Genomic DNA, 144,179 nt, shown 5'->3' with positions numbered 1-144,179 from the left:
ATGACTGTAAATTAGAAAGTTGTCCGGCTCGGGGAGATAAATATAAATACCGATTTTTGTTACTGTAGGTAAAACTAATACCCCATTTTTGACTAAAGGTGGCACTACTGAGCCCCTTACCACGCCCGTTTCTGAAACTTTGCACAAGTGTACTAGGCAATAAATGTAAAGTGTCTGTCGAGTTTCATGCAATTTCAAGCATGCTAAGAGTCTCAAAAACTTTAAAAAAGAATATTAAAGTTTGCTGCGTTGCCATGGCAACAGTATTTAAGATATCAATAATCCTTTCACAGGTCTACATCTGCCGTGTGTTTACATTATACACATAAAGTTTGAAGCAAATCGGGTAAAAATAAGAGGGTGATTTTAAAGCATTTTGAAAGTGACACACTTCCTGCTGCCAGTTGGTGGCGCTATAACTTTGACTCACAATAGTCACATCCATGTGATCGGCCTCTTACAGCGAACACACTGCTGAAGTTTCATCCAGATCAATTAATGTATGAGGATGTTATAACACACTTCCTGTTTCCAATATTCGCCATAAATTCGTTTCCTCGCCACGGCCAAACCGTTCGAGATATCAAAAATCCCCTCGCAATTTATCATCCTCCATGTCTTGACTTCATGCACACCGAGTTTCGTGGTCATCCGATGAATTCTGTAGGACAAGTGTTTCAAATGCCAGAACATGCGTTTCCATACAGCCCATAATAACCGACTTCCTGTTGGACTGGCGTAAAACTTAGAGCACGAAAGTTGTTCGGCCCGATGAGATCTAAATGTGTACCGAGTTTCATATTATTACATGCAAGCGTGTTTGATATACGGACAAGTGTTTGAATCCCATTCCAGGGGGCGCTGTCGAGCCCCCCTGCCACGCCCGGGTACCAGCTTCAGCCCGGCCGCGGGTTCTAACCTGTGTGCAAAAGTTCAAGAGTTTTCGAGCACGTTAAGGGCCCCAAAAGTGCCCGAGATTTTGCACACAGCAGAGAAAGGGTTAAACTAAACTAGCCCCCCTCCTCACACACACACATACACAGATCCCCCCTCCCCTCCCCACCCCACACAGACAGACACACACACACAGAATAGCAGAGACAGAGAGAGACACAATTCACATTCAAACCACAATATCTGACTTTCTGTTGGTCGGAGCTAATGACTGTAAATTAGAAAGTTGTTCGGCTTGATAATATCAATATACACGCTGAGTTTTGTAACTGTAGGTAAAACTATAACTAAGTTATAACACACTTTATGCATCCTTTTTTAATCATAAATTCGTTTCCTCGCCACGGCCAAACCGTTCGAGATATCAAAAATCCATCCGCAATTTAGCATCCTCCATGTCTTGACTTCATGCACACCGAGTTTCGTGGTCATCGGATGAATTCTCTGGGAGAAGTGTTTCAAATGCCAGAACATGCGTTTCCATACAGCCCATAATAGCCGACTTCCTGTTGGGCTGGCGTAAAACTTAGAGCACGAAAGTTGTTCGGCCCGATGAGATCTACATGTGTACCGAGTTTCATATTATTACATGCAAGCGTGTTTGATATATGGACATGTTTTTGAATCCCATTCCAGGGGGCGCTGCCGAGCCCCCCTGCCACGCCCGGGTCCCAGCTTCAGCGCGGCCCTAATGGCCGCAGGTTCTGACATTTGTGCAAAGTTTCAAGAGTTTTTGAGCACGTTAAGGCCCCCAAAAGTGCCCAAAAGGTAGTAAAATAATAATAATAAAGAAGAAGAAGAATAATAATAATAATAAATAATAATCCGAAGGAAAACAATAGGGCCTTCGCCTTTTCAAGGCTTGGGCCCTAATAAATAATAATCCGAAGGAAAACAATAGGGCCTTCGCCTTTTCAAGGCTTGGGCCCTAATAATAATCCCAAGAAAAACAATAGGGCCTTCGCCTTTTCAAGGCTTGGGCCCTAATAATAATCCGAAGAAAAACAATAGGGCCTTCGCCTTTTCAAGGCTTGGGCCCTAATAATAATCCTAAGAAAAACAATAGGGCCTTCGCCTTTTCAAGGCTTGGGCCCTAATTAAAAACATTAACAAACTAAAATACAGTGCATTCATTTTATTGAAGTAAAAAAATAAATACTGTCATTTTTGACCACCTCGCGAGCAGCACCTGTGCCGCTCCTTTAAGAAAGCGGGTAGAACACCGCGCTGATTGTCTCTTTAGACTTTCCGTAGTTCTCAATGCATACAACAACCCTGAAGCACAGCTGAGCACTTTTCATCATCTTTTACACGTTTTGTCTTCATAACTCTGAAGATCTTATGTCTGTAAGTTATGGTTAAAGTTGCATTTTCATGACAACCTTAAGTAAAGATCGTTTGAATTACATATTTGTGTGAAAAGTGTTAAAAATGATAAAGATGCTAATTGCGTTAGCCTGTCTATGGCGTTTTCCATGTTAAGTTAGCATTCATGCTAATCGCTATATAACCATGTGTGGTTAATGGGTAAATTACTGTTACTGTATTTTGTGTTTTTCTAAGTGGTATTTAATCATGTGTTAATAAGAATTTAACCTATTCAAGTTTATTAATAAGTACATTTGTATTTCTGTATTCTGATAAAACATCCTAAACGTCCTACTGCTTCCTGGGTGTTTATTGAAGAACCTGTTTGCTGTCTGCCAAGCTAGAAGTCATACCCAAATTTTAGTAAGGGCAGAATAGTGAAAAGACATTATTCGACGGGTTATATCTGGAACGTGTTGCCACGTGGAAATGCACAGCAATCTTCACTAAAGCTGCCTTCACTATGGAAGATCTCGAGATACGATCCCAATGCTCTAACACCTCACATAGCAGCCGGTCTTCTTCAGCAAGTGTTATAGCAGCCAGAGCACGTGCCAAGGCAGAGGCTGCTCGCACTCAAGCATCATTTGCTCAAAAAGAAGCAGACATGCTAAAAGCACAAGCATATTTTGAGGAAGAACAAAAGAAAGCTGCAGCTGTGGCTGATAGGAAAAAAGCAGAGCTGGAAGCAAACCTCCACACTCTGCGACTAGAGAGTGCTGCGGCAGCTGCCAATGCTGAAGCTGAAGTTTTAGAGGCAGCTGCTGAGAACGAAGTAGGGGATCCTGATCACATAAGCTTAAAGAGTGAATGCGTTGAGCAGGGTTTTGCAACGAATCCAAAATCTGACCACTCTCACCATGACTCGCAACCCCAAGAACCGGAGCCAACACCAACACGCCAGCTAACAATGGAAGTTGGTGAGTCAGTTAAAAGATACAAGGAGAAGGGTACCACGCAGTCAGATGAAATCAGCGTCCACGAGTTTCAGGAATTACCCGCTCAATACACATTCACTCAAGAACAAGCTCCTTCGAGTTGACACCATCAAGGTCCATATAAGTCCACTCTGTACGACTTTGAGCGTCAATATCATTCATCTCCACTACGAGGAAGTTCTAGCCACAGAGATCACTCACACATGGCTACACTATTAGGCAACCATGACCAACCTTCTCAGCCTTATTCAACCTTTGCTTCCAGAGAGCCCGAGTCTGGGTCAGCAGCTATGTCAGACTTAGCCAGGTATTTGGTACGCCGCGAAATGGTGAGCTCAGGGCTACTAAAGTACGACGACCAACCAGAGAACTATAGGGCCTGGAAGGCATCCTTCTTCAGCTCTATAGAGAGCCTACACCTAGCACCAAGAGAGGAGTTAGATCTCCTTTGCAAATGGCTGGGACCAAAATCTTCCGAGCAGGCAAGGAGGATAAGAGCGGTTCATATCCATGATGCAGCAGCGGGTGTGAATATGGTGTGGCAAAGGCTGGAGGACTGCTTTGGATCGCCGGAAGCCATAGAAAATGCTCTCTTCAGGAAAATAGAGGATTTTCCTAAAATCAGCAACAGAGACAATCAAAAGCTGAGAGAATTTGGAGACATTCTTTTGGAGCTAGAGGCTGCCAGAGCAGATGGCTTCTTAACTGGGCTCAGTTACTTGGACACATCTCGTGGCATCACTCCAATTGTTTAGAAACTGCCATACTCCCTGCATGACAAGTGGGTCTCTCTAGCATCTCGTTACAAAGAAGCCTACAGAGCTTCATACCCACCATTCTCTATATTGGCAAAGTTTGTCTGTGACCAAGCCAAGATTCTGAACGACCCGAGTTTCACAGCACTTACTGGTCCGAGCATGAACAAAACTGAAAGACCCTTTAAACTAAATTTAACACCTGTTTCTGTCTGGAGGACAGACGTCTCAGTAGTCACTGATAACCATCAAGACAACTTGGAAGAAAAAGCACCGATCGACCTAGACAAGCAGTGTCCCCTTCACCTCAAACCACATCCCCTGAGGAAATGCCGTGGTTTCCGAAGCAAACCTTTGGAGGAGAGAAAAACATACCTTAGGGACAAGAACATCTGTTACAGGTGTTGTGCTTCATACAGTCATGGGCTGGGTTATCATAGGAGAAGTGTGTTTGGGGTCAGCTCACAAACCAGACGCCATCAATGTCTACAAGACTAACATACTGAGTAACGGCCGTCCATCTCTTTTTGATCCTTGTCCAAGTAAGCTTCACGTCAAAGAGAAGGTGGGTATTCAGGTACTTCAACCTGGAGTTGCACATCTCGCAGATGTTGACAACCTGTTTAGTGAAACAGATTGTCTTGGTAAAGGAGTCTTCCAGCAAACGGCCCAGGATGACAAGCCTGCTATGTCTGTGGAAGATGAGATCTTTCTGGAAATCATGGACAAACAGATGTTTATGGACGACTCAAACAGTTTAGAGAACCAAGGCGCAAACTTCCCAACAATAGAGTACAAGCAGAAAACCGTCTCAAGACACTACGCCGTAGGATGGAAAGCTGTCAGGAAATGAGAGAACACATGCTTGTATTTATGCAGAGAATCTTTGAATCAGGACATGCAGAACCAGCTCCCACGCTCCCCCGAGACCAAGAACGCTGGTATCTGCCAATTTTTGGGGTGTACCATCCACGCAAGCCAGGTCAGATTCGAGCTGTATTCGACTCCAGTGCGAAGCATGATGGTATTTCCCTGAATGACATCCTTTTGAGCGGCCCTGATTTAAACAACTCGCTCCTTGGGGTACTTACTCGCTTCCGTAAAGAACCGGTTGCTGTAGTAGCAGACATAGAGCAGATGTTCTACTGCTTCAGAGTCTGCGAGGAGCATCGTGATTTCCTGCGGTTCCTCTGGTTTCAGAACAACGACCCTGCCAGAGAGGTTGCAGAGTACCGCATGACTGTCCATGTATTTGGAAATAGCCCCTCACCAGCCGTTGCCATATATGGTTTAAGAAGAGCTGCTCTACAAGAGGAAGACGAAGATGGCCCGGAGGCAAAACAGTTTGTCTTGAGAGATTTTTACGTGGATGACGGTTTGGCGTCATTTCCTACCAGTGACCTTGCCATTCATGTACTAAAACAGACTAAAGAGATGTTGGCAGTTTCAAACATTCGACTACACAAGCTAGCATCCAATCACAAGGCTGTGATGGAGGCATTCCCACCCGAAGAACGGGCTAAAGAGCTAAAGGATTTAGCACTGGGGGTAGACCCTCTACCTGTGCAGAGAAGCTTAGGGCTCAACTGGAACCTTCAGAGCGACAGTTTCACTTTCTTCGTCTCCAGAGAAGACAAACCATTTACGCGCAGGGGTGTTCTCTCAACAGTCAACAGTCTGTTTGACCCACTTGGTTTTGTGGCTCCAATAACAATACAAGGGAAGTTACTTGTCAGAGAACTTTCATCAGGGTATTGTGAATGGGATGACCCATTGCCTGCCGAGAAAAAGATAAGGTGGAAGACCTGGAAAGATTCGCTCATTGCACTCGAGCAGCTCCAGATTCCACGGTCATACTTACCTGTTTCTTTGGTCTCTACACAAGCCAGGGAACTATGTGTCTTTTCTGACGCCTCCACCACAGCTATCTCTGCAGTAGCTTACATCAGAGCAGTTGACAATCAAGGAAACATTCAGGTTGGATTCTGCATGGGGAAATCCAAATTGGCTCCAAAGCAGTGCCACACTGTACCACGTCTGGAGCTTTGTGCAGCCGTACTTGCGGTAGAGCTTGCAGACACGTTGGTGGAAGAGTTGGACATGAAGGTGCACACAGTTAAGTTCTACACAGATAGTAGAGTAGTGCTTGGTTATATATACAAAACTAACAGAAGGTTTTACGTATATGTTGCCAACAGAGTTGCACGCATCCGAAAGTCAACACGCTCCGAACAATGGCATTTTATCAACACAGGACAAAATCCTGCAGATCACGGGACACGAGACATACCAGCTACTCTCTTGAAGGAAACCAACTGGTTTTGCGGACCCCTCTTTCTCAAAAAGAAAGATAACGCTGCTTCGTCTCAGCAGGAAGTCTTCGAGCTCGTGGAACCAGACTTGGTTGCAGAGGTGCGTTCCCCGATTACAACCCTGGCGACTAATGTTTCCAAAGCTCACCTTGGCTCGCACAGATTCTAGCGTTTTTCCAGCTGGAAGCAACTGACCCTTGGAGTAGCTAGACTTATTCAGAAAGCCAGATCTTGTTTTAAGACTTTGGGCGAAACAAAGATGGATAATCTCTCGCAGGCAAGGACTGTAATAATCCGTTGTGTACAACACGAAATCTTCAAAGAGGAAATTAAAAATTTGTCCAAAGGAGAGAGTGTGTCAAAAGACAGCCATCTCAGAAAACTTGATCCCATCATGGACACTGACGGTTTGTTGAGAATAGGTGGTCGCCTGTCCTCCGCCGCAATTTCTTGGGAAGAGAAACACCCAATAATCATCCCTAAACTCCATCACATTGCAACACTGTTGGTGCGTTATTACCATGAACGGGTCGCACACCAAGGCAGACACATCACCGAAGGCGCCATTCGGTCTGCCGGGTTATGGATATTGGGAGGAAAGAGACTGGTGTCAAGTGTCCTACACAAATGTGTTACTTGTTTGAAGTTAAGAGGCGAGACAGAAATGCAAAAAATGTCCGACCTACCTGTCGATCGAGTTACCCAAGTTCCTCCATTTACTCATGTCGGGATGGACGTGTTTGGCCCGTGGACAGTTTGTGCTCGTCGCACCAGAGGAGGTCTTGCTGAAGGAAAACGCTGGGCAGTATTGTTTACCTGTCTAGTAACAAGAGCATTGCACATAGAGGTAGTGGAGTCTCTATCAACATCGAGCTTCATAAATGCTCTAAGGAGATTCACCGTTATCAGAGGACCAGCAAAGCTTTTTCGTTCCAATCGCGGAACAAACTTTGTCGGTGCCTGTAGAGAACTAGGAATAACACCACAAGAGGCAGAGCTTCAGTCTTATCTGAAGGAACAAGGTTGTACTTGGGATTTCGATGTACCCCACTCTTCTCACATGGGTGGGGCATGGGAAAGAATGATAGGTGTTGCTCGCCGCATTCTGGATGCCATGCTACTCAAGGTACACTCCCCCAAACTCTCTCACGAGGTCTTAGTCACGCTATTGGCCGAAGTTGTTGCCATAATGAACGCAAGGCCAATAGTCCCTGTGTCATCAGATCCGCACAGTCCTGCCATGCTTTTGACACAGAAAACAGATTCACTGACTGCTCCTTTGGGATACTTTGACTTAAAGGATCTTTACCGGAGTCAATGGAAGCAGGTCCAAAACCTTGCGGATCACTTCTGGAAACAATGGCGTCAGGAATACCTTGCCACACTACAACCAAGACGGAAATGGCAGACAAGTCAACCCAACTTACAATCTGGAGATGTCGTGCTTCTTAAAGACAAGGGAGCCAAGCGGAATGAATGGCCTATGGGACTGATAGTCAATACGTTTCCTGGCCGAGATGGTAGAGTTCGCCAAGTGGAGGTTAGGGTAGTTCAAGGGGGTTCTGCTAGAGTTTATTCAAGACCCATCTCAGAAGTTGTTCTTTTATTCAGGGAGATAAGTGGTATACTATATTATACCAGGCGGGGAGTGTGCCGCTCCTTTAAGAAAGCGGGTAGAAGAATTACTACACCGCGCTGATTGTCTCTTTAGACTTTCCGTAGTTCTCAATGCATACAACAACCCTGAAGCACAGCTGAGCACTTTTCATCATCTTTTACACGTTTTGTCTTCATAACTCTGAAGATCTTATGTCTGTAAGTTATGGTTAAAGTTGCATTTTCATGACAACCTTAAGTAAAGATCGTTTGAATTACATATTTGTGTGAAAAGTGTTAAAAATGATAAAGATGCTAATTGCGTTAGCCTGTCTATGGCGTTTTCCATGTTAAGTTAGCATTCATGCTAATCGCTATATAACCATGTGTGGTTAATGGGTAAATTTATGTTACTGTATTTTGTGTTTTTCTAAGTGGTATTTAATCCTGTGTTAATAAGAATTTAACCTATTCAAGTTTATTAATAAGTACATTTGTATTTCTGTATTGAAGAACCTGTTAGCTGTCTGCCAAGCTAGAAGTCATACCCAAATTTTAGTAAGGGCAGAATAGCACCAGTTTTTATTTTAGTTCCAGTTTTTAACAATAATAACTCCATTTCTGTCTAATCGTGGTCTCTTAGTTAAATCCATATTTTATGTTCATTCATAAAATGTAAATTTTTTCATCTGAGAAGTAGCCATGAAATAAGCCTTGAATCAGGGTTTATTTCCCTGTCTGGCTGCACATCATCAATGATAAGCATATTTAGTTTCTCTGACAGACTATTTTTGAATTCCAGGTGTTCGGCCTTGGCTGTGTTGCACAAGTGGTCACAGGAAATGGTTATTTCGGCGATTACCTCAGCATAAATATAGGCTTTGGACTGAGCGTGGCTATGGGTGTGCACATTGGTGGAAAAGTGTCAGGTGAGACCCTCTTGACCCCAAGGTCAGAGCTCTCCTAATTCACCGTTTTCCATATTAATGACAATTAATAATGCAATATGTTTTACTCCATCGCACAGGAGCTCATATGAATGCAGCTGTTTCGTTCACAATGTGCGTGTTCGGCCAATTGCGCTGGAAGATGCTGCCACTGTATGTTTTCGCCCAGTTTCTGGGTTCCTTCCTCGCTGCCGGGACCATTTTTGCACTTTATTACGGTGAGGAGGAGTTATTTTTGTTCTTAGTGTTGGAGTAGGTCATATAAATTGCCACAAGGTTTCTTCGCTCACATCTGTACTGTGTTTTATAGATGCTATACATCATTTCTGTGGGGGCAATTTAACTGTGTCTGGTCCCAAAGCAACAGCTGGGATCTTTGCCACATATCCAGCACCTTACATCTCAATCTACACTGGATTCTTCGACCAGGTATGCCAAAAATGAATCATGTGCAAAAATATTGCTCAACTGTACCCATTAAGCACTTTTAGAGGAAGATATTTTTAAATTCTCCGGATCAGGTTGTGGGCACCGCCATGCTGTTGCTGTGTCTGATGGCTCTGGCGGACCAGAGAAACCAGCCGGTTGTGTCTAGAGGTGAGCCTGTTGGTGTGGGGCTCGTGGTGCTGCTCATCGGTGTCTCTCTGGGGAGCAACAGCGGCTATGCCATCAATCCCACGCGAGATCTGGGGCCAAGAGTCTTCACACTGATGGCAGGTTGGGGCATGGAGGTTTTCAGGTGAATAAATATAAAATCAAGCTATAAAACACTCTTTTATATTTGTTTGGATCAGGGTTAATGATTTGTAACACTTCCTGCATTTTCAGCCACAGTAACCCTGAATTCTTGATATGCATCACTTGAAACCATCCATTATGTTTTGGATTTTGTTCAAGTAAGTCACAGTTATCGACAGAGCCCCTAAAGGGACATGGTAATTTGAGATGGGAGGAAAAAAAATATTTCAATGCTTTTGCGTTCCCCTGAGAAACTTTGCATTCACACGCAAAGAACTCAAAAGGTTTCTCAGGGGAACGCAAACATTTTGCAAAGCGACTGCAAAGTTTCTCAAAAGAATGCATAAGCATTGACATTTCATTTTTTCCTCCCATCTCATATATTTTGTTCCCGTGCCCATGTCCCTTTAGGGAAGCGTTCCTCAAATCAGATCCTGGAGGGCCACTGCCCTGCCGAGTTTAGTTCTAACCCTAATCAAACACAAGCTAATCAAAGTCTTCAGAGTTACTAGAAAATTTTAGTTGAGTGAGTTCATGGTTTGAGCTAAACTCTGCAGGACAGCGGATTTGAGGAACTCTGCTTTAGTGGCCCCGTAATTATCAGATCAGATCTATAACGGGAACATATTTTAGTAACACTTAACAATAAGGTCTCATTTGTTGACATTAGTTAATGCATTAACTAACACGAACTAACAATGAGCAGTACAGTTGTTACAGTATTTATTAATCTTTGTTAATGTTTAGTTAATAAAAAATAGTCGTTCATGTTAGTTCGCAGTGCATCAACTAATGTTAACAAATACAACTTTTGATTTTAATAATGCATTAGTAAATGTTGAAATAAATACTATAACTTAATTAATGGTAAGTTGTATGCCTAAAAAGAGTAATGTATTATGTTTACATGATTGTTTATTAAAATAATATTGAACTATCAAAATGATGTAGACATAAATAATACATATTTCATTATTATTTAATCACAATCATCATATCAGATCTGCAACAATAAAAAAAACATTTAAAGTAGTATGCGTAAATTTGGTGTATGATCACTGTAAAAATGTGAAACTGTGTAAAACTAAGTTTTAAGAACTTAAATAATTAAAACATTTAATTACATATATTATTTAACATTTTTATTTATTGAAAAGAATAATTAAAAGCAAAAAAGTATTGCATTAATTATTATTTAATTTGAAAGTGTAAATTACAGTAACAGTACAGCATAATTTGATTACATTTAATTAAAGTGTTGACTCAATGCATTTCCAGGGCAGGCAATGGATGGTGGTGGGTACCTTTGGTGGCCCCCTTTATTGGTGGAGTGACTGGTGCTTTAATCTACAAAGCATTTGTGGAGCTACACCACCCTGATCTTAAAAGCACTAGGACACAGTCTACAGAAAATCCTGAATGTGTTCCTCTGGAAAAGTACAAGAATGGCAGTACAGAGATATCTGTGTGAGACCTGCTCAAGTTAAGGACCAAGAATGTTACAGAGACCAAAGAAAGAAAGTGGCATTTCTACCTTCTACCGAGGGCAGCTGGGATGTTTACAGGAATAATATGAAACATGGATAACGGTTGAAAAGCCTATGGGGTTCATTTTTTCAGGCAAACTTTCTCAGTCCAGTGTGTACTACAGTACTACCTTTTGAGTTATAGAGGAATAAGCTACTGAAGAATCTCAGGACTCAGTATTGTCCATGTTTGATCTTTAATTACACACACACACACACACACACACACTAGATGAGAACAGTCAGTGGGCATTTGTTGGGACGGCGGGGTCACCGTTTAGTCACGCTGTGTCTCCACGAGACCCCCTGTCCTTTGGCTGTATTGCCGCCACTCGCTGGGACCTGCGCTGGCTGCTTCTTCTTGGGAGTGGGTGGCTTGGCCTTGCCGCGGAACGCCTTGGCTGGGTCCAACTTGTTCAATAAAGGTTCACTGGATGCGTCAAGATGGGGATCACCATAGAACGTCAGGGGTTGGTAGAGAGCGGCCCATTGCTGTATCAAGAAATCAACGGAGAAGTTGCTTTGTGGCAGTTGATTACATAATGAAAGTGTGAACATACACTATTGAAGGGCTGGATTCTGGAATCCGCTGCTGCTTCAGTCTATATCTAATGAGTGATTATAATCAAGGTATTAATCAATATTTTTCCTTCTAAATATAAAATGTAATGAATTCTCTAGGCTTATGAGATTTTACTTGGTTATAGAAGTTACCAGTGTGATTACTGAAATGTTCTTTTCATGTATTCTCTGATGTCTGTATTTGATATGAGAGGTGACTGAAGGTCTGGCACATGCCAGGAATGCAGTAACAGTGCTTGCTCATTTAGCCCGGCTTCCAGAAATTAAATATGGACTTGTTTTGTTTGAGAAGTCTTCAACGTGTTAAAACATATATCTGTTCTTCTAGCTCACCATGACGATTATAGGTCACAAGGGTAATTGGAACTGTGACCATTCCTTAGTTAAAGCATTTATTTTTTGCTTATCTATATTAAAGCATCCTCTCACTGAGAGAAAGAACACGTTATCTGGATGTTTTGGGAAGAGCCTCCTGTTGATAGTTAGAGCCTGACCAAATCCAACCTTAAAGAAGCTGTGTGTCTGTAAGTATTCTTGGTTACAGGTTAAGGAACAAGTGGCATTATTGGAGATTGACTGACTTGTTTTCTTCGACATGCTGGCGCCTAGACACACAGTCTTGTGACCTCGGAGGGACACTCGTACCTAACTCAGGGTCCTGGTGGCAGTCGTACAGACTATGGAGATGTGCTACTGCCTATCAGTCCATGTGTGGAAATTTTCTATGTTTATCTTTCTTCAGAATCATTCAACCTGAAGCAAGGACGTAGCTTAGACCTTGGTGAAGGGTATAATTGCTGTGATCTTTGCTAATGTAGAGGAGCGGCCTACGAACTCCTTGTGAGGCTTAAGCTGACTTCTGTCTTGATGAATCTGCAAACTATATTCAGTAAAAAATTTATTTAATTTATTATTATTTTGACTCCTGTCTTAAATTGACTGGACTCCTAACTCCTGATCTTCATTAATCATATCTGGTCTTTGACTGTAAATTTCCTAAACACCATCATTCAAAAGTTTGGGCACAGTAAGATTATTTTCAGAGTTTCCACAAAAATATGAAACAAAATATTAGGCCACACAACTGTTTTCAACATAAATAAAAATAGTTATTAAGCACCAAATCAGCATATTAGACGTATCATGTGACACTGAAGACTGGAATGCTGTGATTGCCATCACAGGAATAAATTACATTTTAAAATATATCACAATAATACTGTTTTCCTGTATATTTGATCCAAAAATTCAGCATAAGTGAGCTGTGAGCATAAGATAATTCTTTCAAAAACAATAAGTCTTACCAACCCCACACTTTTACTACAGATGGTAGTGTATTGCAAAGAGTCAATGAAGTGATTGTTAATTTATACATGTTTGCATATATTAAATAAAATATATAGAATAAAATAAGGAAGCCAAAGGCTATTAAGTATTTTAACAAAAAAAAAAAACACACACATCTCCTTTAATTCAATTTGTTCTGGCTGTAAAAAATAAATACAAATTGTATAAAAGTATAAATGTGTTAAAACATACAGTATAAATATTAATGTTTTAAAAAACATTTTGTGTAGACTTTAGTCAAATAAAAAAACATAATAATTTTATAATAATTTTAATATTCTGATTTGATAGAACTGAATAGATAACGCTGACCTTAGCTTGTGGGCTGGGGCCATACGGAGTGAAATTACACTGCCACTCCGGAAGCCCCAGATGAGTGATCATAAGTCGGTAGTAGGCAGTGAAGGAGGGGGTGAGATAGTGCCAGAAAAGTGATCGGTCCAGGAACCACACCTCACACTGCTGGGCCATTACACCTACACAGAACGGGCCAGCAGACACAGGGCCAGATGGTAGATTAAAATGATATAAACCTTTTTTTGTATGCTAACTCTTCATATCCTTCTGGATTAAGTGTGGGATGCATAATCACCTGGAGTGCAGCTCTTGTAAACAAGGCAGACTTTGCCATTACCATTGCAGGGGTCCAGCTCAAATATGCGACTACGGCAATCAAAGTGAGGTTGTTCAGGGCCATCAGATTCTGAAAAAGAGATATGACATGACATGACAGGGTATATAATTCATGCAAATTTGAATGCAATGAAATGAAGATAAAATGCCTAAGGATGAAAGAAATTCTCACCCTGTAAATCATCATCGAAGTCAAGATCAGCTAAGGTAGGTGCATTGGGGAGGGAATATACATTTGACTGAATCAGGGGTCGTAGATGAGCAACACTGTTTATCACCATGCATCCCACTGGAACCACTTCATCTGCAAGACACAAAGCATGTAAAGTTTTTCATAATAAAAGCGTAACCATAATATCAAAAATTAAAAAAATGATGTGCATGTATAATGATGTGGTCACAGAAGTAAAACACTGATCACATCTGAAAAAGCAGTATAATAGGGCTAAATTTAAAGCATTGTTATCGTTTATCAACACTATAACGGGTTTCATTTGATCAGTGCATGTTTCAGGATGCTCACTTTCCAGCTTGGAGTTCCAGGCAAGCATGAAGCCATCTGTCGTGAGATAGAAATCTCTGAGATCTTCCGGCAAAGCACAGTTGTTTTTCTGGAGAACACACAGGAAAAACACACCTGATATAAATATACACCCACATCAAAGACCCGCTTTGAGAATATTCTCTGTTATATTGAAATACCTCCATACCTGCTCCCAGGAGAGAAGGCATCTCTTTTCTGCAGGGGCTTTCTCTGCAAATCGTACATCCAGCACACCAGGGAGGTTCTCTGTCAAGCAGAAAATATGCAAAAGAATAATGCACATACATGCATGTAATAACATTGATAACTGACTTGGTTTGCATTTTATATCTTTATATAGACATACATCTTTTTATACTGTACAAACTGTATATCCTCTCCCCCTACCAACAAACCTCACAGAAAACTAAAAAAACATGGGGCCCGGCCAAATGGCCCCACAATGTAAACATTTTCACGTATAACTATCTTTGTGGAGACATTTGGTCCTCTCAGTGTAGGTTAAACAAGAACACACATACACACTCACAAAATATTAAATCACCCTAAGCTGCTTTGTTGGTCTTAGCTGGTTTAAGATGGTCTCCCAGTCTAGTCAAGCTGGTCGCCAGTTGGCCTCCCACCCTGATTCACTAACACGAACCCAAAATCAGACCAACCCGAGAGACCAGCTAGCCATGATGTTTTCTTCAGCAGGGCATGCAGCCTATTGAATGATGCGGTCTACAATTATTTTTATTAAACATCGTCCACTCACCCAAAACCCGTGTAATACCGAGGGTGAGTCTATCTACAAACCCCTTGTATGTATTCTCATCTTTTACCTCCTCCATTCCAAAATAACAAAAAAAAGCATCTATATAATTCTATGACATTTATTCTCTTGCTGCAGTCACACCGACGGATGCTGAGTTACCAAGCACGCAGAACCAAAACATTGCGGTTCTGCACTCCTATTGGCTGAGAAAATGAGAGATGAGTGATTTGACCAATAGTACACTGGATGGGCGGGCGAAGCAAGTTAATGTCATCCAATCACAGTCACCAACGATGAAAAAGAGGAGAGGCTCCTGCACGCAAACTGGAAGTGGCGGTTGTTTCAGTATGGCGTCTGTTGCTGAGGGCGCAAATGGCAATGGAATCTACTGGATTCATGACAGTATCCTTACATGTTTTCGTATTTTTGTTCGATGAGTCGGTTTTAATTAGTTACATTATCCTGCTTTGGCAAGCATAAAGGTTAACCGTGGTCAGTGGTCTGTCTGTGGTCAGTATGTATGAGAGAAGGGAGGCTAATAACTCATTAGCGGATTTTCATTGTCAGCTTAACCGAACTCTAGTTTTTTAGTAACGTAACTTACACAAAGCTGCAGTTGAACGAAACTATACATGTACTGTACGGAATTTAAGTTGTATTATTGAAAAGACACATAGAGTGTAGATAGTGAACGTAGTACAATACTATACAATACTACAGTAAAATGCATGCAATTACAGTTCTTATCCATAGAACTGTAAAAGCATCATCACATAACTGCATTTTTATAATGTAGATTGGAGTACTACTGCTGTATGTTATTCTGTTCAATATATTTTTAGACCTTTTATTTTTTATTGTAGGCTTTGCTGCTTCTCTTGTGTTTTCTTTAACTTGCATAGAATCAGATGAAGAACAGGGACAGCCCATGGTTTTTGTTACAGGTGAGACTATTTAAAAAAAAAAAAGAAAGTCTGTTACTGTTATAGTCTACTAAAATATCCTTTTCATCATTCTGGCACCTCATGTTTGATATTTGAAAACTGTCACTCCCATCGTCTTTTAGGGATGAGCAGGAACGTCGGTCTAAAGTTTGGTTCAGCAAATAATACAGAGGGAAAGATAAAAAGGAGACCTGGCAGCATGGATAAAAGTGGCAAGAAATCAGGATTGCATTTGGGAATACAAAGTGCTGAGATGGCAGCGGGAAAAGCTTCAGATCGGAAGCTGCCTTCTACTGTAGCCAAATCCAAAACCACTACACCTGTTCCAGAACCAGACCTGCCTCCTCTCACTTCAGCTCAGGTGAGCAGTGACTTCTGAATATTTACAGTGTTTGTGTGATGAAATGCTTTTGACTTTCAGAATTGTCTGCAGGGATGCAAAATTGACACTGTTAGCAGAAAAAAAGTCATTTGTGGGATTTCACCAAACACTCTCCCAAATTTGAATGAATCGTTTATAAATCGGTCAAACAAAAGAGATGTTTTAAAGTCATCATGGAATGGATCGTCTTTTCTTCCATATTGTGACATATCCGAGTGAAATGGCTTTTCGAATCAGAATTTTTTTTTAGTGCGGGACATGATTTTGTACTTCTCTGGAATTAATTGGATCGTTATCAACTCGTTTTAACATATTTCTCACCCTCCTTACGGTGGTTGCATCTTTGTCACCTTTTTCGTCCCGGATAAGTTTACATTTCTGCATCTCTAATTAATTAAATCAATTAATCAATCAATTAACACTAGTCAAAAGTCAGTACAGTACAATACAGTTATCAAAACTATGAAATGACACACATTGAGGTTTGAAAGTTATGCAGTGACCAAAATATGTTTAATAAATCCAAAAATATATTATATTTGACCTATAATTGAACTCTGGACATTCCAATAGATGCTGGACTCCTTTTGACTGCTTTTTCAATATCCACTCCAGCATCCATTTAAAAATTCCAATTTAATATGCATTGGCCTTAAAGTTTTTGAGCTTTTGAGAAACATGCAAATGTTTCCTAATTATGTCCTGTACTAGGGTATTTTATGTTTTAGTTTTTATTACTAATCACAATTAATCCAACAGCCAATTCGTTTAGTTTTTTTCTCTTATTTGTTTTGTTGATTTCAGTAGCAGTGCTTCAATTAGGATAGATTTGAGATATTTTGCACATACATGTTTGCATGTTGTGTTTTGATTTGTCTTTTTATTTTTAGTGTTTTGTTGTGCCATGAATAGTGAAAACCTTTGTTTGTTAATGTAAGAACATGTGTTTTGTGAAGGCCCCTTAAGAAATGCATCTAATCAGGGTAAAGTGAACCTTAAACCTACTAAATTATTCAGGTATTCAATAAGACCAGTCAACTTATTGATTTTGTCAATGTGGTGTTTTGCATTATATCCCTATAATGTATGTAAACTTAATTTTGCATATTTCATTTTTGTATAAACATCACCTTGCAAGAACTTATATTTCCTTCAGGAAATGTAAAATCTAACTATCTTTTACAGTCATAAATTGGCAGTTTTTTTTTTAAGGATGTACAAAGAACCTATCCAGGTTTGTGTATTTGATTACATGAAATCTTCTGGAAAATGTTCAATAAAATTAAAGTGTCTATTCTGGATTGTAGACTCTCTTCAGCGCGGGCCAAGCCAAAAGTAAGCCATCGCTGAAGGATCTCTGCCCAGAGGACAAGCGTCGGATTGCCAATCTCATCCAGGAGCTGGCCAGGTAAAGCCCTCTCATTATAGTGGTCTGATGAATGAATGATTACAGTAGACCTCAAGCCAATGTGATTTACTGTGCATGCATCTGATTTTGTTTACGCGTTTCTTTTCAGAGTGAGTGAAGAAAAAGAGGAATCTGTACAGAAACTCAGGGATGAACAGGAAACCTTTGAGAAACAAATCATACAGTTAGAGCAACAAAACCAGCTCATCGTGCAAGAGAGAGAAAGTATCCTTTTACAACAGAAACAGTAAGAATGCTTATCGAGTTTAGGTTTTAGGCTTAAAAGCTGCCATCAATTACATTTTAATGGCAAACAGTCAGTGGGTGGTGGTGGCTATGACCGATCTCATATTATTGAATACGTTTCTATTTCACAATATAGTTATTTTTTGCTGGTATCAGTCTCTAACAGGTTTAAGTAGTTTACCAGGTCTGCTTAGGTAAATGGAAACCCCACTTAAAGAGGTTGTTCCACATTATCAAGCAAGTCACAGTTCTCATGCAATATGGGGAGGAAGAAAGATCATTCTAAAGATGAAAAGCACCAAATGGTGCAATGTCTTGCAAAAGGCATGAAAACAACTAATATTTTGCTAAAACCGAATGGAGATTATCGAAATATCAAAAGATTTATGAGTGATTTGGGGCACAGAAGACCTTGGTCAGTTAAAGGCTTATTAAGGAAAGTTTCTGTCAAACAAATTAATTGTATTAAAAGGGCAGCTATAAAAAAAAGCCACTGTTGAGCAGATGGTGTGTCTGGAGTCTCAATACCCTCTCCATTCAGGCTGGCAGATGTGCGTAAAGTGGCATTTCAGCCACCCCTAACCAAAGCTCACAAAGATAAACGTTTGCATAATAATTTGGAACTCATTGTATTTTAAACATATCGTCAGCTGTCATCCTTCCTGGTGATATTGTTTCAGAATAGACATTTATGGTTATGTGAGTAATTTAAATTATTTCATACATACACTACGATTAATTTTTTTTTTTATGTTTGCTTATATATTTGATCAAAAATACAATATTATGAAACCGTTTTCTATTTTAATATATTTTTAAATGTAATTTATTTCTGTGATGGCAAAGCTACATTTTCAGCAGCATCACTCCAGTCTGCAGTGTCACATGATCCTTCAGAAATCATTCTAAATATGCTGAATTGGTGCTCAAGAAACATTTATTTTTATTATCAATGTTGAAAACCGCTCTGCTGCTCAATATTCTTTGTGGAAACTGTGATAACAGCATTTATTTGAAATAGAAATATTTTTTAACATTATTAAATGTCTTTGCTGTCACTTTTGAGGTCTGTTGCACGAAGCTAGTTGAACAAACTGAGTTTCACAGTAGGTTTAGAGTTTACAAATCCATATAAATCCAACCAGGTTTATCGGGCTCACAACTCTCAGTATAAAGTTCTCTGTCTACTCCAGGTTAATTCAGGGTTTGCAAAGCGCGAAAGTGTGCACCTGAAAGTGTGACACGTGTGGCAAACACGTGTCATTATGAAAAAATGTCATGTAATTAAATGCATTTACAAAGCAGGAATAAACACTGAAAGTTTGAGAAGGCAGATGAAAGAAAATACCTGATTATATCAATGCAAGTGAATCAAACAAATAGGCCTTTTGCATATAGTTTCACAAAGAGATCAAAAGAGTAAGCTTAATCTTAAAAGCTTATATATTAAAGCCTGCATATATATGTACAGTGTATTTATATATATATATATATATATATATATAAAAATATGTATAATGCATATAATTTAAAAGCAAAGTTTGATAACTAGATTAATAGGAATTATATGGATATATTATTTTAATTATACAGAAATTAATTATAATTCATATAATATAAATACCCGGTATAAATAACTAGGTGCACAAGACGGGCACTTTTGTCTCAAATTCTTTCACTCTAAACTGCTTTAATTTGGAGCGAGAGATACAGGGGGAGTGGCTTTATTGCATCAGATACACATCACTTTACTCACAGCTAATTGGTCCAGTCTGCGATCACTAACATTGAAAACAAAACTGCTCAGGAGCAGGTTAGCGGTGTAGTGTAAGTTACATGGCGATGAAACCTGCTAAAAACCAATCCAATCTTGTGCCTGAAAAAGTTTGCGCAAACTAATCTCAAACTTACCTGGGTAGCAGCTTAAACCGGCTTCATGCAACAGGCCACTGATCAATTTAGTGCATCCTTGCTGGATATAAGTATTAATTTCTTAACTGGTGAAGGACTGTTTTGTATTTTAGACTGACAGGGGGCAGTGTTGTCTAAGCATTGGATTCATGTTCAGCCTCGTCGTGACTGCTGTAGGGGCAATATAACCACAGGACGTCATTGAGACGGTTGTTGAATTACACTCGTACTTGAAGGGGTGAGGATCCACTTTCTTTGGCATTATGTGTCACATTGGACTACTCTAATATTGAATCTTTTCATTGAAGAGGAAATAGGCTTTATTTGCAGCTTGATTGTGTGAAATGTAACAGACAAACGACGAAGAGAATGCACACTGTGTCAGGTTTAATATTTACTATTTTAGATGCCAGTTTTTGAGCTCAGGGATCGGACCCGTCCTTGGTTTGGGTTGAAATGCTTTTAATTTTCGTTTGAAATTGAAAGAGCTGGCACTGATCTCGTGACCACTGGGAACGGCGTGGGTTTCTTCTCGTGCCAACCTGTCATCCGACTGGCACATCACAAACTTCGCACAGTTCGGATGCTCCCTTTTTTTTCCTTGCGGCTCTGCCAGCTTCGGTGATCTTGCTTTGGTCAAAAGACACGGCGAACCATCAGTTTCGTCCAACACTGTGAAATACGAAGAGCAATCGCAGGCTGCTAAATTGCAGATTTGGCAGGCGAGCTCAGAAATTAGGCGAGCTCAACTCAATTAAATGCACTTTGGCTCCGCGGCCTGGCATTTCCACTAAAATTCAAAACTCCATTAAAAAGAGATTGTAGTGCAAGACAAACTGTATGAAAGCCCCCTGTGGAGACAGGGCGGTCTCTAAAGGTATCAGACAGATGCTGGCCCACAGAGCTGGTCTTAAAGGTTAAGGGGGACGCAAAAAGACAAACTGAGTCATGAGGCTCCGTGTAGAATAATTGCTCGCATTGTCTCCATCTCATCTGCCGGGATTGCGATTATCAAGAGGAAATATCTCCGTAGGAGGGGGAGAAAAATTCGAAGTTACATTCTGTGCGTAGGAAGAATTTGAAGCCCGTGTACGGAATGAAATTAGAATTTTCTCAAGCCCGTCTTTGGCATTCTACACCACGTCTCTGAGCGGTAGATTCTATTACAGAGAAGCTCGCAATCTTTGTTCTTCACAAGGAATTTACATCAAGAAGCATGGAAGACACAAAGGAGAAGTTGAATGCATTCATCAATATCATTAATCTTATTGAAGTTTGCATGGTCGCTTTTGCGAACGCTTCGGATGGATCAGAGGAGCAGAAGTCCTTTTGTAATAGTTTGTTTGACTAGTTCTGAATCCGTGCATCCTGGCTGGATGAGCTTAGGTGGGGCATAAGCCCTCACAGGAATGCCACTTAATCACAAAACCCACTGCTTGCATATTGTTTATGACCAATTAGTTTTGTAGACACACTAATAATTGGAAGTAATAAACCACATGCTTGCAGCAAATGAAGTCCCATGATATATAAATAATCAAATCATCAGTGGCTTGGCGAGTCATTTTCACTGTTATTTAAATCGAAGCGTGCGGTTGTGTGAACTGTCCTCCTATCGATTTACATCTCAACCTAACACACGCAGACCATCCTGCCGAGTGGCCCCGTAAAATATTCTCTTCGGCGCAATTTTGTTCTACCTCGAGGTGGATTTCATTATTTTATTTCTGCGCCGGGCTGACAGGGGAGTGAATCATGTTGACAGCGCCTGTCTGAAATATCGAATGCAAACTCTGATTTTGTGTATTTTTGGATGGGGGGGAGGGTGGAAACACACCGTGCCTGCAGCTTTCTTTTCTCCTGATGTAGGCCCTCGGAATGAGCTCTGATTGGCCGGCAGCCAACAGAGGTGCCTGCGCGGCGGGAAGCGAGAGAGAATCTTATCAGTCCCGCTCCAGTCGCTCCAGATTACCAGGCGCTGAGCGTTCCCGCACGCCCTTCTGTTAATGTATTAATATGTGTGTTTACGCCCAACCTGTCTATCAGAGTATCAGAAGCCTCTCGTCAGCTGCGAGGTAGATGGCTGCGTGCGATGCACTCTATCTACGAGACAGGCTCTTCGTTCTCATTACAAATGAGAGGCCTATTTATGGTAAGGGTCCTTGTTGAACAGTTACTCATTTCATACCTGCAATTATACAGCGGTTTGACATGCAGCTGTCATAAAGGACATTGTATGTTGGCACCTCAGGATTTGATATGCCTTTGTATCCTCTCATGTTAGACAGTCAGATGTTGACTGATGATCTTGAATGAGTTATAATAATAAACCTGATGGATTTAGGTAAGATATTTTCACCCACGTTCTTATTATGGAATCAACCGTCAGTTTGTGGATCCGCTTTCTTTTTGCGACCTGAGCATGCAGGACAAGGATTGTCAAACTCCTGTTTGCGTCACCTGACCTTACCGAGGGTTGTGTGGTACACTACAATTTAAACATTTCAAAAGTATTTTTGCTCAACGATGCTGCATTTATTTGAACAGTAAAGACAGTTTCTATTTGGTTATATTTTAAAATGGGCTTTATTCCTGTGATGGCAAAGCTGAAGTTTCAGCATCATTACTGCATTCTTTAGTGTCACATGATCCTTCGGAAATCATTCTAATATGTAATATGCAGATTGTAGATTTAGTGATCAAGAAATATTTCCTCTTATTATTATCAATTTTGTGCTGCTTAATATTTTGTTTAATATTTTTGTAGAAACTGAAAAAAGCAGCATTTATTTGAAATATAAATATCTTTTAACATTATAAATGACTTTACTGTAACTTTTGGTCAATTTAACCAATTGAATACTTGCTGAATACAAGTATACTTTTTTTTTAAACATAAAATAACAATAGACATCTTATTAAGGCCTAACAAGTTTGTTGAGTGTTGATTTGTGAAGGATTACACACCTGCGCATATATATTCAAACGCGCATACCTATCGACCGAACACGTGATTGCGCATGTGCGCGCCTTCTGCGTTTTCGCGGGTTAGCGTTTTTTGAGGTTTGCGCAGAGAAAACGGATAAACGTTTGCACCTTCAAACCTATTTCAGGGAGTGCGTTCTCGAGACACCAGACACTTTTTGTGCGGATGGGTGGACGGAGCGCGTTAAGAGTTTTCTGTTAGAACGGTGTCGTGTTAGCGGCCCCTAAGTTAATGAATAATGATCTTCGCAACTTCACTGTTACGCTAATTTCTATTATCGCTGTAAAGCTGCTTTGAAACAATCCATACAGTTAAAAGCGCTATATAAATTAAGGTGACTTGACTTGACTATTATCCCGGAATTGTATATTTGTTTGATCTTATCCAGTCCAGAATCAACTTTTTTTTTTTAAAATCTGCTTTAAAAACCAATATTGGGGTAAAACATGGTAGCAGATGGAATTTCCAAATTTGATTGATCAGAGTCCTTTATATTACATTTCTAATCTACATTTCTAAAATGAAACTGGTAATTGGGGAATATTAGAACCACTCTCTCTCTTGGTTCTTAACTTTAGTTTATAATAGTCTGATGATATAATACTTCAGTAATCTGAAACTGAGCATTAACACAAAGTATTAATTTGTAGTACGGTAATTGTATGGCTAATTGTAATTACAGGCCTGCTTCTCATTCAAACTGACAGCACTGAATCAGTGGTATTAGTGTATAGCGTATTCATTTTTTTATATCACAAATTTATATTATTCGTGAACACTGAATGTAGTTTGTAATCAAGCAAAACGTTACCGCTTTAAGATGCAGGCTATAACGTGCAACACGACAAATTGAATAATTGATCTGTCCTCTATGACCTGACTGACTTCTGTGAAATGCAAGAGAGGATATTTCAAGTCAACACTGGACCCCATTGAGTTTCATTATATGGGCAATTCATTATATGTTCTGCAGAAGAAAGTAAGTCATACAGGTCTGGAATAACATGGGTGTGTAAAGGATGATGGAGTTCTTGTTTTTGGGTGAATTCTTCTTTAATGCACCATATTGCTTTAGCAACTGTTAAAAAGTTATTTTACAAATACTATTACTTTAATTATTTATTAAACACTGGTGTCCTGGTTCGTTCTTATACCAATAAGCCAGTATGATTATACCACTTCACTTTGCCTTTACTAAGTTAAAAATCACTAATCCATGGCCTTGTGGGTTATTTTTGTATTTATGAAATTCCTCTTCCTTTTTTCTATTGTGCAGTATTCCGGAGATTTTAATACTATAGCCTTTGTTTTTAGGTAAGATTTACCATGCTTATCTTATGAGTATTGGATTGAGAGGCTGTTGAGCAGAGGCTGGATTTAGTGCTTATTGACATTGTAATAACGGAGATATGAGGACTATAAATAATCGCTATATCGTTCTAACTTTCAGTCGGTTTGATCTGTGTTGCCCCTTTCGAGTTCATGGGCCTTGAGGTATTATGATCGCTGAGCACTTGTGCTCTACAGCCAGGCTGATTATTAAGAAGAAAGACCAAAAAAAGTCGCTTTCCATTATTGCTTTCTACGTTGGAAAATGAGATCTACCGAATGGATTTCTGCAAAGCGTGTGAGAGTAAGCGGGCGTACGTCACACTGTCATTAGTCGGCGCAGTCGGCGTGGCTGTGGTTCTGCTCCAGATCAGTTGAGTTCTGCCCAATGCTGTATACCTGCCAGCTCTCTCTCTGTCTCTCAGCCTGGCATTCTGCCCGCCCCTGCCCAGCCAGACCCAGATGGAGGAGTGTGTGAAGCCCTCACCCCGAAGAAACGCTTCTATCTCTTCTCTGCAGTGCTGCTGTCTCTTCTCGCTTTTTTTCTCTGTCTGTGCACTTTTTCAAAAAGTCACAAACATGACTCCAGGTATTGGCGGCTGGGATTCAGCCAGAGAGACTCAAATGTCAGGAGCCAGAGTATAAGTCCAACTGGTCTCCTCTTTTTGATATAAGGAGACTTGACAACTGAGCTCTTGGTGGGAGAATTTGTTTTATATATTTTAAGTTCTTCTTGTAGCTTTTCCTAAAACTTATTCAGTTGAATTTTTATTTTAGGATGTTTAAATTGTACCTGGCCAGTTATATCAAAGACTTTAGAATAACACAAGATGCGTCACTCGTATTGTTTTGAATGGGGAAAAGTGCAATGCTCAATATGGTGGAATAAGTCCCGCCTTCTAAATAAGAGCCAATCACTGATTGGTAAAGTCAAGACGTGCGCTTCCACTGCGCATGCGCATTAGCTTGATCCAGCCTGAACATTTTCATTTTATGTCATGATTCGAACGTTTAGAAACAAAATTTATGAGACAGTTGTTGTCAGAGTTTGTGGTGATTTCAAATATGAAATTTAATTGTAAGCTTGGCGAACAGTTTTGGTTTCCCCATTAAAAGAGATGGGAGCTGTATTTGCAAGCCCGATAGGCGTTTCAAAGATGGCTACCGAGTGACATGACTTGTCTTAAAGGGACTTTGGTTGTATTTTATTTTATTTTGAACTTTTTTTCAACAAAACTGCATGATACAGATTTAGATTTTGGCATTCTCTGAAAAAACATCCATTACCCTTGGTTTATACCATATTCAGTGTAGCTTGTTACTGATAATATTCTGAAAAAGATCATAAATTAATTTAATCGAAACTAATTTGCCTAGCCATCCGAATAATAAAAATACCACCTCAAATCTTAGGGAAAAAAACGTCCTCAAAACGATAAGCTGGTGTTTTAAGTACTGTATTTTTTATTTGTATTTTTTTATCACTGTCAACTTGCATACCACTGACTTAGACCAATCTTGAAATGTTATTTGTTTTACCCCTCAAGCTTGATGAATATCGGCTTTGGCCATTTCAAAATATATTTGAGCGTTTACCTTGACATACAGCTGATTTTACAGTTACTAATTACCTCTGGGGCACTACCTTAAGGGAGGTTCTTTCCTTTTGTACCTTCTGTATGAAGTCTCCTGCCTGCTCAGCATTAGCTTGGCAACACTACATTGGGGGAAATGGATTACGATGTTTGGCTTGGGAGGAGAGAGGGTTTTAGTCTAAGTGGGAACAGTGGCAGAGTTATTCAGTGCGTGTTGACCCTTGACCCACGGCACAGGCCTGCAGCACCAGTACCGAGAGTGTCAGGAGCTGCTGGGACTCTATCAGCAGTACCTCTCCCAACAGCAAGAGAAACTCAACAAGTCTATCACGCTGCTCAATCAGTCCTGCTCCCACAGCAAGGTGAGTACTAAGAGAGAGCGTGTCTGTGTGTGGGAGAGAGCGATAGATAGAGGCCACAAATGGCTCAGACTGAACATGTGCGTGCACTGAATTTGTATCCTCTATGCCATGTTGGAATTTTAGCTGATCAGTCACGGCATTGTATAACCACAGCAGGTAGAAATTCATTTGTATAGCCCGCTATCTTTATAACCTGGCAGACCAACCAATTTATCGGCTGATATTTGGCCATTTTGAGATTTTGAATGCAAGCCCAGCAAATTTTCCGTTTTCCTTAAAAAGTAAATATTGGGCGAATTTATGTTATTTCGATTACACATTTGTAAGATTCTTTTATCTAGAATGACTTTATATATATTTATTTCGATGTATAAGACTGACCTTGAATACATGACGATAACTTTGCTCTCCGCAGGCGTTTGGAAGTCCAGCAGTAATTCCCTAGATTAGATTGTGCTTGGCCAGTTGTGTCATTTTCCCAGCTACAGATTTTTTTTTTGTCTGTATTTGTCCCTCTGTCTTGCACATGGTCAAAGAGAGAGATAAGACCACCAAGGTTGCACGAAACATGAAATGGCATTCATAATTCATTTTACTTCTGTAATATGACATTTTGAAATGAAAGAATATTTGACAAGGAAAAATGAATGCCACAGTTTAATATTATCCATCTGAAGTTGTTTGGACATCAGCTGAATTCATTGCTGTGGCAGAATATGTATGTACGTATGTATTTTTTTATCATTGCTGTCAAAATTAATGCGTTAACGCATGCAATCATTTTTTTCTGTGTAACACGTTAAAAATATATTGATGCAAAATGTCCATTTTGTCGAGTATCCTTAATTCCTATTTAAATTAAGTCTTAAAAAAACGTAAAGAGTGTAAAAATGGGATGCGTGTCAGATCCGCGTCGTGAAGCATGTCTTAAAGTGACAGCAGCCTAATAAACCCCCTGTCATTATGGATAGTCAAAGAACAAAATAAAAAGAGAAAATGACTGCTCTTGACTGAATAACATTTGTAGCTTTAATAATGATTAATCTATATTTAATTTATAATTTATGCAGTGACGAATGTGAAGTGTTTAATAACTTTATTCAATTTCTGTATATATCCATACTGTTAGACTTACCTAAAAATATTAAAGCACTATTTACAAGGTTAAATGGGTCAAAAACAACGCAAACAATAACTTTTTGTGCATTTTGACATTTCAACTGTCTGACTGGGCCAATAGAAAAAAATGAGCCCTTATATAAAGCGCATGGGTAAATGTGACTTTATGTGAATTTTAACACACAGTTGGAACAGTTTTTGCAACATAACTATTCATACCAATTCTCAATTTTCATTAAAGAAATAACTTTATAAAGAAATTATAAATAAATTGCATCCAAAAAACCTACACCGTATGAATCTGATTAACAAACACATGGGGTATACCTGGGGGAAACCGTCAAGTATTTAGTGATACTTGACGCATCCGGTCTGAACAGTGTAACTAACAGATATTCAACATATAAAAAACCTTAATATCGACCTCCTTTTGTTGCTCAAAATTATCATAGATCTTAAGATTATTCATAATAATAGTATCGTTGCTCACAGCAGGCAATTTGAAGTCCAACAGTTATTGCTTTGAAATGTGCTGAAGGTAAATTTGTTACAAAAGCTCTGTTTTGCTGGCTCTATCGGCGGTGCTTTTAAAGAGGATGGATTTAGAGAAGCAGCCTCTCAGAGGGGTTTTTGGCATGTTGACACTTTAGCATCTATAACTGTTAACCTGTCAGCACACTAAAACCCTCTCAGAGAAGTTCCATCTTTAAATTCATCCCCTTTAAAGCACTGTTACTAAAAATATTAAAGCTAAAACAAAATAAAACTCACTAACCAACACTGTAAAACTCATACGTAGTTTTAGTTTAAAACGTGCACCCTGTGCACCTTCCATCTTAAGCTTGTATAAGGGAAATGAGCTTGTCCTCTCTGAAACCTTGGCTGTGAGTAATGCATGTTTACATGCTCCACGACCTCCTCTTGAATTAGTCAGTGGCCCATTTCTGTCCCCTCCGAGGCGGACGATTCTCCTTTGTCCTGAATGTTTATCTCTTCGGTGATTGACCTTGGGTTGTTGCGTCCTTTTGGGATGAGCCCACCCTCTCTGACTCCCTTGAGTAAAATCTGCTTTCGTTACTACATTATTAAAAGGTCAGAGGTGACATGTATACTTTCTCTACCTCTGCTTCATCTCACAGATTCCTAGCAGCGAAGGGGTGCCCAGGAGGTCTTCGTGTGGGAGAGGAACTGCTTTAGATGGATCTTACTTGGAGCTTCCTTTACCAGGAAGTAGAACTGAGAGAGGTGGTTCAGTGGAGTGCACTCATTCTTTCTCAACAGGACCTTTCAGTGCACCCTCCAGCAACGAGCAGAACTGTGGAGTCCATGACAAGCACACCAATCACAATGCTGAAGGTGGACAAAGTGAACCCGGCTTCTCCAACAGGGAGCCCTCGGCCTGTGATGCCCTGAAGCGGCCTGTTGCCTCTGAACCCAAGTGCTCTCATCAGTGCCACAGAATGGAGAGTGACAACATGCGTGGTGCTAATCGAACCGGACTTGCTCCGGCTTCTGGTCAGGAGAACTGGGAGGAGAAACGACAGTGTCTATTCCTGCAGAAGAAACAGCTGGAGATGGAGAGGGAGAGAATTCAAGCTCGGTTGGTTCAACAGGAAGAGAAACTTCTGCTCCAGAACCAACAACTCCGTCAGTCTTACCTTCAGTACAGCAGGTAAGAGCCTGGCACAGGCCTTTTGTTTAAACAGTAGATGATAATGCATACACATAACTAATAATGCATACACAGAAGTTCATGCACCTAGAAATTGTTTTAGTTCACTGTACAATAATCATGATTTTTGTCTCATTAAAAAGCAGAGACAAGTACTGCTATTTTTGGTGCTAATCAAATTTTGGTGCCACAAATTCTGTTAATACAGCCTAACTTGAATTGAACCGCAAACATTCTTTTCATTTTTGTCTGAAGGCTTCAGCAAGGAACCACAACAGATTTTGAGAAGCCCTTAAATGGAGACAGCAGTTTTAATGAAGGTCCACAGTCCTGTTTTGTTATGGATCAGGTAACACACAGGTAAAGATGGTCTTAAAAAATAGCATTGAATTTAAAAGAGCTGGAAAGAAAATCTTTAAATATACAAAAGTTCCCTTTTCAAAAGATTGGGGTCAGTGAGATTTGGTTTTAAAGAATTTATCAAAGAATCCTGAAAAAAAATAATGTATTACAGTTTTCACAAAAATATGAAGCAGCACAACTGTTTTCAATTGATTCTTGAGCACCAATTCAGCATATTAGATAGATTTCTGAAGGATCACGTGACACTGATAACTGTAATAATGACTGCTGAAATTTCAGCTTTGCCATAACAAGCCCGGTTACAATTCCATTTTAAAATATTTTAAAGGTGAATTGTGTAATATTTAGGAGTATCTGTACACAGAAATGCAATATAATATACCTAACTATGTTTTCAATGGTGTATAAAGACCTTACTTAATAATGTTTCTACAGTGGCCCTAAACGGACAAATGCGTTTCGTCACTATGTTCTTCTTCATGAAGCTAGCTGAAGTCAGCGAATAAAACACTGACACAATGATGAACAAGTAACAATAATATTCGCAATAACATATCGTTTTACTGAATAATAAAGTAAACATAATTTCTTAATTTATCTTTGTAAAGAAACCTCATTGCGTAACTGGCTACTCTCTGCTGTCTCTGACGACGACGACATCTCCTGTTGGCCACCTTAACTTTTGATGGTTGCAATTCATAACCTCACTACTAGATGCCGCTAAAAATCACACACTGCACCTTTAAAATAGAAAAGATTACATTGTATTAATATCTCATATTACTGTTTTTACTGTATTTTTGGTCAAATAAATGCAGTCTTGGTAAGAATCTCCAACTTTTAAATGGTGTAGAATAGTATATTTCTCTCTTTCTTATTCAGCAGTGAAATAAAAGAGCGAGAGTCACACATTCTGCAGAGAAGTGTTCGGCAACCGTTGAGTAACATACAGTCACAGGAACAAACATCAAGTATTCAGCAACCTACACCCAAGCTTTCACAAGGTACGTTAACAAGAAATTATGCTCAATAAGTGATTCCTTTCTGCTTTTTGCTTTACCTTTTTAAAGGGAAATTTGCATTACATAATTTCAAGTATCTTTAATTTTCCCCCTGCAGAGATCTCCATTACCAAGAAGGATATGGCCACTTCTCCTGTGATTCCAGAAAGCTTCCGGACATCTGCTCTTCCCAAAATTCCTCCTCTTGGCCTCCCCAGGACTCCACAGGCCACCAGGTGAGTTAAGGTGTCCCTCAGGGTTCTGTCTTTGGTCCACTTCTGGTTTCTATGCCGTGGATTGGTTTCTTTATTCACTCATCTAAGTCATCACAGCCTGTCTAGGTCCCGTCCAGCTGTCTAACACAACCAATGTGTTTTTCCACACCCTTTCTGTATTTTTAAATGAGCAAAACATTTAATTTTGACATTTGTGTGGCCACTCTGCCAATTTGGGATTCTGTAGAGAGGCTGCTGTTGCAATTTAAAGATGGGGTGGGGGGGACTCCTGGTGTTTGAGATAAGCCACTTTCAGGAAACTCAATGAAAAGAACCATACAAGTAAATACAATTTAACAAGTTCAATTCAAGAAGGAGTGAAAAGAGGGAAATGACAGCAATTTTGGCTCAACAGCACAGCAGGGGCCAAGCCCATGTATTAATTGTGTTTTTGGAGTCCCTGCCTTTGTGTTAGAGCTTCTTAATGCAAGAATGAGAAAGAGGAGAAGGGGAGGGAGAAATGATATATGGGGGAATCCAAATAAAACAGTGAAAAAAGGAGAAGAAGTGAAGGAAGAGGAAAAAACGAAAGCTGGTCTGGGCCCAACGCAGTGCGAGGCCTGTTTGATGAGTTAAATGAAGATTTTTGCCGGCCAGCGCTGAGGCTGACAGGAGCCAAGCTGAGTCCCATTAGCTGGCGTAGCAGGGCCCAGCAGCAGGTGTAATTGAACCGAGTCTTCCAGCTCGGGCCGAGAATGCGCCGCCTCCCTCAGCTTAATGAGAAAGAGTGAGGCAGAGAATGAATCACTGACCGCTAGCGCGAGACACACTCTGGGATAGGGAAGGAAATTCATTACCGTTTTCTTTTAACGTAGAAAGGTAATTAATGTGACAGCATGTCTTTTTTTCCCCTCCCCCAACCCTTACTGCGAGAGTATGAGCAGGTCTCGTTTAACACGCCATCTCTGAAAAATGCTGATTATTTGTAAGTCGTTTGTTAGGCGTATTTCTTCTTTTTTTTTCTAGGAGAAAATGTACGGACTTGAGAAGTAATTGCCTTTTTTTCTCCCTGTATTATGTTATGGTGAATATTTTGCATTAATATGTTCCTTTCTGTCTCGGATGTTTCATTACCAAGCCAGAACTTTTACAGGGGCTTGGAAAATTAGGTTGCTTTGTGTGCAGCCATGATATTTGTGGGAGGCATACCAAGAGAATGTCAGAACTGACAGGGAATTGAATACTTGCATATGCTTAATATGTACAGTACTAGGGAACTTGATAAGGGCCAAATGTGAACTGAGACTAAGGCAGAGATGTGTCTCTTAATGTCAAAAAGTCTAAAAGTCAAACTGTTGAATTTTAAGAATTTTATCGCACTTGTCAATATTTACTGAAAAAAGATTAAATCTAGATTAAATTGCTCAAATGGTGAGAAACTCTTTACAGAAATTAAAATAAATTTAAATAAATGTATTAAAAATACATTTAAATTTAAATTATGTAAATAATGAATGTGAATAGAAAATAAAAGTTCTGTACATCTAGCATGCAAGTCATATTTTGATTTAAAAGGACACACTTGCCTTTGCTAATCATGACATGGTTAGAAGAGCATCATGGGAAACACTAATGCTAAAAAGGTGCATAAACTCTAACAAGATGACCGTTTACCCTAACCAGCACTATGGAAAGTATATATAGACGATAAATATTTGATTGTATCCATCTGTCGGGAGGGTACTTTTGCATTATTCAAAACCAAACCTGATTTGAGGAAATCAATGAAGCGAGTCGTTTATTTATTTATTTATTTTTAAGAAGCCAGAGGTTGGATGCTGCCAGGACAACCTCAGGTCTGATGCCACAGGGATACACTTTAGAAGGAATACCGAATGCCCCTGTCAGCCAATGAATCAAGAGACAAGCACTGTATTACTACGAGTTTGATGCCCTGGGGATAAAAGTTTAGGTTAATGAAAATAATTATGGATCTTGTGTCTGCTAGAAATCATAACATTTCACTCCACCTGAAACAGGTACTGGTAGTTTTCTTTGATTGTCAGTATCCTTCGGGTGTGTGAACCCAAGTATTGATTCTTGCATTATTACACCAATTGAGGGATTTTAAAGTTTTGCTAAGGCAAGTGTCACTATTACTATTTTTCATACTTTGTGGTAGGAATGTTGAACCCAATATATTAAACTTTGGCATGTTTGTTGTCCCACACCGTTTGTGGAAATGAATGATTGACCAGACTTAGGGTGTATTCACATCTGCCTTGTTTGGTTCGATTGAATCGAACTCTAGTTCGTTTCCCCCCTTGGTGCGGACCTTTTGGGCAGGTGTGAATACAGCAATCGAACTCGGGTGCGGACCAAACAATCGAACCGAGACCCAGCTGAAGAGGTGGTCTCGGTACGGTTCCAAACAAACTCTGGTACGGTTCGTTTACGATGTGAACATGAACTGACCCAATATCGGCCCAATATCAATATCGACCCAATATTGTTCGTTCAAGTGCGAAAGAGGCACGCTGTCTGGCCACACGATACTGTTGCGCGTCTTTCTGCGCGTCGTGTGTGCATCATTGGAATGGAATGAATGAATGAGTGTGTGCGCATCAGGACATTCACATACAGAGCGTTCTCTTTAGTCTAATCGCGCATAAATGCTTTAAAAGCATTTGCATGAATACGAGCGAGTTCATATTACTGTAACGATAGTTACAATACAAGGATGGTGGTGGTGGGGGGTTGTGCTGCGTTAATTTACGTTAAACTGGTCAAACTTAATCGCAAGCGTTAACGTTGACAGCACTTGTTAGCAGTATATACAATAAGAATCTCATTATTTGAATGTGTGAACATATCCCCTCTCTATGAATCAAAACTTTATACTTTATATCCACTGTCAGCGTCCCATGGTAGGCGCACATGAGAGCATGTTCTCTCCGCCAGAACCGTCTTGCAGCACATCATCGTATGACATTGTCATATGATACTCATTAGTTTCTTCATATTGCGTTTGTAGAGAATAACACAAAAACAGTAAAAGAACAAATATTGCAGTACGAAATACCTCCATTGAGCCTTTTTTTATTTTTATTTTTTTTTGCACTTCCTGATTTCCCAACTTGAGAATCCTTGTCCAATGAATGGACGACCTTAGCACACGTGTGGTTTTGTTTACAAATTTTGGTTCACTTGCAAAAAGAGCAGTGTGAAAGCGAACCGTACCAAACAAAAACTAAATTATTTGGTCCGGACCAAAGCAAGTGAACTTTCAAAACTCAAAACTCGGACTTTCCTGGTGTGAATACACCCTTACTATTTTCACATGGTGGGTGATAAAACTCCCACTTGCCAAGATTTTGTGGTTTGCTCTTTTGACTTGTTGAACATTTATATTATGTATGTATGTATGTATGTATGTATGTATGTATGTATGTAGCTTTTGGCTACTTGCATAAATTCATACCACCATGATGGTGTATTCTGCATTGCTAGCTCCACTCACATTTCCTTGTGAAAATATAAGTCTTGTTCGAGTTGATCTCGCTCAGAAGAGTGGACTGCACTGTAAGTGTCACAAAAGAGAGAAGGCGATGAATTATGCAGTCAGACTGATAAAACCTCTGCAAGACTCGTCAAAACAACACTTATCAAACCACGTCCTTCTTTCAAATTACCTTCACCTTTTCAAATTAACCTGTGCAGTGCAGACTTGGGCCATCTCTTGTAAACTCCTCTTCACTTTACAAGGGGAATTAAAAGAAAAAAAATTGTGTATCATTAAAATTTTCAGGGCTGTTTTGATAGAGCTGAAGTGAGAAATGTCAGTGCTCCTGCCCATGGCCTGTGCTTCTCCTCAGCTTACTATTGATTTGAAAGAAAATTGACATGCAGTTTTGTCCGTACTTTCCGTTTAGGATTTTTATATTACTGTTTGGGTACAAATTTGTTTGGGCTCTCAGGCGTGACAGACATTTTTAATGAGAACAGTAAAATAAGTGGAGTCAGAGGCAAAGGAAACTGATAAACTGTCTTTTGTTTGGAATTATTGAAGTAGAACCAGATTCTTTTTCAGTGTCTTTCATCCTCTCTCTGCATTTTACTCTCACATTGATGAGAGTAGGAGCTTGAGTTGATGAGTTAACCGGTAGAGATTCTAGTATATTGTTTATAATGTGTAAAAAATCCACCACCGAGCAGAAAACTGAAAACTACAGCGTACTCTTCAAAAGAGTGTTGCAAATGGCTGCTTGCTGTGAAGAGAGCTTCGCTTTATTTACATTTTATATATATATATATATATAAAATTTCATTTAAAAATATTATATAATATATATATATTTTTATTTATTTAATTATTTTTGTAGAATTTTAGATTTAGTACTTTTATTTTAGTTTTCTCTTCAATAATCTAGAGAGTTAAATACTGCTATTGTGCTCAGCTCAACTCATCCCCCCCCCAGGCATCTTGAACTCTGTTCCCAATGCCTAGCTGATCCGTTGAATGAACAGATAGCGTTCGAGATTAGCAAACCTCCTCTTAAGTGTCGTTAATGTCTCGTGGTCATTCGCCAGTGGACCTTGTGAAAAGCAATGAAAGCTTTTGGGTAAATATGACTGCCAAACACATTAGCATTCTCTCAGGCAATTTCCTCCTACCAACGCCCTAACATCCCCCTCCCCCGCCCAAACTACACCTACCCCTTCCCTTGTTATAGATTGTGACCGGCGGTAAGAAATGCATTATTCATATCGGCAATGTCGTCCGTTGATGGATGGCTGTTTGAGAGGCCTGTCCGTTAAATAAATCAACAAATAAAAATGCTAATTCTCACATTTCTAGAGGGAGCCTTGCCAAAGTCCCACCCCAACAGCCATCCACCCTTAGTGTAAGCTCTCTTTCTCTGTCTCTTTCCCTCTGATGCAAATGTGCAAAAGAATTGTCGGATGGCAATCGATTGTCATTCGCCAAAACGACAAAATGAGATTCCCGGATTGGACATTACCATCATTGTCATAGGAATGGATGTAAACGAAACCTAGATTCAAGTTTCAGGCTTAAAAGCAAAAGAACATTAGGCAGCTTGATCCATTATGATGTCATGAAATATTTGTAGCATTTTTTTTTATTTTGAGTAAATATATGAAGTTGCATACTGACATTCAGTGAGCAGGTCTCTTTCTCAAACAGGCTTGTAACAGGCTGTGTAATCGCTAGCAAATTAAACATACCTGACAGATAAAGTCCAAAAGTTGTTTGCTTTAGTTATGTGATCATAATTCTTGTTACATAATATTTATTGCAAAGTAATTTCATTAAGAAATCTCCATTTACATAAAATAACAGCAACATCAATGAGAGTGCACACAAACATTCAGTGTAAAGTTGCAAGAGTGAAATGAAACATTCTTGATTATGCATTACTGGAATATGTTTTGACAGGTTAAGAGTGCAAAAACAATGTAGGAGTCAACATGAACTGTTTTATGCTGTTGCTGATACTATGTTCAAGAATTGGAAATGTGCAATGTAGTTACTTCTCACTATGGTTGCATCCATGAGTATAATGAGGTGGCCACGAAGACAAGCAGGGAAGATACCTGCTCTTTTCCTAAACCTAGTGAACCACCTACTTAGGCAGTATTTTAAAGCATCATTTTACAAAAGGTACACCTAAACTTCTTGTGTGCTATTTATTTAGTTTATTAGAGAACTATCATCGTTAGCTTAGAAACATGTTGTTATCATCAAACCAGTGTTACAAATAATTTTCTTTAATTGAAATGAAGCTGAAATAAAATATTAGATGAAAAACTTAAAGGGGTAATGAATTAAAAGATCAAGGTTAACTCGATTTCAGACACGTAAGTTTCAGAACGCAAAACTTCCTTGTTAGTCCAAAAACAGCTTTTATTGAAACCAAAACCAAGCTCTGAGACCGACACGTTTCGGATTTTGTCAAATTATGACAAGACCGCCTCTGCAGAATGAGATCAACGGCTACTTCTACATCATCTTTACAGCCCTACTTCTACACCACTGGCGCCTTAGTGAGATGAGAAGGAGAGAAGAGAGATACAAGATCACTGGACTAAAAATAACATTACCTTCCAAAGGATCCTAATGCTAGGAAAGTGGTTACCGGTATTTATTTTCAAATATGTGAATGTCTCAGCATTACTTGTTTATTCGGTGCATTTCACTGTGGGTTCTTTGGTAAATCAGTCGCAATTTCAGCGCAGGCTTTGCAAACACCTTTACTGATATGAACCCGACAGTAATGCCACAACATGGTAAGTAACCGTGTTAATTCTAATGCTTAATCTGTGATCAGTGATTTCTAATATGTAATGATTCGTGTACAGTCAGTAAATCACGCCAGTGAGTAAATGGTCAACTTCACATTGCTTCTCTTAGTAGCATGAAAATGTGTTATTTTTTTTTTTTTTTTATTATATATAAAAAGCGATCAAAGAACCCTCCTTTTATAATCGCTGGAGCTGTCAATCACACAGGGTGAGTGTATATGTGACTGAAGGTGCGCTCATGCCATGTTGTAATTACCATAATTACGAGATTTGAACTTTGTTAAAAGCTTTCACATCCTTGCAGAACTCGTAATTACAGCTTGTAAGATGGGAATTTTCTGAGAGCTCCTACTTGTACCGCTTTATCACCTGACCTCTGCAGATTTATTTAGGCGTTGATAGTTTTGCCATAGACGCTCATAATTTCCAGTCTAAGGACGTGAACAGCGTATAATAGAACGTCACGTGTTGAGCACCTGCGCACCTGTTATGTGCACCCCTGGTTATAATCAATGAGGCTGTCTACACTGCACAAAGAATCTCTTATTTAAATCGTGTTTGCACTGTTAGTTATGGTGAAAGCATTCATGAGAGTGCAGAAATAGTTGCAATGATGAGATCACTGCATTCATGCGCTCAACAGACATGACTGTCATCGGCTAGAATGCTCATCACTGCAACCTTTCATGCGACGGGAGTAATGCCATAATCACGATTACCGTAGTTAATCTCGACAGCTTTAACAGTAAAAGATTTCAAAAGAGTTCCACATGGTATACTTATTTCATATGCAAAGATGTAAGCCAATCACATTGAAGTCTCACAGCAGACACGCCCCTTCCGTTGAGTGTTGTTCAAATTAGAGGGCTAAAACCAGGGCATAAAATGGCCTTTTATTTCTAAATGATGAAGTACTAAATACAGTACTAAAATAACGCTACATCAAACTTTTTTTGTAGTATGCAGATTAATCCCTCATGAAGAATCTCTCATATAGGCAGTAAACAGCAAGCTATAGTTTCTGATGGCAGTAGGCAGAACAGCCAGTATTGTGCCGCATATGTAGGTTTGTTTATGGTGAATGGACGCTGCCTCCAGAGTCCAGGGTCAGAGCTGTATCAGTGGTTAACAAACTGCAGAGGGTCCAGGTGGTCTGTCTAAGCACCGGCTTCTCAGAGGCCTTCGTAAAGTGTGAAGTGAGATCAACTGGCCTGTAGTCCTCAGGGATCCGGGGGTTTCCGATCTTTGGCAGCAGAACAATGCAGGATGTCTTCCAGAGCTAGGGCACCTTCATCAGTCCCAGCATGAGGAACAGGTGCTCAGGAACCCCACTGAGCTGGCTGTGTGAACATGTGTTCAACACTCTGGGGATCAATCCGTCAGCCTCAAAACTTATCTCTACCTGTGCAGAGATTCACCAGTTTGCTCAGTCCTCACCTGGTCAACTGAAATAGACTTTTGAAGGGTGGGAGGAGTAGGTATAATTTTAGGTTTTGAAGGCATAGTTCACCTGAAAGTAAAGAGTCTATCATCATTTATTCACTCTGATGTTGTTTCAAACCCTTAATATTTGAGTTAGTCTTTCAGCAATTTTTTAAATATTCCATGTAAGAAGTTTTGGCTGTTTTTTTTTTTCTTTTTCTTCATTGATTCAATAAAAATGGTTAGGGTGGCAAGCCTAAAAAATGCAAAAAAAAGCACTGTAAACTGTGTAAAGGTGCTGTCACATTTAATGTTGTTTGGCAAATTCTCATGCGAAATCCAGTTATTTCAATAGGAACGCAAGAATTTTCCTACGTAGATTTTGCAATTGATTCAAGTTGCGTTGACTGAACAGAAAAGCTGTTTGGTTTCAAAGTGTGTGAGTCGAGCATCATACATCACTACACGTTTGTCAATGTACCTTTTTTCCCTATGAAATTTTACAGCAATTGTGTTAATGTGACTGCACCTTAAAATGAGGCCATACATACATCATTCACTATTTTTCCCTGTAGTACTATGATAACTTTTGTGAGAAACAGGCTGGAATTTAAATATTAATTCAAAATCATTCCTTTTTTTAAATCATCTGGATGTGCATGTCTCTGGTTTGATGTCAGTGACGATCAGTTATGTGACACCTGAGAACCAATGACGTTTGATCTCAAATTGGGTGACACGTCTTGATGTCACACATTTAAATGCAAGAATATGATATTGAGTGACAGATTTACTACCTCTGTTCCAAAATCCAGTGAGCTGCCTACCCAGACAGCATTTTAAGGCATCTCAGGCATGCTTATCGACATCTCAGGTAGGATGTTGTCTTAGGCCCCGATATACTGACGGCAAAGTTTTATTTAGTTTTTTGCTTAGGGGTAAAAAAAGTTTGAAATACGTGAGTAGTAGTATATAGACCTTATCCAGAGCAGCGCCATGACGGGTATGAAAGCAAGGCTGTGACAGATAGACGTGTCATTTTTCACTGGCATCCGCTGTAAAAAGCTCCTAGATCACTTATTTTCTACGGCTCATGTTGCCTGTAGTTTTTTGTCTTCTGAAATGTCTTGAAAAGATGTTTTGTCAGCAAAACAATTCAAAAACACATTGTATAATAGTACAACCCACTGAAAAGATGCCTGTCTATGCCTCACAGCCACACTTTTATTCCCGCTAAAAATCAAAGATGACGCTGATTTGAATAAGGTCTATTCTGTTAGTGAACATCCCTAAGCCGTCCACACTGCTGAGAGTGATGTTTAGATGAATTTGGAAATAAGTGCTGTGTGCTTTCCTTTCAATAACAAAATAAACACACAACAAAAATGACAGTGGTAAGAGAACAGTAGTTATGAAAGCATCTGATCATAGCTGTGGATATGTTTGCATGAGCTCTGAAATGCAGCACTCCAGTAAATTCACTTTGTGTTATTTATATAGCATTTTATACAATAGATTGTTTAAAATTACGCAGCTTAATGGTATTAAACTTGAAAAAACACTGTCAATTTCTACTATAAGCTACTCTCTGGCGTATTCATGTTTTTACTCACGGACGTCAGACTTCGATGGACTGAAAAGAAGAACTGAACCAAAGATTTACACGTCAAAGAATGCGGGGCCTCAGAGCACACCTACCTATTACATCATCGACATGGACCAATGGTAGTATGAATGTGTTTACCAGCCAGAGCAAACTTTTCCGGAAAGTTTTTGAACTCCCGAAAGGCACACAAAACGAACTTAGTTTTGGCCTGATTTTGTTCAAAATGACGTCACACAGTTTGTTCTTCGATTTCACTTGAAGTATATCGTGGCCCTTAGAAGTGTAGGCTGTAAAGAGCTCACTTGCTTTTGGAACAGAGTTTGTGTTGCCTGAGAAGGATGAAAGTTTGAAGATTTGACACCCTTTAATTTTTTTTAACCTTTCTGTGAAAACATTTTCAGGTGTAGTTGGCTGATACTTTTATGATTTCAGACCCAAAAAAGTGTCAGGCGTGAAGGAAATAGCGGATGGCATGTTTCTCAGTGTCTTGTATAATCACCACTATCATGGCCATGAAGCAAATACTGCTTTCAAATGTCAGAGGCACTTAGTGGATGGCACCGTTTTCTGCCTCTCATAGAAGCTGAGATCCCTTTCACGCACACACATCTGTATGAATACCCACTCATCCCTTCTGCTGCATTGGATGCAAATCAATGCTGTTTAGAATGAGCAGTGAATTATGTTAGCAGCATCAGTGGAGCGTGCTTTAAGAATTCATGTTTTATATCTGAAATGTGCACGTCTGTACTCGATGAATAATTTATTAAGCACCTCGACTGAGGGGTTGAATCTTTATTAGCTTAATCTTTGTTTATTTATTCTTTTATTTATTTATCTCCTCGCTCAGCTCTCTTAGTTTTCCTTCCAAACTAGGAAAAAAAAAAATGTGCGGGCTTGTTCTTCATACACACCCTTAGGCCACATGTTTCAAAGCCTGTGAACTCTGTTGTCTAGTCAGATGCAACAATGTGGCTTTTATGTAGGGGAATCTGAGGATGCGCAGCATTCTGAGCGGTATGTAAATTATCATGTTTTTTAATCCCACTTGTCCACTTTTGTTCTGGTGTATAAAATAATTGTGACATTTCCTGAGTCATGTTTTTCTTCTTCTCATTGCTAGGTGGGATGACTCTTTGATGGAGCTGTTGGACATTTTTAGTCCTGTATCTAACCCGGAGAGGTACCGAATCAGCCCCTCGTCCCGGAAGAGTTTCGTCACCCCTCTGTCCTCTCAGAAGACCCTTTTCTCTCCTCTAGGCCCCAGTCGGTCCTCTTTGCAGGACCTGGAGGAGAGCGAGATCTTAGAAGACATCTTTTTCATCTGTTGAAGGGTTGTAACGGCGACTAATCGTTGGAATACAAAACTCATTTGAATGGTCATTAATTATTCATGTGCTCTTAATTCTGCCTTTTTTTAGTGTCTTGAAATAATTATGGTCTTAATTTTTTTAACATATTCAAGTGTTGTTTCTCCTTTAATAAAATGCGTTTATTAATAAATGGTGTTGTTTATTCAGTCACAGATGGTTGGGCAGCAGCTCCATAAATGTCTTCAGGCTTTTCAAGAAACTGACTTGGCAACGTAAACGATTAAAGAGATTCTCAAGAACAGTTGCTGCAATCTGTAACGTGTAATCCCACCATCATCTGATGAGATGAGAAATTGTTCGTGAGAGTGACTAGTCAAGAAGATGCATTTCTAGTCAATGCTGCATTTTCCACAAAATTGAGTCATCAAACTTTCTGCATATATTAACAAGTTCATATTTCTTTTCCAAAGGGGTGTTTTTTTAAATGTGTCCCGTCACTTTCCTATTCCCCTGCTTTTCCAATATACACAGCATATATGCTTTGATTCTTCAAACTAGATCTGGGAGCTACGGTATATGCAATGGGATTCAGCCAAACATCGCTCCAGGGCTATTGGTCTAATTTGATCTGAAGTGTTGTAAAGAAAGTTTCAGAGCGGGCGCCTGTGTGCGCGCGCACGTAAACCCTCCACCTTTGAAGTGGTTTCAGAGTACATCAGTCGTGCCACAAATTCATAAAAAGAGAGAAAGAGATAAAAACAACTCATAAAAAGTCTTGTATAGACATACAGCAGGAAATGGGACAAGCATAATGCTGCTTTATTCTACACTGTGCTTTATTACTGGGCTTAAGCGGAAACGCGTCATTCAGTAAAATTACAAAAAGAGAGTCTAGGGACCAGAGAAAAGTGGAGTTGAGAACAGGGCAGGAGCTGCGGCAGCAATCCCGACTGCTAATACAGCTCAATCTCATTGTGATAGGCTTGGTAAAAATCCACAGATGCCACCCAGCACGCTCAACTGTGCTCAAAATGTCTGGATTTTTTTTTTGTACCCCATTTTACTGCATTGTTTCTGTAAGTTCAGACTGTTTCTGATGAGTTGAAGACAGTTAGTGCTAATGAAGAAAGGCTATAAAACAAGAGTTGCTGAGAGTCTGATGGATTAGTGCAGTTTTTCTTCCTTTTTTTCCAGTGTGTTTGAAAAAGCAGTGAAGCAAACCGTTGTTCCGACAGACGGATGGAATCGCAGAACAGAAGAAAACAGCAGACAGTTCTAACAGGTGCAGCACACCAGTCCTTCATGAGTTCTACATTCTCCATAAAGGTTTACCCTGATTCTGCCAGTTGCATCGTTCCATTGTGTCTTACAATACAAAAAAACATGTAAAAAATATATTTAAAAAAAGAAGAAGCATCGTTTAAATGACAAAAATGATATTCGGTGTGGTTACAAACATAAATAAAAATCCAACCATTGAAAAGATAAAAATGCATATATTAGTATTTTAAAATGAAGCAATAAATTAATGAACAAATGAGTACATAAATAGGCAAATAAATAGCATGTTGGCAGCAGTTCTGACAGTGACGTTAAAATGTTTGGATTAAATGTGATTGGCTCTTCTTACGTTTCGTGATTAAATACCTTACAACCATAATGCATCTCTAAGGACTAGAGTTTACCTGCTTTAATCCAGTTTCATTTTTTGTCTTTAAATTTTCTTAGTCATCCAGTCCTTCTAGATCGAAGTAAAAGATTATAAAATATGCAAACCTATATACAGAGGAACAGAGCAAAAAAGAGAAGGAAAAAAACAAACATTTACAGTATATTCAGTAGTTCATGTATATACTTGTATATATTTATCATAAAATTTCTGTTCTGTCTTCTTGTTTTTGCCAACTCTACATTTCCAGATTGCTATGTAAACAGTTGCAGCTGAAACGGTTAACACGGAGGGAGCTGATGGGCGTGAGACAGAAAGACAGAGAGGGAGAGAGAGAGACAGGTGACACTGAAATCCAACAGACGGAATGCATATCCTTGCAAACGATCCTGGAATACCTGAATGATCATGTGTCGGAAAGATCTAGAAGGCAAAATGCAACATTCTCGGAACCCGTCTGAAGACGCGTCGATTCAGAACTGAATTCCCCTTCGAAATGAGGTGAACTGACTACTGCTTCCCCCCCACACTGTACAGACGCTTTGACCAGCTCTGAAATTATCATATATTTACAATAGTGCCATCTTGTATAATAGAGCAGTTGCAAAGCATAACCAAAATTCAAATCCTTAATTGGCAATAACTACAATTGCAAATTCTCGCGTTCCATCCTCAACCCTATCTAGTGGAAAAACTTCCCGCCAATCCGTCAGAACTCCGAAGCTGCGCGTGTAAACGCAATGTGACGCGGATTCTGACGATACTTGTGCAAAACGTACATAATGCCCACTTCATTGTAACCATAAGCAGAACGTCGAGTAGGTGTATCTGTAAATGGCGGTGTCAAGCTGCACAGCACAGGTTTGTCATGTCAACAAATATTAGAAGGCTTCGCTGTTAGCTGTAGCTATAGTAGTTTTATACTTTTTTGTTTATTTTTCTTTCTTTTATTTTATTAAGAAGAAGAGTGTTTCCGTTGTTTTGACATCATCATCATAATAATGAATGGCTGCTAGCGGTGTCGTAGCACAGTGCTGCCAGGTGCAAGGACGCACTGCTGACGATTCGACGGTAAACCGATAAAGCTAGCGCTCGGTTCGAGTGAATAACGTCGTTTGCTTGCGAATGTTTGCGGAGGGCGGATATGTCCGTATTCTGTACTATTCCGTGATGATCCTGATTCTCTTGAAACTCTCAAACGAGAGGAGGCCTTTTTGCATTTGTAAGTAGCATATACACATATATACACAAACTGAATCTGTTTTTTGTTTTTTTTACCTTTAAATGTGTGTGTGTGTGTGTGTTGGCGGATGCGGAACGTTATATCGGATCGAGAGGAATGCCTGCAGATTGCAGCTGCCGATTTGAGATTCTTCCCAGTGGTAAAAGTCTAAAGCAGAGCAGAGGTTTCAAACTCCAGCTTAAATCTACAAAAAAATTACAGCTCTACATATTGAATAGCCGGTTTCTATATATACACACATATAAAATATATGCATATAAATACATATATGGGTTTTGGGATTAATATCGTGTATGTATCCATATATATGCTGTACAGGTGCATACATATGAATACATATTGCTTGAACGTCTGCTATACATATACATATCGTATGTACGTTATATATAAACAGGATTGTTTATCTCAAACCTCTTTAAGATGGTCTCTTAACTACAAGGTCAGGACATAAGATAGAAAAGGTAAGGCTGCATTATGGAACAACCCTTCCCATGCACCCTTTCTCTCACCACAGAGAAAAACTAGAAGAGAAATAAAAATAAATATTCTTCATTTTGAGCAGTAATTGTAAACTAGCGAAGTGAGCGGCCTCGACGGACCATCGGAAATAGTTCTGCCAGTATTCAAAAGCATATCAGCAATCTATATGTATGCATATAGTCATATATGTTCTTTTTATACATATATCTTTTTTAAATACAACTCTAACCGATTGGCACAGCAAGAGATGCAGTGGTCCGATTATGTTACAGGTATGAGTCTTTTTTTTTTTTTTTCTCTCTTTTTTTTTCTTTCATTTGTGATAAAAAGGTTTGGTCATTTGGTCCCTACACAACTAAGGAATGACAGGTAAGTCTCCCAGCGGACGGAGGCTGCGGTTTGTGGCAGCCGTTGCCCCTGGAAACGGACAGGCACTCCAAGAAAAAAAGTTGGCCATCCCGAGTCGAAAGCAAGTTCGTGTCCTGAATTGTCACATCCTTCCAAAAAGTTCTGTCTTTCAAGTTTTTTTTTGTTCTTTTTTAATCCGTTTTGTTGGTTTCTAAAACAGTTCTTTAAAAAGTTTTCCCAAAGACGTGTTCAATATTACATGATTTCCATCTAAAAGTCTATCTTAGTTTTAAAAAGTTTTTTTCCCCCATACTACTTATTCGTAGATTCAGAGCCTTCTGAGGGCTTACATTGTTTTTCTTTTCTTTTTTTCTTTTTTTAAATATATATATATATATATATATATTTATGTTGGTCTTCAGTAATGTGTCCTGTGGACTTGCAAAATAAGGGCTCGGGGGTTCAGAGAAGGGAGTACGGTATGGTCCAGTTACACCGCGGCTCCCCTGAGTTAAACACTGAAGTCCAAAAAGGTCCATTGAGCCTGGTGATGGTGGTATATCACGCGGCTACGTCCTCCTCATGTCCTGCTTCAGCTGTACTGTATCCCCAGCCCCGATGATCTTGATCTTGTTGTGTTTTCAAATACATTTGGCATGTTATCAACATGTGTTCCAGCTCTACAAAACCTAGGAAGCAAACACAAAAAGAACAGAAGCATTTAAAGTTGGCATGAAATGAAAATTCACCCCATCAATTCTAAGTGCAATTCATCCATGCATATGTTTCTTTTGGCCCCCCAAACGCATACCTCAGGTCTTTAGTGACCCGGGACATCATTCACTACCCTCCTCCTCATTCATTTTTTCAGTTACACGTCAACCTTCTTAGTATTCTTCATTGATTTTGAAATAATAGTTTTGAGAATATGTTTGAGATCGCAAATATGAGCCAGATGCTGAATGTACTGAAATGAGCTCTGACGAGGACAGTGATGATGATGATGGTATAAAACATCTGCTCAAACCGAACCCTTTCCAAGCTCCGAAAGGTAACAAAATATGCTTTATTTTATTCTTCTGTAATTGTTACTCTAATACCAGAAGAGTTTTATATCATCGCGGCAGGTAGAGATCCATCCTGTTAGATAAAGATCCGGGTCGCTAAAGACCCAAATATGTAATAATGATTGATGAAACGTTCATGCATTTAAGGGTTAATTATAATTTTTTGGACCCCATAATCATAACAGGACCTCAGACTTCTCTCTGGTGACGTATGCAGGACTTCTCCAATCATTTAGTCTGCTTAAACTCCTCCCCTGCAAGCTAGCACACACCCACATCTCAAAATCCAATCAACAACTGATGGATAGAACCAAGTCCCCACCCTACATTTAAAAAAAAATTTGGTAAGCCGTTACACATGAATTTACCTCAAAATACGGAAGAAAAGATCTGTTGCTACTTTCGTTTCACTGCGGCTTTAAAATCCACTTATTGTGGTTTTTAGTTCATGTCTATTAGCTTTTTGATCCGTTGCTGGTGTCCTAAAGTTGACGAAACACTTTTTTACTTTTTAAAATGATCAGTTATAAATAATGTTAGTAATTATTTATAATAATTATTGATGTTTTATTTATTAATATTAATGCAATTATTATTTGTAAATTATTATATAATTGGTTTAATTATAATTGATTATAATTATATAATTTAATATTTTTTTCTTCAATGGTTCAGAAATGGATACATGCCATATATGCAGATTTTTGTACAATCACATGAATTTTGCATTAATAACTACTAAACTAAGGCTATTAAAAAAAAAACCATCTTCGGTACATCCGCAACTTGTTCTTCAAACCATTTAATGGTGATTTTATGAACCGCAAAAAATAATTTTCTTAATTGATAAAAATAAATCTAAACAAATCTTACGTCCAGATCCAGATATTCTCTTAAAATGTAGGTTTTTGTTTTGTTTTAAGGATGTTTAGATATTTTTAACATAAACCAAGACAAAAACACTGATTAGCAAAATGATTTTGGCTGGCTGGAAGAGTTTTAATGTATCAGGTCAGTGCCGAGATGTGCAGGAGCCGTACTGTGTCGTCTACAGAGGCGGAGATGGCTCACTAGCTTTGTAAGTAGGTAATAACTTGGCCCAGTAAAAGGCATCAGCAGGGTAAATTAATGACACAGCATTGATTTTCCATCTTCATTTAGATGAGGAGATGTGAGATGATATGAGCTACATGGAGACGACTAATCTTTCCCCCTCTGCCACAGTCCTTTTTAATATCATATGCTGTTACACTGCAGGCTTAAAGTCAACATGAAACCACATTCACAAGCCATTTTGTGACATTACAGAGTGAAACTACATATCAGTAAGAAAAAAAACTTTTATCATTTACTGAATTCTGCCGAGTAAGAACAAGGACAGTGAATGCATCATTCTTTTGAGCTAATTCTTTTCAAATCAATAAGTTCACAAATTTAAAGGGATAGTCCATCATAAACGAACTCCAAATGGCTCCGGTGGGTTAATAAAAGCCTTCCGAAGCGAAGCGATGCGTTTGTTTAAGAAAAATATAGATATTTAAAACTTTATAAAGTAAAATAACTAGCTTCTGCAACTTATGCGATTAATGCGACGTAGTGCTGATATTTACGCTACGCCATGACGCACTACGCTACTTCCGACGTCATATGTTGCGCAAGTAGACTGTGTATGTTTGGTCAGAAGCTAGAATTTTACTTTGTAATGTGTTAAATATGAATATTTTTCTTACACAAACACATGGCTTCGCTTCAGAAGGCCTTTATTAAACCGTGTGGAGCACTTTTATGATGGATAGAGGCACTTTTATGATGGATAGATGCACTTTTATCGACTTCAAAACAGAAACGCCCATTCACTGCCATTATAAAGCTTGGAAGAGCTAGGACATTTTTTTATATAACTCCGATTGTATTCGTCTGAAAGAAGAATGTCATATACACCTAGGATGACTTGAGGGTGAGTAAATCATGGGCTAATTTTCATTTTTGGGTGAACTATCCCTTTAACTAAACCAATGAATTCACTTATAGTATGTGTGTGTCTTTTGGCTCCAAGGTGATTTTGCTGACCTGTCGTTCCCTGTGCGCAGCGGAGGCCTTCACCCCCAGGGTCAGGGGTGGCTGGGGGGAGGGACGGGGCTAATATGGGCGGTTGGCGTCCTTTGGCCTCTTCAGCTGCACTTTGAGTCTCTTCATGCCGATCTGAAAGCCGTTCATGGACTGGATGGCGGCCTGAGCGCTGCCTGGGTTATCAAAGCTCACAAAGCCTGGAGAATGCAGGGAGAAAGATGGAGACAGAGAGGACGACAGGTTAGCACCAGATGGATGAGAAGGTAATGCAATGGACAGATGGACGTTAGATAGGATTGAGGGAAGGTGGAGTCGGAGGGGGTGTGAGAAATGGGTCACGGTGAGGCCAGAAATGATTTTATGATAAAGAATGAGGCGAGCGTGAAATTAAGGGAGGGAAGGGTGTCAAACAAGTTTACTTAAGTCATCGTGACACATATTTACCAGATACATGTTTAACATTCAACATATATGCACAATCAAGTCAATCAATACAATACAACAGCATACATTTGATACACAATAATCAGAAGCACAGAAAACATGCAAAACCTAACACAATATTCATCCACTCCTAGAATTAGCGAGAAGTTAGCCAGGAGTCCTTTTTAACTCTTTCCCCGCCAAAATTTTTAACAAAAATATGAGAAAATCGTGTTTTGGTCAAAAACTATGTCTGGATTGGATTCAGAACGATGATCAAAAACGTAGATTGAATCCATCAAAGCTTGCATATTCCTATACCTTGTCCTGGGTCGACATTTCATTCGGTAACGTTTGGCAGTTTTGATTTATTTAATGTTTAATTGATCGCGTTAGCTGACATGTGCGTAAGCAATGCTTCTACCGCTTGTTCCTGCTTTTTTTCCCGCCTGTGTTTTGATCCAAAGACTCTGTACTCTTTCAGAAGACGAGTAATAGCGCACCCTAACGTATAACGTAATTTCCGTCAATGGCAGGGAAAGAGTTAATAACATCCAGAATACAGAAAAACTAGCTACATTTTTTTAGAGGCATGAAAGTAGTTTAGCTTTGAGCAAAATAACAGTTTTTCCAGTCATAATCCCCCCCCCCCCCCCCCCAAAAAAAAAAAAAAGTCTGTTAGCTTCGAAGCCATCTGTTGATAATGAATAATTGTCAATTACTAACATATAATTTATTATAATATATTTAGTAATTTATTATGATATTATTTATTTGATATATTATATAATATTATTATCTTCTCTTTTGGGAGAATGGTCCCAAAATATTGATAACATCATCTTAGCCTGCTAATATTCAGATAGCTTAATATCTCCAAAAGTACTGAAATTTGAATGAAAATTTAATGAAATTCTACTACGCAAGCAACCATGTCATAAGCTTTTTTTAATAAGTTATATACTTTAAAACCATTTTAATCTGCTTGCTTGAGTGGGGATTTACTCCTGTGTTAACGTATTCCCATTTTAATTTTATCGAAGAAAATATGTGTAGTGAAAAATTAATCGTTATTATTTTTTCAAAGTGTGCTAGCATATCGATAGCGTTGAAGCTAACAAACATGGACTAAAACAAAGCTTTGATTTTATGGGGTCTTTGTTAGTAGCTTCTTAAAAAGGTAGCTTGAATCATGACATAAGTACATTATTTATTATTATGTAATTATATAGTTTTGTAGTTATCATATTTTCCGTTTCTGGTGTATGGTGTAAATCAGCTTCAATCAGCAAAACTCCAGTTAACAAATGATTTCCTCTCATTTCCTCATCTATTTTCTCACTCTCGTCGGCCTGTCTCGAGGTATTGTGATCACTTCAGCTGGCTCAGCATTTCAGATCATCACGTCTGAGTCTCTGAAACGCCTCCCGCTAACTGCGTTTATATTAAGTTGAAATCGAATAGCGTTGTGTTTGTTCATGCATGGGATGCCTCTGATAAGTCAAGGAGCCAGTGAAGCTGCAGATAGTGCTAATTAAAATATAGAGGTTCACATTAGTCACAAGCGGGACACGCGAACACGCTCCCGCAGTTTCCCCCTTCAGCCTCATGTCCCGTGCTGATTAAAGACATAAAGATGCTACACTACGTCTTCTTTTTTTTTGTCCCCCTTTCATTTTCCATTCATTCTTTTTTTCTGTTTTAAGCCAGGTGCACACCGTGTGGTTCAGATCAAATGATGTGACTTCAGTGAGATTTTTGGTGTAAAATATACAAATTAGCTGCTACTTTGCTTGTGTCACCAGTTTACATTGCAGTTTTCACACAAAACATGTAATAAAGACATGTAACACAAATCTAAAGTGAAAAACTGCATCGATCCCAATTGGAATGCTAAGAGTGTTTTGAACATTTTGTTAATGTGACTGAAAGGAACACCAAGATAGTTGTATATTCTAGAGAACCAAAATACATTGGAAGCTAATATTGAGTGTAAAGGTAATACATCGCCCTTCGGTGATCTTAATTTAGCCCTGCAATCACTAAAATGTATCTCAGATGGCGAAATAGTGGCGAAAAGCACACAGTGTGCACACGGCTTTATTCAAAAGCTTCGCTGTGGTAGAGAAATGAGGTAAAAATGTTAATAGTGTGAGTAGGAATGAGAATAATCTTCACAGGTGTCTTATCATTTTTACCCACCAAAGCATTTACTTTGGTTTGTCGCCCGATCCACAAACACTTTGGAGGAGATGACATTACCGAAAGGCAGGAACATCTGCATCAGCTCGCCGTCCCCAAACTCCTGAGGAAGGTGATAAATAAACAGGTTACAGCCCTCCGGCCCTGGAGACAGAGAAAGAGAGAGAAAGACAAGAAGGATTGTGGGATACAGAAGATTAGAGAAGCGGTTAGACGGGAGAGAAAAAGAGCAGGTAGCACAGAACGGATAAATGGAAATGAGGGGAATAAAGAGAGAGGAGGCAAAACAAAGACACAAATGGCAAAATTAGACTTGGCAAAAGAAGAAACTATTGAAACCGTTTCTCTTTATTGAGCAGTTGCCCTGGCATTTGAAAGTAGCAATTCTCTCCATAAGTTGTGTAGATGAAATAACAGCGTACAAACAAATGCTCGGCGCGCCACTTCCAGGTTCTTCAGGCACTCTTGAAAAGGTGTTTTAGATTAGCTCTTCCTTCAAACTGAGCCTTAAATGAACAAAAAGTGGAGCTAAAATCGGTTTCCAAAAGATTATCGGAGATTTGGGCTTCTTTAAATTCTCATCGGGGTAAAGAAAACTCCTTGATTCGACAAAGAAATATAGTTCACGGATCACTGTCATCGTGGTTTCCTCTGCTGAAAGTTACCTGACTGACCTTGAACATTTCATGAAACTCCCCTCATAAAGTTTTTCATTTCTTGAGACAAATAAGGCCCAGTTTGATCTTGACCACAGACCAACATCCAATGGGAATGACTGCGGCATATACTGGCTGTGCAAGGATATGCTAAACGTGAATGAATTGGTGTAGATATAAGTCTGCAATATGTAATTATATAATCAAAATGGTCAGCTATTGAGTTTGATCAATGCCAATTGACTATTCTTTACCACTGGAACAAATGTGTAATTAAAAAGTGGTATTTTACTTTTATATGCATAATTTCTCAGGCTTTATAAATGCGGTGCTTTTGTATACTGAATTAACTTAAAATGAACCTGTGAAGATCACTGTCTAATAACTTCAACATTAACAAACATTCCAACATTCAATAATGCATAACAGACAATGGGAACTGCAGAAATGAATCACTTTATCTATATGTGCATTCAAACACACGCTGTACAGAAGAGAAACTACAGTTGGCAACTCATGAACACGGCTGCTTGTTGACGATGTTTCTGTACAGTTTAATAGCAGCCACTGGAGGGAGACGAAACCACAATCTTGTCAGCCAAGAACACCAAACTTAACTTCAAACATTATTCTAGGCTATTTCTTCTGCTTAATGTCTGAGGATCTGTAATTTTGTCTTGTCCTGTAGGGTTTGCGGAACTCTTTACTGCTAGGCTACCATTGTACGTCTATTTACTGTAAACAGTTTCCAGTTTGTTTACACACAATGAGAGACGAATCAAAATGATTGTCTGTGGTAATCAATAGCACACCAGAAATGCGATCCATAGATATAATATAATATTCCTACCAGTGTCACATGATCCTTCAGAAATCATTCTAAAATGCTGATTTGGTGCTCAAGAAACATTTATAATTATCAATATTGAAAACGCCTGTTTAATATTTTTTTGTCTACACATTTTTTTCATGATACTTTAATGAACAGAAAGTTAAAAAGAACAGCATTCATTTGAAATAGAAATATTTTGTAACATTATAAATATTATCACTGTCACTTTTGATTAATTGAATGCATCCTCGCGGAACCAAACTTTTGAATGGGAGCATAAGCGGCACATAACAATCGATATATAAAAATCTCACTTTAATAGAACATCTATGAAAAGCCAATTACAGGAAATGTCACAGAGAGTGACCACGTCGAATCTTTCACTCTCACAGGTGACATATCTGGCTGCGGCAGACTCACCTTCTCTCTGTTGCTGAGGGATGATGGGAGGCGGCTGGGGAAAAGCCTGGCTGATCTGTCCGTATGCAGCGGGGAAGGCTGCTGAGACACACACACACACGCCAATGTGTCAGATAACCCCACACACACACTTCTCACCTCTTATTCCAGCACACGTAGACACAGTGCATGCACTTTTTATTAACTTGGAAGCAGGAAAATTACAAACAGCCTCTTTTTGAGTGACAGACCTGCATATTGTTGGACTCCAGCGTAGGCCTGCTGCAGGGGGTCTGCTGCAGTGGGACTCTGAGCTGTAGAGAGAGAGAGAGAGAAAGAGAGAGAGAGAGAGAGAGAGGAGAGACGGGGTCACTGAGTGCATTTGAGTGTGTTCGGGCAGAGCTGTGCGCCGGGAATGAGCTTACCTCACTTCCCTCCCCCTCACCGTTCACCCACAAACAATTAAGCCGTGGCGCTCGCGCGGGACCCTGCCAAGCTTCTCCGCTGCCCGAGATTTGGAAAGACAGCCGGAGAGTGTATGGAGGACAATATAGATCTACAGCTCTACACGGCACATCAATCAGCTGAGAGCTTTCTCAGTAATAAAGGCAATTCTGCCCCGGCCCGCGACGTTCCTGTTCTAAACACTGATACACATACTTACAGCCTGGTAACTTAATGCTGCGAAAACACTAACAGCTACATACTACAACATCCACGCTTTGGATTGTGTGTTCGGAGCTCATTTGATGGACTTGTAACTCTTTTCCCGCCTTTGACAGAATTTCCATACATTCGCTTTTTCGCGTATAGACAACGATGTTGTCAAAACGATCCCTTTTCACATGAATCTGCGAAAATGACTAAAAACGCTGTACTATGCTGCCTGGCCAGTAGGTGGCGATGTCACTTTGTAAAGAAAAACTACGCGCATATAGACTGAACACGTAATGCATATGCACACGGCGTCAGTTTTCAAAAATGTGCGTTTTTGTTGTTTACACTGGGAGACAATACCCGTTGTCAAAAGCTTGCATTTTCAGGACCCCAAAATGGCGTTGTCATGTAAACTGCCAAAATGCATAAAAAGTTTTCTGTTTTTAGTTGAAAATGGTGTTGTTTAAACTTCCCTGCCATTTACGGAATTTTCCCCCGTTTTCCTTTCCGTGTTTTCACTGTTATACGGTAGGGGGCGCTTACATTTAAGTGTTGATAAATAAATAAAAAAGAATGCATGATGCTAGAATAAAACGTTTCAATCTCAGTACTTTGTTTTGAGACATTGCATGTTCAGATATTCATACAACAAATTATTCTGGGGGCCATTACTTACGCAATTGCGCAACTTTTTTAAAAGGCTGGTGGGGAAAGAGTTAAAAGTAAGGGGAATTCAGCCAAAAATGAACATCCTGTCATCATTTACTCCCTCCCATGTTCCAAATAAGTATGAATATAAAAGAAAATGAGCCTAGATTTCAGTGAATTACTCTGCTCTGGAAAACCTGATTCTGATTGGTCAATTGCATCATTAAGACGTCATATATTTGCTATATAATGCTATATATCAGACCGCTTATCTGGGTAGCTGAAAGTAATGCAACTTTTAACATCTCTCGTATCACACTGTAGACTTACACACTCTTGTTTTATACAAATGCAACTAACACCATTGTGTATTTTAATAATTGAATAGAGGGAAAATGAGTATAAGTGGAAGCTTTATGAATAATATACATGTAATATTATAAAGCAATTTTTGTGTTACATACATGTCACTATATTATTTTGTTTAATGAAACAGCATGAACAACATGAAAGTGAGGATGATGATACTTTACTTTTTTTTTTTTTTTTAGAGAATTATCCCTTTAAGGGGACCACGGTTCAATGATAGTTGTCGGTCTAATGGTTTTATGGGCAAAGCATTTTTTTTATTAATATTATTTGAGTAGAAATGTATGTAGGTGAATATTGCTGTTAATTATGCATAGTTATTTTGGTGCATATAAATTAAAATATATATTTTTAATAGAATTGTACTTCTTACATCAAATATTTTGAATCTTTATTTGATGAAAATGAAGTTTCCTCCAATTGGAAAGGAAACCACATTTTTAAGCCATTTTAGAGCATATACAAAATAAATATATAGATGTATATGGCCTTTTTGTATAAAAAAAGCGTGAACAACATGAGTGCGAGAAAACAATGATTAATGATAATTAGCAATTATGAACTATCTCTTTAAAGGGAGCACAGTTCAATGGGGGTTGTTGTGTAGTCTAATGGTTAAAGTACTGGGCTGGTTGTTGGACTGAACTCCAGAAGGTGTGAGCTAACACCACCGTGCCCTTGAGTGAGTCACTTTAAATGAAAACGTCTGCCAAATACAAAGCATGCACATATATAACTATAGCCACACTACAACAACAACAACAACAACAAGTCACTCTACAAAGCTGACGACACCAAACAAACATGAAGAAACTACTCACATCTTTCACTCCCTCTGTCTACCGTAAACTGTATGCACACACACACACACACACACCAAACACACACAGTAATACGACACTAACGTTTGAGGGAGTTCTATACCTTCTGAGAGAGACGACAGGAAGCAGCTTCCCTGAACCCCAAAACAACTTCTCTGTGCCACGCCAAGGCCGCCCTTCTCCGAGTCTTCCCTAAACACCACTTCCTGCAAAACTGGGATACAGCCGGGAGACAGGCATTTGCTTTTCTCTGTGGCACTGGACATGAATACCACTCCACAACACACACACACACACACACACAGACTCGCACTGTGACAGCTGACAGCCGACCGCTGGCCATTTCACAACTCCAAATGCACTTATCAAATAAAGTAGCTTCGAGAAACATATTTAATAACATGTTTTTGTGTTTAATAAAAGACTGCCGAGTCATCAAATAGAAGAACACTTCCTAAACACATAAGTAAAATGCTTTATGTGCAAACATAAAATTTGATTATACTGCAAGAAATACTGTAATTCACAAACCAGAGCTGACATTAATCGTCAGAATAGGATGATGAAAAATGTTAGTGTTATACTTAGTCATGTATTTTACTGATGCAAAAAGTAACCATAAAGTTTGCCTATGGAGTTTTCACATATAATTTAAGTCGGTTCCACGCTATTAAAATCCGGCAAAGTTCAGCTGTATATCTGTGGATGAGAGTGTGCAGTACCTGGGTAAGGATGTATTCCGTTGGTGAACATGGCCTCCGCCGGGCCCTGTCCGTTGGCCTGAGGAGGAGGCAGCCCTGTGAAACCGTTCACACTGATTGGAGATGGGATGCTGGTCACCGTGGGAGCCGTGATGCCAGGGGGCGTGCTTCCACCTGGGGGCGGGGCCAAGGAGAGGACACAATATTTGAAATATTCATAATAAATACGTAACGGATTTGCTGGGAATAGAGGGTTCTCTTACGTAGAGTTCTCTCGTACTGCGTCGAAGAACGCTACGGGAAAGATATTTCTTTGTCGAGATTGAAGCCTAAAATTAATCCTTAATTTTGTAATAATGTAAAACGCTTTTCTGAAGCATACAACCTAGGCGGAGCAATACAGCTCACCCATTGGCTGCTCTGCCAGAAAAGCACAGCCTATGCGAGGCCAGGACGCTGACCAATGAGGGCGCTTCGCGCCCTTCTGCGTCACCTCCCGCCCAAACAGGCGTGGCCTAGGCCTATAAATACGAGCATAGCTGTCTAACACGCCGATTTTCTTAAATTCACGAAGCTGCACGCATCGCTGGATTGGATTCGAGCCGCCACAGCCGTTTGGAACAAGCACCTCAGCAGGACGAGCCCTTACCTGAAGCCGCTGGTCATCGCCGCCTTCAGCCGCCGTTCCCTGCTGCGCTTCTCCGGCGTGGAATATCCTTTACATTATGTGTGTGTGTTTTGTGTGTGTGTTCGCCGTCGCGTCACACAGTTTTTCCACACTAAAAGAGCCGAGCGTCTTTTTCAAGATGTCTCGCACCTCCTGTGGCTCGTGTAGAGCCCCGCTCAGCGACGGGGACCACGTGCTTGTGTTTCCTGCCTGGGTGATGATCACGCAGCTTCAGCTCTCGTCGATGGCGGCTGCCATCACTGTAATTTGATGCCTACGGTGACTCTGCGGACTCGCCTGGCGTTCATTTACTGAAGCTGCATCTTTTCCGCCCGCTGTAGTGCCGCGCCGTGAAAAGCGCCGTGCTTAGCAGAGCCCGGAACCTCCCTCCACCACGAGGTGCTCGCCGCTGCTGCCGCCAGCTTCTCCGCCCGCTTCGCTGGACTCTCTGACCGACGGACAAGGGCCGCTGTGTGCCGCCGCGTCCGTCATGGACGAGGAAGATGAAGCCGTGTCTGTGGAGGACGACTGCTGTTCTCTCCTCGCTTCGGGTAGCGAGGGATGGGCGAGCTCCGAGGATCTCCCCTCCCCCGCCGCTCGTGAGCGTTGACGGAGAAAGACCAGCATCGATGCGCTTACCGGCTGGATGGCTGCTTTTCTGCAGAGGAACGTACGTTACCGTCCTCACGACCCGCGCCTTTTTCTTCCTGAATTCACGAAGAAATCGCGGAGTCCCGGAAAGCCCCGTTTTCAGCCAGGATGCGCACTTCTGCTTCGAGGAAAGCTACAGTGTTAAAATCCCGCCGCGGCCGGATTTCACTAAAATGTCTCGCTCGCACAGTCCCAACATTCGCGACCGTGCCAGTGTATTTTGCAGTCACCAAATCGGCATCAATGCCCGTTTGCCTGCACACAGACGCCGTTTTCACGACGCCCCAGGTAAATCTGAAAATGTATTTACTGGTGTCCCGGCCACGGCCGATGGTGTAATGTGTGTATCCGTAATGCCCACGACCTAGTGCCCATTCATACACACAAGCACAGCCCTACACAATACAGGGCTTGCACACATAAAATCGACTCCTGTCGGTTGTGCTTCACATGTAAGTTAGTGAACGTGCCCGCTTTTCAGTGCCCACAATCACTACACACTGCATGTCCCGTGGTTTCTGTAAAAACGAAACGAATGTACGGTCAGTCGGTTCTGATAGACAGTACTCTCTGTGCTACACGGTGTCCCGGCCATGGCCGATGATGTAATGTGTGTAACTGTATGCCCACGACCCAGTGCCCATTTGTACACACAAGCACAGCCCCGCACAATACAGGGCTTGCACACATAAATCGACTCATTTCGATTGTGCATTATATGTAGTGAGCGTGCCCGTTTTCAAGCGCCCACAATCACTACAAGCTACATGTCACACGGTTTCTATGAAACGAAACCAATGCACGGTCAGTCAGTTCTAATAGACAGTACTTCCCAGTGCTATAAATGTACCCGCGTTCACGCACCCACATTTATTCTCAAACATGCCGAGCCGTACGGGGCTCGCACCGCACGCTCTCTCGTTCAGCTGAGAGAGCTGAGAGCGCGCGCGGGCTGCCCGCTCGATTAAGCGCGCCCCCGCATCACGCTGCAATGGCGCCCATGTTACAGCACACGACTGCTCTCGTGTCGCCGCCATTTCGCGACCAGAGCCCGGTTTTTCAACCCGTGCAAGCACAGCCCTGAACAACACAGGGTCTGCACACATAAAATCGGCTCATGCCGATTGTGTTTTACATGTAGTGAGCGTGACCCACTGCCAAGTGCCCACAACCACTACACACTGCACGTTCCGCGGTTTTCTGTAAAAACGAAACTAACGAACGGTCAGTCAGTACACAAACACAGTGTCCCCGGTGTTATAAATGTGCCCGCCACCAAGCGCCCACGTTTATTCACAAGCATAACGAGCCCTACGGGACTCGTCCCGCGCGCTCTCTCTCGACACAGAGAGCCGAGCGCGCGCGGGATGCATACTGTGTTAAACATGCCCCCCGCCTCACACGCCACGGCGTCCATGTCACAGCACACGGTTGCTCTCGTGTCGCCGCCATTTCGCGACCAGGGCCCAGATTACATTCAACCCCTAGTCACACGTGCAGATGCATGGGAAAGACTTCCCGGGGTCTCAGAATGGGTGCTAGAGACTATAAAAAGAGGCTATTCGCTACAGTTTCATCGACGCCCTCCCCGTTTCACGGAGAAAGTCGAAACCACGGTGAAAACAGAAGTAGCACATCTACTTCGAGCCGAAATAGCGAAGCTATTGAGCAAAGGGGCCATAGAGCCTTTATCTCAGAGCGAAGGGGGTCTGTACAGCAGATATTTCCTGGTACCGAAAAAAGACGGGGGTCTCAGACCCATTTTAGATCTAAGGCGTCTGAACAAAACGCTAACAAAGCGGAAGTTCAGAATGCTCACGACCAGAAGTTTCCTCGCGCAAATCCGCCGAGGAGACTGGTTTATGGCGATAGATCTGAAGGACGCGTATTTTCACATACAAATTGCGTCACGTCACAGGCGATTTTTGAGATTCGCCTTCGAGGGCCGGGCATATCAGTACACAGTCCTGCCATTCGGCCTGTCTCTAGCACCTCGTACATTTACAGTGTGCATGGACGCGGCGCTGGCACCCCTGAGACTCCGAGGCGTTCGAATTCTGAACTATTTGGACGATTGGCTGATTCTAGCTCAGTCGCCGTCAGAACTCGCTCACCACAAGACACTAATACTCGATCACCTCGAGTGCTTAGGTCTGAGAGTCAATTGGGAGAAAAGTTCACTGTTTCCCAGTCAAAGGATCTCCTTTTTAGGACTGGATCTGAACTCACTGTCTATGACAGCACACCTGTCATCACAGCGCAGGCGAAATACCCTGCAAATGGCGAAATCCTTCCGCAGCGGCCACATAGTGCCGCTCAGGAGATTTCAGAAAATGCTGGGCCTCATGGCCTCAGCCTCTACAGTGCTGCAGTTGGGCCTGCTGCGCATGCGCCCACTACAGTTCTGGTTGAGAACGCGCGTACCGCGCCAAGCAGGGTTACACGGTCGTTATCGCCTCAAGGTCACTCAGGAATGCATTTCAGCCCTGACACCATGGAGAGCGTCAGACTGGTACCGGTCAGGTGTAAGCCTGGGGACTTCCTCGAGCCTGAAGGTGGTGTCCACGGACGCGTCCACCTCAGGTTGGGGAGCACTGCTCGACGGCAGACCGCTCTTTAGCCAATGGGCAGAGCGAGCCAAACTACCGCACATGAACTGCCTGGAAATGATGGCGGTGGACTTTGCGCTGAGGCGCTTCTGTCCCCGGATAAAAGGACACCACGTCCTGGTCCGCTCGGACAACGTGTCGGTAGTAGCCTACATAAACCACCAGGGTGGCCTGAGGTCCCGAAACCTATTCAGGTTAGCGGAACGCATACTGGTGTGGGCCCAGCACAACCTGCGCTCGTTAAGAGCAATGCACGTGCCAGGCCACTTGAACGTAGGCCCGGACAGACTCTCACGGAACAATGTTCCTACGGGAGAGTGGTCCCTACACACACAGACAGTGCGTCTGCTGTGGAAAACGTTCGGCAGAGCGGAAATAGACCTGTTTGCAAACCAGGAAAACGCTCACTGCCCAGAATTCTTTTCGAAGAGCACGAACGCGCTGGCCAGAGTCTGGCCCCGCCGTCCGCTCTATGCTTTTCCTCCTGTCTCACTCCTGCCTCAAGTGCTGGAGCGTATCAAGGAGAGCGGATGCTCAGTACTACTGGTTGCTCCATACTGGACGAATCAGACCTGGTTCCCAGCTTTGATGCGACTGAAAAGTACTGCCCCGTGGCCGATTCCAGTGAGGAGAGACCTCCTCTCACAGGCCAAGGGCGCGATTCTGCATCCTCACCCCGAGCTTTGGTCCCTACACGTATGGGCCATAAACGGGTACCCGCTAACCTCCCAAGAGGAGTGTTAGACACGATCGAGCAAGCTAGGGCTCCGTCTACTAGACGGCTCTACGCTTCCAAATGGTCGGTGTTCTCTGGATGGTGTTCAGATCAAGGTCTGTCACCACTTCAGTGTGGAGAACCGGAGATTCTCTCCTTCTTGCAAGAGCTATTGGATAAGGGAAGAACCCCATCCACGCTCAAAGTCTATGTGGCTGCCATATCAGCGTTCGTTAATCCAACGCTTGGCCGTTCACTAGGCAGGAACGACCTGGTGGTCCGCTTCCTTAGAGGCGCCAGGAGGTTAAACCCTCCAAGGCCCCCCTCAGTCCCCGTTTGGGACCTTTCTACAGTGTTGAACGCTATGAAAGGGGCCCCTTTCGAGCCTATTCACTCAGTTGACATGAAACACCTGTCTTTCAAGACCGTGTTTCTTTTGGCTCTCGCTTCAGTGAAGCGTGTGGGAGACTTGCAAGCGCTCTCAGTGAGAGCTTCTTGTATGGAGTTCGGGCCAAACGACTCTGTAGTCGTATTGAAACCGAAGCATGGGTACGTGCCTAAGTCCCTCAACACACCGTTCAGGGCTCAGGTCATCTCCCTGTCGGCCCTGCCGGCCTCAGAGGACGGAAATAGCTCCCTTTGCCCGGTCAGGGCATTAAGAGCTTACGTGTCCCGCTCCGCTGTTTTTCGACAGACGGAGCAGCTCTTTGTTTCGTTCAGCGGACGCTCCAAGGGGCGAGCCGCGACGAAACAGAGTCTGTCTCGATGGGTAGTGGACGCCATTGCGCTAGCCTACGCATCTAGAGGTTTGGAATGCCCTTTGGGCATCAGAGCACATTCCACGAGAGGCATGGCCTCTTCATGGGCTTGGTATAGCGGAATCTCGTTACAAGATATCTGTATGGCGGCAGGCTGGGCCTCCCCGTCTACATTTATTAGGTTCTATAACCTAGAGGTTCCTGCGTTGCAGGCTAAACTGCTCTCGGTCTAGAAGACTAGTATTAGTGTCCTGCCCCGCGCTGCGGCCCAGGTCACTTCAATGTTAATATGTATAAGTGTTCCTGCCCCGCGATGCGGCCCAGGTCACTTCAATGTTTAATGTGTATAAGTGTTCCTGCCCCGCGCTGCGGCCCAGGTCACTTCAATGTTTAAGCATCACTCACTGACAATGTGTCCCTTGAGCATGCTATTACCCCTCATATATATCTATATTTACATATATATGCTGTTATGCCTTAAGAGGCACTACTATAAAGGGATGATGCTAATTTAGCCGCTCTCCCTATACTTCTTGGGGTAGGCACTTGTATACCAGGGCGCGCGCGCCCTTAGGTGTCTGTGTCGGTCCAAGAGCACGCACGGCGTTTTACATGGGGTTCCCGTAGCGTTCTTCGACGCAGTACGAGAGAACTCTACGTAAGAGAACGTACTCGGTTACTAACGTAACCTCGGTTCTCTCTAGAAGAGGGAACGAGTACTGCGTCTCATGGCCGTGCGTGTCCGCGCTGCGTCGCTTCATTGACGAAAATCGGCGTGTTAGACAGCTATGCTCGTATTTATAGGCCTAGGCCACGCCTGTTTGGGCGGGAGGTGACGCAGAAGGGCGCGAAGCGCCCTCATTGGTCAGCGTCCTGGCCTCGCATAGGCTGTGCTTTTCTGGCAGAGCAGCCAATGGGTGAGCTGTATTGCTCCGCCTAGGTTGTATGCTTCAGAAAAGCGTTTTACATTATTACAAAATTAAGGATTAATTTTAGGCTTCAATCTCGACAAAGAAATATCTTTCCCGTAGCGTTCTTCGACGAAGTACTCGTTCCCTCTTCTAGAGAGAACCGAGGTTACGTTAGTAACCGAGTACGTTTTTACGAATGCCTGTTGAGACCCTGGATCACAAAACCAGTCACAAGTCGCACGGGTATATTTGTCTGGGTCAAAATTATCCATTTGTCTTTTATGCCAAAAATCATGAGGATATTAAGTAAAGATCATGTTCCATTCCATGAAGATATTTTGTACATTTCCTACCGTAAATATATATAACATTTATTTTTGTGAGTGAATGCAGCACAATCGCGAACATAAACGCAAAATTTGGCGATTTTCTCAATGTTTTTGATTTTTTTGCACCCTCAGATTCTAGATTTTCTAATAGTTGTATCTCGGCCAAATATTGCCCTATCCTAACAAACATCCATCGATGGAAAGCTTATTTATTCAGCTTTCATATGATGTATAAATCTCAATTTCAGAAAATCGACCCATGTGACTGGTTTTGTGGTCCAGGGTCACATATGTATTGTTGTATTGGTGCATAATACATAAATAAAAATCGTTCTTTTTTGTGTTTACTTATGTAAAATAATGAGGGTGTGTTTTTAACTTATAATTCCAACACAAGTTTTATTTTTGGATTTTACATTTATTTTTGCATCTAATATTTAACATTTTTAATCTTCATTTCATTACGACGATGATTCCCCACTGATTGGAAATGCCTGAAGCTCAATCAGATTTAAGTTTTAAATAAATATAATAATAACTAATCATGTATTATTTATATAATAAATTTGTTACAATTTTACAACAGAGCATGCTCTTATACACCATCTCATCTGTGGCTCTTACCAAATATGAATTAAAAAAAACAACAAAAAAAACTTATTTACAATGACTCAAGAAGGGAAAATAAATGATAGCCATGAATAATTAAAAGACTTAAAGGAAAAGTTAACCAAAAAAATGAAAATTCTGTCATTTACTCACCCTCTATTCATTCACCCAGTATGACTGACTTTCTTCTGCCGAACACAAATATATTTTGAAGAATATTGATAGCCAACAGTTGATGGAACACAATGAAATATTCCACAGTATGGAAAAAATTAAAAATACTATGGAAGTCAATGTGTTCCATCAACTGTCTTGTTACCGACATTCTTCAAAATATCTTCTTTTGTCAACAGAAGAAAGAAACTCACACAGGTTTGGAACGACATGAGGGCGCGTAAAGAATGACAGAATTTTCATTTTTGGGTGAACTACCCCTTTAAGACCTGTTAACACCAAGGGTGATAAATATAACAATAAAGATATAGATTTAAAAATCGTTCTAAACATAAAAGAACAGCAGAGTCAATACCACAACTATGACAGCTGCACAGAGAAACAATATCAATGAAATCACTTCAGAACGATTTTTTCCAGCTGATGAACGATGAAAACATTGACGGTCAATTCAGAACGCACCAGACTTCAAAGAGCTCGAGCATTTAAAGCAGCAGACGACATAACTGCAAAGTGCACTCAGTATAAACAGAATGATTCGTCTGCTGGTGTGGGCACTAATATAGTTATAGTTATCGTTATAGTTATTGTTTTTTGTGTGAATGGGCCTTTAGTCTGGGAAAGTCTGTGTGTGTGTGTGTTTCCTCACCTGATGTTGGGGTCATGGGAGCCCCAGGGAGGCCGTTGATGGTGGCCATGTGTTGCATCTGTGCGGCAGCAAAAGCCGCCATAGGGCTGAGATATCCTCCCTGACCCACTGATGCCATCAGCGCTGCCTGCTGCTGAACCTGACGGAGAAAAGCCCCCACACACACACACACACACACACTACTTTAAATATATATAGGATAACATAATCATAGAACGATAAAAGCACTGTGTATAACAAGACTTTAGAGTCGACAGATTTTTCCACTGAGATGCTGCAGTTTTGTTGGAAATAGTGTATAATGAGAGAGAGAGAGAGGGGGGGGGGGGGGGGAGAGAGAGAGAGAGAGAGAGAGAGAGATTGAGAGAGAGCTCTTGCCTGTGCATAGGCACCGTACGCTCCAAACTGCAGGGCCATCGGATTGAAGATGCCCATCTGACCGGCCATCTGCTGCATGCGTCGAATGGTCCGTTCCTTATCTGTGTCTGCAAACTTCACCACCAGGCTGGAAGAAGCGCCCTGAAACACACACACACACACACACACCAATTGAGGATGCTTTGTGCCTTAAACGTGCTAATGATACAAAAGTGCATGATCAGATGTGCTGGCACTCACAGGCATAGTTTGGCTGCCGTGTAAAGCACTAATAGCGGCCTGAGCTTCTGCATGAGTGGAATACTTCACAAACGCACATCCTGAAGAGAGAAAAACTGTCAAAAACACCCTCTTCAACATTCACAGACACTTCTAGACCAACATATGTGATTTTGGGGAGTTTTTCTCTCGGGGTCCTGGGACAAGAAGCCGTTTTTTGAAAGTTATTTTTGTATTATGTATTATTAGTATTTTTATATGATGTATAAATTCAAAAAACTATATGCAGACACTTTCGGGATTTTTTTTACAGACCTTTAAAAATGAATATATTCTGATATGTGAGATAATGTATTCAAAGTATGGGGTTTGTGGATGGAGATGCCTTGTATGACAAAGAGAATGTATGTTGGTTTGTCTGTGTTATGTACATTTAAAACAATAAAAACACTTTGAAATAAAAATGAATATATTCTTACGAATGCTTGTGTGTAAATATACATATCAAATATATATGTTTTGGCAGTGAATCATTGCGATATTGAAAATTGATAGCATTTACAGTATATAATAAAAATTGATAAAAATCAAATTTTGCCACGATACCATATCAGAAAAGCCATAAGAATAGTAGGAATAGCTTATTAATGTAAGTAGTTAATAATAGCCTATATATTTTTTTTAAATGCTAAACATATTCTTTTGGTAGCAGGTTTCGGGTTAATCTATAATAATTTAATAATATTTATATTTTTTATTAAAAAAACAGTAGAAGTCTATGGTATGTCACTGTTTATACAACTAGATAAATGCATGTTTACTCACGGCCGTATCCAGTTCAATTCCCTCTGCACCCTATAAATATGTGCCTTGTTTTTTAAACTCTGTGCCTTGTCTCGAGTTTAAAACATGCAGCAGTGACACATTATATATATGTGTATAGAGAGCGAGAGAGGGAGAGAGAGAGAGAATTAGACTGAACCCAATAACCTTTGCTGTTTCCGTCAGGACCTCTGAGGATGGTGCACTCCTCAATGCATCCGAAGGACTCAAAAAGGCGCCGCACGTCGTCCTCGCATTGCTGCTTATTCAGCATGCCAACAAAAAGTTTTCTGTCTTCTGAAACAAACACAGAGAATCCGTTACATTATACAGGACAACAACTACACCTATCTGACGTCTCACTGCTCGTTTCAATAAATCCACACAGCCCCTTATTCTAGTTTTACTTTATGTTTGCATTTTCCTCACTGTTTGCAATAATTTCAGAGCATTTTATTATTAAAGATGTAGAATCTGATAATACTAAAAAAAGAAAAGAAAAGCATGAAGTATGCAAACAAAAATGCAATTAAAAGGCACCACTACTAAAGTGCAACTGCAAAAACTTATTAAAAGTCCTAAAATAAATAGAAGCTCTTCAAACACCTTCACTCAATCAATCCCTTTTTTTATCCACCTAATATATCTTTTTTTCTGTGTCTAAATCCAGCAATCCACGAAGAAACTTGTTGGCGCTACTGTCTAATGAAATGAGTTTATGAACGAGATATCTGCGGAGAACCTTCCGTCTAGTCGATTCTGCCACCTCAGGAGTCCTCGTTTATTGTTTGTGCTTTTATTTATCAGATTATGTAGACATTATTGAATTACACATCAGCGTGAGGAGAACAAAAGCGGCATTGTTTCAGGGTTTTATTAGGCTGTAATTGCAGTGTCAATGCTGCATGTTTTAAACTCAAGACAAGGCACACAGTTAAAAAACAAGGCACATATTTATAGGGTGCAGAGGGAATTGAACTGGATACGGCCGTGAGTAAACACGCAATACACATACATTTATCTTGCTTTATAAACAGTGACACACCATAGACTTCTACTGTTTTTAACAAAGAATCTAAATATAAAAATAGAATTAAATTATTATAGATTAACCCGAAACCTGCTCCCAAAAGAAAATGTTTAGCATAAAAAAAATTACATTCATAAGCTATTTCTATAGCTTTTGTGATATGTATCACAGCAAAAATGTTATCATGTACTGTAAATGCCATGGATTTTCAATAGTGCAATGATCACTGCCACAGCATATATATTTTTAAAGGTGATTTGCTAATGATTTAGCAATTTCGTTTCTTTTAATATATTTCTCAGACTTAGTACATTCAGTAATCACAAGAAAATGTGCTTTAAGCAACTAAACGTTCTGTTTAATAATGCTAGTGGGTTTGCTTAGGTAAACTTTCTTATATCATTACACATGAAAGTGTATATGTGTAATGTGTGTGTGTGTGTGTGTAAGTATGATGGATGGTGCAGCAGAGATATTAATGAACACTAGTGTGTGTGTTCATGTGTTTGTCCACGCCCGGTGCTCACTAACATGCTCTGACAGGGTGCCCTTGCCCAGTCAACAAGACTAATCTCCAGTCCAGAATGTTTACAAGTGCGCTGCGCATATGCAGAATAAGACAAGCACACACACTACATAGGTAATCACAGGCTAAATCAAAGGTATAAAGGTAAAACAAATCAAATGTGTGCATTTTACAAATCAAAGACTTTATGATATTTATCAATAAAATAAAAGTTTAGCCTAAAATAAGCACTTAACTCAAGAAAGTATTAAATAGGAATGAAATAGGAATATGAAAATTTTGGCCGATACCGATAACCGATAATTCTTTAATATTTAATACTTTCTTTTGAGTGAAGTGCTTATAGTAGGCTAAATTTTATGATATTTATAAATAAAATAAAAGTTTAGCCTACAATAAGCACTTAACTCAAGAAAGTATTAAATAGGAATGAAATAGGAATATGACCATTTTGGCCGATACCGATAACCATAATACTGATACTGTTTAAAAGCTGCATGCGCTGGGCGTGGACGGTGCCCCATGCCACTGCTCTGCGCATTGCCCCCTATAGGAGGCTCACTGTATTGTCTATGCTAGAATTTGAAGAAAAAAAAGAAAAAAAATGTTTTTGTCCTCCTTCCCCTTCGACAATAAATGAAACCAGCAGTCTGATACCCAAAATGTGTATATAAAAAATAAAAATAAAATAAAAAAAACCCCATCTCGCGGCAATTCGCATGTATTTTACGTGGTGGCTAATTTGAACAAATTCGTAAAAAAAATTCTAAATCGTACATATTTTACGAGTTGCCCAATTCCTATGAATTTGTACGAATGACCTACCCCTGACCCCGCCCCTAAACCTAACCATCACCGGGGTTTAGACAAATCATACTCACTCGTACGAATTCGTATGAATTGGTTCGTGAGATAGCGTTTGATTATCCCGGCTAATGGCGAACATTCTCAGAACTTTGGCTAAAGTTATGGCAAGGTTCTCTAAAAGTTACGAACAAACGTTCTTTTAGTAACGTTAATAGAATGTTTGTTCAAAATCATCTGGTCTTTAATAATGTTCTCAAAATGTTAGCACAAAAATACAACATTAATGGATTGTTTTTTTCTGAAATGTTTTAACTGGGCATTTGTTCATGGAACATTCAAAAGTAACATTCCCAAAATGTTTGCAGAATTATAAACTGGAACGTTCCCTTAACATTTGTATAAAAAACAATTTTGATTGTTGAGAAATAACGTTTTCAATGGGAATGTTAGCAAAACATTCATGAATATATTTTTTGTTTGCTGGGATGCTCGATTTTCACTCAAATAAACATGTAAATCACACAGTGCACATTTCCAGATAATAGTGGGACGGTGTGGAAAAAAAGCAATTTTGTTTGGAAGAACAAGTCTTTCGTTTAGTGTCTCTAACCAGTGTCACCAACTGTTTCCTTTCATTCTCTCTGATATCCATCCTTATTTCGCTCTTATGACCACTCCTGCCTTCTCTTTAACTCTCTTCCAAGTCTCTTTCTGTCTCTCACTTCCTTTCCTTGTCTTTCCCACTTTGACCTTTAGCTCTCCCTCTCCATCCCGACGTTTCACTTTAAATGACTAGTGAATGGATCGGTCGGGGACGGCACATCAGTTTTGCCAGTGGAATCAGAGGGCTTTGCAGGGACATATATTGCGTTTTTACAGGGCTAACAGGGGGATAAATTCAGCTGTCCATCACCATGAAGACAATTGATCTGTCGAGTGTGAGTAAAGGAAGACACTCTCAATTAGAGAAAGGAACGCATGGCATGAAATGAAAGGAGAGACTGAAGGAAGGAGAGGTGCCTCTATGTGTATGTCTCGTTCTCTCTGTGGGTCCATCAATCTTGGTTATCTGGAAAACCTGACCCAAAAAGGGGGAAAAGACGAGCTATCTCTTACCAAACTACTTCCACTCTGTCTGTAAGTGACGCACAGACACTGTCAATGCGCAGAAACTCAATCTCACACTCCCATGAACACAAACACACACACTTAAAAATAAAAGCTTAAAAAAACCCGTCTCGGTTACTTATGTAACCCCCACGTTACGTCGAACGTGACCGACTGAAAGGGAACATGCTTTACAGTCGGATGACATGAAGCAGAACATTTAAAATTCTATAAATATTTTAAGCTAATATGATGTAGGATTTAAAAAAAAAACTTGTTATGTCATTAGATACCCTTTTGAAGTTCTTATGATGTCATAAAATATGTTCTTACACTGTAAAAAAAAAAAAAATTGTTTTACTAGAAAATACTATTTCAGTCGTTCTATTTCAAAATGTCGTATTTGATTTAATGTTACTTGCCATTGCTTTTTTAATTATTTATGCATAAATTATTAAATTTACTAGCAATTTCTAAATGAAAGTTTTTCAAAGTAAATGATACACAATTTTTTTTCAGTGTATATATGATGTCATAGGAGAACCTTTTTAAGTTCTTATGATGTCAGTGGATAAACTTTTTAAGTTCTAATAAAGTCATAGATTAACCTTTTTAAGTTATTAATATGATGTCATAATTTTGAAGTTCTTATGATGTCATGAGAGCCTTTTTTTAAGTTTTTATGATGTCATAGGATAACCTTTTTAAGTTCTTATGATGTTCTTATGAGTTCTAGACACTTGTAAATAAATTAATAAATGTATTCTATTATTAATGTATTTTTATTAAAAACATTATTTCGTGTGATAATATTTCTATACCCACAGACATTGAAAAATGCTAACAAAAATACATTGCCATAATCATAACGATTAAACAATCAAATTTTCATAAAGAAATAGTTTTCTGATAATTGATATCGTATTATATTAATTTTAACAACGATAATTCTTCTCTCTCTGAATGTGTATTTCCCATCACACCACAAAATATTTTTATTATTATTTTGTTTGCCTCAAAATAATACATTTTAAATGGTATAATGAAGAGGAAAGCCATAAATAAAATGACTATGATTAAATATGATAAAACATATTTGTTTTTCCATTTACACTTTTAAGAACCATAAAATTCAACAAACTGTCGACATTTTTTACTCTTCCCTACAACAGTGCATGTCCATACATAAGTGTCTGTGTGTGTGCATCAAAAAGTGTAAAACCCAGGAAAGTGTCTCTCCCCAGCACCTCCGAGGAGGCCAACAATCCGACAAAAGGAGTGACGACACTTATGTAAGGCGTGTGAGGGCCGGCCCAGGATCCTCTGGGGCCTTGTATGACTGTCAGGTCTCATCGAGATGCGTCATTATATGTGACTCTTAAGAAGGGGACATCTACCGGTAATGGTGACGCTGATGTAGTGTGACAGGAAGGTGGGGAGAGAAATAGAAAAGGAAGAAGAAAAAAGAGGAGTGGAAATCTACCTCCCCTGCTCTCACTGTCAGCTGGCTTCACCTGGATTGGCCTGTTCATCTGTGCAACACAAAGAGAAGAACGAGGGAGGGGGAAAGACAGGACAGACAGAAAGAAGGGGAAAAGACAAGAGAAGACATTAGACTTGTAGCACAAAACTATTTTAGCGAAGTGTTCACATTTGCAGTTAGTATCAGTGTGGTGGTATACGAGTCATTTGTGTCCATATACCATTGGATGAAATGCCCTAAACACAAAAAGCTACTAGTAAGTGTTTTGTGAGCTTAATATGTTCATTCAAAATGAATCATAAACTTATTATTTTCAAAAGATTATTTCATGTGATGGTTTTTACCCATAGTCATTGAAATTCTTTAAAAAAAGTAAAAACACTAAAAGATATAGGCTAGTTACAAAAATATATTGCCTTAAAAATGTAAATAATCAAATGTATATTACAAAAGTTTTCTAATCATTTATTTCTTATTAAAACTAATCTTTCCATGAATTTAGATTTTCCCATTACCATTTGCCTCGAAATAATTCATTGTGAATGACATAATGAAGAGGAAGTGACATCATTTGAGTTTTGAGGAGCCAAGTTCAATAAAGTTCTATGCTCATTTAATATTCATAAATTGTTGTTCTTTTATGCTTGACACAATTTCTCAAGGATAACATATCCACCCTGGCTATATATTAACTTTTAACTATATAGAAATATTCTTTGTCTGAGAGAATAATGCACTTTTACAAAAAAATAAATAAAAAAAATCACCTTAGCAACTGGAAAAGGCAAATGTTTCATACAATGACTTATTTTTACTAATTTCCAACAGTAAAAGTCAGAGACACAGATCAATACAGACCAAAATATTAAAAGAAACGCATGCTACACTCAGCATAATACACCTCATTTATATAAGCACATTTGCACACGTCTGTGTTTATGTGTATGAATGGCAACCGGGATGCAAATGTGTGTATCTGTGTGTGTGTGAGGTGGTCTCACTAAAAGACGTTCACAATCATAAAGTGTTTCGTTCTGCTTCCTTCACTCGTGGCAGATTCCCGACTGACTCTGGCTCAATAATACATGTAAGCCATGGAACGGTCTGCGGCAATCAATTTTTAATAATGCCAATTGTCACGCAGCCAGCAGGAAGGAGACGAGAGGACCCGTGCACAGTGGCGGATCCTGGCATGGCGTCAGCGCTCTCTGGGGACACACAGGGATCTGCCCCCCAAAATAAGACACGCACTCCACTTCTCTATCGCTCGCCCGCAGCAGTTTACTCGCTCTCTGCTTCACGCGCCGCTTTAGCTGAAAATGAGTTGTGACGTCGTGGGTAACTTTTAATGAGCAGCTCCCTGTGCTTTACTTCTGTGCCTCCTCTCACTGCTGTCTGCTGCATTGGAACAAAAAGGACAAAAAGTCTCTGGCTGCTAAAAGCCAAAAATAGAGGAAGCATAATGGCGCCGTACAGTACAGGACAAGTCAGATGAATCAAATCACAAAATCAAAAAAGTTCCTCGGATCCCGATCCACTCGTACGACACTGCGATTTTACTTGGTTTAATAAAAAAGGCATATTGTTACCACCGAGCCATGTGATGACGATTCATTTTAGCTCATTACTTTTTTATTATCACTGTGGCCTTTCATTTTTCAATAAAACAGCGATGATGAAAATATAAATGTCGTTTTTATTACTATTTTGTTCAATAAAGCAGCTTTCATTATTTAACAGAAAAAAGTGACAAAACTGCAGTTCGTGTTTTTCCACAGCGGTTTTACATAGCTTTCATTGCTAATATTATTGACTCTTTTATCGTGTTTCCTGTCATTTTAAAACTTACTTTGGTCAAAAGCATCTGCTAAATTAATAAATGCGTGGTTTCCCGTTACTTCACATTATTCAAAGTGAACATTTGATAACAATAAGCAGAAAAATATCTATTTTTGTGATGGCAAAGCTGGATTTTCAGCATCATTAGTCCAGTCTTCAGTGTCACATGCTGCTGAAGAAACATTTCTTATTATTATGAATCATGATAACAGCTGTGCTGTTTAATATTTTTGTGGAAACGGATTACTTTTTTTCAGGATTATTTGATGAAAAGATCCAAATGTATTTATGTCCTTGGAAAAAAAAAAACATTTAACTGACCCCAAACTTTTGAAAAGATATTGTAGAATGAATGAATGAATGAATGGGTGAATGAATGAATGAATGAATGAATGAATGAATGAATGGGTGAATGAGAAAAGGAAAGCAAGGAGAGTATAAAAGTTGCGTGTGCATTTCTGTGCTCGTCCTTGCTATTGCATATTAATGATAAACTAATTTAATAGCCTGCAATGGCAATTAAACCACCAATTATGTTTATTAAAATCATCTTTCAACTGCATATTTGACTGGACTCACAGTGACTCGTTTACGATATAAAATACCCACAGTGCACCTGGTCAGCGCACCTGTGGCGTCCTGGCTCCGGTCCAGATCAACAGCTCTGGGGTTTCTCACTTCATAAAGTTCACTTCATTTTTTCAGACCTGATCATTCACTCCTTATTTTTCTCCATCCCCAGCATCCTCCTCTTTTATTGGCAGTAAAGCCTGGCTAATGTTTTTAATGTGTTTTGATGCATTATTTATTTTACCATTGCTGCTGATAGTGAGGGCGGAGGGAATAGTGAAAAGAGAGAGAGAGGGAGAACGAGAGGGAGATTTGGACATAGATCGGGGAGCAGAGCAAGGTCACAGCCACACACACACACACACACACACACACACACACACACACACACACACACACACACACACACAGTATCCCAGCAGGCCTCTACTCACATACATTTTAATGTTTCCCTCCCAACGGCACAAATGGACTCTGCTATGTGTGCTAATTGTGTTTCACTCAACCAGAATCTCACCACACTCATGCAAGCGTTTCTCTCACACACAAGGACACACACACACACACACACACACACACACACACACACACACACACACACACACACACACACACACACACACACACACACACACACACACACACACACACAAAAAAAAGCTAAAAATATATTTTTAAATATATATATATATAAAATATATAGCCTATGTTAATTCAAAATGTATCAAAGTTATTCTATTAAAATATTATTTATATTTAATATTATTACAAATACCGGTATTATTAATATATGATCATTTGTACATGCCCATATAGTCATCAAAAGTATTTTACAAATTAAAAAAGGTTCATTGTTAATTAAAAATTGGTTATTCTATTAAGAATATTATTTATATTTATATTCAATATTATGCATATGTTAATTCAAAATTAATCAGTTATTCTGTTAAAAATATGATTTATACTTATATTAAATATTATTGAAAATATTAGTTAATATGTAATGTTTTTACATACTTGAACAGTCATTTAAAAAAAATAGTAACAAAAATACATTGCCATGATAATCAAAATAATAAAAATTAAAAAAAGCTTTCTAAAACTATTTAGATATTCATATTTTGGAGAGCGTTTCTCACACACAGATGCCGTTTCTGCATCCCGACAGGGAAACATGCATGAAATGCCCTCGCATTCCCAGGGTGAATCTGACGTGCATGTGGAATGAGATCTTGTGCACATTAAAACTGAACGTGATGGCATGTCATAAAACTGAGCTGAATGAAACATAATGTGGCATTTGGAGACATTTGTCATTGTGCTGCGCCACAGGCTTCCACGTTACTTCCGAACTGTGATTTCAAAGGCCCCTGGAGGACTTCCATCCGCCACAGCTAGATGGCAGCATCGAGCAGGACAGTTTTCATCCTCCCTCAGCTCCACATCACATATTCTGAGAGGGCAACAACCTCTTACACAAAGGAACGGCCTCCCGCACACATACGCACAAACACAAGCACGCAAATCCACTCACATACACACTAAATCACCCATAATTCCACAAAATCACCTCTTCTTTATAAATAGGCTATAGCAGCACAAACACACTTTTATCTCTCTTTCTCTCTGTACCTCACCTCACCAGAAACCTTCTGTCTCCATCTGTACAGACCTCGCCGTCCGTATCTCCGCCACTGAGCCACAGCATGGCACGGCCTTATGGTGATGTAACTCTCTGGCACACACACACACACACTCACACACACACACGCTGGTCTAAACGGCCACAGAAACGTACGTGTGGGTGTCACGTCTGCGCTGAGGGAGTATCTTCCACCACGGGGTTCTTTTTTCCTCCTGTTAGCCCATTATAAAACGCTACAGAAAACTACACACCACCTGCATGTCCAATTCTGCATAATATCGCGGCGTCTGATATTAAAATGGACGTACACGGTAATATAGATGCTCTCTGTATGGTTTAGAAAGATAAAGTCTTAGCATGTTTTAGCTTTAAACCTATAATGTTATTGTTAGCATATCATTAGCCAACCAACACCGAACCCCGTTGACTTCCATTGTGTGGATAATAAAACACTATGATTTTCAAAATATCTTCTTTTGTATTCCAGGGAAGAAAGAAAGACAGGGTTGGAACAACACGAGGGTGAGTAAATGATGACAGAATCAACATTTTTGGGTGAACTATCCCTTTAAGCAACTAGTGTTGTTTATGAAGCTTAACTAGTAACGTTAAGCGACATGAAAAATAGAAATAGCAAAAGCAACTTTGGTTTTGTAAAATATCCCATCTGACCCCTTCTAGCAGTGTTTAGATGAATGGAAAGCATGCAATGAATAATCTATCACTTTTCCTCTGCTCTCCCGCTGAAAAAAAAAAAAGTATGATGAATATCACAGCGTTTATATTCAAATACTAAAGGCTTGGCTGTCTGTAAAATACTGTTACAGTGAGCTCTTAAAAAGCCAGGCTTTTAAATTACAGTCACGTAGCGAGAGCAGAGAGCAAACTTTTCTACAAACTAAAGGCAGAAAAAAATTCAAAGTTCATTCTCACAGTAGGAACAATAATATTCCTTTCATTTCCCCACAAAGGGATGAGCGTGCTCTTTCTGGGTTTGTGGAGGAGGAGGTAATTCTTGAAGGATGAGCTACCCTGCCTTTGTTGTGCCGGGCTCAGATTGCATTGAGAGTCATTCAAAACACGAGAGCCAGCAAACAAATACTAAATAAAAACATAAAGATAAATTATGAATTGGAAGTCTTGCACAGAGTGCACCGCAGAGTAGCAGACATCTCTAAAAATGACAAGGTTTCAATACAGCAGGGTCCAAAAGACTGAGACCACAGAAAATCTGGGATTTTTTTGTCATATTGACCTAAAATTAGTGTGAAGTGTCTGCAAAATCAATACATTCAAATGCAAAATAAACAGAGTTTAAGATTTAAGATTTGGAGGTATCCAGTAAAAATAAATAAATTTATATATATATATATTATTATTATTATTAAAACACATTTATATATACTTAAATATTATTATACATTATACTGAAATTATATATTAAACAAGAAAAAATATTATTTAAATATGTGTATATACATATAATTATTAATATTTATATTAAACATGAAAATATATTAAAATAATTTATACCATAGTCTTTCTGAATACTAGATTCTGATTGGCTGGAAGTTGTGCAATAAAACCGTTTAATGCACAGGTAGTTGCACACATCGCTGGTTTTGAAGTAATTAAACTCACAGCTTTATGTAAATAGACACACACACACACACACACACACACACACACACACACACACACACACACACACACACACACACACACACACACACACACACACACACACACACACACACACCTCTTGATAATGTATTAAAATAAATGCTATAATTCATTCAAATAAATGTAATGTTCCGCACTACTTTATCTCTTTGTCTGAATCCAAGCGGGCAGAATGCTAGATCTAACTAGCCGTAACTGACAAAAATAAACGTCAATTTTACCCTTCCGGTCAAATATTGTGCTATAAACATCAGTAACAGCTTTAAGTTGTCAATTCTAGCAAATGATCATGGTATAAGCAGGATAACATGACTAACTGTGCATTCAATTATTTAAATGCGCTCCACGTCATGCATTACATTAGTTTAATGCACAGCTAGCCGTGGATTATCCCTTACATATTGAGCATATATATATATATATATATATATATATATATATATATATATATATACACACACTAGTCTAACACACACATCTCTATCTCTTCAATGAGGAAAGTAATCTGTTGGGAACACGTACAGCAACCTCCACTCAAGCACAATTTCCACTTGGCACTCTCCAAATGTAACTTCCTGCTTCTTCCAGGAACCTCTCCTTCCCATTCAGCACAGCCTTATTTCACCCAGAGCACTAGGGGCATCTGCTCAAATTTGGATTTCACTGAATTATTAAACCACCACAGTGCCTATAACTCACACTCATTTTCTTTCCTCTCTCTCTCCCTCTCCCTCTCCCTCTCCCTCTCTCTCTCTCTCTCCTCACTGCAGCATGTCCTGAGGTAAGTCTTTAAAGCGCCGGAGTCCCGTGGCTCCTTGTAACCTTCCCAAACGACACGGATGGCTGCCTCTTTAAACCCCTGCCACCGTCCTCCTCCTCTCCAGGCGCCCGGGACGCCCGTAAAAAAACCCTGCGCGTTTTACACCTCCCGCAAAAGTGCTTTGCACCTCGAGAGCTTCCGAAGGGTTTCATTTAATGATCCAGGAGTGTAAAATAGCGCATGCTTTGGAGGCACATCTATAAATTGTGTCAAATGAAAATGAGACAACTTTACCGGAGGGGGGAGACAGGAAAGCGCTCTTTCAGGAACCGACCTGTGTGAATCTGCACCATAACAGGTGCTTTCTGAAGCACCTGGGTAATTAAGCAGGAAAGTCAACGAGATTTGGGCACTTTATTGGGAAAATGACTAGGAACTTAAACGTAATGTCATCTAACCGAACCCAAAAAAGACACGAATCTGCCGTCTGCCTGTGAAATATTGACATTCAAGGTTTTTCTTCCCCCTCTAATCTTTTTAGTTCTGTTTCTTTCGTCAGTATCTGTGTCAATTTTTTCTTTTTTAGTTTGAATGTCATTAAAAATGACACAAAACAGCATTCCCAACTGATTCAATTTATATAGTGACATTTCACAGAATATTTGTTGGGAAATAATGTAGGGCAGGATTTTTATGCACCAGGATTTGATTGGATTATGAAATATGTTAGGCTTTAACATTATTAATGGTGCTTGCCTATAGGCAAAGCAACATTAGTGTTCTCTTGCATACTTATTTTTCTTCTTATTATTATTCCACACAAAAGTTTGGCGCGAAACTCGCCCCGCACCGTTTGTCACAGACCCCTGAGTGAGGTGTCAAATCGACCGGCTCATTGAGGAGAGGTGTGCTATATCTTTTCTAAGCGATCGGGTGTACGATGTTCGCACAGCGGACGAAAAAGCGGCCAAAAAAGTCCCATTGACTTAACATTGCGGAATTTTCAGAAATTCAAATCCCAACTGTCATTTTTCACACACACAGACACAAAGGGCCTGACACCCCTGCATGTCTCCCCCTCTCTCTCCCTCAGAGGATTTATATTATCATGCAGCCAATAAATAATGGCCTAAAATCCTCATAGCCACACCATAGCAACCAGTTACAGCACCCTAGCAACCATAAGCTATAGGCACGAGGCCGCAGGCCTCGTGCACTCATTATAATGCACTCGTTTAATAGAGATTTTAAATACTCTATAAAAACTCACTCATAGGCACGAGGCCGCAGGCCTCGTGCACTCATTATAAGGCACTCGTTTAATAGAGATTTTAAATACCGGCCTCATGCCTAACCTTAACCCTAACCCCATACTAAAGGTTTTAATAACTTCATATTGTGTGTGTGTGTGTGTGTGAGCAAGTTTGTGTGTGTTAGAACACCCTAGCAACACCATAGCAACCACCCATAACACCCTAGAAACTGCCTAAAATACCTTAGAACTCCCTAGCAACACCATAGCAACCACCCATGACACCCTAGCAACCACACAAAATACCTTATAACACCCTAGCAACACCATAGCAACCACCCATAACACCCTAGCAACCACCCAAAATACCCTAGAAATCCCTAACAACCACCCAAAATACCTCAGAATTCCCTAGCAACACCATAGCAACCACTCAAAATACCTTAGAACTCCCTAGCAACCACCCAAAATACCTAAGAACTCCCTAGCAACACCATAGCAACCACCCAAAATACCCTAGCAACCACCCAGAACACCATAGCAACCACCCAGAACACCCTAGCAACCGCCTAGCAACCACCCAGAACACCCTAGCAACCGCCTAGCAACCACCCAGAACACCCTAGCAACTGCCTAGCAACCACCCAGAACACCCTAGCAACTGCCTAGCAACCACCCAGAACACCCTAGTAACCACCCAGAAGACCCTAGCAACCAACCGAACAACATGAATAAGCCATATCTCAGCAGCAGAACATCGTACAGACATGGTTGTTGGCTCGTATGCAATCATGTACCACACTCTAGCAACCGAGTGGTGAGTTTTGCCACTGCAAGCACCATTCACATTTTCTTCTGGAAATGTACGTTCTAGTTGGTAAATATTATTCATCCCCGCTCACGAGGCCTTGGTTACATCAGCAAAAAAAAAAAGGTTATGAAAAAATTGTTTCTCCTTAAATCATGCACAATAAGACCAAATATATTATTTAGACTGTAAACAATGCCATATCAATCTAACATTGTTCTCATGTTTATGAATAAGCGGTATTTAAGGGATTTCACTTTGTATTTTTTCTTTAAAGTTTCTTTAATGTTGTTGTTGTGCTTCAGAGCCTTGATTTCCCCCGTGCAGTAAAGTAACAGAGTTTTATTTTGCCTATTTATAAAGTGCAGCAGGAACTTGAGGTGAGACACACTCTAATGGGAATTGCTCCGAAACTGGATTTGAAACGAGAGATCTTTCACCTTTGCCCGTGAGGCTGAAAGTGAATAATGCCTATTTGATTTGTATCCTGTGACATGATAATATATAAACTCGACTTCGAAACACGAACACACGTTTTTGCTACAGAACTCAACCTAATGCACCACTGATGCTATCAGAACAAATTAGCAATTGAAAGTTTTGCACAGCAACAACACATACAGAAGGAATTTTAAAGTTAATAAGCTCATTTATTTTTCAAACTTAATTATGCACAATTATATGGTTAATTGATTCTATTTTGATTTTTTTTTACCAATTTGCAAATGTTACACATATTAGTAAGAGAGTGCGGTAGTAAGTGATTACATGTTATCTGGATTATGTGATTAGATTCCAAAAATTATACTTGAAATGAGATTATAATAGATAATAATCAGACTATGGTTAGATTTGTATTAATTTCATGATTACTTAATATTTTCAAAATTACAGTAAATTATTCATTATTTATTTATTCTCACAAATTCTTTATTAAAATCTTTTTAATGGTCCTTTCTAAAATAGCATATTGCGTATGTTTACTCAGAAAGGCTTCCAGTTTTGTGGAATTATACACAAGTCGGAGGCAACACAGCATAACAAATATATATACCGGTGTATATATATATAATTTTTTTTTAATGGTTTAATTAATTTCTAGCTTTTCATCAACTTATGAACATCAACATCTGTTTGGGAAGCCCTGATTTAATTTAATGTTTAATGCACTTCATTTTTTTTTTTCTCTTTGTACTTTTAAATATTATATCCTATTCAAATCTATGTGATGAACAAGTAAAGGCTAAAAGTAATCCAAAAAGTAGTCAGATTATATAACCTAAAATGTGTAATGTAATAGATTACATTACTAATTTTCATCATTTAATTTGTATTCAGTAATGGACTACAATTTGTTAGTAGTCTACCAACTGGTAAAAGATTAACTGTCAATTAATAAAATAAACGTTCAACTTTTTCTATGTTTTTTAGTACCAGCACCGACCTCTTGCTCTCTCTCTTCTGATCCAAGTGTTTCTCCAAGCGTGTGTATCAGTGTGTGTGTGTGTGTGATGAGCTCATTAAAGTTGGGCCTAATCCATTAGAGAGGCAGATTACACATCACAAACACACACTCGCTCTCCCATCACTGCATAATTACACATATGAAAGCAATAAACAGCTGCAATAAGCTGCCTCCGGTCATTATGATAGTGACGATAAAAAGAGAACATTTATTTGACAACACGGGGAAAGAGACAGACGTAGAGAAAAGAAAGAATATGTCCCTCTTATTACATTACACCTCTCTCTCTCTCTCTCTCTCTGTAATGCAAAGCTTTGCGGTGTGTAGCGTAAAGCCTTGGTTGCAAATAAATCCTGCATTCTCTCAGAGAAGAAAACATAAATCACAGCACAACACCCCCTGCCTTCCTTGTATTTGCTTTTACTTATCTAATGAATAAAAAATGAAAAACAAGCCCAAAAGCTGTCAAATTGGGGACTCTCTATCTATCCTCCTCCTCTTCTTTTTGCATTTCTTTTTGTCCTCTCACTACCAAGACACAAAAGTGAAGCTCTAAGTGGACATGCATAATTGCCTAGGGATTATTTATGAGCTTCATACTAGGCCACTTGTGGTGTCTTGCTTTTTATATACTCATTTCTTTCTCTTTCTAAATGCCCTTTGACTTTTCTGCTATACCTTCTTCAAAATGAAATCAAATGCACAGTTAGACTGGCGGGCCATTTCCTTTCCTCCAAGTAAAACAAAATGTCAAATAATAAGTAATAAATAAATAAAATAAAATAAAATCTGCAATCTAGGAGTCATGTGAAGAGTCAATAAAATGTTAAAAATATATACAAAAACTAAACGTACAATGTAGGAGTCATGTGAAGAGTCAATCAAATAAAAAAAATAAAAAATTGCAAAGTAGAAGCCATCTAAAAAATAATCAAATGAAACAAAACAGGAGCCAGATAAATATAATAGATGCAAATAAATAAATAGAAAAGTGCATTTTGTTGACACAGGCGAAACGTCAAAAATACAATTTATATAAAGAAAATGTGGGGACAAGTCTGATACTGGTTTGCTATTGTTACCGTGGTTAAGTGAAACTGTCTAACTACTTAAAACCAGTGACTTGCTCACTTCTGCCGACATATATTGGTCAAAAGTGGATCATGTGACCCATCAAACCTCGCTGTAAAGGAATGAGAGAGGTTGGGATGGAGTGAAAGCCACCGTCTGACCTTGTATTCTCTTTCCAGTGTTGAAAAAGTCAAACGGGTAGAGGATGGGTGGAAACGGGTGTAGAAAAGAATGGGAAAGTGAGAGAGTCGCGGCACAATTACTGCAGACGGATGACCACAGTCTTATAGGAAGGTGTCAGGACATCACAAGCCACCTCTACTCTCCTCGTATACCACGTGTGACGCATAAGCCTTTTTCTGAGAGAGAGAGAGAGAGAGAGAGAGAGAGAGAGAGGCCACAGCAAACCCAGTCCTCAGGGACTATTTAGCGCTCCTACAGCAGTAAGCAATCATTACAGCAAAGAACTGCCTCGCTTTAAATGGAGTTAAACACACAGACTGGAGCAGAAGATCACCCACACCAACACATACACACAACAACAATACATGCCCTTCTGACATGCCCAGGCATGAACACACACACAGCCACACCCACACCCACACCCACACACACACACACACACACACACACACACACACACACACACACACCCACACCCACACCCACACACACACACACACACACACACACACACACACACACACACACACACACACACACAAACACACACACACACACACACACACACACACACACACACACACACACACACACACACACACACACACACACACACACACACACACACACACACACACACACACACACACACACACACACACACACACACACACACACTTGATTAAAGGGATATTTAACCCAGAAATGAAAAATCTGTCATTATTTACCTGTATGACTTTTTATATTCAGATTAAGGCTGTAATGGGCCATGCTTTCTATTTAGTTCATGTAATATTAGCTTCAAAAAGGGACACAAAAGCATCATAAAATGACAAAAGCATACATATATCTACCAATTCATTAGAAAGATGATTTGAATTGGACATTATTACAGCTCTCACAATGTGCCAAGAAAAGCTGGGTTTCAATGAACTTGTTTCATGGCACTAGTTATATTTTCTCTGAGTTGTGAGCTTGCACTCTGAATTAAATATGATGAGAGAGAAAGTTTGAGTAATGAGCACCACAAAATAATAGAAAAACAATAAACCGAAACCCCATCTTTCTTTTTTTATTGTTCTCGCTGGCTGCAGATAACAACACACTTTCTAATTCATGAACAAATGACTCCTATGAGCAGGGTTTTTTTTCTATTTTTTTTCTATTTTAAGGAATCACTCACAGAGTAATAATAAAAAAAGTATACATACAGTACTCTGAAAAAAATACATGTTTTTGAAAATAAAATAAAATAAATTAATACTTTAATTTAGCAAGGATGTATTAACTTGATAAAAAATTGGCACTAAAGACATTTACAATGTAACTTTCTATTCATCAAAGAATCCTGAATTTTATTTATAATGGTTTCCACAAAAATATTAAGCTGCACAACTGTCTACAAAACTGACATAGGATCACGTGACACTCAAGGAATGATGCTGAAAATTCAGCTTTGCATCACAGGAATAAATTACATTTTAAAATATATTACATAGAAAACAGTTATTTTGAATTGTAATAATATTTCACAATTTTACGGTTTTCACTCTATTTTTGATTAAATAAATAAAACCTTGTTGAGCATAAGAGAATTCTTTCAAAAAATGTAATAAAAATCTTACCAACCATAAACTTTTAAACCACAGGTAGCCTATTTCATTAGAGTAGCTATTTGAAAGTGACAGATTCGAAAGAAAATTCTGTCTGGAAACACAGATCGCACCAGCCGTGTATATGTGTGTGTGTGTGTGTGTGTGGTGGCTGACTGACGTCACATGCTCACTCTCGGAATCTCAGACTCCATCTGTGCTCATTAGAATAGACTCTTGTGCAGATGTGCCCCCATCCGCTCCCTAACAATAAACTCACATGTACATTATTAGACTATTGCTTTCCAATGAATGCACTTGCTATCTCTTTCTCTCACTGAATCAGTCAAGCACCCACTGGCTCCTCTCAACACACACACACACACACACACACACACACACAGACACAGACACAGACACAGACAGACAGACACACACACACACACACACACACACACACACACACACACACACACACACACACACACACACACACACACACACACACACACACACACACACACACACACACACACACACACACACACACATAGGAAAAGGTCAGCAAAGCCCTTCATGATGAGTGCAGAGGGTTATTTTGATTCAGTCTTCGCGGGTTTGCGACATCCATCCTCTTCCCATGATCACAGATGTTAGCATGTGTGTACACCTAGCGAAGCTAATCTTATTAGCACCTCGGAGGATTCTCGGTAGCGAAGGCGACAACCTCTAAGGCTTTAAGTGTGACAGCTGGAAGACCTGCCAAAAGTGAAGTGAAACGGATAGATTCCCAATTTAATCCTCGGCATTGATTAAAACCTTTTCAAATCAGCACCAGACCCAAATCCCTCGGAGAACCAGGAACTAGAAATGTTTCAGTTACAATCAGGGACAAGAGAACTGTGGGAGATGGGAATTATAGTGTGGTATTGATTTACAGACAATGTCATTAAAACACAATGTGCCAAAGTTTTAAAAAGTCCAGCAGCAGCAGCCGCAATAAACTGCCTATTGCATGAGCCTCTGGCTGAACAAGACTTAGTGATGTGCTCTACGGGCATTGGAAGAGGTAGTTCAACTATATAATCATCACCTAAAGATAAATGTCACGCCAAAGACAGAAACACAGTCATGTTAATGCTAAATTTACTGATCGTCTGATGCCAATCATTGTTTGGGGTTAGTACAGTACTTTGTTAAAAAAGAAAAGAAAAAAAGATTACTTTTATTTAGCAAGAATGCGTTCAGTTGATCAAAAGAGACAGTAATACATTTATAAAGTTACAAAAGATTTACAATTCAAATAAATGCTAATTATCAAAGAATCCTGAATTTTTTTTATTATGGTTCCCACAAAAATATTTATCAGCATAACTGTTTTAAACACTGATAATAATTTTTTCCTAAGCACCAAATCAGAATATTACAGACAAGCGATAAAATAAGTTTATACGATTTAAGATTTATACGTTTTTGTTCTAAGCAGTCGCGACAGCAACAGCCGACGATTCTATTTTAGAAACGGTTTCTATTTTTCTGCGACGTCACTGGAACAACAAACACAAAGTGTGGCAATAATAATCCAAGGCACTGTTTATGTGCTTTATTTAATGTTAGAAGCGTGTAATGTGACTGAATATCATTTAGTGCTTCCAGCTTTGTAGCTGTAAAAGCAACAATGGATAATTCACCTCAGATCTTGAAATTAAACAAATGGTTCAAACTGTGAACAAACAAGTGTATTCTTTGATAAAGATTGTTTTAGTAACTCAGTAGCCTATGTATTTTTAATAATGTTTAAATGGTGTAATATTTGATTAGTCTACTTCCATCTTCTTGCGAGTGCCGTCAACTCTCTGGTGCTGTGCACTGTGCGAGGCTCCGCCCACACGCTGTTCTAATTGGCTGTGGGTTTTGATTGATTTTGACACATCTCGCAATCACGTCGCGTCTAGTGTGGACAGACAAATTATTTGTCGCCAGAATCTTATCACATCGCGTTAGGACACGGTGTTCGAATTATTTCTGAAGGATCATGTGACACTGAAGACTGGAGTAATGATGCTGATCACAGAAATACATATAGATTTGAAATATAATCAAATAGAAAACGGTTAAATAATGTGTTACAGTATTACTTTTTACTGTATTTTTCTCTCTCAAATAAATGCAGCCTTGGTGCGCAGAAGACGTCTTTAATATGATGATTTGGTGTTCAAGATTTCAACATTTCTTATTATCATCAATGTCGAAAACAGTTGTGCTGCTATATATTGCTATATAAACCATGAAACATTTTTAAGGCGGCTTTGATGGATAGAAAGTTCCAAAGAACAGCATTTATTTGAAATATAAATCTTTTGTAACATTATAGATGTCTCTACTGTCACTTTTGATCAATTGAATGCATCCTTGCTGAAAAAAAAGTATTAATTAATAACAAAACAAAACTGCCCCCAAAACCTCAGGGTAAAACCTTGTTTTACACGGTCTAAAGGCTTTCTGTTTAATTTGGTGGTTCAAGCGGCAATGTGGACCAGGCGAGACACACACACACACACACACACACACACACACACACACACACACACACACACACACACACACACACACACACACACACACACACACACACACACACACACACACACACACACACACACACACACACACAAGAAAGAAAATATGGTGTAAAAAAAAACTCATTCACCCTCAGAGTGGCAAGGACAGCAAAGAGCAGCAGTCACTTCAAGCACTTTCTAAAGCATAATGGTTCCTGCCTCGGCAGACCCCCTGCCACCCCTCCAAACGACCTGCCCCCTCCAACAGCACCCCTATGCCCCTGCCAGCCAGTCTGCAGCATTTTAGAACAATGATTAAAATCTTTAATAATTTAAAACACGCTCCTCAAAGAGGGAGGGGTGACAAGAGAGAGAATAAGAAAGAAAGAAAAAGAGAGGGATGGTGACGGCTGAGAGGAAACACTGTTTCATATTTCCGCTCTTTGAAGAGAAATGAAATCGTGTCCTCCCCCCATGGGGCGTAAGAGCAGCACAGGAGCTCCTCTTTCTCCTTAATTTACTCCCTTTCATTTGTAGACACCCTCTGCGCAGTCGGGATAGCAGCCAAGACCGCCGGCCCCGGTCCCCGTGCAGCAGGGACATCGCTTTCATTATTAATGTTCACAAATTTCACCCAAATTGTGTCCGTGAATTTCTAATGAAGGCCTGGGTCAGAACTCAGAGTGGGGGGATGGAGATGGGGCGGGAATCTCACAAGCTATTTTAATTGTCAGGACAAAGAACATTTGCACTCGACAAAGGACCGCAGTTGCGTACAAATGGCAGAATCTCAAGTACACTGGCTTTGAAAATGGGAGAACGTTCCAGAAAGTTCTAACTGTTGGCCTGGCAACAAAAACTCGAAATATTATGTTTTAACATGACACTGTACTTGATAAAAGGGTATGATACAAATAATCTGCACTGAATATACCAAACAAATTATGAATAATAAATACTATGGACTCCTGCCATGAAAAAGCAAGACTTTAAATGACTTTCAAAGCACACTTCAAGCGGTCCACTCAAACTAAACTCGGCAAGACAAAGAGGATATGGGACTCAATTCAGGAAACAAATTATTATAAACCATACCAAAAAAACATAAATGATCACATTCAGTTTATGTAAGAATGTTTTTTAGGAACAATTCTATAAACAAAAAAAATACAGTAAAGTACTGCACTAGTTTATGGATTTAGTATAGTTGTTGGCATGAACAAAATATGGACTGACATCAGTAAGAATGTGTTAAAAAATATACCAATTAGTTATGTTTTGCGTTGGATGCCATACAGTAGTTTCTCCGGCCAATTTTTTACAGGTCCAATCAGCGAACAGGGAGTGGCTGAGAACGATGACGTCGAAGTCGTGCGCTAGTTTGAGTTGAAGTTTCGTCACGACTAAACGTTAGCGATTGGTTACGGCAGATCCAGAGTGGCTCTGGGCAGATCCAATAGGTTTAAACTTCAACAGAGTACCCGCCTTCAAGAAAGTTAACGCTTGTCAATGGAGAGCGGCCAGACTCTCTGTACAAATGAAATGTACAAGAGTCTGGTAGGACCAGGGTAACAAAAAACCCTTAACATTATATGAAAATATAAATATTTATATATAGCAAATCGAAATAAAATAAATTACTTTTTATTACATGCATAAATGAATCCAAAACAAACCATCCCTAAACCTCATGTTGAAAAATAGTTTTTTTTGGCTGTTGAATTGTTCCTAAATCCACTCTTATGTAAATGAGGTGTGGCAATTTAGCAAACCGAATGAACAAACTTGGTAACAAAATTCATGTTTCATAAATGAGGCCCATAGCCTCTTTCTGAGAGTTTAATTTGAGCAGACATCTTTGGGTACCACTTGTATATATATATATAATTTATGCAGACTTTGATCTTCTCATGTTTCATGAGCAAGTCATAACTAAGAACATCATACTAACATACTACTCTCACTTTTCTGCAGGATAGTATGCATGGAATACACAGAGAACAAACTACATTTGCCAATGTTTCCCACAATGCAATGAGCTCAAACAGACCTTTCTAGTGTGACGCATAAACTGGAAGTAATAATAGCAGCGATTCTAGTGACTGACTTTGGAATAGCATACTAGTACTACTATTAGCCATAAGTTTATATTATTATATGGCAGAAATATTAATAGTATGTTATTCCAAATCCAGCATATCTCAAATTTGACTCATTGTTGGATCTGTTTTCCAAATATAGTGCATACTGGGCAGTTTTCAGTTAGTATGCTAGTATTCCATCCGAACACAGTCATTGTTTGCTGACTGACTGCTGGCTCACCGACCTTTTTCATAACCTGAAGAAACCGTCCTGATGCGGCGTATCTCTCTCTGAGGATCCTCTCTCTTTCTCTCGGCAGGCCTGGAGCTCAGTGTGGCCCAGGGGGAGGATTGGACTGTCTGTCACAACCAGAAAAAGTCCTGCCTGGCTCTCCCTGCAGAGACCTGGCAAACCACTTACACGGCCAAACAAAAATCAATAGCTTAATGATCCAAAACTGGTAATAGAAAGAGAGAAAAATCCCACACACCCTCTAAAACAATAAAATGTCTTTTGGCAAGTGCAACTCTTTCCTGTTTCTCAGTGTGTGCACACGTGTGCGTGCGCTCACGTAGCTTAACGTATTGATTTACTGATTCCCCCGTTTTTGTCCAGTTTTCTTCTCTATCCCCAATGAAGTATATGCTACTGCAAAGACTCCGGAGACGGTTAGACTGCAGTGGGACTCTGAGAGCAAAAAAAAAAAAAAAGGCTTGTGTCTGCAAGAGCTTTCCTCAGCTTATATCATATGGATTTATTAGCACGGGTCACGACCAAATCAAAACCTTGACCCATCTGCTCACTACAATTTATAAGCATCTAACAGCAGCTAGTGACGGTTTGGCAGGGGATACGCGGTTCTTTCCGGGCCCGGGCTCCGGTGAATGCCCGCCTTCCGTGGGTAATTTAGCGATTAGAGGACAGCTCGTACTTAATGATTTATCCCGGGCCAGGCTCTTGTAAAAGATCACAGGGATCTAGTTGTTAGCTTCTGAAAGAGGGCATACAGGGCCACCGTACTGCACTGCAGTGGGCTGATATAAAACACCGAGACGCCACATGTCATCAGCAGGACGGGCCTTGAACCGGCCGTAAAGATGATAAGGCTGTTTAGAAACATGACGTAATGGAGGGGGTGACAAAAATGGGGTCGCATACAGATTTGTGACCACCACATGCAGGCAGAGTTATCATTCTCTCTAGCAAAGCGCTTGTGTGAAATCTGAGCTCACAGAAACCTTTAAAAAAAAAAGTGCTCTTCCCTCCAAATGAATTCTGGGAAATTTGGAATTTGCTTTGGAATATAGAAAATGTATATAAAATAATATAATATAATATGATATACACACACACACGCACACGATATACACATTATTATACATATGCATTTACACACTTTTGGGCTTATATATAAACATATTATACTACATTAAATAATATATTGTATTATATTAAATTAATAATATAATAATATATACACACTGTATATACACAGTGTGTATATAAATATAAATATATATATATATATATATATATATACACATAAATACATAAATACATACAATTGTAATACTTTTATTGAACAGATGGGCAGAGATTGTAAATATTTAATAACTATTTAAAAATTTAATAACAATTAAATACTAATATTTAATATATAATTATATAATATATTAACAATTGTAATATTCTCTCTCCCTCTCTATATATATACAGGTGAAATTTAAATATAGTGCAAAAGTTAATTTATTTCAGTAATTCAACTTAAAAGGTGAAACTAATATATTATATAGACTCTACATGCAAAGTGAGATATTTCAAGCCTTTATTTGTTATAATTTTCATGATTATGGCTTACAACTTATGAAAACCTCTTCACAATATTCTAATTCACAGATTTTCATAAACTGTAAGCCATAATCATCAAAATTATAACAAATAAAGGCTTGAAATATCTCACATGGGATATATATCATGGGTAGATTTTTTATAAATAAGAAATATGTACGTATATATATATATATATATACGTACATATTTCTCTTTTTTTTTTATCTACCCATGATCAATGTCACAAGTTTGTTATTTGATCAGTGACTTAAAAATACTTCTTCTTTACATTATAATTGTAACATTATAATATACATTTTCATTTTCTTTCCTTTTGAATTGTCACATTTGAAAACTTTCATTGTTAAACTGGATTTTGATTGGGAAAATAAAATATTTGGAATCCTATATTTTCAATGCACCCCACATATATGTACAGTCACATACACATGTAAACATAAACAAATGTATAATAACTATTTAAAAAACACAATTCACCAAGGACAGAAAATGCAAAGTCAGAGAGTGCAGAACGAGTCCACAATGCGAGTAGGGTTGTCATGACGACTTGTTATCCCGAGCGCTCCTCGAGGCAGCTGGGAAATCAGGAGGGGAGGGCTACGGGGACCGAGGCTATTCTTAAACACACAGCAACAGGCAAATGCAATTACAGGCACAGGGAGACAGTGGCCTAATCAAATCAGCAGGGAGGGCAGGCGAGGAGAGCTTGGTGCTGTCGGATGCCTGTAGCTCACGCCTGGAAAAGCTCACCCAGATGCAGACCTCTGCTCTCCAAATGGTGTGGTGCCCGCATACACAGCGGGCTGCTGGTCCACACGTACACACAAACCAGCTGTAAGAGGCCAAAAGGTACCCTAATAAATCATTTTTTTAATGCCATGTATGATCACATTACAGGTACCAAACCTCCAATGCCTCCAATATATATACACAATAGTTAGCTGTGGTCCTCGAATCTGATTGGTGCAATATCGCACTCCTGGAAGGTCTCTCATCCAGTCTCTGTTCACTGTTTGTATCACTCCGCTTAAAAAAACGAGGATGTGAGGGATACAGAATACAGTGCGCTCAATGGATAGTACTGTTGTTTAACAACAATCTGATTGTCCAGCTGACGAAAACGTCTTTAAATCATTTTTAAAAGTTGTGAAAATGACACGATCTACGACCTTTATACAGCGTGTGCCATTGTAAAGACTGTACGTCTATCCCTCACAGCCTCGTTTTCACCTACACCAAATTCAATAAGGTGTCCAACTATTGCGGAGGAGAAAACCCACTATAATTTTCAAATACTGCTGAGCTTTTCAGACAAGAATTTACTTATAAAGATAACACGCCTAGTGAAGAATTGCTTTTTCATCAGCGCACAGACGTGGCAAACTGATTTGTTTTCACCAATTTATGACTTGACCTAGAGAATGAACGCTATAACAAAGAAAGGTAATTGCACACGCTCTCTCTCTTTCATAATACTATAATACTCTAATACACTAATAACTTCACTGAAGCAGCCCAAGCCGCCATCGCCAGTTCTAAAGTGACGTTTTGGAATTAGTACCGGAAGCTTGTGTGCAAGCAATTACGTTTTTCTTTCTTTCTTCAATTTGCTTTGCACTTGCTCTCATTTTGCATTGTTTAATTGCACACAGCAACACAGCAAATTATATTTGTCATGCCGGCCCCATAAAACTGAAATCCCCATTAACAGGTGTGGCAAAAAGATCATTTTGGACCCTGTTTCAGAGCCTCTAAATTGCCTGTACAAGCCTTGCAGTCATTCAGGTGCCTTTATAGCCCACACTTTAAAATGTTGAATTGACCTCAGTGGCCTGTACTGCGAAACAAGAAATGTTAGGTTTCGCTCAAATAGGTTAGAGAAAACAGTAACCTTTGCTCATAGCTCTCTAAATGCACTTTCAATGTACTTTCTAAACGCGTTTCTTGCCGTTGTGTGCTTTGTGCTGATAAAGGCCAGGCAAGCACTCAACTTGAGTCGACCTCTGTGAGTCACTGCAATCATTTCTCATAATGCATCTTGATAACGTCAACTAATCAAGTATAATGGTGCGCTGCGCCTTACCAGACGCCCACCTTGTGCTCTCCAGGGCTGGAGAACATCCTTTAACCTTCTTTACTTAGCACGACTGCGTAATAGACTCCTAACTCAGTCCACCCCGAGTGCTTTGGCCCCGTCATCCGCAGAGGGCCCGAGTGTGAGGAGCCTGCTATAGTCAGGCCTGTCTGCTTTCCCCTCTGCGTTAATGAGCAGGGTAATTACTGATGGCCTAACCCTGGCCGAGGGAGCAGGGCTGGATAGAAACACACACACGCACGCACGCACACACACACACCTTTAATTAAAAATACCTCTCAGGGACCAGAAGAGAGACAGATAGAGGAAGTGAAAGTACAAGAAAGCAAAAAAACTATAACGGACTCAAGCGGATTACTTTCTGCACATACGCTGTGGGCTGGCCAATATATTTCAAAAATAATATCTCTATATTTATATTTTTTTAATATATTTTTTTTTATACAGTATAATATTTTGTTTTTAATATTAACATTTTAATTTGCTCTGAAAATGTTAAAAGGAAATTTTCTTTTTAAATAGAGGGCTTAACTCTTTCCAAAACAGCAATTAATCAAACAGCAATTTGCCAAATGCATTTTATCATGTAAAGAATAAAATACAGAATAAATTAGCAGCAACAGCAATATATATATATATGTAAGCTATATATTAGGGATGTAACAATATATCGTGTCACAATATATCGCAATACAAAAATGCAACAATATGTATCATGGAAAGTTCACCCAAAATAAAAATGACCCTGTGAGAAAAAAAAAAGTTTTCAGAGTCAGTACTACATGAAACTACTATATTTAATGTTGAATATAATGTATAATAATGCAATGGGGGAATATTTGTGGGTCCTGATAATGCCAAATGTCTTATGTTACCAGTAAAAAGTGGCCTACATTATTTTAAATATATCTATCCAGTGTCAGAGTGCAAGCATATTCATCTAAAATAATTCTGTACTTTCAGCTTCAGAATCATGAATATTTTTATTCTGTTGCCACCATTGTCCGAGCGTATTCATTTACACCCACGATGTAATATCAAATTTAGTATTTAATCAACAGTATATTTTTTCTTAAACTTTTATCATATGTCTTGGAGTAACGCAATAATATCGTATCGTCAGTTCTTCAGTATCGTGATATGTATCGAATCATGACATTAGGGTATCGTTACTCCCCATATATATATATATATATATATTACTTAATGCACATTTATAATAATATATTATATAATTGCTGAGATAATAATATAATATTTTAAATGACATATATTGAACATTTATACTGAACATTTATTAATATATTCAATATAGTTAAGCTATTGGGAGTATTCAATATATCCCCCATCCCTAACTGTGTCTGCAGTGAATACAAAACCCTCTAAAATCTTGTAGTGTTTTCTTCTGTTTGCACTGGGATCTGGGGGTGTATATGACAGAACGGATCAAAACATTTCCCCCCGAGCAAACAGGCTCAGCTGACGGGAACGCGGTCAAACTTTTACTCTCTCTATGATTAAAACATGGCCGCCCCTGTTCGCTCACCCCTCCCGTTATTAATGAGTGAAGTGCTGTGGAACGCACTGGCCTGTGAACACTCGTCCACATCAGAGCCCTGATACATCAGAACACTTCAAACGCCACAATCCACAATTAACTGACAAGAGCCGGCAATTAGTACGGAGCGCAGCAGCCCGCATATGCAGTCTCAGCAGCAGGAACAAGGACCGGTCCCTCAGAGAGGCCGCCACGTGTTGTGCTGATACTTGTTAAGCTAGGGCAGTTTCACAGCTTCGGTAAATCAGAGCCGGAATGCAACGGAGAGCAAAATAACACTGCATCGAGGAGAAAAATGTAGGGTTTCTTTGTAGAGTGCGTTTCAGGGCTTCAGACGGCATCTCTACAATAAGCAAACGGCACACATACGATGTGAAACGCAAAAAAAAAGCCCACGGCATTCAGTCAGCACTAGTTGCATCCATTAGAGTGAAATGCACTTAGACATAATTAGAAAAAAATCAAATATCCGAACTGTCCTTACTCCGACCTCATGGAAAGTTTGCTTGAGATCATAAATTCCAATCAAGGGCTTTATAGGACACTCGATAGTTTGATGTGTATAATTCATTACTCAGCTTATTCTAAAACACAAGGTTGCCAAAACGCCGCCGCTGTAGGACAAATAAAAACAAGCATCTGTTTTCTTAATATTCCAAAGATGAATGTGAATGAATTTACAAGGGCCTGGATTTGCCCATATTGGTTTCATAGAAATAAGCCTGCAAAATAAATATCCCATCCTATGTTAAAAAGATAATTTTGTTCCAGACTTGTATGACTATTTATTTATTTTTTGCGGTGGAACAACATTTTAATGGGGACTCTAGTCTATTCAAAAGCACCATAAAATAATCATAAAACTCATTTATATGACCGATGTGATATTACACTCCTTATGAAGTAAGTAAGTGAGAAAGAGACTGATATTTAACTCTTTCCCCACCAGCGTTTAAAAAAAAAGAAAGCGTTTTTGATCATTTTCACAAAAGTTTCATGGCCCCCATAATATTTTGTTGTATGAACTATGGATATCTGAGCATGCAATATATATGTAAAAAAGAACAGACCTTCTGCTTTTATACAAAATACTGGTTTATTCTAGCTTCATGCATTCTTTTTCTATCAACACTTGAATGTGCGTGCAGATTTGAAAGGTGGGAACATAATTTTATTTACATTTAGTACACTTACTCCAAGGATATTCTAGCTGAAATAACGTAGAGGCAGAATAGTTCACTCATCTGTGTTTATTTATGATTTTTTTTTTTATGTGAGAATATTTTTCAGATTTTTTTCTTTCTGATTTTCTGAACACAAAAGGAGATATTTGCTGAATTGTCATATACTGTAGATAAACATATGGCAGCTTTGCGTGAATAAAAGAATAACATTTAAGTCCGTATTCACAGAAAATCTTGTGCGTAATTATCATTTATAAACATTCAAATGCCATCAAAAATAAAATTGAGAGCAACTACAGAACACATGATTTTTACGAATATAAAATCATGAAAATAAATCAAAGAGTTGTTTGGCTTTAGTGAAAAATATTTCGTATACCAAAGGACAAAAAGGCGTTGGAACGAAATGACATGACGGTGAGTAAATGATTTCATGTGAACTATTTATTCCTAGCACTTTATTTTACAATACGTGTACTTACAGTGTACTTACCTAAGAAAGTACTGGTTAAAATAAGGTAAATACATGGGATAAGATTAGGGGTAAGTTCAGGGTTATTACCTAGTTGTTGTAATAATAGCATGTACATGGGGAACAGGACTGTAAAATAAAGTGCTACCCATATCTTATTCAAAAGTAGTTCATGGATCTTAACTTGAACCTAAATCCGTTCGGTTACCAGTCCAAATCTCTGAGGCACTCCACCGACGAGACTTCATTTGAGGCATTTCAAATGCTCATAATGGTACATAATCCAAGCAAAACTTCTCAGAAAAGGATGTATTATAAGGGAAGCACACACACATACATGTGCAAAGACAGGTGTGCACACACTCCCACACACCAGCAATAAGCTTATAATCGCACACACAATGCATCCGGCCTATTTCTGACAGTTAATATGAACAGATGTGGGCCACCTCCCCTCCTCTCCTCTCTCTCTCTCACACCTTATATACACAACACCATTTTCCCCAGCACCTGGTGTGCTGCTCCAGATTGTGTGTAAGCTGTGATTGAGGCGGGTTTCTAAAAGAGGAGGGAATAGGAGTCATTCCAAAGTTTAATCAAAGAAAAAGAGTGTCTTCATAGAGTCGACTACCCTCCTATAAACATCTGGGCCCCTGTACGGCTCCCAACAGCACGCCTGCTGTTTCATATGTGAGCGCAAACTCCCCGCGGTCGGGGTCCTCCATATGAGACAGTACAAACAGATGAATTAAGAGCAGAGGAAAGAAGAGAGAAAGACAAGGAAATGAGACAGTGGCGAGTGGGGAGAGATGCAAGGGATTATGGGAGAGCGAGAGAGACTGAGCGAAAGAAAGACAACAAAAGCGACGGAGAATGAAACGGAGGCTGGATAGCAGGATAGCAGAGCTTGTTTAATTCATCAAAACTGGCTTCATAGAGAGTTGTAGATTTAAACTTTAATGAAAGAGCCCTAAAGTCCTGATGTAACAAGATGAAGAGAGCGGGAAAATAAAACGGGGAACTCAGCAAAAGAACTTGGGAAATACTGGAGAGAAACAATTCCTGTCTATGTCATTATTATTGTGTGCTAGTGCACGCACACACACACACACACGCGCACGCACGCACACACGCACGCACACACATGCACGCATGCACAGGCGCACACATACACACACACAAAAAATTATTAAAAATGAATTGTGCCCATTGATATCGCCATTTATTTGCATGCACTGTCTGCATTGTTTTAGATTATTTATCTTTCTTTCTTTCTTTCTTTCTTTCTTTCTTTCTTTCTTTCTTTCTTTCTTTCTTTCTTTCTTTCTTTCTTTCTTTCTTTCTTTCTTTCTTTCTTTCTTTCTTTCCTTTCCATCATCTATCTTTCCATCCATCTATTTGTCTATCTATAAAAAGAGGTATCCATCCATCCATCCATCCATCCATCCATCCATCCATCCATCCATCCATCCATCCATCCATCCATCATTTACAAAAAAGGACATGTGTTTATTCTGAAAAGAATGACAATGTAAATGCTCATGGTAAATAGGTTAAACAGGACTGTGGGCCGTTTGCAAAGACTCTTTTTGGTTTTTGTATTGCAATACTACTCAGAAAAGTGGCACAACTGTTTAGAAAATTCACCCCACATTCTGTGTCTCTGTGGTTACCAGCTCATCCTGTTTCAGTCATTGTTATGAGTTCAATGTGTCAGCAGAACATGCTCGGCTGCTGTGACCGGGGAACACATCACTGTGTGTGTGTGTGTGTGTGTGTTTTAAGCCAACATGCTTGTGATGGAGGCAGTATGCAAACAAGCATTCACACAGTTTTATCTGCGTCTCTGCTTATCACTCTGTTTGCAGAGACAGCATTTGTAAATGTGTGTGTGCATTGTCAGTTTTGCACATATTCAATCTGACCTCCAAATGATTTTGTCCATTACTGTGCAAAACATAGACACCGCTCCCATACATTCTTGACAAATGACTTTCTCTATGTTACACTTTACATAAAAAGGTTTTTAAGTGTTTTTTTTCCTCCAATATAGCCAACCATCATTGGCTTTTTCTTTTCTTTTCTTTTTACAAGGGAGACAAGGGCAAATATATTTCTCATTCTCTTTATTTTCGAAAGTTCTGTACAGACACAAAACTTTTCAAAAAAAAATTTCTTACGGCCAAAAATATATGCGATATATGAATATTAATACAATTATACAAAAAAACTAATTTAAAATAGAAAATAAATAATTTTATTTAAAAAATTACATTTTTGGTTTCGGTTTTCGGCCAAGTGAATCCACAATTTTCATCTCGGATCATCATTAGTACTGTTTATTCAACACGTTGTCACTTTCCATGACAGCGTGCCCCAACGGTAGGGTAAGTGTGGGGTAAGTTGTCACAGCAGGGCTTGCCATTAATCAGCCTTTTAAGCAACAATAATAAAATAAATATCAAACCACTCTTTAGGCAAGCAAACCCAATTGTCGTTTGACTCAAAATCTTAACGTTACTGACAAACAGCCCTAGCCACAACATCCCCGTGTGACGACTAGCCCATGCCTCCCCCTAACAGTCGTTTTTCAAAATTTCGTTTTAAACCCTCCCTCCATTTTGCTGCCACACTGCATTCATTAGTCAGTCTAATTTAGCAGCTGTCCTTAGCGTTTTCCACGCAGTACCCAGGCCTGTAATGATGTACAGGTTGCACCATCTGTGTGTCAGAGCCCCCGTGCGGCTATGCCTCTCTGTGACTCATCGGTCTGCGCCATCACTGTTGGAGCTGTCGCACGCATCATCATTCTGCGCCGAGGCCAGCGTGCCAAGACTCCGCCGCATGCCGGCATCTCATACATCTCCGACCATCATTTATTTGGCACCAGGCAATTAGAAGACCCAAAAGCCTCAGTGTGGGGTAGGACTAGGTCTCCCTTTTTAATCACCCTTCTTAATGACTTTCTCTGTTCCGTGTCATAAGCCGGCATCTGTAGCTTCTGCATTTCAATTTTTTTTTGCGGCCAGACTCGAACGCGGAAAAAGAAAGCCTTTCGGAGTTGGGTTCCTGTCCAAAAACATTACAAGGTTGTCCCGTGAGGGGCCAATCCATCAAAGTGATTTTTCTCTCCGCCTCCACTCCAGCCCTCTTCTCCTTTGCAACGTAGTCATTTTCTTCTCACTGGGAGTGACATTGATTCATAAAGTACTCTGCTGCAGGTGCCAAGGCACACCAGAGTTTTTGGTAGTGTCGTCGAGTTTGAGAGTGTGGTTCTCTCTATCTTCTCCGCTGGAGCCAATAGCGTTTAGCCGTACAGTATCAGCAGGGGATGTGTCATATCACAGGGCCAATAGGTCAAGGCTTGAGATTCGGGGAGCCGTGACCTTGAGCCGCTGTGCTGATGCAGTGTAAGGCTGCTGATGATCCTCCGGCACCGAGGGGACTTAACCAGGTTCTAAGGGTCTGACAGGAGGACAGGTCTAATCAGAGAACCAGGCTCAGAAGGGTAAGACGCCATAATCCGCTCATAGCTCACTCTGCAGAGACGGTAATAAAGCTACAGGACTGACACATGGTGTAGTGTGAATGGCACATGTGGGTAAGGTCGGCATGGATGGTGAAGGAGAGTTAGGGTCACATGACCATGGAGACACTTTATCAGATTTGGGCAGAGGGGACGTTCGGGAAGGTTATGGCTACTGTGTGATTGATGCAAGTCATGTCGGACGGGCTGTATTTTCACGACTTGGAACTTGCCAAGGCATCATAAAATGTTAAAATATGCAAATTTTCACAGGCTAGTGATCAGAAGAAATCTCTTTACTTACTTGATTTTTATACCAGGTTTAAAAATGAGGATGGATGTTTTTTGGAGATTGTGTTCACTTCTTCTGGGTACAAATTTCCCCCCAAAATATAGTACTTTTGATTAAAAAAAAATTCTTAATCAATAAAATCTATATATCGTTATTAAACAGCACAAAACGTATATCTCTTTCACACACACACACACACACACACACACACACACACACACACACACACACACACACACACACACACACACACACACACACACACACACACACACACACACACACACACACACACACACACACACACACACACACACACACACCAATATAATTTGTTATATACTGTGTATATATATATGTATCATTTTTCTAATTCATATATATATGTATTTATATAAAAAATTGCAATTTGTCATTTTTAATTCTTTACTCAATGTATAATACTGTATAAATGTAAAACAGCTTCCCATTTACTTGTGCTCTTTTTCCGTGGCACACGAGGAATGATGCAACACACACAAAGCATCAGCTAAACCCCAAAGTGGATTTTTTGGCTCTTCATTATGCGCTGAAAGCATTCTGTCTTTGTCAGGATGTGAAAAAGAATGCAATTTAAAATTGCCCAACTCATCCAGTTTACTCCGCACATCTCTTGAATCTCTTGAACGCACATCACGCCACATCATCATGACTACACGACCTCCCAGGAGGACTTGAAGGCAGCAGTAGCTCAGCGATGTTTTTAGCACAAATGCTAATGCTGCATATTAATCAACACTAAGCTAATGCACCTCTCGGCTGCTGATCCGACTAATAATGGACCTGAGAAATCTCTTCGCTGAGGGCTGGACTTCACAAATCAAAACGAGTGTCCACAGAGTGTGGGAGTTAAATGAGAGAGAGAGAGAGAGAGAGAGAGAGAGAGAGAGAGAGAGAAACAGTTAACAGAAGTTGACACATCTGACGTCCAGAGCTGTTAAATCACTTTCGGATAGGAGGAGGGGTGTAAGCAAAGGGTTGTAAGTGACGAGACGAGAGAAAAAGCGAGAGAGACTGAGTGAGAGAGACATTGTCATGCCATGCGGAAAGGTGAAGAGTGAAAGAGTGTGCAGGAGAGGAGACCTAGTTTGTGGTGAACTCCACAGAAGAAGCTGAATAGAAGCTGAATATCACACTCCTGATTGTTATAAAATGAACGTGATGCGAATCATGCGATATTGATAAGTTATCAATAAAACACACTGCCTGATATGTGCACGCAATCATAAAAACATCAAGTCTAGATTCCACTCACAAACGCGCGCGCACACATGCAGGCTTCTGACTGGCTAACCGAGAGGACGCTCGCGGCGGGAAGTCAGAGCAAAGGAGAAGCCTCATTGAGCACAGTCTGGCAGTTTGAACACACAGCATCAAGAGCACACACTCGCAAACAGACCAGAGCTGAATGGGTTACACATTAAAGGCCAGAGACCACTAGAAAACGACGAACTGATGTTTAAACATATTTAGAATTTTCTATAAACTCATAACTGTGCAGTACGTTCCGTGCAGATCATTATCAAACAGCACGAGACGCATTACAAACGAGTTATGCGTGAGAAATCAGTGCTCTGCTCCAAAGCATAGTGAGCTGCCTACCTAGACATCATTTATAAGCATCATAGGCACACTGCCAACATGTAAGCTGTTATTAATAAAGGCCTTCTAAGCCTTCATGCTTACGGTAATTCTGGGCAAGTTCTACAGCATTGCTGTATCTTTTGAAGTCAATCCCAGAATTCATTTCGAAAAATATTAATCAAGATGGGGAATGAGTCAAGATAAATGTCTGTAAAAAGATTCAGATCATTATATTTTTTGATTATAAATGTAATTACATAAATTACGTTTTTAAAGGAACACTCCGACTTTTTGGGACTTTAGCCTATTCACCTTATCCCCCAGAGTTAGATAAGTCCATACATACCTTTTTCATCTCCGTGCGTGCTATAAGTCTGTTTGACGCACCCACCGCTAGCCTAGCTTAGCACAAAGACTGGATGTAAATGGTTGCAGCTAGCATACTAATCCAAATAAAAATAAAGCAAACATTTTCCTATTTACATGTTGTGATTTGTATAGTCACAGAGTGTACAAAAAACAAAGTCACATGAGACACTTGTTTTTTGTACACTCTGTGACTATACAAGTCACAACATGTAAATAGGAAAATGTTTGCTTTATTTTGTCACTTATTTGGATTAGTATGCTAGCTGCAACCATTTACATCCAGTCTTTGTGCTAAGCTAGGCTAGCGGTGGGTCAAACAGACTTATAGCACGCACGGAGATGAAAAAGGTATGTATGGACTTATCTAACTCTGGGGAATAAGTTGAATAGGCTAAAGTCCCAAAAAGTCGGAGTGTTCCTTTAAATATTTTTGAAAGTCTATATTCTTTTAAAGTAAAAACAGTAACATTGTGAAATATTACAATTTCAAATAACCATTGCCTATTTTACTATATTAGAAAAATGTCTTATCATCAATGTTTAAATAGTTGTGCTGCTTAATATTTTTATGGAAACTGGGATACATTTTCAGGATTCTTTAATGAAGAGAAAGTTCAAAAGAACAGACTTTACTTTGAAGTCACTTTTGATAATTTTTTTTTCCTTAATCAATAAAATCGTTATTAAACAGCACAAAACGTATATCTCTCTCTTACACACACCACACACACACGCACGCACCTACCCATCCCAGGAAACATTCTGCATTTTTACATTTTTAATAAAACATTGTTTTTTAAGCTATTTGAATTACGAGGACTGTCCTCATAAACCACTTTAAGTTGTAATACCAGTGTAATACGCATGTCATTATACAAATTTGTGTCCTCATAAATCACATAAACAAGAGCACACACACACACACACACACACACACACACACACACACACACACACACACACACACACACACACACACACACACACACACACACACACACACACACACACACACACACACACACACACACACACACACACACACACACACACACACACACACACACACACACACACACACACACACACACACACAGAGTCCTCGGGAAGAATATGGCACAGTACTGCCTCTGAAATGAATAAGTAAGAGACACCCCACATAGAAAAAGAGGACAATATAAAGAAACAGAATAAGCTAAGAGCCAGGAGAAATGGATGGAGGGACAAAGGAAACATGGATGGAGGGAAGAACAAATAGAGCAGGAGGCTTAGATGTCTGCCAAGCTGCCTGGACACACTCTGGCCTGATCTCTCCAAGCCACGATCCCTTCACCCCTCCTCTTGTGTGGCCACGAAATCATGATTTAACAAACACTGCTTCCTCCTGCCGCCCATCCCTGGATGACAACATAGCGAAACACACACTGAGACCCACACGTAGTGAGTGTATTTAGAGCATGCAAAATCTACTGTCTCCTCAACTCTCCGCCCTGAGAGAGAGAGAGAGAGAGAGAGAGAGAGAGAGAGAGACACAAAGTACAGCAGGAGAACAGGAAGAAAGGGACAGGATGACACAGCAAATGTGTGACAGACAGCAAAAGAAATGAAGTGTGGACGGAAGCGATGAGAAAGAACTGGGGAGCAACGGCAGGTGAAATAACAGTGATAGAGGAGAAAGGAAATGAGCGTCGATTGACTCATGCTGAGTATGCCTGTGTTAACCATTAATAGTTCATTCATTCATTGGAGAAACTCCAAAAATATATACACAACCAGAAACATATATAACATTTACATTCATTCATCAGACGCTTTTAATCAAGACGACTTACAATTGAGGAATACAACAAGCGATTAATCTAAAGAGGCAATAAACACTATTAATGCTTTGAATACAAAGTTTCAGTCGTCGTAAAAAAGCCATTGTAAAACACTCAATATGTACGTGCGGATGCACATCAAATGGGGTTTACTACAGTGGCCATTCTAAGCAGTCTGTGATCAGATTAGGTTTTTTTTTTTTACAGGAGAGACGCCAGCAGTATTCAAACTTTTAGCTGTTTAGTTTGATTTTACGCAGAAAAGTAAACAAGAAATCCATAATGAATGCGAAAATAAATTGTGCTCTAGTAATGGCAATCAAAGGTGAAAATAAATGAGAATTGGCGTGCAAAAATAATATTTCGCAATCAAAGACATTGCTACTCGGATGAAATGCAGAGGTTGTGTCATTATAAAAATAATTAAAATTATAATATATAAATCAATTTAGGCAGAAATAAAGTCAAAATAATTAGCCTCCTCAGTTAAAACTAGTCCTGTCATAATAAATGGCTAACTATGTAAATAATAAGTAATTAATAGGCAAAAATAAATGATTTTGTTTAAACAGTAGCTCACTTTTGCATCAAAAAATATGTTTAAATGCTGTATGATATTCACTGCCCACATACAGCAGTGTAAAATTCAGAGAATTCTTTGACTCCTGAAAAGATAAAGATTTCCAATTGACTAACAGCTCCAAGAATAAAGGCCACCACAGAGGGAACCTGAACAGTGAGAAAACAGGTGAGAAACAGACAGCAGAAAATAGAATGAGTGAGAGAGAGAGAGAGAGAGAGAGAGAGAGAGAGAGAGAGAGAGAGAGAGCGTGTGTCTGAATCCAGCACCCTGGACAGCACCTATCGATCGTCTCCCAGCACACATCACCACAACTTTCACAGATTGCTATTGAGAAGTGACCTGTAATGCAATTACGGCCCAATGCAGAGCCGAAGTGGCCATCAATAATTAAAAGGCAGCCAAGTCGTGGCCTGCAATTGTGTTTTTATTCCCGCGTCGCTGTTGTTGTTGTGTCCGCTTGCCCCGGCTACCAAACTGTTGCGCCACCGGGGGCTCCAATAAGATTTGTGAAAATGCGTCCTTCAATAAAACCAATCACATCGGACAAATGTCCTCCGCTGTAAAGTTTATTATTCCGCCGGCATATGGCTCCGACCACAGCACGGTCGCATTAACCAGCAACAAATCACCACACGCAACTGCTGTCTGCTCGACGAGGCTATTATGAGTGGATATGTCAACGTACCTATTGTCTCATCCGCTCCGGGCGCCCGCGCAGTGTTTAGACGAAGTCAGCACGACATCGGCTGCAAAAGGAAATTTGTATTTTTTTCCACCCTCCTTCCTGGGCCACTGTGCTGTCACAAGCATTTTTCACACTGAATTCTCGATATAGAGCGTCTCTTCCGCATTACATAATGTTGTAATCAGTGCAGCGGGCCCCCACAGTGGAGGCAGCGAGCTCTACAAGTTGAGAAGAAGAGCATCTATTTTTCACGACGACAGACGAGTATCTGTCAAAACGTCTCTCTCAGCAACGCTTTCGCAGGTTTAATCACTGTGAGCCGTGAGGGATTACGTAAGGACTGTGAACTCGCAGGTGATTCTGAGTAACGTTCTCTTCCAAGAACGAGGTCAATTCAGAAGACATTTCACCCCAAAATCACTAACAGAAAATACATTTTGCATTAAGAAAATGAAGGCCATAATGATATTTGGAATTGTGAAATTCCACCATATTCGATCAATTCGATCTTAATTATTGATTTTTTGAGGAAACGGTGATACATCTTTTTTTTTAGGATTCTTTGATGAATTTAATAAGATTTAAAAAACGCATTTATTTGAAAATTAAATTGTAACATCATAAATAAATGGAATGTATTGACATCATTCCCACACTTCATTTTTAGTTATTTATTAATTTAATTTAGTTATTTACATTATTTTATAATTACTCTACTATAATATTATTATTACTATCTTTAATATTTTAATCTTTTACTTGTATGTAAGATTAACACAGCACGTTTATGTAAATGAATACAGCAATTACTTTAGTTTAAAACACAACACATTCAAAGGTCTTCACACTCCCTTTTCCCCCGGACCTCTCTTGGGGATCAGGTCAATATTGACCAGTCGGCAGACTTATTGAAAGAGCTGCCACAAAAGTAGGTCGCGCGGTTGGTCAATGGTATGGATTTCTGGGTCCGTAGCATATCACACACAATCGAGAGAGAGAGAGAGAGAGAGAGAGAGAGAGAGAGAGAGAGAGAGAGAGAGAGAGAGAGAGAGAGAGAGAGAGAGAGAGAGAGAGAGGGAGACAGAGAGAGAGAGGAGAGGAGAGAGAGAGAGTAAGTAAATGAACAGAAATCAGAGCAAAGAGCCTAATTCTGTCCTTCTTTCTTTCTTCCATCCCCTCATGTGTTTCAATCCTCTCTTTCACCCCTCCTCTTTTCCCATTTCATCTCTGTTCCTGGAGGCACGGCACAGGCTCATATCAGAGATCAGAGCTGCTGTAGGTGTGTGTGTGTGTACACCTTTATGAGTTACAAAATGATGCATTGATCCACGTTGTGCTTCCTTATCCCCAGACTGTCAGCATGTATTGGTCAATGGACAGTCCATTTATGTGTTTGAGAGTATAAATGTGCTTTAAAATATAAATTTTTGAGTGGGTGTGTGCATTTTTTTTGTCTCGATATATGTGTGTGTACGTGGGAGGTGAGTTAGGTTTATCTTTGGGTATGTTCAGAATGGCACACTAACTATTTCTGAAAGAAAATAGCATAGTGTGTATACAGTGCATTCTGTGCCAGTCTTCTGTGTGTGCGAGTATCCGAATGATGCAACATTTGCCAGAACGTGCAACCAGAGCGCACTGTGTGAAATACTGAATCCCATAATGCAATGCGATCGACTTGACATTTTACAGCATTCTGACAAATGAACAAGAACAATGTTGTGGTGAGGAGAAGGGCAGGGCCGAGAGCCGTGATAGCGATTGTTAAAGACCGGCGCGACACATCAGTCTCGAGTCCCATGGAGGAGCTCCGGAAGGATAAAAGGAGGAGAGATGACAGTGGAAGACGAGAGAGAGTGCCAGGCTTGGGACATTATTGTTGTGTTTTATTATGTTTATAAGCTGCAGTTGTCCTTGAGGGGCTGACGCATACTTTCGTTTTGTTTGTTAATTCCGTTACTAAACTTACGTTGAATGTTCGTCGAACTTTGTAACATATATCAACTGAGATCGCTTTTGATTTTATAATTTGATCGACAAAATGGGATTAAAAATGCAAAATAACTGGATTTATTTCTAAGATAATAACTGGATGGTGCTTGCTGAATTAAACATGCATGTTAATTTGACAACGATGTATCTGTTTTAAAGGTTATTTTAAAATTATAGCATATACTATGCACAGATACTAGTAGTATTCCATTTTGAACATAAGCATGGTGTATCTGTGAAGCCTTGCCACAACGAGCATTGCAGCTTGAGTCTCCTGCAAATATGTTTTACATGAATATTCATCCACATGAATGCGTATTTGTGAACATTTTGCATTTGTGTGCGTTCCAGTGAGTAATAGCTGCCCCGTTTGTACTCGTGCGTGTGTGTGTATTTAAACGTGAGCGAGAGAGCGGCCGTGGGTGTGTACACACACCCTCCTGCTGATGAGGCCCAGTGCCAGAATCAATAGAGTGCTTCTGAGGCATCATACTGTAGTACGAGAGAGAGGCCGGAAGAGATTTTAATAAATACAGTGCGCATGAGAGCATGGCCTGACTGAAAAAAAATCTCCCCCTTTTATAATCTAAATGTGTGAAACACAATATTATAGCTTCGTAATCTGCCGTCTTTTAAAATAGTGTTTACTACAGAATAAAACTCACAAGGTTTCACATGTTGTATATTACAAAATGTTGCCATCACAGGAATCAAGTATTTCAATTTAATATTTTAAAATATATTAAGATGACAGTTTAACATGCCACAAATATCACAGAAACTGTCATAAATTACATTTTTTAAAAAGGTCCATAACTTAATTTTTTTTAACACCCATAATGCAAGTCCAAGGCCACGCCCGCCAGTCTGCTATGGATATGCTTACCATCAAATACCGCCTTGCTTTAGTAGAAAATACTTCTTAGCAAACTTTTAGTTACAATAGTGTGGACTTTTATTGTTCCTGGGTGCAATACTGTTTAGTAGGAGGGAGTTATTTTTGGTTTCCAGCAAGTTGCAGCCAGTGGCTTAAGGCGGCAAATAATCGTAAATACGGAGAGAACGCCGAGACGGAAAATCTTTTTGAAAATGGAAAATCATCCAGTTTGAAATGTTTGTAGTCAATATTTCAAACCGGATGACTACGCACACAGTGTTTTAGGGCAAACAGAGGGGAAAAACTGAAAGAAACCACCCAACCCACCGAAGCAAAATGCCGTCACGTACGCGTAAGAAAGCTGTTGCCACACTGCAAAAAATTATTTTCATGATTTGTCATCACAACTTTTTATCTTTTGTCAAATCAACTTAGATTAATGTGGTTCAAATATCATAACATTTTGAGTGTATGTTAATTAAACCAATCTCCTTCATTGTATTAACTCAAATTTTTAATTTCAACGAACTCAAAATTTTAAGGCAACCAGGTAATTTACTTTTTTACGTTAAACCAACAATAACTTTTTACAGTGCATAGTGTTCTATTTTTACCACAATTCTGTTTAAAGAGTAGACAATGTACGATACAATTTTCAGCGATACATACTTCTAATAACTGTTCTGTTAATAACCCTCTGTCAGTCTGTGGGCGGAGATACAAAAATGGCGAAGTATAATCTGTAGTTTTCACGAAAGCCCCGGAGCTGTAAAAAGGACTTTTGCTGACAAATAAATGTGAATTTCTCGGACCAGGTAGCATGAAGAACGAGTAAACACTGTTTATTTACATATACGGTACTAACGGCACTGCACAATACAAAGAAGGTTGAAAACCTGTGAAGTTACACTTTAAGCTTCAGTTCCGATATGTGCAAAATGTTATTCAAAACAATCATAGCACATTAACATATGATCACCCGTGTTTACTTATAAATGGCTATTTAGTTATCAGCAACTTCATCAACCAATCCGGAGTCATTTACAAATAAAAGTCTTACCAAAAAAAGCTAGTATATTTGTAAAGGTCAGAAAGGGTGCAAAATTGCTTCTATAAAACTAAATTAAGACCGTTAAATAACATTATGCAAAATATAAAAGTGTAGAATATAGCCCAGAAAATATGACAAATGATAATATACCTATATGTAATAACCCAGAAAACATATAAGGTACAAACGGCTGATTTTCTGTATCATAGCAGTAGGTAATACACCTTAAACCAAATTACACCTATAAACACTATATTCTGTCCTGCATTTCTTTATAGCTGCAATATTGTGATGTCAAATATGGCAGAAATGCTCGATAAGCACAATATAAATGCTTTGTGCCGGTTTAGTCAGAGTGGATCCCGCACAAAACAAAAGAAACTGTCACAGAGAGTCAGGCTTTAAGCTAACAGGCGCAAATGTGTTTTTCATCATTCATTTGGAGGTCCAAGAACAGCCCTTTTTTTTGGGCTCTTTCTATCTCTTCCAGACTTGAACTTGGGAGGCCTTCTTGCACTTGACAGAACTTTTCTAACATAAAAACCACTTTCCTAAAAACCATCAAGCTGTCAAGTGAAGTGGAAAAATGAGAGAGATTACTGCATAAAGGCCGAGAAGGGGGACAAAGAGAAAGAAAGGAAAAGAGATGGAGGATGGCTCAAGATTCTCCTGCAGATAAAACACATAAAAGGTTCCAATGACTTTTTCATCACTTCAGACTTATTTATTCTTCTTTCTCTCTCGGTCTCTCTTTCTTTGTTTACTTCAGCATTTATTATTCACAATAAAAATGTGTTCCTCATTTTCCAAGTGGCCACGATTGAATTATTCTACAAGAATGTACAAACTATATATTCTATCCCCTAAACCTACCTGATTTATTTTAACAACGCGACATAATGCGTATTTGTATTTCCTATTGACAGCATTGTTATTTTTTAAGGAACTCTTAATACTAATGTAATTCATGTCTAATAAAGGTCGGTTTAAAGCACTTAATTAATGATATTTTCCAATATTCCGTGACCTAATCAAAAGTGAGAACTAATTATGGTTAATAAGTGGTTAGCATTATCTATCTCTTTATTTATGAGCTAATTAAAAAATTATAATTCGTTAATTACAGTGACAATGAACGAAGAACTCACTGTTTGTATACTCTAATAATGTATTAACTACAGTTTATAAACTATTAATTAACTATAATAAATTGTAAATACTTTATTACTGTATTCTTATTATAAAGTGTTACCGGATCTCAACATGAGCTCAAACATTTCTCATTAAATTCTCCCAAATTCAAATGATCTCAGCTGTATTATCCACATTCATTTCACACTTTTACTCATACTATATGTCTCATTTACACCTTTTTACATCTATTAAGGACGTATAGGAGAAACATCCGAGACAAAGAAGACCAAGAACTCTATTAAGTCTCCCGAGCTCTGAATGAGCAAACCGAGCGATAAAATGTTCCTCTGGGTAATTAGTATTCTTATGAAACGTTTGTGATAGGCAGAGCCTTCGATTGAATTCATTTGCTGCTGCTGCGTTTGCATTTCGTGCAAATAGATGTGCTCATAATAAGACGATCAAGGGTTTTTCTTATTACAGTCAACATCTAACATGATGACTTACACGCTCATGGCGGGATGGGGGCGGATGAACGAAACGTGTATGGCTGTGTGCGCGCTTTTACAGAGTGAATATTCTTTTGCACTAAGAGAAAGGAAGTGGAACTACAGCAAAGTGACTCCCCTTGCATTCAACATCTATGATGTCATAATCACTCGCATCAAAGGCATTCCGTTCGCCACGGCAACTGTCATTCTCCCTGGAGGCGTCATTAAAACAGAACACACCAAACCGAGCTGAGCAAGAGCTTACGGAGAAACTTCAAAACACACGCGCGCACGCACACGCGCACACACACACACACGCACGCACGCACGCACACACACACGATGTTAGAGTGGGACAGCAAGTTTGTACTGAACCTAAAAAGGAGTGACATAGTAATACATTCACATACACACAGACACACACGTGCCTGCAGACATTCATACAGCACGATCGCACACACACACACACACACACACACACACACACACACACACACACACACACACACACACACACACACACACACACACATGCTCAGAGACACTAAAAGACACTATAAATAGGCCAGCTCTAATGTGGTGCTGTGTAGTTCTTGCCCTTGGGTACAAGGCTCTTCCAGAAAGAAAGAGAGAGAGATGGAGAGGGAAAGGAAGGAAGAGTATGAGAAGCGAGGGAACGAGATTGAAAATGCAAGCCAAAAAAGAAGAGTTGGCGCTTTTTGAGGGCTATCTTTTTGAGATATGCGGCAAGAAAACATCATCTTCTAGCCAAACCTACATACAACGTGTTTAAATGTAAAATGTATTACATCTAATTTTGGGTAGTTGACACATAGCACTGCACTATTTTTTATTTGATCAAAGTACAGTAAAACACTAATATTTTGAGATTTTTTCATTTAATTCATAAAATATATAAAATAACAGTTTTCTGTTTTAACAGAGTTTAAAATGAATGTATAAAATACATAAAGATATTCTTGTAATGATTCAGTCTTCAGTGTGATCCATCAGCAATCATTCTAATATGCTGACTTATTATTATCAATGTTGAAAACAGTTGTTCTGTTTAATATTTTTTGTGGAAACAGTAGCACATATTCAGGTTTCTTTAAACAGAAGATCAGCATTTATTTGAAATAGAAAACTTTTGTAACATTTTCATTTTTTTTACTGTACTTTTGATCAATTTAATGCATCCTATGAAGCATCCTGAATTAATATAAGCTATAAAAATAACACCAAAATGCATATAATAATATGCTATAATAGCATGTCACTTGGAAAACTTCCCAAAAGTATTTTATGCCAACTAGCCATAGTGTGCATGTGTTTGTTTGCATGTTTGTGTTTGACCGTGATGACCTACCCCAGGTAGCGTCTTCTGCTCGTGAAGCGCGGTCTGAGCTTTTAGCGCCGATTCTCTTGCACAGTATGTGAGGAAGGCACAGCCTGAGAGAGGGAATAACAGAGACGGAGATAAATTAAAGACAGGTCAGAGAGGTTGAGACACAAGCAGGTGTCCGTTTGAGTGAAGCTGAGCTCTCTACCTTCATATTGTTTTTGCCAAACCAGGAAAGAAAAACAACATTATTACATTTGTGTGGCAGACACAGAGACATAAAAGAAAGAAGAGAGATGAAGACGTTCAGAGCACATGCCCAGAGCCATACACACTTATGCTCCCCAGAGAAAGACGGAGAGTGTGCGAAAATACAAGTGTGTGTGTGTGTGTGTGTGTGTGGAAGAAAATATGCAGCTTCTTTTAATTTTCTGGCTACAAGGCCTTGCTGGTATCAACATTTAACAGTGTATGAATGTGCATGCTTGCTCATTAATTTGACAGACAATAAGGATGCACTGTTTGGGATTTTTTGGCCAATAAAAATAGCTGATCATAATTTTGGGTAAAAAATAGCATTCATGCAAGCACTTTTGTACCTGCTTTAAGTACACTCAGGCTTGAACATTTTTATGCACAAAAACCTTCTTGGTTTGAAAAAAATAGTTATATCTGTAATTATATATATATATATATATATATATATATATATATATATATATATATATATATATATATATATATATATATATATATATATTTATATATATATATATATAATTACAGATATATATTATATATTATTATTATATATATTATTATTATATATATATGTCGGGTAATAATAATTAATTATTATATATATATATATATATATATATATATAAATATAATTACAGATATATATTATATATTATATATATATATATATTATATATATATATATATATATATATGTCGGGTAATAACAATTAATTATTATATATATATATATATATAGGCTATATATATATATATATATATATATATATATGCTCAGCTCACACACAAAGTTATATATATATATATATATATATATATATATATATATATATATATATATATAGGCTATATATATATATATATATATATTAAAAAAATGTTTTTTACTGGCAATAACATTTTTACTGGTCGCAACAATAAAAAATATTTTTCTCAACCTTTTTTAAAATGTGTTATGATTGTACAATTCATTAATAATTTATCATAACAATTCATTTGAATTAATTAATTATTTTTTTGTCATATTTGCAATAACTATTGTAATATCACAAATATTCATTAGTCATGTGATTGATGCTTCTGGGATTTCAACAAAATGCTAGGCAGCTATATAGATAATATCATTTAAATGATCAGAATTCACAACCACAATATTCAGTACGTTACAGAGCAGTTTAAGTTTCGAGACCAAACAAACATGTACATGCGTAGTACATCAACAAATGTGAGATTTAAGAGACAATGCAGCACTGGTCCAAAAGGACAAGAGGCAGTTCCTTAAAACACAAGATTTGCAAATAGCAGGAGCGAATTAACAAAATTGACTGCATGATGAAAGGATAAGCCAAACAACGACAACAGCAACAACAAAAAAGTTATGGAGGAAATCTGTAAAAAGAAAGAATGAGATATAGCGAGAAAGTTCATCCAAGCGCGTCTGATGCGATAGGATCTTTTTCTCAGCTTTCATGGCCTGCTGCAACTCACGCCTCAGTCTTTAAGTTCAGTGTGACAAGACGACAATCTTCCTGTCCCTCCTCGGAACATCTGCCCTAACGTGCATCAGTGTGAGTTTGTGTTAACATCCAGCTCTTCCAACGAGCACTCACTCTCACATGATGCTAATCTCACCCCGCTAAAGTAGTTTGCTAAAAACAACCGTGAATCTTTTCAGCGTCAACTTAATCAAAAAAAAATCCCACTGGGATAGGAATTGAGTGGAATAACCACTGAACAAAAGCTGAAACGATTAGCGTCGCATTTGTACATGAAGTAAGCAAATTTGAATATGCAAAAGCATGTTAATGGATGCTAATGTTTATGCTAATCTTGCATTAATATTTAAAAAATGCTAATATATTAATATGCTGAGTAAACATGATAATCTGCCGCTGACATTTCCGCCTGCATGCTAATAGTGTCACAAACGACGATAAGATGGAAAGACTGATTGTTAACCAAAATGGAAAATTAAAACATAAATTTATTTTCAAACAAACCCTTGTTGCAGCAAGATGCTAATCTTTTCTTTTTAACAAAAAAAAAGGAACATAAAACCATTTTGGTGATGAAAGAAAATTAATCCTAACAAAAATTTACCATGTTAACCACAGCTTCTGCCGTAATTGTAAAAAAAACCAGTTAAATTATAAAAAAATGATATGTTAGCCTTTTACAATAAAGTTGAATTCGTTACCTAGTTAAATATAAGAGTTACCATGAACTAACAATGAAAAATACTTCTACAGCATTTATTAATCTCAGGCCCTGTGTTTACACCTGTTATTAAGATGCGTTTTGGCCGATCGGATCACAAGTAGACGAGGGAGACACATTCTCGTTTACACCTGTTGTTTTAATACGTCATTTGTCCACTTTCGACCACTTCTGGCCTGATATCTTCAAAAGCAGGGTCTATGGGCGGGTAAATATATATATATATTTTTAGATTTTTCAATCTAATGCACAAAATAAGCTTGAGCAATTTACACGTGCCCGGAAACGATGGAAAAACACACAGAGAGCAGCAGCTTTCGTTTCTGCTCGGACAGCCGCGAGTGTTAGAAATCAGGAATGGAGAGAACATTGTGCTTGGTACGTTTTTCATCTTCAAACCAAACTTGGGTCTCAAAGACAAAGAAAGGCTATACCGCGCTTCCCATAGTGTTTGTGCATTAGGTGAGTAGGCAGCGAGTAGACGGTCTTTATTGGCTGTTCGAACGCATTCGACCACATGAGCGTCTACACTACCAAAGCAATTGGTTTAAATGCGTTTTCGAAGTGGATGAAAGTGAACAAGCTCAAAACGTATTAGACCCCGTTTACATCTGCATTTAGCGTCGTCCACTTGTGATCAGATCGACTAAAACGCTTCTTAAAGGGATAGTTCACTTTGAAATTAAATTTTGGTATGTTTTAGCTTACCTGAAGTGCATCCAAGATGTAGGTGTCTTTGTCTCCACAGTAGTTTCAATTTGTATATTTTTAGGTCAAACCGTTCTTGTCTGTCAGTCATATAATGCAGGTATCACGAAACAAGCGGTTTGTGTGATAAAACGTATAGTATTTATATCGTTTTTATCTCTTTTACACAACCACGTCCATCTGATCTGTTTACGTCGCTTGCGCAAGGCTCCGGAAGTGATCTCTCGCGCGTGTACGTCACTCATTGTTTACACCAGAACCTATGCACAGAACAGAGATTGTAAGTAGGACGGCTAATAGAAATGGTACTAGTTTGCGCTTATCCGGGATGTTTACACCGATGTAAAAAAATACATTTACGTAAGCACGCGCAAACTCATCCGGGAGACCACTTCCGGAGCATTCCGGCGCTTTATGTCTGCGCAAGCGACGTAAACAGATCAGATGGACATGGTTGTTTAAAAGAGATAAAAACTATATAAATACTGTTCGTTTTATCACACAAACCGCTTGTTTCGTGTCTTAGGCCATCAATGTGCACTTACGATGGGGAATTTTTTAATTTGGACTTTTCTCTGCATGCTATTAGAGACATCTCTGCATGCTTTTGGAGACAGTACCTATATACCTGCATTATATGACTGACAGACAAGACGGTTTGACCTAAAAATATAAAAATTAAAACTACTGCGGAGACAAAGACACCTACATCTTGGATGCACTTCAGAAAAGCTAAAACATACCAAAATTTAATTTCAAAGTGAACTATCCCTTTAATACCAGGTGTAAACAGGATCCGAGACTCGAACTCGGTCGCAGCGCTGCCCACAAGGCTATCGGCTCCGTCTAGTAGCTAACTACTTTAGTAGCTATTTTGGTGGATACTAAATAAAAAGAGGGACCTCCGAAAGGAGCAAAGGGAACTAAGTAAAAAGACTGAGAGGATCAGGAGCGTAACTTTCTCCCTGACTCCCCATAAAAGCCCCAGTGCTGCAGGGACGCTAAACACGCACAAGACACACACACGGGCCCCCTGAGACAAGAGCATGAATCAGCAATATTCTTCCCCGCTGTCCACTCTGTGTGTTTAACCCTGGCCAGGTTGGGCGATCGCATGTACGCTTGCATATATGTGTGTGCGTCGATGTGTGTGTCTCCCGCAGTCCTGCCTTGGTTTTTTAATTAACTCTGACTCATTAACGTTGGGGAGAGCTCAGTGTGACAGCTTGGCGTGCTCCTCTGAGGGCCTGTCATGTTATAGAACGGGCTAGAGCTCTCATGGGACACTTGTGCATGCTTCCCTGTCCCACTTGACAAGCACCGGGGCGCACACACACAGGCGAACGCGCACAAATATACGGGATGAGCGGAAAGATAATGGAGAACCTCTATTTGTTTGTCCTCTAAAAGCAATATTGTTTCTTTCCGTCTGGTCAAGACAGCACTTTAAAGACAACAGAGAGAAAATGCAAGAGAGAAAAGAAAATACAGTACAAAGGGAGCAGGGAAGATAAAACACAACGGTCGGATGGTAATGGAGGGGTTTGTCAGAGGCGTAGGTTTCTTTTGAACATCAGGGCACGTCTCAAAGCACTCTGGAAAAATAAAACAAACAAACAAATAAAAAATGAATTTGAGAAACTTTAAAAAGTGGTTCTGAACTGTTTTTGCTTCAAAATCCAGATTTTACATTAGACATCAAACGGCAACCAAACACAGAACACAGAAGCTACATTTTTATCTTACAAAATCAAACGGAATGTTCTTGCAATTAAAAAAATGAAATTATATTACTATAAAATGCATAAGCCCAAGAATACAGAAATATGCTAATTTGGTGCTCAAGAAACATTTTTTATTATTATCTAATTCTTTATGTTGAAAATATAGTTGTGCTGTTTAATATTTTTATGGAAACTGTGATACATTTTCAAGATTATTTGATGAATAGAAAGTTCAAAAGAACAGCATTTATTTGAAATGGATATTTGGATAATCATTGGTAAAATCTCTTTTTTTTTTTTATTGTAGTGATCCCAAACTGTTGAACTGTAGTATACATACTTTAACTAGAAAGTTTCACACCAAGTGATGAATTTGCACCAAAATATTTACAAGGCAATTCATACTAAATTCTTGACTTTGATAAAACAACACAGACGCATGATTGGGGGGGACAATTCACTCCCTCGTGCATGCTGTGAAAATTGCAGCGCAAGAGAGAAGAAAGGATGAAGGAAAGAAGGAGAAGGGGAAGTAGAGAAAAGATAAGATCACCAGGATTCTGTGAACACTCTCCACTAGTGTCCTACACTGCCGTCTTATCTCTCCTTCTGCAGACACCCTTAAAGGACGGACACACACACACACACACACACACACACACACACACACACACACACACACACACACACACACACACACACACACACACACACACACACACACACACATTTTTTTTTAGCTCAGCTATTACAGTAAATTAATCAGTGTTTCTACCCCATAAGATTCACAATCAACTAGTGATATATAATCTGGATTAGAAATACATTTAGCCTTATCTTAAAATACAAGAATGATGAATTAGTTGTATTAATGTAGCTGTTCGTTATCAAAATAAACCAATATTTTTATGTGCTGGCATCAAGGGATGACTAGTTGGGAGGACTGACTCCCATTCTTGGGGTTACAAGTGTTAACTTTCTGTCTCCACATGTGTTCCAGTATATGTTATTTTAACAACAGACTGAAGGGTTGTGACTTCCATAGACCATATGCTTGATTTAAGTGTGCATATTTAGGAGTTATTTATGAAAACGCCATCCTACGAATCCCTTCAGTTGCACATTATTAGTGACACATATCTAGTGTATTTCCGCACTGCATCCCAGTCACCATGGTGATCGCTGGCCCTGACTCTATTCACAAGTGCCTTGGTCAGACTTTGTGATGAGCAAGGAAATACTCGTGCTTGCAAGGCTGCGAAAGATTAGTATTATAGTTTCGACAAGCTTAGGTTTTAGTCAGTAGTTGCTGTGTCATGGCATTCAGAACATCTCGTGTTCGGTCTCACTCTGCATGAGAACCAACACATGCATCACGGTTCTTTGCACATCTTTTCATGTAATATTACACAAGAAATACGTTTAACGCTTTTAAAGAGAAGTAAAACACATTGCCACATGTTCTGCTCCTCTGAATGAACTGGAATTCTTCCGCTTTTTCACATTTTAAAGAACGCTTAGAAAATGTCAATAACACAAATAGAGTTGTAACCTGTAAACAAATACAGAAAAATGTTGGTCTGTAAACGGAAATATCAATGTTTTGCATTTAACATGACATTGCAATTTAAGTACAGTACATGCACAGAACAGTGTATATATCTTGAATCAAAAGCGGTGGCCTTTTTATATTTTGAATTAATATTCCACTAGAATCCTTCTGGTTTTTATTTGCACAACAGGTTTCGAGAGTAAAGGAGAGGGCAATGGAATAATGCAGGCGTCATTTATAACAATTGGGATTCATGATATGAATAATAAATTATAGCTGCTCCTTCACTTGTTTTTGCTTATTACTGTCATTATTTATACCTGCCACTGCAAATAATCCAATTGATCATCTGGCCAAAGAAGCATTCATCTTCAAAAGTTTCTGTGAGGGCAATAACCCAAGACAGATTTGGCAATAATCACTGGTGCAGCAAAAACAACCAACAAACAAACTGGCTCAAATCAATATGTGCTGATCAAACATTTATTGTTCCAAAAAGTGTTTCCAAGCACTGTCATGTTTGTTCACGTCATTTTAGCCGCCGTGCCTGCGATGGTGTGCATCGCTTTCGTGGTGGTGGAGATTGAGCAAAGGTAGTATACCAAATTCACAAGGTTCTCCCTCCTCCCTTTAACACGAGTATCCCTGTACACCTTGGGTAATTTGAATAAACTGTCCTCCAAATGTCTGAGATTTCAAGGTCTCCTGAAATACTCCAGGACACCTTTGCGCCGCTCCGCCCTGCCCCCACCTCCAAACAACATGTCTTCCTAAAATATTTAATTGGACGCAGTAAACCCCTGATTAAATAAAAATGCACTTTGAAGACAGCAATATGAGCTCAGAGAGTAATCTGAGAGAGAGAAAGAGAAAGTAAGAGAGAACGAGAGCGATCTTCAATTACTGTGCCGAAAACCATGTCAAGCTTTTCTTTTTTGATTCAATAAAATAGGCCTTAAATATTCAGGAGCTGTTTCTGGGACTAATGAGTCCTCTCCTTGAGTGATATTATTCCAGTGGAATGAAGTGTAGTGTGAGGGAATATTTGAGGAGGTCGGTGGATGCATTTCTAATGGGCTTTAATACTAAACCTGGGTTCCCGTCTGCTGAATCCCTTGCCAGGGAGAAAAAGAAGAACCCTGAGATGGCATATGAGCTGAACTCTCCCATATGACGTGACATACACTACCATTCAACATTTTGGGAAAAATGTGAAAATTTCCCAAACTTTTCAGAAAGAAAGAAGGAAAGAAAGACAGAAAGAAAGAAAGGAAGACAGAAAGAAAGGAAGACAGACATGCAGACATGTATACAGAAAGACAGACAGACAGACAGACAGAAAGAAAGAAAGAAAGAAAGAAAGAAAGAAAGAAAGAAGACAGACATGCAGACATGTATACAGAAAGACAGACAGATTGACAGAAAGGCAGATAGACAGACAGAAAGAAAGACAGACAGAATGACAGACACACAGACAGACAGAAAGAAATACAGACATACAGAAAGACACCATACAGAAAGAAAGACAGAAAAAAAGACAGATAGACAGACAGCCAAAAATATAGACAGACAAAAATACAGACATAAAGAAAGAAAGACAGACAGACATACAGAAAGACAGACAAACAGACAGAAAGACAGACAGACATACAGAAAGACAGACAGACAGACATACAGACAGAAAGACAGACAGACATACAGAAAGACAGACATACATACAGACAGACAGACATACATACAGAAAGACAGACATACAGTACATACAGACAGACAGACAGACAGACAGACAGAAATAAAGAACTCTATTCACTTTTATTGTCTTTAGAAAAGGACAAAGAAAAAAGACGAGGAGCACAGAGGAATGGAGACGAGCGCAGAACGGAGGACAGGAGAAAAGAGGAACGGCTGTAAGTTCTGTGAATCGATTGGTGGAGGAAAAAGCCTGGGCTCTAATGTGTTGCATGTGAAGGATTTACTGTGGAGCAGAGCTACTGAATCAATGGTGTAGAAAACGCATCATTAGGACACAGTCCCCCCCCCCCCACTCCATACTCCCATAGGACTCAGAGACAGTATGAACACACACTACAGTATGCAATAAATACAGCTGCACACTCTTCCCAACACCCATTCAACACCATGTGTGTTAACAGTCTCACAAGTAACTCATTTACTTGTTTGTTCACGCAACCACACACGCATTAACGTATAATACAAAGGGACTATAAACACAAACCTGCACGTGCACAGACATCCGCCGGGACAGGGGCGCAATCGCATTCACGACACGACAATTTTACATTTACGCTCATGAATACATCCGACACATACCGTGTAACACTATAAGGCAGGTCTTTCTATTTCTCTCTACCGCCTTTTCTCACACGCACACACTGCTTAATTCGACCAAGCCTTTTTGAATTGAATTTACATCACCTTTTGGACAGATAATAGAAAATTCAGTCGTGTGGTGTTCAAAAGTGGACAGTCAATTACATCCTGGCTCTGTGGGGCTTCACCGAAGTATCAAGGATAAGCCCGTCTGCCAGGCTCTGAAATACAAGAACTGAAGGTTGCACTGAAAGAGGGTAGAAAATATCTTTGGCTTCCCAAATATAGTATTATTAGAGCAAAGATGTGAGGGAGCGTGCGTTTAATACCGAGAGCTTGTTAGCGAGATGTCATGCAGGAAAGCAGTAAAGTCAAGGTTTACATAAATGCGCTGCCAAGCCACAGGACTAATCAAAACCAGTAATGTGGCATTTCACAGCGGTTTACAAATCAACGTCCTTCCCACTGGCTGGGTCGGAGAGATGGGCAATGCTACGAGTGGGCTTTAGCCATGAAAGTTTTCATGCACGGCCGTTTCTGTCACTAATAAAACCATTCAGAGCTGCAATCTGCTCTATAAATCATCTGTAGAGTCACAAGCCAAACTTTTGACTTTTGGTATATTCTGCAACAAAGTGAAAGCTCATTTAAATGATCGTGCGCACTTTCAGTTCTGCAGGCAACCTTTTGACTTTTTGGTCAGATCCATCTAGATGAAGTGCTGAATATTTCAAAGGCATGACTCTGATAACAAAGTGGAATGTACAATTGCGCTTGAAGGGTTTGCAAATTCAAGACACGAGACTGACCACTTGAGGTTCTTGCAAGTCTTTTATTAAGACACAATGCCATGAAGCTTTACTTCAAAACAGTTTAATTTAAAAAAAAATATTCAGTAAGAATGCATTGAATTGATCAGAAAGTGACAGTAAAAACTGTCTTGTTACAAAACATTTTTATTCCAAATAAAGAATTGCTGTTCTTTTGAAATGTTCCTACTTAACAGCACAACTGTTTTCAACATCGATACTAATAATACATGTTTATTGAGCATCAAATCAGCATATTGGGATCATGTGAATCTGAAGACTGGAGTAATGATGCTAAAAATGCAGCTTTGCCATCACAGAAATAAATCACATTTAAAAAAATATAAAAAAAAAAAAAATGATATTTTCAATTGTAATAATATTTCACAATATTACTGCTTTTATATATTTTTATCAAATAAATGCAGCCTTGGTGAGCATAAGAGACTTCTTTCACAAACATTTAAAGATTGTACCGATTCCAAACGGTAGTTTACTGTGGGCTATATACATAATATGTGCGTTGGACTACGGAAAGCTAAACGGGACAGAGTTTTTCTATTTTTTAACAACCACATATTGAAGTAAACACTTTAAGAGTGTCTGAGACTGAGATTGAAAAGGCGAGTGGGACTTTTTAATTGTAGCCCCACTTATATTTCCAGTATTATCATAAAAATTACAGCTTAAGTAGATTTCAATATTTATTTTAAAGTATATGGGTGTTTCAAAAACTACAGCATTTTGTCTCTGAGAAAAATTACTTTTATACCTACACACATAAGTATATATATATAATTACAAATATAAAGCGTACATTGATGATACCTTTCTTTAAGTATAACAGCATCCATAGATCTACGGCTTTTGAGACGTACCCAAGATCCCCCTGCAAGAGCTGGAGCGCAGACAGACCAGAGAGCAGAGACCGTCCTGCTGAAAGCGAGCGAGCGCATGGCAGGGTGACCGGCCTGTCCGTCTGCACCTCTCACCCTCTCGGTGCCGTCCTTGCATTGACACCAGCAGACACAAACAGCTCCTTAATATTCCCCCACGGTCCTCTTGTCTCATCCCGTCAGTGTCCCGCTGTCCTCCTGGCCGCGTGGACAAAAGGGACGGGACGTTCCGGGTGGAGGACATGAATCATTATGCTTCCTCTTTCCGGGACCGCTCGCATGCCCATTGATTCCACCGACTTAATTGGCTTTATTAGCCAAGACGGGAAGCCGGTGAGGGGCTTCTGCGGCGTCTCCGTCTGCACCCCCCTCTCCTCCTCCATCCTTCCACCCAGTCCTCCTCAGGAGAAACCCGGCGTAATTGTTTTCCCTCTATCTTCTGTGTCATTGTCGGATGGGTCCAGGGGGATTATTAGTAACCCTGGGTCCCTCAATAATTCATCCTAAGCTATTTATACACAAATGGAGAGTCCTTTAAACTCTCCCTCAGTGAGCTTATCTACTGTTCAGATGGAAAGGGAGGGAGAGAATCCAAAGAGATTGGAGTGAGAAAGCGAGGGAGAGCGATGTGTACCTCTTTTCAGCAGAGACACAATGACCTGTTTCTCCAGTGTTTTCGAGTTTCAAGGTGACGCTGGCATACTCTCTCCCTTCTCGCCTGCCAACCCCAACAAAAGTGCCATCTCGGGAATACGCTCGCTCACACAACGCTCATTAATGGCTTCTAATCTGCCAGCTTTTCTACCCATTTAACGCAATTAAGACGTTTACTAAAGCTAACATGGACCGGCAATCAACTCCAAGGACACAGCAGACGTGCATAATAGGATTTGTAAACAGACAATGTTTTATCAAACGCACGCTCGATAACGTTTCCAATGCGAGCGCGGCCCCAGACAGGAAGTCAAGCTGACTCTCTGCAGGAAACCGAGCATTATGGCTGCTCTCCTAAAATCCTGCACATGCACACAGACGAAGGCCCTCGCGGCTGCTTCACGCTGATACCCATGTTCCTCACTCTTTTAAAAAGAGGACAGCTAAGCTGCTCAGGGTGAGGAGGCCCACGGTTTCCACAATCCTCAAAACTCGTCATATTTATCCGTTTGGCAGAGCAACCCTATGCTATCTTTCTCTCCTTGAATAAGTAGGACTGCAGAGCTTCAATTTCCAGTCTTTTTTGTGTGAATTTAATGCCCTCGGGCAGGGCATCCGAGGTGTAGCAGCGTGCAACTACACGTGGGTATGACATGGGAATTAAAAGAGAATACTTTGCATAGACTATAATTTGCCTACTAAAGGGAGCATTGTTAGCCAGTCATCGTTATCAGTGTCATCAAAGCCTGGGACTTTATGGTTCTCTACAGAACATTATGGCTTCGTAATAATGTAGTCTGCTACCTCCAGACAGGTCTAAATATGTCTGCATCGACTGGAGGTCTCCAGGGAAAACAGAGTCATAAATTGAAACTAACGAAAGACACTTTAAAAAAAAAAGCAAACAAAACAAAAAAGCAAAAGTACACAGTGTTTATTTCTTAAAGATGAAGAGTCTAATATTTATGGCAGTAAAATTACAAAAATAAATGTTTCCAAACAGAATCAAATATGATTGTAATTTAAAGAAAGCCAGAGGACGATTGAACGAACGAACGATAGATAGAACAAATGAACAAACAAACGATAGATTTGTAGATAGAACAAACAAACGACAGATAGATGGATAGAACCAACGAACGATAAACAGATAGAACAAATTAACAAACAAATGATAGGTGGATAGATAGAACAACCGATAGATAAATAGAACAAACAACAGATAGATGGATAGAACAAATTAACATTAGATAGAACAAATGATAGATTGAAGGATAGAACAAACGAACATAGGTAGATGGATAGTGGAAGTGAACGACCAACCGATAAATAGATAGATAGATAGATAGATAGATAGATAGATGGATGGATAGAACAAACGAACGATTAGATGGATAGAACAAATGATAGATAGATAGAACAATATGTATATAAAATAATAAAACAATATATAGATAGAATGATAGATAGAACAATATAATGATATGGGTGTGGCCAATTCAAATTCCAACATAAACAAATAAAGATAAGTCACAAAAATTATGTTTCACCGGTAGCAAATTATTTTAAGAACGTTCTTTAAAAAAAGGCACAAGTGAACTTAATTAACTGAATTAATATTTTATTCTTTTAGATAAACAGGTATTATAGACATCTCTTGGTTCAATCTGAACCCTGTTAAAATAAACAAAAGAGCTCTTTTTTGTGCCACCCTGATGGACCCCACTGACCAGGCACCTCGGAAGGGGGAAGGATAGCGCAGTAGATTCACTGGAGATTATTATTATTTAAAACCTCTGCTAATAAGCTTTGCCATGCTGGGAATGGGCTGGTGGGGTGAGGAAAGGGTGATCTCTGGGGCCATTAAATTGCAAATGAGTGATGATGTGCTAGAGAGCCCACCCCCCCTCCCGCGATCACGAGCCACTGCTGCAGACATAAGGGCCTCTCATACACCTCATCCAACAACAGACCCAGCTGGGTCCACAGATACACAGCCAAAAAGCTGCACAGGGTGTCTAGTCCCCCTACACTTCCCCTTTCCAGTCCTCTATGTTTCAAGCTGAAAGTTATCACCCTGAATGTCGTACACACTCGCACTGTATATTTAAAATAAAAACCACATCCTTAAAACAAACAGTGTTTTTAATGAATCGGGCTGGCCTGCGAGATTTCAACAGCAAATGCATGTATTCGGTGCTGCACTGTCAGATCTGCATGGGTGCGAGTAGGCTCATTTTTAGCAACTGCGACCCTGCATTAGAAGGTCGTTCTCTGTCCGAGGCCATGATGGCCACAAAATAGTGCTTAAATCTTTAAAACCGTCACCTATAAATTACTGCAAAGGACAGCGGGGTCAAAGCTCGACGTGGAAACCGGCCAAGAGCCATCAATCTGCGGTGAGGGTGACATCTGTCTCAGGGACTCCCCTGTTCTCTCTTTCTGCCCGATTCCTTTCTCTTTTATCCAACCCCCCCCTTCCCCCCCCCCCTCTCAATCCATCTTTATCACGTTCTTTCATGCTTTCTTGCAAATGAAGCCCCCCCACACCACACTAAACCCAAACATATTAAAATTCATGAGCAAATGTTATGTCGCACATATTTCGACGCAGGGGCTTCTCAAGCACCCAGGCTTTTCGTGGCATCACTTTCAGTGCAGGTTTAATGCCCATTTTGGGCATGAAATACAGATTTTCTGCCTCAGAAAGTGGGCTCTGCACATTTTAAACTGCCACGGAGACTTTCACAGCACGGTTGAAATCCAAGCTGCAACTTTCAGACTTCCATTCTGGAAGAATCTGAAGATTCTTGAGTTTATTCCCAGCAGCATTCTGCAGTCTGACCTCCCCTATTTCTCTCTCTCTCGCATTATTATAACTTATTCATATATTCTCCTAATTCCCAAAACAAACCTTAAAAGATGCCTGCAATTGCTCCAGCTTTCTCGCATCCAATTGAAATGCAAACTTAAAAAAAAAATCATCCCATGATGGCAGTGGATTAATGAAAAGGTTTGAACTGGACCGTGAACCTCATAACATTGCATTTTTTTGGTGGGGTTTCTGATAGAGTGAAAAGACAAGCAAAACAACTTTATTTCGGAACAGTCTGCAAGCTTTCGTAAGGTTTGCTTCAGCCACTTTAATCTGAAGATAACAGCTTTCGGGTTCCGTAACTATAAACTGTAAGAAAACACAGAGTCAAAAAGGCTCTTGGTGCGCTAGCAGTCCGGTTGGTCTTTAAACGTCTTATGCCGAATGAATTTCAGTCCAATAAATATCACGACATTAAAATCCTATTTACATGCAATAACACTGAGTGGGAAAATCACTAATGAGGATTTATTTATTAACAATGCCTCAATAAAAAAAATCGTAGTCCCCTATGAATAACAAATAGACTGTTTCAGTAGACGTCAGGCTAATTATAATCTCGTAATGGTTTAATATGGGGTTGTTCCAGAATCATTACGTATTTTTCTTGGGGTACGTGAGCGCCGTCAAATCACTTTTGTATCAAAGGATGCCGAGAATCAATAACCAAAAGATAAGTAGATACACACAGCTTCCTTTAAGTGCTATACATATACACTTACGCATATACCGCCGCATACATAAACATTGCAATCTCCACGCGCTGGAGTCGGCCGGTATCATATCACCATCTTGATCTGCTCCTACTGCAGGCAAAGCGTACCCTCCAGCCTCACGTATCCCACAATGCCCTCCTGCTTCTCTGAAAACAACTAGTTTCCACACATCCTCTGTTTTATATCAAGCCCTGCATGATAAATCTCAATACAGCTCAGCACAAGATGGTACATTAGCATAGGTACGAGAACACCTTGTGTCTGTGCAGACGTACTCCGTGGAAAGCCCTCCAAATAATAAAAAAATACAGATCGATGGCATGTAGCTCACAAAACAGCCGTTCTTAATGCACTGTTGCTTTTGTCATAAAGAAAAGACAAGTTATGCTTAATATAGATAATCTATTTGACTATTCAATATGACATAAACAAATGTTGGTTCAGTCATAAGTTGAGAAAATATTATATATGCAAGCCGAAACATCAAGTACGAGGATGTTTTTAGCTAACACACACGCTTAATACACACGCAGGCTGTTGTTTACAAGGAAATGGTGAGTGAGTGTTGTATAAAGCAAAGACCCATTAAGGGCCCGTAACTCTGCTACACTGTGTGCACTCATGCTATCACTGACCCATGGAATATTGTTTCATTTGTTCATTGCAGGATTTTAAATACTAATGCTTCCTGCGATGCATGCATGAAACTCAGTTTAACGGTTGTTTATTTGTGTGGGAATGTGCTCAGTAGTAGACCCCACAGGTACACACATCTGTGAAAGACATTTCCACAGAATTGGGACAAAGTTTGTCTACGCATCTACTATCCCTTAGAAGCTTTTTTGCCACAGACATTTTTTGAGGCTGGATTTTGAAATGTCAAAAGCTACTCTTTGTTTGTTTTTTATGATTATGTTAGGTATTTATAAAGGTGCTAGGATGTGATTTGATTCAAGGTCTCCTTAAAGAAAACTGAACCACTAGAAAAAAACATCTTACATTCAAGGAGGGATTTTGGTAACACTTTATTTTAAGGTGACATACTTACACGTTACAACATGTACTATATAATAACTGTAAATTATGCATAATTAGAAGTAACTAACCCTAAACTAAACCCTAACCACAACTCTATAGTAAGTAAGTACATGTACAGTAGTTAATTAATATTACTCAGTACTAAACGATTAATTGCGATTAATCGAATCCAAAATAAAAGTTTGTGTTTACATAATATATGTGTGTGTATTGTGTATAATTATTTTGTATATATAAATACACACACATGCCTGTATATATTTAAGATTATATATATATAAAATAGTTATATTTATATATAATATAAATCATATAAAAATATATATGCAGTATATAAATGCAAATATTTCTCGCATTTGTGTGTATTTATATATACAAAATAATTGTACACAATACACACACATATATTATGTAAACACAAACTTTTATTTTGGATTCGATTAATCGCGATTAATCGTTTACAGCCCTACTCAGTACTTTTGTTTCAATTTGTCTTCCATAGGAAAAGATGTGAACCAGGACTGTAACTGGTTTACACCTCAAAAACAAAACAAAAAATTATTTGGGTTAAACATCTGGCTAAAGTTCTCATTTACCATTAAGAGTGTAATACTCTCAGCTCCATTTATCACATTTCCACAGATTTTTCTACAAAAATCAATGCATATACTGCAAAAAAGGCTTTAAACCTGCTCATAGTCAAACAACCAACAGTTAGTCTAACAACCAGGTTCATTGTAATTGTATATCCTCAGTGTAGCCCTATTTACAATCCGCTATAAAAAGACACAATGATGATTAACAGTACACAGCCCCTTCATTCCTTTCTTATTGCTCGTTTACATCAAAAAGTAATTAAAATCTTGCTTGCTTAAATCAGTCCATACAGTGAAAAGGATCTAAGCTATTACCTAGGCTTTTAGTTCTCTACCTCACCATTCTCTGCACACTAATTAATGGAGTTTGAATACAGCATCATTAGACTAACAAATAGGTAACGCTTCACATAATGAGAAAAAAATAATTTAAAATAAAGGGCTTAGACAAAAAGAGCACACTGGTGTATTTTTAACAAGACGGATGCTAGATTCTCAGATCGCATCAGGAACGCTTAATTAAAAAAAATCATGTTAAATTACAATGACAATGGTTGGTGCTATTTTAGTATTTTTTTTTAATGGAGTAAAAAAGTTTCTGAGGAGAAAATAAGCAATCATTGGTCTAAATAGGTTATAGCTTATTAAAACACTATAATACCTGGAGAAAGTTTGCATCCCCCCAGAATTATTCAACCTTCATTCTTCCTTTGCTCATGGGCATACACAGAATTTGAACCAATCACGTAAGCCGTATATGTCATGTGACGAATCACTCTGGAACCATCTACACCATGTCAGCAGTGATTAGCTACTGACGTAGTGATGCCGTCAAATGAAGCAAATGAGGATAAAAAAGGTAGAAAAATCACAATTTATTGTTTGCAAAAATTGTCAAAAAACTAAAATTTCTATTAATGGAAATATACTGTATATAAAATCGACTGCTCTTACACACAGATACATTTTTCATTAGTTGAATCATTAGTGTTAGATTACAGCTAGAAAAATGGAAATATACTACATAATAGCCTGCATTTCGAGGCAAAAAAGCTTCTCCAGACGAAATTGAAGCAATTTGACTGACAGCTCTGTTTTCTTCCTGTATTGTGGGCACTTTGACACCTTTTCTTAGTCTTGCCTAGACAGCAGTGCACATATCACTCCTAAACCCTTTAAATATTTAACACACACACACCACAATAACACTTAGATGATGCAACTAGTTTGAAAACAGAAACTATTAATTTAGCTAGTGTTGTTTTCAGAAACTGCAAGGCTTCGGAGGTTCTTAAATCAAAATTGTGATTCACAGGCAGGGCGAGATAAAACCAGTGTGCCGCAGAGGGGGGTGTGGCCTCGGGCTTTTCACCCGCACAGTTTATATGAAATTACAGCTAAACCTTATAAAACTTTTAAGGCTGAACCCAGTTTAGCCCTGCCTTGCTCTTCGAGTACCGCTATTTAAATATATGAAAACACAACAAGGCCATTACGCCGGACATAAATCTTGCAGGATAAAATTTTAGGAAGCCTGCAAAAGCTGCGCAGCGCAGCATATTTGCATAGTTTTCAATTTAGAAAGTAAATCGCCTCCGCCAAGCGACATTACTTCCAGTTTAAAAGTTCACACAGCTATCTGACAGAGAGTTATGGTAGATAACAGATGAAATTCATGAGATGAGTGTTTTGGGATTAGCTGTTGCGCATAAACATGTCTCCAAGCTGTCCGTGCGACTGAAAAAACTGAGACGAGTTTTAAAGTGTCCTGAGGTATGAGAAAATGGCTACGTTTTGGCCCAATTCAGACCGCACAACAGGGTCACACTAGCTAATAAGGACCACCGCAAGGTTAGGACAACTAGACAGGTCCTCTATCCTGTAGAACTCCAAACCTGTGGCCAACACATGCAGCGTATCCTTTTCCCTCTCTTTCATCAGCAAGTCATTGCTCACCTTGAGTAACTAGCTTTTCTTTTGATGGCCGACCTCTGTTGCGATCGCCTCAAATTACACCAAAACAGTTTTGCCACCCTTTCGACTGTCTGCCTGAAAAATGGGCCTGGTCTCATGGATGCGCATTTACATGCATGTTGGTGCCACGGCTGCTACTTGTATTCAATGCTGCATATTGAGAAGGCGACCTGTGGACAGCGGCGACCTCCGCGGTGACACGTCGACTCACTCATAAACAAATCAGACGCATCGATCACGCGCCGCAGATACCGCACTCGAAGCGGGAGCTTGTCTGCGATGTCTCGGGATGAGCAATCTGAGACTTAGAGGCTTGAGAGGATTTGGGATGGGCCGAGGCTAGGAACATCTGCAGATCCAAACGAGCTAGAGAGGGGGAAAAAAAAGAGAAACGCTGTGTGTGCAGATGATGCAACAGCAATGCAATGGTGAGTCCAGGACGCGAGCTGAATTAACACCAAGCCGCAGGAGGAAAAACCCAGCATTTCTCTTTCTCCGGCAAGGACATCCAATTGTCTTTTGGACAAATCCTGCCCAGAAACTCAGGTTTAGGTTGCCCAGAAACAGGATTCTCCTCCCCGTTAACACAGTCTCTCGATAACACGTCAACCCAATGGAAAACAAACATTGTACTTTGTACATTTTTCAAAGAGAGCTTGTTTGGACCTTCGAAACAACTGTCTAGAAAATAAAAAGCACCTTACACATTAAATTAGGGTGCAATTCTCACTATTAACTAGTTGCTTACTAGCATGCACATTAGTCGGATATTGGCTGTTTATTAGTTCTTATATAGCACACATTAACACCTTATTCTGCATGACCATATTCTGCATCCCTTAATCCTACCCAATACCTAAACTTAACAACTACCTTACAAACCATTAATAAGCAGCAATTAGGAGTTTATTGAGGCAAAAGCCGTAGTTAATAGAGAGAATTGGACCCTAATCTAAAGTGTGACCAAAATGATTATACTTTTTTTTTTTGTCCATCTTCACCCCTCAAACTTGAAAGCTAGCCGTGACCTACAGCTAAACAAGACACTGCAAATGATCTCAATCTCAGACTTTGCAAGCTGGGAGTGATAGTCATTCGGTGCATAGCCGCAATCTCCCCTACGCTAAAAGGCGTGCAAGGAGAAGATGTTAAAGTCCGCAGCATGTTTCCTGTAGCTGCTGGTGACCGGTACAAATGGCCTCTATTAGCTGTGCTGAGTCACGCAGAGCAGCCAAATGAAAGTGCTGGTGAACGGAGGACTCAAGAACTCCCCCCACCCCACCCCCAGCTCAGGCCGGCATGCCCCAAGTACCCGGTTTTCTCCATCTGACTCTCTAACACTGTCTACTTCTATTACTCAGTTTAAAAACAGAAGCCCATTCCTGTGCTAAACTCTCTTTTAGTCTGTTTTCATCCATCTTTTTTTGTTTTGTTTCTCCTCTTCTCCAGCTCTCTTTTTCAATCCATCACTCTCCCAATCTCCATCCTTTAGCCAGTGTTGTAGCATTCGCCTCTTTCTCACTTTCTCCCGAGAGACAGGAGTCTAAAGACTAGATAACTGATGTACAGAATCATTACTTTGGCTGCTCAGGCATGAGGATGAATGAAGCCCCACTCCGCTCAGTGTCTCATTAGAGTCGACACGTAAAATGCATCGGGCTTTATTCAGTCATCTCTCCAGATGCGTATCAAGCATGGCGAAATCAAATGCATGCCCACACGCCACGTCTGCACATCAAAAACAAAGCTCAGAAAAGTAGACCATATGCATGAGAATAATGACTATCAAAAATAGAATTCAGCAGCATAGTACGAAAATGCAGCGTCTCCTCCTACGTGCTTCTTTATAGCATCAAACGCGTTCCCTCTCCACCTACACTCATCACAACTTCAAACGCTCACGCTTCTCAACGATGTTTGCTTCTGGTGTTTACCTGCACAACGCGGGATCTTTTCTTGACGATTTTAGATTCTGCTGAAAATGCACAGCTAGCAATTAAAGGCGTAGTTCCACCAAAAAGGAAAATTCTGTCATCACTTACTCACCTTCATGATGTTCCAAACCTGTGTGACTTTCTTTCTTCATTGGAACGCAAAAGAAGATATTTTGAGAAACATTGGGATCCAAACAACATTGGACCCCATTGACTTTAAGTGAATGGACATTTTTCACAACATTCACCAGAAAGAAAGTCAGACAGGTTTAGAACAACAGGAAGGTGAGTTAATAATGACAGAATTTTCAGTTTGTGTTTGGGTGTGATCTCAACAGCGCTGGCTTTCCATACCGCTGTCTCGGTCTGTCATGTGAATATCTAACCAATTACCTGCAAGACGCAGAAACTCCGAAAAGCTTGAGGTTCTGGTTCCGCTATCCTAAGACCCCAACCGAGAGCTCTCAGGACCTCTTCTCAGCGTGGAGTGTAATGGTAAATCTTGAACGATGTGTGTAGGAGGGTAAGTGAGTGAATAAATGGATGACAAAACCCCTTCTAGCCAGTGAATGGAAATAAAAATGGCATGATTGGAAGAGCGGAGACGGCAGAGACATGCAGCAGGCTGGAGGAGGTGATAACATGTGAAGAGAGGAAGTGGGTGGAGGTGGTGATGGATGAAGGGCCAAGATGGTAAACTTCCTATAATGATGAAAAACAAAACAATGCGATCTTGTTAATGATCAAGGAGGGCAGACTACTGCCAGGAGTCATTTGTTTGGGAGGCACTCTCAGAAAAATAAAGTACTTTAAGTTGTTGTTCGGTAGCTTTTAGTTTGTAACTGAGGCAGATCCTTTAACGTCCCCCATGAAAGCAACATTGACAAATCTAATTTTGCAGTGTTTCGTTTCAATGATTTATCTGTGCATATCATTATTGGTCACACTTTAGATTAGGGTCCCATTAACACGATTAACAACGACTTTTGCCTCAAACTCTCAATTACTGCTTATTAATGGTTAGTAAGATAGTTAAGTTTAGTTATTGGGTAGGATTAAGGGATGTAGAATGTGATCATGCAGAATAAGGCATTACTGTGTGCTTTATCAGTACTTATAAACAGCCAATATCTTAATATGCATGGCAATAAGCAAATAGTATATATCGAGAATTGGATCCTAAACTTTAGGGCATAATTTTTTTAAATGCATGTGCCTTTGAAATATTTAATCAAAAACATTAATGTTCCTTCCTCCTAGCAAAGACATGTCTTCTCTGATGACGTGTTCACCAATGATCCCTCCGCTCTAGGAACCTGTCACTCACATGAGATCGCAGCAATCAGCAGGCAATGATCCAATCAAGTCCCGCCCTACATTTTCTACAAACTACAAACTACGTTTTGTTTGAGAAGCCGTTTCACTGTGTCACTATAGGGGAGAAAAGACCACTGCAACTTTATAAAGGAAAAGAAAATTTAAATTCTTTCACCATTTATTCACCTCATTCACTTCATTCCAAATCTTTTAGACTTTCTTTCTTCTGTGGAACTCAAAAGAAAATATTTGTAAAAAAAAAACTTTTGGGGCCAATGTGACCTTCATTTTATGGAGTCAAAATATCTGCTCAACAGAAATGCATACAGGTTTAGATTCTCATGAGGGTGAGTAAATGATGGCAGCATTTTTTATTTAAGGTGAACTTTAAGGGTACATATTAGCACTTTTTAAGGGTACTGCCCTAGTGACAAGGTACTACTGTTCCTGAAAGTGAAGGGAAAGGTCAGTTTTAAAAAACAGCATATTAAGTTCTTGAAGGAAAGAGAGCTCTAAAGCGGACAGGCTCCAGCGTACTGCAGGGCACAAGAGAGAACGGCACTGCTGCCAAAGGGAAATAGATTTTGAGAGACACTGACGCCAGTGCTTATGTCGTGGAGAGGGGGTGAACGAGTAACTAAACTCAGTCGTAACATGGAGCCAAGCAGGCCTGACGTCCACACTAGTGAATACGGGCCCTGCAGTGGGGGGATGGGTGCAAAGGACCATATATTGCAAAAAGGAGACAGTTCCTAGAATCAGCCGGCACGACTCCCCATAGTTCACAAGCAACATGATTAACCACTGGACGGGGAGTACTCCAGCGGTGCTATTAATAAAAGATAACCTCCTACCCTCCCCAGATCCGCTTCTCAAAGCCACATTTTTGCTAGGCACATACAGAGGACAGCTTTGTTTACTACAACGGAGGAACTTCATCCCTGGGGCTTGGGTAAGCAGCTTCTTCCCTCGACTCCCAGGGTTGGGTGGGTAAATTAGCCACTGATGTGACCCTAAAGCCAAACAAGGTCCTCTGGGTTGGGGATCAATTAGGCAAGCCTGTGAAATAATGACACCCCTGGGAAGATCTTCCTAGGGAGACCTCCTTTGGACCCCTGCTGAGGGCTTCAGGAATTGATCGTTCCGAACACAGCACAGGTACAATAATTCAGCAGTTATTACCACACTGCAGGAGCAAGCGAGCGCACAAACAAGGCACAGTTGCGGCTGAACCTAACCGGAGACGCGAGTTGCTGCGTATGACACACAACTGGCAAAGAGAAGATAAGCATGCAGGAGGTAATTATAGTTCGGCTGCTGTTACTGCTGGAACACACCACACTGAAATGCTATTGTGCGGACTGACACCATAAATTAATATTTTATTGTGAAGCAATAGAACAGGAACAATCATGGCTCCACGACCCCAATTAAGAGGTTACTGGACAGACCCTTTCAGTACAGATCCCATCCTTGCTCATATGTTCGCTTTCATTGTCTTGACGGCTGCCATTCACTTTTACTTCTCGCACAATCATACGTAGACAAAAGACACGAGATAATAGGCTACTTGTCTCAGATAGTATTCCAGGGAGTTTTTGTTGTGCACACAACACGATCTCTAAAGAAAACTAATTGGGGGAAATGTTTATAGAGGCTCACACACGCACTAGTAAACACACACATTCTTTTTTTTTTATCGTGGTGGGGTTCTTTCCATTGGCTCCTATTATTTTTAAACTGAACAAATAATATTTAATAAATCTCAAAGTGTATTTTTATACATTTTCATTAAAAGATTATGTTAAATAATTAGGACTATTTGCTGGACCCCACAATGTAAAATTTGTAGGCTTTTGTTTCCTTGAACATCTAGTCACCAGAATGTAGGTAAAGCCTGAACACACAGACACACACTCACATAGAGAGAGAGAGAGAGATGGAACAAGTCTCAATGGATTTATTTATTTATTTGGATGACTAACAAAGTGATGGAATTGTAAGCGAGCTGGACCTCAAGACAGATTCTACAGAACTCTACAGGGCTTTTAACCCTGGGTTAATGTCTTTTTCAACACTGTGTAAAGACCATTTTTAACCCTGGGATAAGCACATGTTCCACATTTGCCATTTTGGAAGGGGGTCCGCTTTACTTTTGTTCCTAGGTTATGCAAGCGCCACTTTATCGACACACTACGCTACAACGTTATGTCGAGTTGTTTAGCAACAGACACCAATCACAAACTGCCTCAGTGCATAACCTCATTAAATATTCATGCGCTTTGTACAGTCGCTGAAACTTTCACGCGCCGTGTTTAGTCTCCTCGTCTAAGGGGAAACAGTTAAAAATGTCGAACAGCGTTAAATGGAGAGATGGGGATTCATTTTGCTCTATAGTGATTTCTCACACAGATTAACAAGCAGTTATTAAACATGTCGTGTGCAATATTTGTCAGGCGTTATTCACCTTAAAATATTCAAGAACGTTAAGGTTTACAAATGCACAGTGTGAAATCTCAAAACTTGACAGAATGAACAACTAACTCAGAAAGTATGAACATTGTGAAATAGAATAAGATACGTCAATTTCAAGAGTAAAAAGCCCATATCCATCAATCCCTCCCCCCGCCACCCCATCCCCAAAATAGGATCGCGTAAAAAACACTAAGTAGCCTACCATTTGCCTTCTGTTGCTATTTATCAAAATTCGCTTCGTGAAGGATACGGAACAATTCTAAATAGGCTACTTAACTTTCGTAGTAAACCAATTCATGAATTATTCCCTAACATATTTCATGTTAAATTTGTATATGCATAAAATAGCCAGTACATCCAAGCCTGTTGTTCATAGAATTCGATTTTATGATGGAAACGAAGGCAAATCAAATCAAGACATAGGCTAGTGACAGAAATCAAATGGGAAACTGCTCTCGCGAGCGAAACGTACCTTTGTGCATGCCAGTGAAGCGGTCTTTCAGGACGGTGAGCTCGTAGATCTTGCCAAATTCCTCGAAGAGCGGCCGGAGGTCCTTCTCGTCCAGGTTGCGGGGTATCTGTCCGATGAATAGTTTGATGGCATCGTGGTCCTTCATGGGAATGGTGGCGCAGCTCGCGGGACTGTGAGTGTGGCTTATTCCGTTCACGAGCCCGTTCGTACTGGCCGCTCCTCCATGCACCGCGGCGTCCACCTGTCCGTTCGTTAAAGTTGCCATGTTCACCGCGAGGACTTTCAGCTGCTACGCCTTCTGAAGTGTTTCAAATGGCGGGATGAGACGTCCTACTGTGGTTTTCGCCGAAAATGTACAGATGCAAACACCTACCATTGAACACAAGTCAAATATCAAACGCGTTTGGTCGTCCAGGCGGAGGCGTGTTTCCTTGTATTTGTCCCTTACTACTCAATTCATTCATTCATGTAATAAAAACGAGAGAAAGAAAGAGAGAGAGAAAGAGAGAGAGACAGACCGTGAGCGTTCGCTTTACCTCCGTTCCCCTCGCCCCTGCTTCTAGCTACCCTTTTATTTTTTGCATTGAGAAGTCGGTATGGGTGTCCTCCCGGTTTAAACCGACAGGGCTGTCTCAAACGCGCTCAGTGCAGTGGGGAGGAAGAGGAGAAAAAGCAGCTCCCTTTATGTCACACGACGCTCTCTCTCCCCCTCTCATCGTTATATAGTAACATGGTATGTTCCGCCGAAGGAGAGGGACTATAAATAAAGAAAATATCACATTTACACGGCTCTTTGTACGCTGCCTTGTGAATGACGCACCTTCTGAATGACCAATCTGTTTATATATTTAAAAAAACGTGTATGCATTGGTTTCCCAACGCACTCCAAAGCATAATGTTCCCCTATGTGCATTTTTCGGGAAAGCATCAAAGGATTCACCCAAATTCGCTGTAAAGCGCAGAGGGAGCGAATGGACAGCGACAGTGCTGAAACGCTCGGAAAGTGCAAGGACAAAAACAGCCTTATGCATGCAAGAGAAATGCTTTGAATGTTGTTATTATTAAGTTATTATTAGTAGTAGCACTTATTCGTAAAAATAATTAATTTCGCTGAATGAGAAGCAATGCCTCTTTTCAAATGCACGAGCCAGAAAGAGGGCTGTGAGCTCCTCCGCGCGGTGTGTACGGGCAGGGAGGCGACACGTGTGTGTGTGTGTGTGTTCAGGAATGGGGGTTATAAAAATACAAATCTGTATCATAGTTGGTTCTCAATGAGGAACCTTTAACCCATTCAGACCCAGTGTCCATTCCAATGAGCACGTTTCGTAAGATTTTGGCTCAATGCATTTTTAGATTGTGCTACATAACGTTTTTTTTGTCTTGCTCAAAAAACGTATTTTGAAAAAAGGCATAATTTGAACGAGTATAATATCACACACACGTTGTGTTTTCATGTTTTATGGGGACTTTCCATAGACAATTATTTTTATACTGTACAAAATGTATACACTACATACACTAAACCTACCCATCACTGAATTTTTACATGTTCACACACAGAGAGAGAGAGAGAGAGAGAGAGAGAGAGAGAGAGAGAGAGAGAGAGAGAGAGAGAGAGAGAGAGAGAGAGAGAGAGAGAGAGAGAGAGAGAGAGAGAGAGAGAGAGAGAGAGACTGGATGTTGCTACAGAGCCAATGCCTATTGTAATGGACATTACAAACAGCAATTGAAATCTCATCATAAAATTATCTTTTGATTGATTCTCATTTATGGCTACATTTAGAGTAGAACTGAAGCATGGTCATTTTTTTTTGTGTCCCTTGAACATAATTCAAGAGCAGCGGGTCAATAGCTGACATTGGAAATTCAAAGTACTCTTTAGAGAGATTATTTGTAGTTACATCTTTTCACTTAGACCTTACTTTCATTGGATTTCATCAGTTAAAAATGCTGTTGAGAATGACTAATACAGAGCATTTGCTTCAACAATAAACTCTCCTCTTTTACTAAAGTAAAAAAATCCACAAAAAACAAAGCGTCTCTTCAATTTAAACATAAACCCATCAACGAGTCTACAGAGATCTGCTGTGCTTTCTGATCAGGAAAAACAACCTTGATGTAATGAAGACTGCTTGGAGGTTTGAGTGATGTCTCCAAACATCTAACCTGAGCCCCGAACACCTCTAAAATCCCACTTATCCACGATATGAACCGTTGTTGACAGTCAAAGCGTGTATGCACAAGTGCAAACGTTGCATGCAAGCCTCCAATTTCCACACCAGAGCACACAACCACAGCGTTTTTCATGCTGACAATGACACACCCGCTGTCGAGACCAAAGCACCTGCTCATAATGATGGGAAATTGTAGGCTGCCTCAGAGTTCCTGCTGAGCACGAGGCCCACGGAGAACAACAGGCATACATGTGTTCGGCACCGGCACAACGGCAGGTAGGAGCGCTCAAGCGAACTCAAAATGGAGGAAAACAACAAGCCACTTTAGATGAGGCCTTCTGACGGCCCTGAAAAGCCGATGACGTAGCTGTTTAGAACAGTTGTTCTCAATCACACAAACAGTCATGCAATCTATGTTTGGGTCATTGGTTGAGAAGTACACCTTTTCAGGTTATTCAGTGATCCTTTAAAAATGACCAAGAACAATTTTTTTCACTGTATAAGGTTGAATGAATTCATAAAAATACATTAAAATGGAAGAAATAATATATATACACACACACACACACACACACACACACACACATATATATATATATAATATATATATATATATATATATTATTTCTTCCATTTTAATGTATTTTCATATATATAAATGAACCAAACAATAAAAAAAAAAAAAAAAAAAAAGTTATTTGAATATTAAAGGTTCTCCATGACATGTGATTGCAAAATTCTTTTTTTTGGTTCTAATTGGAACATTACTTTTTAAGAGTTCATGATAACACAATAAATGCAATGATTTACATCATGCTACGCTTCTTAGAAGAGCGACTTCTCTTAATTGCATTCTTCCAAATAAGTTATTTGGAACTGAGTAGAAATGAAAGCTTTAGCATAAGTTCTGCCAGGAAGACTTAATTATCTACGTCACTTATTACCTTCACATCTATCCAATCATGTCCATACTGGCTGTATAAAAGTCCTGTCCATAAAGGGGGTCGGCTGCGCCCCTGCCTTCGTCTTTAGGCAGGAGATGCAGATCCGCTACCCTCGGATTATGCACTACGGACGGGGCCTACGCCAAAGAACTTTATAAATAATTGCTTGCTGGGCTGTCAATAAATGAATGCTTGTTACATCATTCTATCTCCCGAGTCTTTCTGGTAGAACTGGTATCTACACTGCATCAGTTACCGTTCCAACTGGTCAAATATTAAAACACAGTATTACCCCGTATGTGTTTGGCCTTAACGATGCGATTTTAAATATTTGGATGCGGTCCAAAGCAGCATTAAAAAGGAAACAAAATACACTCCGTGGCCCTCTCACCTACCGCACTCCGAGGCTGTAATGGCCCGTTAATGTCATTTCGGACTGTCAGTATAACCCAGCCCAGCTGAGTCAGTCCGCTTTCTTTGGCAGGGCACTGCTCTCGGTTCTGCAAGCATACCCTTGGGGCCGCGCTGCCCGAGATCACGCCCGACTTGCCTTGAGCCATATTTTTAATACAAGGACGAAATGTGTTAGCACAAATCATTATAATTATGTTCCGTGCGTAGTATCGCAGCGATTATATAAGTTATGTTGCCATTACTGCTCCCTATAGTCTTTCTCTTCACCCCTCTCTCGACTCTTTTGCGGATCTCAATGCGCCGCAAGCTGACCCAAATGAAAAGCATCTGATGAGCACGTCCATCGTCGTGATAATAATAATCACGCGCAATTAACAGGTAATTTATGGAGCGATTGGTCTACAGAAGGTGCCCCGTAGGTCGCTGGGAGCGTGGTTTGATGCCGCTCAAATGAACCTGGAGTGGAACAGAAAGGCTCCAATCTAAATTTCAGCAGAGGAGTGGTCTCAAGAGGAGAGTGTCACATCTTCATCCTAAAATTTGATCTCAGCGGTATGTCTATGCAAATGAGCCTTACAATCAAATAACAATCATGCTTCTTTTTTTTTCTGTCAGGAAATAAATAATAAACCCAAATGTTATTTTCTTCGACAGCAGGCCTGCTGTTAAAAATAAGCACTGGCGTTCCACGCTTCTGCATGGATTGCTGGAAGGACACGGAGCCGCTGTCCATGGTGCTGAAATAATATCACCAAGTCACAGATAGTCAAAACGCAAAGGTTTCATCATTACATATCGACTAACTCTCTCTAAAAACAGGTTGACTTGAGAGATACTTCTATAATATTAGACCGAAAGTAACAAACGCCTTTTCTTAACACCGCTCACTTTTTGACAATGGAGTGCACTGAAATAACTTGTGCCCTTGGAACATTACTTTGAATCAAATCCGGTTCCGGCGGGTTTAATTGTTGAGGAAGGCAAATAAACGAGTGGCAAATGAAATTCTTGCAGGGCAGCTTGCACAAATAGATTGATAATGTGCGCCAGCCGGCGTAAAGTACGTTGAGGTTTCGATATTACCTGTTCTGCATATTAATGTCTCTCCTAACCTGTCCTTCATCCAGGACAAAGTTCTAAATCTCAGGGAGCCTTGAGCCTCGGAGGCGGTTCATCATCTCAGTGTAATTTAGGAGGACGAGCAGGGAAAGGGCAGAGAACTCCAAAAAAAAAAACTTTGACAAAACAGTGCTATGAAAAAGGCGCAGAGGTGAGCGAATTGGAACCTATAAATGTGAGAAAGAAGAAAGAAAATCAGACATATGGCTCTAATCTACAGATTAGTAAATCAACAACAACTAAATAAGCATGCATACAAAAGGTGATATTTTCAGATCCACTGAGATTACTGTATATGCAAGTATGAGAAGGCCACTCTTGAATCTAAAAATAATAAAAAATTAACAGCTACACTGCTAAAAAGGATATGATTTTTCTGACAATAAAATAACTATTTGGATTAACACATATATGGAAGTTTTCCCTTTAATTATTGTTTACTCTGGAGGAGCTGCTTATCGTGTGAGCGGTGAGAGTTGTTTTGCATCACAGGGTGCTGTTGGTTGTTAGTGTAGTATTGAAAACAGATTAGCGCTTTACCACTTGACACAGTTGGGCATTTCTTTCCAACTTAAATCCTGATCACAACTCTCAGCTGACTCTCAAATTGTCAACTCATTGTAGAAAATAACACAGCACTGAAACAACATTATCCCAATTCAGAAGACAAGATGAACTCTCTCAGGGGAAAAGGCCTAAGCCACACCCCCATGTCAAGCAGAGTTAATATAATATAATATAATATAATATAATATTATATTGCATTTATGTTTTTGGTCATGCATCTTTTGCATTTAAGTTTTTGGTCATGCACCTGCTTTTCAAATATTTTTGCTGGGACTTCAAGTTTCTTTGAAAATTTAACTTTTCCATCACAGGAATAAATTGCATTTATGACGTACCGGTATATTAAAAATCAAAACAGTTATTTTAAATTGCAATAAAATGTCACAATTGTACTGTATTGATAAATAAATGCAGTCTAGATGAACATAAAAAATCGTACCAACCCGAAAAATTTGAACGGTAGTGATTTTACTTAGTGTAATGTTAAAAATGATTATAATGTTGAATTATTTTGTACATATTGTTTACAATCTAAATATGAATATAAAACGTTGACATTTTGTTTTGATAAAAAATATGTTAATAACATTTGACCCTAAAGCTTGAATGTCAATGCCTTTAGAATCGGCAATTAGCATACTCTGTGTATATATACGTATTAAACTTTAATATGAACATCATTTTATTGAATAAATATTTATATAAATGTATATAAATCATCAAATAAAAGGATTACAGTACATTTCTTTTTTGGGTGTCCTATCCCTTTAAGAAAATGAATGAGGATTTGATTGCCTTCTTTTGACTAACAACCCCACCCCCATACACACACACACACTTTAAAAAAATATTTTAACAGCACACATAAATGCTTCCCATGATGCATACTGATGAATTTCAGAACACGTGAATTCCTCGTCCCTTTATCCCCACCAGGACTAATCCGAGAAAGAGAGAGAGAAAGGTTCTCACCTGTATGTGGCTTCTAACTTCTCTTGATGTCAGTCCCATCTCTTTAATCAGTGGTTTGGGATCCTGTGACCTCTGACCCCTCCCCTGTCTCACAGCACCTGTGCCACAGCCAGACGGTGTCACCTCGCTGTCATGTCAGCTCTTGTACAGTGGCTGTGGTGTCTGGGTGTCTGGCCCCACAGAGCCCCTGATTGCTCCCCCGGGAGGGTGTTCGAGAAGGTGGGCGAAGCCACCTGCCACTGCCCTGCAGCGATGGAGGAGAGCGGAGGGCCTGGGGCTCAGTGTGACTGCTGGAAATACAACACATCGTGCTGCCAATGACCATTCCAATAGGGGGGAACGAGAACGAGAACGAGAACGAGAAAGCAAGATGAAAAGACTGCACGGTTGCGACATGTGACAATGTTGGCTCCTTCAAAGTGAAAAACTCTGCCTATGGAGACAGCAAAGTCACTCAGGACCAATTTTCCTTCTGCTAAACCAGGTGCAAGCAATTACATGAAATGATTGGACAATCAGTCAGTCTCAAATACTCAGAAGACACCATAAACTTCCTATCATGTGTTTATGTTTCAGGTGCGGTTTCTGGGCAGCAACCACTCCAAAGGGAGAGAAAGGTGACAATGGGAAAAAAAGCTCCGACATGCTTTATGAGGTATTTTCTGTGGAAATAGCCGGCCTGTCAGCCGCTACAAGAAGGCATAAACAACCTGTTGTACCTTTTAACTGTTGTATCCTTTAAAAAGACCCAGGGGGAATTTTAAAATACTGCCGCTGAGCTAAATTACTTGGGGCCCTACGGGGACCCTTTGCAAGTACAATTGTTCTGTGTAAAGTATGCAACAGAATACCCGGTTAAAAGGGATTTTGTGGATAGAGATGGGACAATATTATCTGTATAGGAGACCATTAAGTGCAGATGAGTGTCAACTATGTTATTGGCCCCGCCAAGAAACAAATAACATATCCCATATGTCTTAGTGTGCTTATCACTATAACTACTATAGCCATGGCCTGCTTTAAATCCATTTAATAGCAACAAAAACACTGCAATTTACATGAACTTTTACTTTTTTTAAGACCTGCATGCCAGTTCAATCTGTACGGGGATACATCAGCTACAAAATTGATTGTGTTAATGTAAATACATCGAATTAAAACATGATTCCATTTGCTTCAACATGAACACACAAAATAACCTACTCAACCGTATGAATTTTAATTTTACTTCAAAAAATTTACTCTTTTTTAAATATTTATTTAAATGTACATTAGCATTCAAACGTTTGAGGTCAGTACGATTTTTTCATTAAATTCATCAAATGTTATTGTAAAAGGCGTTTGTAATGTTACAAAAGATTTATATTTCTAATAATTTTCTATTTTTTCTATTAATCAATGAATAACAAGCATCACATTTTCCACACAAATATTCAGCAGCACAACTGTTTAACACTGTGATGACGATATTGATGATAATAATAAGAAATGTTTATTCAAATAGAAAACATTTGCAATAGCGCTGCTACTGCTGCTTTTTGTAGCTTTGGTGAGCTTAAAAAACTTGTTCAAAAACATACTTTTGAACAGTATAATTTCAATTAAATTTCAATTTTAATCTAAGGAACCCAGCATGCTTAAAAAATAAAAACCTTATTGTGAAATTGAATTACACATGTGCTTACCCTGGGGCTTGACAACCACAACTAAAACATTTCACAACAATATACGAAGGCTTAATTGCTGTGCAAGAATGACAGTTTGTGAGAAGTTATTAATGTAACCCACACTGAGCTTATATTACATTTTACAGCAACTAGTCAGCAGGCTGTCTGCGTTATCTGGAACACCTTTAACAAATGAGAACAGCTCACGAATGCTGATTATGCTGATAGAACGTGCTATTATTCCAGCAAAATAGAATACATATCTTTGAGCTTTCAATGTTTTTAGGCTACTAAATATGCATTCAGACACTAGATTCTTTATATGCCCTGTGGTTGGACATGTTCATTGAAAGCATGTCAAGCCTGTGCAACTCTTTTCAGAAGCCACTGCAATTGTGCGATGTCTCTTGCCAAGTTAATGTGGCACAAACCAGAGGAAATGGGGTCAATAAGATGTCCGACCTCGCCGCACCTACGCGTAAGGCACTTAAGCAGAATTACAAAGCCCTCTACTGGATTACAAGAGCAAATGTTTGTGTCTGCGGACATCCAACCCATCGTCTCTGACATCTGACATGGGCCATGTCCTCGGTATTGGGAGATTGGCTCCTGGGAGAACGCGGAGGAACTGTAACGCTATTATCTAATGACGGGGTTGAGATGCTGTGCTCACATGCTGTATATTTAGAACAGGCCCCAGGGTGCTCTTTGGGAGGCTAACATCCACTGACCCTGACGCGACCTTCTCTCTGGCACCCTGCCCGACCCATTAGACTTGGCTTTGCTTCTTAAAAGCATTGTTAGAAAGAGCCAGACATCGAGCAAACATACCTGGATGAGTCGGTGGGGGTGAGGGGCAGATAGACGGTCACATCTCCATCCGTATCTCCGATTTAGAGAGCGTGTAAGCTGCATAGACAGAACACATAACGTTACTTAACATCAGTGTGCAGTGGCGCCAAAATAGCCCTTTTAAAATGGTGGGCATGATGTTTTTTTTTTATGACATGATGGTGAATGTCTCATGAATATTAATTTTAATAGGAGGTCAAGCTGACATCAACTTTCTCCAAACGCATATGCAAATGAATAT

The 144,179-nt window shown here is 39.5% G+C and overlaps 4 protein-coding genes across 12 annotated transcripts in view; 2 read left to right on the top strand and 2 right to left on the bottom strand.

The window, feature by feature from the left end:
* The window catches only part of aqp7 (aquaporin 7), a 32,223-nt gene extending 19,591 nt beyond the window's left edge, over positions 1 to 12,632 (top strand). Inside the window, exons 1-6 of one of the 2 annotated variants that reach the window (XM_079585210.1) lie at positions 8,048 to 8,142; positions 8,726 to 8,852; positions 8,951 to 9,088; positions 9,181 to 9,299; positions 9,392 to 9,609; positions 10,887 to 12,632. In XM_079585210.1, coding sequence (XP_079441336.1) covers positions 8,137 to 8,142; positions 8,726 to 8,852; positions 8,951 to 9,088; positions 9,181 to 9,299; positions 9,392 to 9,609; positions 10,887 to 11,079 — 801 coding nt within the window. In that variant the 5' untranslated portion in view covers positions 8,048 to 8,136 and the 3' untranslated portion in view covers positions 11,080 to 12,632. Of the gene's footprint in view, positions 1 to 8,047; positions 8,143 to 8,725; positions 8,853 to 8,950; positions 9,089 to 9,180; positions 9,300 to 9,391; positions 9,610 to 10,886 lie in introns of those variants that run through there. The other variant, XM_079585209.1, reaches the window with a different exon arrangement.
* On the bottom strand, positions 11,020 to 15,203 carry tpgs2 (tubulin polyglutamylase complex subunit 2; the record flags this gene model as incomplete). 3 transcript variants are annotated; one of them, XM_079585212.1, is made up of 7 exons in its annotated part: positions 14,998 to 15,203; positions 14,407 to 14,486; positions 14,220 to 14,307; positions 13,869 to 14,000; positions 13,656 to 13,766; positions 13,376 to 13,539; positions 11,020 to 11,626 (listed from the first exon to the last, which is right to left on the bottom strand). In XM_079585212.1, the coding sequence occupies exons 1-7, from the start codon at positions 15,071 to 15,073 to the stop codon at positions 11,405 to 11,407; spliced, it is 873 nt and encodes a 290-aa protein (XP_079441338.1). In that variant the 5' UTR covers positions 15,074 to 15,203. The 3 variants fall into 3 exon arrangements, with proteins under 3 accessions (XP_079441338.1, XP_079441339.1, XP_079441340.1); XM_079585213.1 differs by having other exon boundaries at positions 11,405 to 11,626; positions 14,399 to 14,486; positions 14,998 to 15,171; XM_079585214.1 differs by lacking the exon at positions 14,998 to 15,203 and adding an exon at positions 14,785 to 14,872 and having other exon boundaries at positions 11,405 to 11,626; positions 14,399 to 14,486.
* Positions 15,133 to 41,566, top strand: kiaa1328 (KIAA1328 ortholog). Of its 3 annotated transcripts, none has more exons than XM_079585201.1 (11): positions 15,133 to 15,399; positions 15,900 to 15,941; positions 16,064 to 16,302; positions 17,631 to 17,731; positions 17,841 to 17,956; positions 26,036 to 26,160; positions 28,419 to 28,951; positions 29,207 to 29,311; positions 30,197 to 30,318; positions 30,434 to 30,551; positions 41,006 to 41,566. In XM_079585201.1, the coding sequence occupies exons 1-11, from the start codon at positions 15,216 to 15,218 to the stop codon at positions 41,211 to 41,213; spliced, it is 1,893 nt and encodes a 630-aa protein (XP_079441327.1). In that variant the 5' UTR covers positions 15,133 to 15,215; the 3' UTR covers positions 41,214 to 41,566. The 3 variants fall into 3 exon arrangements, with proteins under 3 accessions (XP_079441327.1, XP_079441328.1, XP_079441329.1); XM_079585202.1 differs by having other exon boundaries at positions 15,296 to 15,399; positions 30,200 to 30,318; positions 41,006 to 41,379; XM_079585203.1 differs by having other exon boundaries at positions 15,325 to 15,399; positions 15,906 to 15,941; positions 41,006 to 41,382.
* A 3,922-nt stretch (positions 41,567 to 45,488) lies between these two features.
* celf4 (CUGBP, Elav-like family member 4) lies at positions 45,489 to 135,881 on the bottom strand. Of its 4 annotated transcripts, none has more exons than XM_079585204.1 (14): positions 135,230 to 135,881; positions 110,708 to 110,790; positions 70,225 to 70,273; positions 65,440 to 65,568; positions 64,471 to 64,550; positions 64,231 to 64,371; positions 63,853 to 63,991; positions 55,802 to 55,954; positions 55,183 to 55,293; positions 52,836 to 52,898; positions 52,606 to 52,686; positions 50,698 to 50,841; positions 48,073 to 48,269; positions 45,489 to 45,624 (listed from the first exon to the last, which is right to left on the bottom strand). In XM_079585204.1, the coding sequence occupies exons 1-13, from the start codon at positions 135,492 to 135,494 to the stop codon at positions 48,142 to 48,144; spliced, it is 1,566 nt and encodes a 521-aa protein (XP_079441330.1). In that variant the 5' UTR covers positions 135,495 to 135,881; the 3' UTR covers positions 45,489 to 45,624; positions 48,073 to 48,141. The 4 variants fall into 4 exon arrangements, with proteins under 4 accessions (XP_079441330.1, XP_079441332.1, XP_079441331.1 ...); XM_079585206.1 differs by having other exon boundaries at positions 50,758 to 50,841; XM_079585205.1 differs by having other exon boundaries at positions 52,606 to 52,683.
* Positions 135,882 to 144,179: the final 8,298 nt, after the last annotated feature.

This window comes from Phoxinus phoxinus (assembly GCF_949152265.1).
Source record: "Phoxinus phoxinus genome assembly, chromosome: 17".
Classification (NCBI taxonomy): Eukaryota; Metazoa; Chordata; class Actinopteri; order Cypriniformes; family Leuciscidae; genus Phoxinus; species Phoxinus phoxinus.
Note: the sequence above shows the minus strand (reverse complement) of the source record. Positions and strands in the feature narration are given on the sequence as shown.

What these genes read in the sequence shown, in the direction of transcription:
- celf4 (XM_079585204.1), bottom strand. Translation starts at nt 135,494, where the DNA reads ATGGCAACTTTAACGAACGGACAGGTGGACGCCGCGGTGCATGGAGGA. An exon ending in TGGAGTCCAACAATATGCAG is followed by an intron (nt 52,687 to 52,835) that starts GTCTGTCACTCA and finishes TGTGTGTCTCAG; the next exon opens with CAGCCTTCCCCGCTGCATAC. An exon ending in AAACCAAAGTAAATGCTTTG is followed by an intron (nt 48,270 to 50,697) that starts GTGGGTAAAAAT and finishes TGCATTCTCCAG; the next exon opens with GCTTTGTGAGCTTTGATAAC.
- kiaa1328 (XM_079585201.1), top strand. Translation starts at nt 15,216, where the DNA reads ATGAGTGATTTGACCAATAGTACACTGGATGGGCGGGCGAAGCAAGTT. An exon ending in CTCCTCTCACTTCAGCTCAG is followed by an intron (nt 16,303 to 17,630) that starts GTGAGCAGTGAC and finishes TCTGGATTGTAG; the next exon opens with ACTCTCTTCAGCGCGGGCCA. An exon ending in CTCATCCAGGAGCTGGCCAG is followed by an intron (nt 17,732 to 17,840) that starts GTAAAGCCCTCT and finishes GTTTCTTTTCAG; the next exon opens with AGTGAGTGAAGAAAAAGAGG.